Here is a 144179-nt window from a genome sequence, read left to right as displayed (position 1 = left end):
CCATTTTCTTTGAGCTCTAATCTAAATTTTCTCTCTTCTATGCTGCACTGGGTGCTGCAAATCAGCTTCCACACAGTATGTGTGTGTGTGTGTGTGTGTGTGTGTTGTGTGTGTGTGTGATCAAATGTATCACATTTGAATTCTCATAATTTATATAATGCCAGATATTTATATGATCAAATTGAATAGCTTATATATTTTAACATAAATTCAATATGAACACTTGAAAAGGAAGATTATATATTTTTTTAGAACATACTTAAAGTATTTTGTGAATAAACATGACTTACTTCCTATAGCTCAAATTGTTATGACTGTTTTTGAGGAAATAAAAAATCTTACTTCAGAATATCTGTGAATATATTAACAGAGGAAACTTCTCAGAATGCCCTTCATTTCCCTTATACTACAAAAATGTCAGTGTTTCCATGAATAGCTTCTCCTAATTAAAATTTCAATATAATCAGATATGAAGCCTGTGAGGTTTTGAAGAAAACAATAAATTTATTTGGAAATATTTCATAAGTAAGGTTAAAAGGATGCTGTTATGAAAACTATTAAAGATGCTTAATGTCTCTTAATCTTCTGAATTGCTAAACAATTGTCCTTAAGTGGAAAATACTTTTTGATTTTTGAAAAAAAATGTTTATTTAAAGAGATTCTAAGATGGACTAATTATGTATTTTTATGATCGTTAGGTAGAAGCTATAGGTAAGCAGTGGAAGGAATGCCCTGAGGCAGAGTCTCAAGTCCTTGAAGGGGAATGATAGACCCATGTGCAGAAGACAAGTTTGGTGATCAATAATCTACACATTATAATCCTTGATCAGAGAGGGAAAGGGAGCTCCACATCCTGACCTTGTGGCTTCAAGCCCTGGAGCTGACACAGCCAGAGCCACAGGGGAGAGCTGTGAGCTCTCCTCCACCTCAGCCTCTGGTAATTCCTAGAATTATTATAATGCATCTGCATTTCCCAATGGAGAAAGTCTATCATGATGATTCCAGTAGAAACCTTATGGGATGAGAAGCTCCCTCTCCCAACCTGGGGGAGGAATTTCCCAAAATGATTGGAAGCAGCCTCCATTGGAGACCACCCCACTGTGCAGCACAGCTCCTCTAAGCCCAGAGAGACCCAATAATATTCAATCCCAAAACCACATATGGGCTGGTTCCACCTCTCCAAAAGTGCCTGTTTTCCCACCTTGAAACTGTACCTTTGCTTTAATAAACTGCTTTATGCTTGCTAATTTCCTTCTGGCTGTCTTTATTCAAGCGTGCATCTCCGTGTAAATCTCTTTGGGAATCCAAAGACTGAGACCCCCATTTGCACAGCACAGACTCTCCTACTCCTAACAGAATTTTTTAAAGTCTTTGAGGTTTTTTTTTTCAAATACTATGCCATTGATGTTACCTATTAAAAGAAAAAAAATGTTTTTCACAACAAAATGTATTCCTAAACTATTCAATTTTAAAATATTATCTGGCCGTCTAGGTGGCTCAGCAGTTGAGCATCTGCCTTTGGCTCAGGGAATAATCCTGGAGTTCGGGGATCCAGTCCCACATCAGGCTCCCTGCATGCAGCCTGCTTCTCCCTCTGCCTGTGTCTCTGCCTCTCTCTGTGTGTCTCTCATGAATAAATGAATAAAATCTTAAAATAAATAAACAAACAAACACATAAATAAAATATTACCAACCACAAACATAAATTGATACTTGTGAATTTAAATGTAAGGAATAGAAACAGTTGAAAAAGCAGTAGAAAAAAATGTGGATTTTTTTTATAGGGTCTCAATTAGAGCAGGAAAATGTCAAATATGTAGCATTTTTATATTTACAAATGTATCCGTACAGAAATATTTCTTGAGCATTGTGAAGATTAACTTTTATGTCCACTCGGAGGCTGTTTTGGGATGAGATTAAGATTTAAATTAGTGAATTTTGTATAAAGCAGATTGCCCTCCATCGTGTGGGTAGGTTCCATCCAATCAATTGAATTCCTGAGTAGAACTAAAAGATATGCCTTCCACAGCAAAGGAGAATTCAACAGACTGCCTTCAGACTACATCTACACAATTAGCTTTCCTGATTCTCGAGCCTGTCAGCCCACACTGTATTTGCAATTTACCAGCCTTCGTAATTATGTAATCCAATTCCTTATCATAAATCTATATATGCACAGTACACAGATTCTCTTTTCCTGGAGAACCCCTTACTAATTCAAGGATTGGTTGTATCAGTACTTTAAGTGCTATTTGGGCATCTTGGAGAGAGAGATCTGGTGAGTACCGTCATGCCTTTACTTTGAATTATGGCATACATGGTTGTGATTCTTCTAAACAATGAAAATTCCTGTTGCTAGATGCAGATTCCAAGAATGTGTCTGAGAACCTGTCAGAAACATAGCAACAGAGTAAGGTCCCTATTCCTTGTATTTACAGCACTTCCTAGCATTGAGTGTAACATCCTCTCCCTACCATTTTTCTCCTTTTAATATGATTCTCACATGGCTCCTGGGCCAGCAGAACTGTTTGCTGACCAAAGAGCTACACATTAGCATGTTTAGTTTTGCTGTGCATAAATATTTATGATATACTTATTCTGTGCTTATTCTGTGCATGTTTATCTCCATGTAAGGAGACAAGCAAAAACTTCAGCCATCATGGAACTTACATTTTAGGAATAAAAGTGAGACCAGAGCACATTAAAACAAATAAAAAATATCTCTGTATGGTGGCGTACCTTAGAGATATTGGGGGTTCAGTTCTAGACCACTGAGATAAAACAAATATCAAAATAAAATATTTTGGTTTTCTAGTGCAAATAAAAGTTATGTTTATACTGTAGTCTATAAAGATATAGTAGTATTATGTGTAAAAAAATTGCACGTACCTTAGTTAAAAAATATTTTATTGCTCAAAACAATGCTAACTATCTTCTGGGCTTTCAGCAAGACATAACCTTTTTGATAATAGAGGGTCTTGCCTTGGTGTTGATGCCTGCTGACTGACCAGAGTGATATTTGCTGAAGGTTGGGGTGCCTATAGTGATTTCTTAAAATAAGACAACTCTGAAGTTTGCCACATCAGTTGACTTTTCCTTTCATGTCTGATATCTCTGTAGCATGGGATGCTGTTTGATAGTATTTTACTTGCTATAGAATTTACTTCAAAATTGGAGTCAGTCGGGATGCCTGGGTGGCTCAGCAGTTGGGTGTCTGCCTTTGGCTCAGGGCATGATCCTGGAGTCCTGGGATGGAGTCCCACATTGGGCTACCTACAGAAAGCCTGCTTCTCCCTCTGCCTGTGTCTCTGCCTCTCTCTGTGTTTCTCATGAATAAATAAATAAAACCTTAAAAAAAATTGGAGTCCATCTTCTCAAACCCTGCCACTGTTTTATCAATTAAATTCATGTAATAGTTTAAGTTCTTTGCTATCATTTTAGCAATCTCGCAGCAACTTCACCAGAAATAGTTTTCATCTTGAGAAATCAGTTTCTTTGTTCATCCACAAGAAGCAACTCCACATCTGTTTGTTTTATTATGGCATTGTAAGTCAATCATACCTTCAAACTTCACTTCTAATTCCAGTTCTCTGGCTGTTTCCACCATATCTGCAGTTATTTCTTACACTAAAGCCCTGGTTCCCTCAATGTCATCCATGAAGTTTGGAGTCAATGTTTTCCAAACTCCTCTTAATGATGATATTTTGACCTCTTCCTATAAATCTTGGATATTCTTAATGGCACCTAATGTAGTGATGAATCCTTTCCAGAAGGTTTTCTTTTTTTTTTAATTTTTATGATAGTCACACACACAGAGAGAGAGAGAGAGGCAGAGACACAGGCAGAGGGAGAAGCAGGCTCCATGCACCGGCAGCCCGACGTGGGATTCGATCCCGGGTCTCCAGGATCGCGCCCTGGGCCAAAGGCAGGCGCTAAACCGCTGCGCCACCCAGGGTTCCCTCCAGAAGGTTTTCAATTGACTTTGCCCAGATCCTTCAGAGGAATCACTAATGGCAGCTATAACTTTAAGAAATGTATTTCTTAAATAAGACTTGAAAGTTGAAATGACTTCTTGATCCATGGGAAAATGGATGTTGTATTAGCTGGCATGAAAACAACATTAATCCCATGTACATCTTCATAAAAGCTCTTGGGTGACCAGATGTGTTGTCAATAAGTGGTCATATTTTGAAAGCTATTTTTTTTTTTCTGAGCTGTAGGTCTCAATAGTAGTCTTAAAATACTCAGTAGACCATGTTGTAAATAGGTATGTTATCATACAGGTTTGGTTGTTCCACTTATAGAGTGTAAGCAACAAGAATTTAACAAATTGTTAAGGGCCCTAGGATTTTAGAAATGGCAAATGAATATTGGGTTCAACTTCAAATCACCAGCTGCCTTAGCTCCTAACAAGAATCATCCTGTCCTTCGTTGAAGTCAAGCATTGATTTTTTTTCTCTCTGGCTATGGAAGTCCTAAATGTCATTTTCTTCCAATATAAGACTGGTTTGTCTGTACCGAATATCTGTTCTTTAGTGTAGCCCTCTTCATGAATTATCCTAGCCAAATCTTCTGGATAACTTGCTGCAGCTTCTATATCAGTACTTGCTGCTTCACCTGGCTCTTTTATATTGTAGAGATGGCTTCTTTTTTTAAACCTCATAAACCAACCTCTGTTACCTTCAGACTTTTCTGCAGCATCCTCACCTGTCATCTCTTGTAGAATTGAAAGGACTTAGGGCCTTAGCTCTGGATTGAGCTTTGGCTTCAGAGGATGTTGTGGCTGATTTAATCTTCTATCTAGATCACTCAAACCTTCTCCATATCAGCAATAAGACTGTTTTGCTTTCTTATCATTCGTGTGTTCACTGGAGTAGCACTTTTAATTTTTTCAAGAACTTCTTTGAATTTACAACTGGGTGACCTGTTTGGCATAAGATGTTTAGCTTTCAACCAGTCTTGGCTTTCAACATGCCTTCCTCACTAAGCTTAATCATTTCTAGCTTTTGTTTTAAAGTGAGAAATGTGTGACTTTTCTTTTACTTGAATACTTGGAGGCCACAGCAGGGTTATTAATTGACCTAATTATTGTGTCTCAGGAAACAGGGAGGCCCAAGGAGAGGGGAAGAGAGAGAATGGATGGCCAGTGGGACAGTCAAAATATACATAATATTTATCAATTAAGTTTGCCATCCTATACGGTCACAGTCTGCGGCACCCCATAAAAATTATAATAGTAATTTTAAATATTAATATTTACAGATTACCATAACACATATAATAATGAAAAAGTTTAAAATATTGCATGAACTACCGAAATGTGCTACAGAGACATGAAGTAAGCAAATGCCATTGTGAAAATGATCCCAATAGACTTGCTTGACACAGGGTTACTGCTAACCTTCATTTTCTAACCAAAAAAAACACAATACCTGCAAATTCCAATAAAGCAAAGAAATAATTTGCATTTCATTTCAAGTTATTTGTTTAAAACATGAAAATACTCCTACTGTGAATGAACATGTCAGCATGTTCCAACTTCCCACAAATATATAATCATCTTATAGAACTACCTATATTTTTAAATGTGAGCATAATTCATGATTTCTATGAGGTATGGTCATCATTACCATCTTTACAAATACTGATACAACTTTGTCACACCTTTACATCACTGAATTTTTTTTTTTTTTACATCACTGAATTTAACATCATAACTATTCCACAGGAGGCATGGCTTCAGGACAGAGTGGCAAATTTGGTGACCATATGAAGTCACTATTCCCATCTCTATGTGGTCCAGGTACACTTTCTTATGAAGTCTTTTTTTCCCTAACATTTTATTGATTTAGAGAGAGAGTGTGTGTGCACAAGTGAGAGGAGGGGGCAGAATGATAGGGAAAGAGAGAATTTTAAGCAGACTCCACGCTGAGCATGAAACCCAACATAGGGCTTGATCTAGTGACTCTGAGATCAAGATCTGAGGTAAAATCAAGAACTTGGTGCTTAACTGACTGAGCCACCAGAAGCCCCTCTTATGAAGTCTTAATGTCACCTTGCAATCTTTTTCCATGAGGCACTTTGTCAATCTAAGTTGGCAGACAATATAAAAGTTATATGGCATTTCAGAAACAGTACAAATCATTATCTCAAGGGACTGAAAAATTATTGTCTACAGAAATTCTGTCTCTAGCTGCTTTCTACTAATTGCCATAAAGATCTTAATTTTCTTCTCTCCTCTTCATCTCTCCAATTCTAACTTAGAATTCCCAGTGGTCATATATGACTCCTTTAAAACAATTAGAGAGAAACATTAATTTGTCACAACTTGAAACTCATAAATATAGTGTCCAATTTATAGAAGGGAGAAACTTCTCATTCTCACTTAATTTCTTTTTTGATTTCCACAACTCAAAGCAATAACAAAAACAATATATGTTGTCAAGGTTTATGTTGGTAGTGTCCAACTGTACCCATGAGGCTTTTCTTAAATATGATTAGCATGTGTTCTCCATTGTCCAGAAAGTTCCCATTTGTACAAAGATATCTCTAGAATAGACCTTCCCAACCTCCTCTCACTTGGGCAATATGCATATTTTGTTAGAGTTTTCAATTTCAGGTAAAAGCCAACTTAAAAGTCTCTTCAAAAACAGCATATTCAGTTGAATATTACAAGTACTTTCAACAACAATTTAAAGGAATTAGCAGGTACACTTTGTATTTTCAGCAGAATATGCAGTTGACTTTTGGACAATGCAGAGGTTAAGGGCACCACGCCCCTGCACAGGTAAAAATCTGTGAGTAAATTTTACTCCCCCAAAACTTAACTACTAAAAGACTACAGTTGCCTGGATGCCTTACCAATAACATAAACAGATAATTAACACATATTTTGTGTGTTTGTATATATATGTGTATATATATATGTGTGTAAATACTGTCTTCTTACAATAAAGTAATGTAGAGAAAACATGTTATTAGGAAAATCATAAGGAAAACAAATACATTTACAGAAATATACTGTATGTTATAAAAAAAAATCTTTAAAAGACACCCGACTATCAGTGAACCTGCACAGATCAAGTTCATGGCAATACAGGGTCAACTGTATATCTCAAAGTTGATTTTGTCATATGTTAAAATAAAAATTTACATTGTGAGCATGTGGGTTGCTCAGCCAGTTAGGCATCTGACTCTTGATTTCAGCTTAGGTCTTGATGTCAGAGTCATCAGTTCAAGCCCCCTTTTTGGGCTCCACACTAGGGTGGAGCCTACCTAAATAGATAGATAGATAGATAGATAGATAGATAGATAGATAGATAGATAGATAGATATAGATATCTACATACACACATATATACCACAAATTGTAGAGAAAACATTATTTTTTTATGAATTTTAGGTATTGCCTAAAAGTAAAGGTCTAAACCACATTTTAGGAAGTAGTGGTTCTAGTGAATTAAATGGCTATATAGTAAAACTTCAAGTCACTTATAATCCATTAGTGTTCCAAGCAAACCTGTAAAATACATAGCATTTCAATATAGCATTATCAGGATTATAAATATAAGAAAAAGTTTTTTAAAAATTGAGTCACTCAAAATGCAAGTGAAGATGGCTTTAAAATGCATCACATAAGTTTCTCCATACTTTAACCTCAATTTACTATTAAAATTAGTTTGCATTTCCTAGATATACAATAAGTAGTGCAGGGATGCAGAGAGCCCAGAAATTAATGAAATAAGTTTTCCTAGAATTAAAACCAGAGTAAAATAGATCATTGCAACTAAATTCTCTCAAGGACAATTAAGAATGGACAAGATATAAAACACACAGTAAAGAAAATCTATATAAAAAGCCATTTCCATTTAAATTAGTTGTTTTCTCTCATAATGGAAAGCAATAATAATGATGAGGACTTTAATGACAACGGTAATAATCATACTATTAGTGGCAAATACTATTGAATGATTACTATGTGCGAGGTCCTGAGCTACTCACTTTACAAATATTATCTCATTTAATTCTCATAATACTCCCATAAGTATGTATCATAATTCCCATTTAAGATGGAGAAATCCATTCTTAGGTAGATTTTTAAAAAGGCTTTTCCTGTGTTATTTATCTAGTGTATGGTAGAGTAGGAGTCATATGTGCAGCTCCGTGAATCTAGAGCAGTGAATCATATCTTACTGACCATACAGTAACAAGGAGTGCTGAAATCTAGGTCTGTTTGATAGCTTGTTTAATGACTATTGTTATTGTTTCCTTGTTTTTATGTGTATAATACCAAAGCAGTACTGGTCTATCTCTAGCAAGTAAGAACTAGTATTTAAATGTATTTTTCCAACTACCTCAATGAGATAACATTTATAAAGATTCCTAATCAATTCATTTTAGCCTCTCAAGAAGACAATAATAAGCAGATATTTTATGTCTGTATCCATGTTTAATTCATTCCTCTCATATTCTCTTATGAGGGAAGAAGATGGAAATGGGAACAAATTGTCATAGGTTTGGAATGGCAGATAGAATTATTCAAGTCAAGTGTAACTTACTCAGGAGTAACATTAATCTTTGATGTACATATTCTGAATGTATATTTGTGAAATCTGTTGAAATTCTTAGAATTTGGTCAATAGCTAGGATATCTGGCAATATTCTGATTTTGCTTGCATTTATTTTGAAAACTATGTTTTCTTAAATATAGGATAATATATTATGTCTGTGATTTCTACAGTATAAATTGTTATTATGATCATTTGGTGCAGCAGGAAGGACCTTTCTAAGACACGAATAGATTATATTGATCCTCAGTTTAAAATACTTCCATGCCTTTCTATTGATTATAAAATATAATTCAAGACTTTTAGTACTGAATATGTGGACCTTTGATTAGTCAACAAACATCTTTTAAAACCAAATTGTATTAGGTATTGCATTTTAAGGAACAAATATTTATTGATTTCAGATAATAGGAAGTCCAGAACTAGGCTGTTGTGGGACTGGTGCAGTGGTTCAATGACATCATATGACATGATTTCAGGTTCTTTTCATCTTTCAGCTCAGCTGTTCACAGTATAGTCCTCTGTACTCATGTGTACTTTGTTGTGTGTATTTTATGTTTCAAATTTCTATTTAAATTCTAGTTAACATATAGTGCAATATTAGTTTCAAAAGTAGAATTTAGTGACACATAACTTATATATAACACCAAGTGCTCATCACAAGTCTCCCCCTTTAATATCCATCACTCATTTAACCCATATTTTCAATTGCTTTGATCACTTTTACTTGTCTCAGTCTTCTACTCACTCACTGATCTCCAGCTGTGTCTATATTCCAATTATCTCAACTATTAAAGTTATATTTTAATAATTTAAGCAAAAATATTTATTTAATATTTAAAGACTATGTGCCTATTTCATTTTATCTTATTTTTAAATATATAGCTGCAAAATTCAATTGATCTTCTCTAGAGGTTTAATCATAGTAGATATCATTTACTCAAAAGTCAAAAATGAAAGGAAGAGTAGACATGCTTTAGAGAATGCCTTTTCCTCACAAAAACAATGCCAATATAATAACTAAAGGAGGACTTACTATATTGTATGGAATGTGACAGTGTTTGACCTGTAGGCTGCAAATGGCCGGTCGGTGGTTTGAGTCATACAACATGGACAGCAGTAGTGATTTTAAGAGAATGATTGAAAAATGACTATCAGAAACTGTTTCTTGTGTGAAAATATTATAAATGTCATTGGACCAAGACTATTTATGATTAGCAAGAGGTGTTGTAGATAGACATGCTGAAAAAAGTTTGCATAACAGAAGTATAATAGATAATATGACTGGAACTCCAAAAGAGCTATTGTATCATTTCTTCTTAGATACTAAGAATGCTGCTACTGAAATTTCTATAAATCCTCAGGGGAAATGTTTTTGAACATGGCTTCTGAAATTCTAAAGAAAGATTTCTCTTCAATAAATATGTTTTAAAAATACTACATGAGAATACATTTAGCATATATGTCTTTGTCAAAATGAAATATTAGACTTAGGTTAACCTATGTGACTTTATGTAAAATGATGTTATATATTTAATAAATGTTTTTATTGATTTTAACTATGGGTAGATATATACCTTCATTAATACCTGCTTATTATTTTTAAATTATAAATTGTATAATTAAAAATCACCCATGTATTATGTATAGTAAAAACCTATTGTACTTTATTTCTGAACTTCATCTATGAATAAATAAAAAGAGGACAAAGTTCAAATGACTCAATATCTTTTGTTTGTACCTACCTGTAATTTATATTGGGAAATCTATATGAATCACTTATTCAGACTCTCTTGAATCAGGGCCTGTGAAATGTAAGCAGATCTCCAACGATACTACCTTTTTTTGTCTTCCCCTTTCTTGCTTTGTATACATGAGCATTCTTTTATTACAAGAATAGAGAAAAAATATGTGCATAGACTTTGGCAATTGGAATCATCCAGCCATTGGTACAGCAGCTTCCTGCCTCTCAACTTTTTATTATGATAGAGAAATAAACATTTGTTTATAACATCAGAAGTCATATTTTCCATTATGTTTAGCTGAAATATAACTTAACTGTTTTAAATGATAGTTTAAAATCCAATTGTGTCTAAAAATCTATCAGTTATTTTAACATCTTATGTATTAAATTTAATTTCTCTTAGGAAATTAAAGAATTTATTCAAAGTTTTAAAGTGTTAAGAATTTAGTTAAAATGTTAAAAAACTTAGAAATTAAAAGGGAAGAAATTACTGGAAGTCCGATAATATTTTTGTAAACTATAGAGGCTTGGAAAATGACACTACACTTAAGAAATATGTTATTAATTATTTTTGTATTATATATATTATTTTAATAATTCGAGATTCCTAACACTTTATTGACTATCCTCTGTGAACCATGAGGAGGCTACCATATTGAGAGTTCCTGACAACACCTATTCTTTAACTCCCATTGTTTAATTGAATTACATTACAATGATAAGGTTTATAATATTTATATTTCATAAACATTTTGAAATTGTTTGTTTGTTTATTGTTAAAAAAGATGCAGGGCCACCTGGTGGCTCAGTGGCTCAAGCGTCTGTCTTCGGCTCAGGTCCTGATCCCAGGGTACTGGGATCGAGTCCCACATCAGGCTCCCTTCAGGGAGCCTGCTTCTCCCTCTGCCTGGGTCTCTGTCTTTCTCTGTGTCTGTGTCTCTCTCTGTGTGTCTCTCATGAATAAATAAATAAAATCTTTAAAAAAAGATGCAAATGTCCATATCATGTTTTTCCATTCTTATTTTCTGTATTTTTTTTGACTGAATATTTGCTGTTTTGCTAAGGACCTCAAATATGTGTTATTCCTGAGGTTCTAGTATAACTAAAAATTTTTGTCTGTTGCCATTATAATTGAAGTGAGTTTGGCCTTGTATACAATTCCTGAGTGCTTTTCCCTTTAGAACTGTGTATATATTAGCCAATTGTATTTAAAAAAAAATAAAAATAAAAACTCTGGAACACTTTTTTCATTCCAATACACCCAGATCATCATGTCCCATTTAGTTTCTGTCTTCTTCAGAAATCACAATCTGCTTATGTCGTTCCCCTTTATAATCAACCATATCCCAAGTCTCTTGTTTTCTTAACAATCAGTTAATTATAAGTGCCCTTTTTATAGTTCAAATATTTTATTAGCTATTAGAAAATAACCACATCTTTGTGAGATTTTGAGTTGCATTTGTTTTTATACCTTTTGCGTCAAATATGGTGTTTATTTCTGTTTTTATTTGTATTTTATGATTTTGTTGAAATGAGGATATACAATATTAGTAGTTTCAGGTGTACACATAGTGCTTCAATGTTTATATATGTTAAAAAGTGATAACTCTAAGTCTAGCTACCTTCTGCAACCATTCATTATAATTTAACTATATTCCCTATGCTGGACATTGCATCCCCATGGCCTATTTATAGCTAGAAATTTGTACCTTTTAATCTCCTTCCCCAGTATCATATCCATTCTATCACTCTCCTTCCTCTAGCAATAAAATTGTCTTCTCTATCTATGTCTGTTTCGGTTCTGTTGATTCATTTGTTTTTTAGAATCCACATATGAGTGAAACTAATGTGTAATTGTCTTTCTCTGACTGATTTATTGCATTTAGATGAAGGTCCATCCACATTGTCCCAACTCGCAAAATAACATTTTTATTTATGGCTGAGTATATATAATATATTATATATACACATATATAATATATTACTATAATATATAAGAATATAAAAAATAAAAAAAATATATAAGAATATATAAATATTATCTATATTTATATAATATATTTTTATATTTTTATATTTTTATATATAAATATCAATATTTAGAGATCTATTGATAAATATACATAGCAATATTATATATATGTCATATCTTCTTATACATTCATCTATTAATAGACACAGGTTATTTTTTATATTTTGGCTATTTTAAATAATGCTGCAATGAACATAGAGGTACATAAGTCTTTTCAGATTCATTTTTGTTTTCTGTGTATAAATACTGAGAGGTGGAATTGCTGGATATTTCTATTTTTTAATATTATGAGGAACTTCCACTGTTTTATACGGTGGCTGCATCTTTTTGCGTTCAAACTAACAGTGCCCAAGGATTCCATCTTCTCCATATTTTTGCCAAAATTTCTTTTCCTTTTTGATAAGAGCCATTTTGACGGGTGTAGGTGATTATCTTATTGTGGTTTGGATTTGCATTTCCTTTATTAGTGACAAATCTTTCATGTGTCATTTGGCCAATTATATGTCTTCTTTGGAGAAATATATATTCAGCTTCTCTGTCCATTTTAAATTGGATTTATTTTATATTGAATTTTGGAAGTTCATTACAATATTTTGGATGTTAAGCCCTTATCACTTATATCATTTGCAAATATCTTCTCCCACTTAGTATGTACTGTTTAGTTTTGTTTACGTTTGTCTTTAATGGGCAAAAGCATTTAGTTTAATGCAGTCCCATTTCTTTATATTTGCTTCTGTTGCACTTGCCTGAAAAGATAGATGTAAAAAGTATTGCTGAAATCAATGTCCAAGAATTTACTTCCTGTTTTCTTTTCTTTGAGAAGTTATATAGTTTCCAGTCTTACATTTAAGTATTTAATCCATTTTGATTTTACTCTGTATGTGGTGTTCCAATTCCATTCTTTTGCGTGTCCAATTTTCCCAATATCATTTGTTAATGAGATTATCTTCTCCCAATTGTATATTCTTGCCTCAGTGATCTAAGATTATGATTGCATAAATGTAAGTTTATTTCTGGACTTTCTTTCCTGTTAGGTTGATCCATGTGTCTGTTTTTGTGCTACTTTGTTCTAGTTCTGTGAAAAATGTCATTGCTGATTTGAGAGAGATTGCATTAAATCTGCAGATTGTTTTGGGTAGTATGGATATTTTCACAATATGAATCCTTTCAGTTCTAAGATGTCATATCTTTCTATTTATTTGTGTCTTCACTCTTTTTCATCAATGTCTTATACTTTTCAGACTACAGGTCTATCACCTCTTTGGTTAAACTTATTTCCACGTATTTTACTCTTTTTAGAGCAATTTTACTCTTTTTAGAGCAATTATAAATTAGATTGTTTTAATAATCTCTGATAGTTCATTATTAATATGTAAAAATTCAACAGATATTAATGTACAGTATTTTTTAAATTTTGCAACCTTACTCCATTTATTAGTTCTAATAGTTTTTTCGTGCAGTTTTTAGGGTTTTATCTACATAGTATCAAGTAAATTGCACACAGACACAGTTTTACTACTTTTTTTCAAATTTGGATATTTTTTATATTCCTTTTTAAAATTTGATTGCTATGGCTACAGCTTCTAATATTTTATTGAATAAAGTGGTAAGTGGGTAGCTTTTTCTTGTTTCTATCTTAGAAGAAAAACTTTAAAGTTTTTCACTGTTGAGTATGATACTAGCTGTAAATTTGTTATATATGTTGATATATCTAGGTTTGGACTTTCTTTTTCCATTTAAAGAAGTCTCTTTAACATTTCTCATAAGGCCATTTTTTTTTTATTGGTCTCATAAGGCCATTTGATTTTGATAAACTCTTTAGCTTCTTTTTGATTTTTTAAAAAAGATTTTATTTATTTGAGAGAGAGAAAGTGTGTGTGTGAGCACAAGTGAAGAGAAGGGTGGAAGGATAGATTAAGAATTTCAAGCAGAGTTCCTGCTAGGCACAGAGCCTAATGTGGGCTTGATCCCATGACCCTGAGATCATGACGCGATCTGAAATCAAGAGTCAGACACTTAAACAACTGAGTCACCTAGGTTCCCCTCTAGCCTTTTTAAAAAATATTTTATTTACTTATTTTAGAGAGAACATGCACCAGCAGGGGGAGGGGCAGTAGAGAGGCAGAGAACCCCAAGAAAATTATGCACAGGGCATGGAGCCCAACATGGGGTTTGATCTCATGACCCTGAAATCATGACCTGAAATGAAACCAATAGCTGGACACTTAATTGAGACACCCAGGTACCCCTAAAGTTTTTAGATTTAGCTTTTGCATATCTGGGAAACCGCTTACCTGTCCTTTAGTTCTGAGTGATATTCTTGGTAGGTAAAGTATTCTTGGTTTTAAGAGGGTTTTTTGTTTGTTTGTTTGTTTGTTTGTTTCCTTCGTTTGGCTCTTCGTTTTTGTTTTTACCAGGACTTTAAATATGTCACGCTATTCCCTTCAGGTATGTAAGGTTTCTGCTAAAAATCAAATGCTGGTCTTATGGTGGTTCTCTTATATATGAATATTTTTCCTTTATTGCTGCTTTTAAGATTCTTTCTTGAAGAATTGCTGGGAAGAGGGTAGGGCAACAGGACCCTAAGGTTACCTTGTCCCACAAATACAACTAGATAACACTCACATTAATGTCAATAATCCACAAAATGACCTGAAGCCTGGCAGAACAATCTCCACAACTAAAATGTAGAAAAAGAAGCCACATCAAAAATTTAGGAGGGGCAAAGATGCAGTAAGGAGCTCAAAGAACCAGTGGGGCTGTCAACCAGAAGGAGAAAGCCACAAACATAGAGGAAGTATGACCACACAGGAAAGACAAATCTCTATAACATTTGGATTTGAAAACCAGAGGGATCATATGTTATGAGTTCTTACAACCAGTGGGAGTTTCAAGCTGGAATTTTAGAAATCAGTGGGCATGGCTCTGGGAAAGCCAGGAGGGCAAGAAGGAATGGAGTCCCTGCCCTTAAAGAGACAGAACAACAAATAGCCTCCAGGGACATAGCATATAAACAGCAGTTTGAAAAATGATTGAAGGGACACCTGGGTGGCTCAGCAATTGAGCATCTGCCTTTGGCTAAAGGCATGATCCCGGGGTCCTGGGATCAAGTCCTGCATCAGGCTCTGCACAAGGAGCCTGCCTCTCCCTCTGTCTGTATATCTGCCTCTCTTTCTGTATCTTTTATGAATAAATAAATAAAGTCTTTTAGAAAAGGAAAAATGATTGGAACACACAGGAACAACAGTTATTTACTTATCTCAGAGTATGTCCTAGAGAGACAGAGGTCATTAGGGGACTCATGCAAGAACAAAGGGATTGGCATGCACCATTTCACTCCCCTGCCCCCATCATAAACACAATTCCACCTGTGGAACCAGTGCAGCAATAATGGCACCTAACTTGCTAACACTGCCACCATTCCCTCCAGTCAAGCCTACTTCTATCTCGGTGCTGCAGATCCCCTCTGCCAGAGGACAAGCAAAACCAGCAAATACTGTATTTCCTGCCTCTGCCCAGGCTGTGGATCCTCTGCCTCCAATATTCTCTTAGCCAGAGTAAATCCAAAATAGTACAATAGGCTTGTACACAAGCCTGGCAGTGTACAAGCAGCCCCAGGAGGGGCCAGCACCACTCCAAAGATTATGGTCCCAGAGATAGGGAAAGACAACCACAAACACCAGTCAAAATAAGTTGTAAACTGAGGGGGAGACCCTTAGTCTGACTGCAGGTCCCACCCACCAATGAAAGCATCTCAGAGGCCACATAAAGAAAATGTCCTGCAGTTTGATGCTACTACATCTCACAAACACCTTGATATGACTCAATTCTGTCACAGTAATAACACAGGTACCAAACACTATCTACAACAAAGAGAAATAATGGAGGTGACTAGACTAAAGGCAAAAGAAGCACAGCCACATCAGGTGCATACAACACACATAGGAAACACTCCTGAAATACCAGATTCTGATGAACAAGGGACACTGCCCTGTGGGTCACTACAGGACCTCTTCTTTATAAGGCTACTACTTTTAAGAGCAGGAGACATAGTTGACTTTCCTAATACACATAAACAGACACAGAGAGTTAGACAAAAAGAGGATATAGAGGAATAAGTCTCAAATAAAAGATCAGGACAGACATAGCAAGAGACCTAAGTGAAATGGAGATAAATAACATGCCTGGTAGAGATTTTAAAGTAATGATCGTGAAGATATTCACTTAACTTGAGAAAAGAATGGAGAACATCAGTGAGACTCTTAAGAAAGAAATAAAAAGGAATAAATCAGAGATGAAGAATTTAAAAACTGAAATTTAAAATACACTAAATGGAATAAATTGACTGGAAGAAGCAGAAAAACAAAACAGTGACTTAAAGAATAGAGTAATGGAAAGTAATCAAGCTGAGCAGGTGAGAAAAAAATATGCAAAAGGAAAATAGATATAGGGAACTCAGTGACACAATTAAGCCTAATAAAATTTACATTTTAGAAATCCAAAAAGAAGATAGAAAAAAGTAGTCAGAAAATTTATTTGAAGAACTTATGGCTAAAAACTTCCAAAATCTGGGGAAGGAAACAGAAATTCAGATCTAGCAGACATAGAGGACCCCAACAAAATCAACCCAACAAGGTCTGTATCAACACACATAATAATTAAAATGGCAAGAAGTAGTGATAAAGAAAGAACTTTAAAAACAGCAAAGGAAAATAAAATAGTTATATACAAGGGAAACCCCATTAGGATATCAACTGATTTTAACAGAAACTTTACAAGCCAGAAGAAAATAGCATAATATATTCAAAGTGGTGAAAGAAAAAAAAAAAGTGTGGCCAAGAATATTTATCCAGCAAGGCCATTATTCAAAATAGAAGAGATAGAGTTTCCCAGATGAACATGAGTTAAAGGAATTCATGATCACTAAACCAGCCGTACCAGAAATGTTAAAGTGCACTCTTTGAGTGGAAAGGAAAGAATTTCAGTAGGAATATTAAAAGTAGGAGCCACAAAAGCAGTAATATTAAATATATCTATAAAAATCAGTTAAGAGATTAATAACACAAAAGAATATAAAGTATGAAACTATATACCTAAAATGTAGGAGAAAGAGAAGTAAATAATGGGTACAAACTTAAACATCAACTTAATATAGACTACTACATGTATTTTATGTACAAACCTAATGGTAACCACAAATCAAAAACCCTAATAGATATGTAAGAAATAAGAAGAAAGTAATCTAAGCATATCCCTAAAGAAAGACAGCAAACTGAGAAAGAACAGAGTGAAAGAAGAAAGGAACAGAAAAGATTTGCAGAAAAGAAAAAACAAGGAACAAAATACAGTAAATACATACCTGTCATACTACTTTGAATTTAAATAGTCTAAATGCTCCAATCAAAAGAAATAGGGTGAAGGGATGCCTGGGTGGCATATTCAGCGGTTGAATAACTGCCTTTGGCTCAGGGTGTGATCCCGGGTCGTGGGATTGAGTCCCACATCGAACTCCTTGTGGGGAGCCTGCTTCTCCCTCTGCTTATGTCTCTGTCTCTGTCTCTGTCTCTCTCTGTCTCTCTGTCTCTCACATGAATAAATGAAATCTTAAAAAAAAGAAATAGGGTGACAAAATGGATTAAAAATGATCCATCTATTAAAAAAAAAAAAGATCCATCTATATGCTACTTATATGAGACTCATTTTAGACCTAAAGATATATGCATATTGAAACTGAAGGGATGGAGAAGCATTTTTCATGCAACTGGATGTAAAAAGAAAGCCAGAATAACAATACTTATATCAGACAAAATAGACTTTAAAACAAAGACTGTAAGTAACAAGGGACAAAGAAGGACACTATACAATCATTAAGGAGACAATCCAACAAGAAAATATAACAATTGTAAATATTCATGCATCAATATAAGAACATTCAAATATTTAAAGCAGTTAATAACAAACATTAAGAAAGTAATCAATAGTAATACAATAATAGTAGGGAAATTCTAACACTCCACTTACATCAATGGGTAGATCATCCAAACAGAAAAGAAGGAAACAGTGGCTTTGAATTATGCATTGGACTAGATAGATGGATTTAACAGATCTATTCAGAACATTTAATTCAAAAAAGCAGAATACATTCTTTCAAATGCACATGGAATGTCCTCCAGTATAGATCACATATTAGGCCACAAATGAATCTCAACAAATTCAAGAATAAAGTCATACTATACATCTTTTCTGACCACAATACTGTGAAACTAGAAGCAACCGCAAGAAAAAAAATCTGTAAAAAACATAAAAACACATAACAAACAAATAATAATAGAAAAGATCAATGAAACCAGGAGCTAGTTCTTAAAAAAAAAAATCAACATAATTGGTTGACTTGTGGAGGGGAAGGGAAGAAAGAGAACTCAAATAAACAAAATAAAAGATGAAAGAGAACAAATAACAACACCACAGAAATACAAAGTATATTAAGAAAGTATTATGAAAAATTATATGCCAAAAAATTGGACAACCTAATGGAAATGAATAAATTCCTAGAAATATATAATCTCCAAAATTCAACCAGGAAGAAATAGAAAATTTGAACAGACTGATTACAAGCAATGATAATGAATCAGTAATCAAAATACTCCCAACAAACAGAAGTCCATAAACAGATGGTTTTGCAAATGAATTATATCAAACATTTCAAAAGGTAATACCTTTTCTTCTGAAAATATTCCAAAAGACAGAAGAGGAAGAGAATCATTCAAATTAATTACATGAGTCTAGCATTACCGTAATATCAAAACCAGACAAAAATACTACAAAAGAAAAAGAAAAAGAAAGAAAGAAAGAAAGAAAGAAAGAAAGAAAGGAAGGAAGAAAGAAAAAAAGGAAGAAAGAAGAAGAAAGAAAGAAAGAAAGAAAGAAAGAAAGAAAGAAAGAAAGAAGAAAGGAAGAAAGAAAGAAAGAAAGAAAGAAAGAAAGAAAGAAAGAAAGAAAGAAGAGAAAGAAAGAAAGAAAGAAAGAAAGAAAGAAAGAAAAAAAGAAAGAAACTGCAGGCCAATATCTCTGATGAACCTAGATGCAAAAATCCTCAACAAAACATTAATAAATGGAATCCAGCCATATATTAAAAAAAATTCACAACAATCAAGTGAGATTTTCCCTGGGATGAAAGGGTGGTTCAAGGGGCACCTGGGTTTCTCATTCGGTTAAATGTCTGTCTTTGTCTTGGGTAATTATCTCAGGGTCCTGGATGGAGCCCATTTTTGGGGCTCCTTGCTCAGCAAAGACTCTGCTTCTCCCTCTCCCTCTGACCTTCCTCCCCACTTGTGCACTCTGTCTCAAATAAATAAGTAAACAAAATCTTAAAAAAAAGGAGTGGTTCAATATTTGCAAATCAATCAAGGTATAAATCACATTAAAAAAGAGACAGGATAAAAACCATGCGATCATTTCAATAGATGCAAAAAAAATTTGACAAAGTACAACACCCATGCATGATAAAAAACCTTCAGCAAAGTAGGTTTAGAAGGAGCATACCTCAACAGAATAAAGGCATTATATAAAAATCCCACAGCTAACATCATTCTGAATGGGGAAAAACTGAGGGCTTTCCCCCTAAGCTCAGGAACAAGACAAGAATGTCCACTCTCACCAGTTTTATTCAACAGAGTACTAGAAGTTCTAGCCACAGCAATCAAATAGCAAAAACAAAAGGGATCCAAATTGGTAAGGAAGAAGTAAATGGCAATACCGTATATAGGAAACCCTAAAGAATCTGCCAAAGAAGTACTAAAACTGATAATGAACTCAGTAATGTCACAGGATACAAAATCAATAGAAACCTGTTGTATTTCAGAACACCAATAATGAAGTAGCAAAAAGAGAAATTAAGAAAATCCCATTTATAATTGTACCAAAAATAATAAAATTCCTAGGAATAACTTGAACCAAAGAGATGAAAGACCTGTACTCTGAAAACCATAAAACTTTGATGAAAGAAATCAAAGATGGCACAAATGGAAAGATATTTCACACTCATGAAGTGAAAAGAACAAATATTGTTAAAATATCCCTACTATCCAAGGCAATCCATACATTTAATGAAATCCCATTCAAAATACCAATAGCATTTTTCACAGAACTAGAATAAGCAATCCTAAAATTAGCATGAAACCACAAAAGACATCAAATTGCCATAGTAATCTTAAAAAAGAAAAACAAAACAATCCCAGTCCTCTAGTTATAGTACAAAGCGGTAGTAATAAGAATAGTATGGTATTGGCACAAAAATAGACACATAAAACAATGGAAAAATAGCTCAGAAATAAATCAATTAATCTTCAACAAAGAAGTCAAGAATATATAGTGGGAAAGAGTCTCTTCAATAAATGGTGTTGGAAAAACTGGACAGCTACATGCAAAAAAAATGAAACTTACACCGTACACAAAAATAACTCAAAATGGATTAAAGACCTAATGTGAGACCTGTAATCATAAATATCCTAGAAAAGAACGCAGACTGTAACATTTCTCTGACAAGAAACATAACATTTTTCTAGATATGTCTCCTGAGGCAAGGGAAGCAAGAGCAGAAATTAAACTATTGGAACTGCATCAAAATAAAAAAGCTGCTGCACAGCAAAGGAAACTATCAACAAAACTAAAAAGACAACCTACTTGGGTGCATGAGTGGTTAGGTTGGTTGAATGTCCAACTCTTGACTTTGGCTAACATGATCTCTGGTCATGGGATTGAACCCTGCATTGGGCTCCACACTCAGCCAAGGAGTCTGCTTTTCCCTCTCCACCCCTCTCTCCCCCTCCACCGCTCTCATGCATATTCTCTCTCTCTCTCTCTCTCATAAATGAATAAAATCTTTTTAAAAATAAATAAAATGATAACCTACTGAATGTGAGAAGATATTTACAAATGACATACCTGTTAAAGGGTTAGTTTCCAAAATATGTAGAGAATTTATACAACTCAATGCCTAAAAGCAAATAATCCTATTTAAATGGGTAGAAGATATAAACAGACTATTCTCCAGAGAAGGCATCCAGATGTACAACAGAGACATGAAAAGATGCTCAACATCAATCATCATCAGGGAAATGCATATTAAACCACAATGAGATATCACCCCATATCTGTCAAAATGGCTAAAATCAAAAAACAGGAAACGAGTGTTGGTGAAGATATAGAGGAAAAGCAACCCTCGTGTACAGCTGGTGAGAATACAGACTGGTATAGCCACTGGAAAACAGTATGCAACTTCCTCAAAAAATTAAAAATAGAACCAGCATATAATCTATCTATATCTATATGTATATCTATATCATCTATATCTATATCTATCTATATCATCTATCAATATATAGATATACCTGTATAATGGAACATTATTCAACCATAAAAAAATAAAATCTTGCCATTTGCAATAATATGGATAGATCTAGGGAATAAAATGCTCATGAAATAAGTCAGTCAGAGAAAGACAAATACCATACAATTTCACTCATATGTGGAATATAAGAAACAAATGAACAAAGGGGAAAACAAGAGATAAACAACAATACAGACTTTTGCCTATAGAAAAAAAGATGGTTACCAGAGGGGAGGGAGGTTGGTGAGGGGGATGGGTGAAATAAGTGAAGGACATTAAGAGTACACTTATCTTAATGAGCACTGAGTAGCATATAGAATTATCGAATCACATATTGTACACCTAAAACTACTATAACACTATGTTAACTATTCTGGAGTTTTGTAGGGGGGGGTTAGTTTGTTTGTTTTAAATATTTTATTTACTTATTGATGAGAGACACAGAGAGAGTCAGAGACACAGGCAGAGGGAGAAGCAAGTGCCCCATGGGGAGCCTGATGCGGAACTCGATCCCAGGATCACGACCTGTGCCAAAGGGAGATGCTCAACCACTGAGTCACCCAGGTGCCCTTTGTTTTTGTTTTTAAAAGATTATCTTTCATAATGACACTTTGATTATAATGTGTCCTTGTGTGAGTCTCTTTGGGTTTTTCTTAAAGTTCCTAGATTTGGTTCTCTGTGTATTTCACCAAGTTAGACAACATTTTCCACTGTTATATCTTCAGATAGGTTTTCTATCCCTGTCTCTCTGTCTTTGCCTTCTAGGACCCCTATAATGCAAATGTTAGTATGTTTGATTTTGTCCCAGAGGTTCTTTAAACTACCTGCAATTTATTTTGTTTTTCTTACTGTTTTGATACAGTAACTTTCTCTACAGTTTTCCAGAGCACTGATGTTTCCTGCTTTATGTATTCTTCTGTTGATTCCTTTTAGTGAATTTTTTACCTCAGTTATTGCATTCTTTAGATCAAACAGTTCCTTTCTATTTTATATATATTTTATCTCCTTGAAGTTCTTTGTGCTCATCCATTCTTCTGAATTTGGTGAGCATCTTCGTGACCATTACTTTGAACTCCTTATTTAACAGATCGCTTATCTCCATTTTGTTTGGTTATTTCTCTGAGAATTTCTCTTGTTCTTTGTTCAGGCTATATTCCCCTATCTTCATTTGCCTAATTACCTGTTTCTATGTAACAAATCAGTTACATCTCCTCATCTTGAAGGAGTGGCTTTATGCAAAAAAAGTGTTCTGTGGGGTCCAGGAATCCCTTATCTCCCAGATTACCTATGAGTACCCTTTGTGTAGGTTGTCTTCACCTTCCAGTCCTGGCTGGGTCACAACTGGCACAGACTTGCTGGTATGTAGCACTGTCCCCCTGCATGGCTGTCTGTAGGGCCAGACCACAACTCCTATGGATGACTGGTATATGGAGGTACCTTCAACATAGCTGACTGGGAGGCCTGGCTGTAACTGTTGCTGCCAATCCAGTGCAAGGGGCTGGCACCTGGTGTGGTAGCCCTTGGTGGAGGCACCAGTATTGGCCAAAGCTTCCCACTGGGTGTAGTGGAGTATATGGGTATGTGAGATGGGCTCCACACCAGATAGATTGGGAATGGGAGGTTCACAAGGGAGCGCCAGGGTTGGGTGACTGTTTCTACTATGGCAGATGGAGATAGTCAGAAATGCTGTCTGCTAGTACCAGTGCAACAATGTAGGAAAAAAAAAAATGGTGCCTGCTAGCATGTCCATCCCTGGTGAATGTTGCAAGAGAATCCTGTCCCACTTTCACAGACCCTAAAATTATTAAACAAGTCTTATTCACTGCCTCTGTGCTAGAACTGGGACCGAGTTTGTGCATGTGCCTTTTAAGAGAAGAGACTCAGTTCCTCCTGCCTTATGGTTCTTCTGGCATAAGCTTCACTGGTTTTCAAGGCCAAATGTTATAGATGATCTCTTTCCAGTGTAGATGCCCCAGGACAAAGATCCCCAGGACTAACACCCATGTCCTTCAGGGAGGGACTCTTCAGTTGTGATATCCCACTTGTTTGTGAATCACTGCTATGATGTTATTGGTCCTGACTAGACTACATTTGTGCTCCTCTCTTGATGTGGCTTTCCCTTACGTCCTTCATTGTGTAATATATTTCTGCTAATCTTCACTTTATTCTCAGAGATAGTTCTTCCATATATATTTTGAGAACCCAATGGGCAAAAGGAGCCATATCATCTTAAATGCACAGGGGCTAGAAAAGATGGAGGAGGTATAGCTATTTAGATAACAGTAATTATTTTTTCATTCAGGGAGGAGCTATAAAACACAATTAAATGAATTTTTTGTGGGAGGTGTGTGTATGGGAGGTGTGTGTGTGTCTCTGATCAATAAATAAATAAAATCTTTTAAAAATGCTTGAAATTTATATATAATAGGTATTCTTATTAACTTTGTAGCTACATGACACTTTTAAAATGATCCTAATGATTGAATTCTTTCCTTTGAGGATCTCTTATGAAACTAATCAAATTCAAACTTATGTCATAGCATTTGTGTGTGTGTGTGTGTGTGTGTGTGTGTGTGCTACTTACTATATGGTCAACTCCGTAAGGGAAAATATTGTTTATAATCCAGCTCATGTCATTCCTGTAAAAACTTCATCCAAATAATTAATAAATACTTGATGAACAACTTATTTTTTTCAAAAAGATAACAAATCCTTAACAAAAGAAAAGTATAAAATAAGCTGTAATTATTTGATGCCAGGAATTTTAAAAATGCATCATAAAATGTCACTGGAACAAAGAGAACAAATGTGTTTATATAAACATTTTTTTATGGCAAATCATTTATTCTATTTTGTCTGAACATGAAGACTTGAAGAGTATTATTTAAGAAGCCTATGTTTTTTTTGGGGGGGGGGTTTGTGTGTGTGTGTGTGTGTGTGTGTGTTTTTATGATAGTCACACACACCGAGAGAGAGAGAGAGAGAGGCAAAGACACAGGCAGAGGGAGAAGCAGGCTCCATGCACCGGGAGCCCGACGTGGGATTCGATCCCGGGTCTCCAGGATCGCGCCCTGGGCCAAAGGCAGGCGCTAAACAGCTGCACCACCCAGGGATCCCAAGAAGCCTATGTTAAACTGCAGTTGCAAAGCAACCACAACATATTAGTCATTTAACATAAAAATATTTGTAGTTCATGGCATATAGCTAATGTTGATCAAATTGAAAGGCAGTCTCTCTGTACACATGGTCATTCAGACAGGCTGATAGAGCCTCTACCACTTGGTAATTTAATATGAACCTCTGGCCTCCTTTTTTTCATTACACTAAGTGAGAAAAAGGGCATAGCACACTTGATACCATATACTTCTGCTCCATACTTTAGTGATGAATATCTTCTGCTGAGAACCCAATGGGCAAAAGGAGCCATATCATCTTAAATGCACAGGGGCTAGAAAAGATGGAGGAGGTATAGCTATTTAGATAACAGTAATTATTTTTTCATTCAGGGAGGAGCTATAAAACACAATTTTATGAATTTTTTCGTGGGAGGTGTGTGTAATGGGAGGTATATGTGTATGAATCAACAAACATATTCTGACAACATTTATGACATGTGATTAGGAATGTAGCATATACTAAAAATTTTAAGGTGTGCTACCTGTCTCAGGGAGTTTTAATTCTAAATGTGAAATGAATAATTTAATTGTAAATTCATTATAAATTGTGTAATTCTAACTTAATTCTAATTCTATATCTTAAATATTCTATCCTTATAAATTATTTTGCTATTTAAGTAGTTTGAGACATTTTAGGGGTCAAATGTTGCCTTTTATTAAATAAGTTTTCTGCCAAAAATCACTAAGGCATTAATTGAACCATGTGCAAGATTTAGGAATTATACTACTAAATACAAACAGATGGCTCATAGGAATCGACCATAAATTCTTTTACCTCATACTAGTGCTTTGGCTTCATCATTTAAATCAGTGGTCTAAATATAAAAATTAAGTTATTAGATTAAAATTTCATGTATTTCTTTGATAAAACAGCTTACAAAAACTCATCTATGTTTTATTAATTTATAAAATAATAAGTGGCAAGTAACAATGTTTTCAGTAATGTGGAAACTCAAGTCATTTTTCTTCCCTTCTTATGGTAAAGGAAATAACTTATTATGTACTCCATTTATACTATCCCCCCCAACCACCAAATATTTCAAGAATTCAGCTGAAGTTCAAAAAATGTGAATGTTTGTGTGACTTTGTAGGTACTCAATAAGTAGAAAATGAATACAATTTTCTGTTTTAGATTGTAGTCATGACATTTCTAGTTTACCTTCTTAATTTATGAAGAACGTCTAAAGAAGTTTTCAATAAGTAGATTTAGAAGCCATTAGAGATTAGATTAATTATACTAAATTTATATATTGAAGATAATTTATATTTTATGACATTTTTACTTCCCATCCAAGAAAATAAGATGACTTTTTTTTTTGTATAGATCCTATTTTGTCTCAGTAATGTGTCCTCACTTTTCTCATATATGTTCTCTTTCTTGTTAAATTTATGGTTAAGTATTTCATAGTTTCTTTTTTGTTGAATTTGTTGCTGTTATTTGGAATAGATTAATTTTTTTTTTCTGGGTGTTACTGCTAAATTCAAGACAGCCTATGTAGGGAGAGTCCAGGATGGCAGTATAGGATGATTTAAACTTACCTCTTCCCACTTACACAACTAAATGTAAGAACAATATCTCCTGACAAAGAGCTAAGTGCTAATTAAACAGCTTTTTCACAGCAAATGATAGAGGGACCATGTAGAGAAGTGTAGGAGATGTAGATTCACTGTAATAGGATCATTGCCCCCAATGCAGCAACTTTTGGTAGGGAGGGATAAAACTGAAAGACCCAAACACAAATTTGCCAACTATTCAAAAAAATGGCTGTTTAAAAAGAAACTAGTCTATAAGTGATGGAAAATAATTTACTTACCCCCAGAGTGTCTGACAAACATGAGAGAAACTTCTGGCTCTCTCTTTGGAGCTGGAGGTACCAGGGAGCACAATTTTTGAGGTCCCCCCTCCAACTAGATAGTGTGGATGAGAGTATGAACCAGGTACTCTATCCACTTGCTAGAGCCACCTCAGTGGAATCTAGGCCCCTAGCCTAGATTTCCTCTGAGCTGGCTCTGGCATACCGCACTCCAGAACCCTTCAACCTGAACCTAATGAAGCCATCTTGTCAAGGTAAATCAGGCACAACATGCCCTGGGACCCACTGGCTCATGCCCCCTCCGCTCTAGTCATCCCAACAAGACACTCCCAGTGTGGTGCAACCTCTTCCAGTGCTGATGCAGAACCAGCTATCTGCCAAGGTGACTCTGAAACAAAATGCTTCAAGCCTCCCTACCCAACCTACCATAATCCAGCTGTCCTACTAAGGTAGCCCTACTCTTATGGGCCCAAAACCCCGTGGTCCAAACCCACCTCAAGTCTAGCTATCCCAGTAGTATAGCCCCAGAACAGAGCACTCTAGAACCCCCAGGCCAATTCTTGTTCTAGCTGTAGCAGTCCCACCAGACTGGCAACCATACAAGCTCAAATGACTTGACGAGGGTGGCTCCAGTGCGGCATGCCCCAGGACCCTTCAGATACAGGTGCCTTGCCAGAGTAGCCATGAAGCAGTACACCCCAGGACCCCTCCAGTCTCATCCAGCTGAAGCCACCAGGCCTATGCAATATACCCAAGAAATGCTTCTACACAAGGCTACTCCTTCTAGACTGAGAGTAATAGTTTTGCTTAATTCATAAAAACAAACACAGAAAGCCAAACAAAATGAGAAACAGAAATATGTTCCCAATGAAAACAATATATAATCCTGGGTCAGGGTTAATGAAATGAAGATAAATAATTTACCTGATAAAGAATTAAAAGTGATAGTTATAAAGATGCTCACCAAATTTAGGAATAGAATAGATAAACACAGGGAGGCTTCAACAAACAGAAATATAAGGGAAAAAATTCAAGCTGAAGAACACAGTAACTTAAATGTTTAAAATACTCTAAAATGAATCAACAGCGGATTAGATAATGCAGAAGGACAAATCCATAATCTGAGGATGGGGTTAGAGGAAATCATCCAATAGGAACAGTGAAAAGAAAAGGAAATCATAAAGTAAAGGTGAATTACTGAGACAACATCAGTCATACTAACATTGACTTTATAGGGGTCTCAGAAGTGAAGAGAGATAGAAAAGGGCATAGAACTTATATGAAGAAACAATGGCTGAAAAATTCCCTAAGCTGGGGAAAAAAAAACAGACATCTAGATCCAGGAAGCACAGAGAGTTCTAAATAAGATGAACACAAAGAGATCCACACCAAGATATATTATAATTAAAATGGAAAAAAAATTAAGTTGAAGAAATAATCTCAAATGCAGCAAGATTAAAAACAAATAGTCAAATATGAGGGAAAACCCATTAGACTTTCATCTGATTTTTCAGCACAAACTTTGTAGGCCAGAAGGGAGTAGCAAAACAATTAGTAATGTAATGTAAACCATAAGAATGATGAGGTAACAGTGTTGACAAAAAAAAAAAAAAAAAAAGACTTTAAAACAAAGACTGTGATAAAAAAAAAGGAATTCTGCATAATGACTCAATAAAAGAAAAGGTATAACATATATACACATTTATGTTCCTGATATAAGAGCACCTAAACACATAAGCAAATATTAACAAACAAAAAGGAAAAATTGACAGCAATATGGTAATAGTAAGAAAATTTAATATTCCATTTACATCAATGGATAGAACATCCAGATAGAAAATCAATAAGGAAACATTGGCCTTAAACAACACATTAGACTAAATGGCCTTACTAGATATATACAAAGCATTCCATCACAAACCAGCAGAATACATGTTCTTCTCAAGTAGACATGGAATACTCTTCAGCATAGATTGATTATATGTTAGGCAACAAAATATGTGTCAATATTCAAGAAAACAAATCATATGAAACATATTTTATGAGCACAATGGTATGAAGCTAGAAATTATAAGAAGAAAACTGGAAAAAGAACAAATATGAAAATTAAACAGTAAATGAGTCAATGAAAAATCAAGAGGAATTGATGAATAACTTTAGACAAATGAAAATGTAAACCCAATGATCAAAAATCTCTGAGATGCAGCAAAAGCTATTCTAAAATGGAAGTTCATAGTGTAACAGGCCCACAAGAAAGAGAAAGAAAGAAAGAAAGAAGAAAGAAAGAAAGAAAGAAAGAAAGAAGAGAGAGAAAGAAAGAAAGAAAGAAAGAAAGAAAGAAAGAAAGAAGAAAGAGAAAGAAAGAAAGAAGGAAAAGAAAGAAAAATCTCATATAAACAATCTAACTTCATACCTAAAGGAATAAAAAAAAAAAAGAAGAAACAAAGTTCCAAATCAGTGTAAATAAGTGAAATAGAGACTTAAAAAATGACAATCCTCTAGCCAGATTCACCCTCCCCAAAAAAAATAGAGGACTCAAATAAAATCAGAAATGAAAGAGAAGGTACAACTGATATCACAGCAATGCAAATGATCATAAGAGACTATTAAAAATAATGATACCCCAACAAATATAAAGACCTGGAAGTAATGGATACATTTCTTGAAATGCACGACCTTCCAAGACTTAATCACACACACACACACACACACACACACACACACACAAAATAGAAAATTTGAATAGACTGTTTACAAGTAATTAATTCAAATTAGTAATTTAAAAAAATCCCCCAATAAGAGAAACTTATGACCAAATGGCTTCACAGGTGAATTCTACCAACATTTAAAAAGAGTTACTACCTATATTTCTCAGATTATTCCAAAAAATTGAAGAGGCATGGATTATTTCTAGACTAATGTATAAAGGTCAGCATTACCTGAAACCTGAGCTAGACAAAGACAGCACAATAAAGAAAATTGAAGGGCAATTACCCTGATGAACATAAATGCAAAATCCTCAACAAAAATGAGCAAGTTGCATTCAACAATATATTAAAAGGATCATATGCCATGATCAAGTAGGATTTATTCCAGTGATGCAAGGGTGTTTCACCATCCACAAATGAATCAAAGTGATATACTGCATTACCAAAAATGAAAGATTAAAGTCATATAATTACCTCAATGCAGAAAAGGTATTTAATAAAATTCAACATTTACATACAAATTCTCAACAAAATAGATATAGAAGGAACTTACCTCAACATAATAAAGGTCACATATGATACAATCACAGTTAATATCATATTCAATAGTGAAAAGCTGAAAACTTTTCTTCCAAGATCAAGAACAAGAAAAGTATGCTTACCCTCACCATTTTTTACTCTCAACATAGTATTAGAAACTGTAGCCACAGCAATTAGGCAAGAGAAAGAAATATAATGCATCCAAATCAGAAAGAAAAAAGTAAAGCAGTCACTATTTTCAACTGACTTGATAATATATATAGAAAATCCTAAACATTCCATCAAAAATATTAGAGCTAATACATGAATTCAGAAAGGTCACAAGATACAAAATCAATATATAGAAATTGGCTGGGTTTCTATACACTAATATAGGCTATCACAAAGGGAAATTAAGAAAACAGTCCAAATTACAATTGCATCAATAAAATAAATATCTAAGAATAAGTTTTACCAAGGAGGTGAAAGACCTTTACTCTGAAAACTATGACATTGATGAAAGAAATTAATACAAATAAATGGAAGGATATTCCTTCCTTTGGTTTGAAATAATTAATGTTAAAATCATATTACCCAAAGCAATATACAGATTCCATGTCATCCCCCATCAAATACCTATGGCATTTTCCACAGAACTAGAAGAAATAGTTTTAAAATTTATATGTAGTCAAAAAAAAAAAAAAAAAAAGACCAAATAGTCAAAGCAAGCTTGTTTTTCAAGCTGAAGTTATCATGTTTCTTGGTTTCAGATTATATACTACAGAGCCATAGTAACAAAAACAGTATGATACTGGAAGAAAAAGTCACATAGATGAATAGAATAGACAGCCCAGAAATAAACCCACACATACATGGTCAATTAATGTAGGACAAATGTGACAAAAATACACAGTGGGAAATATACAGTATTCTTAATAAATGGTGCTGGGATGGGGTGACTGGGTGATTCAATTAAGCCTCTAACTCTTGGTTTCATCTCTTGGTTTTAGGTCATGATCTCATCTGGCTCTACGTTCAGTGGGGAGTCTGCTTAACTCCCTCTGCCACTCCCCATTCACACTTGCTCTCTCTCATTCTCTCTCTCAATCTCAAATAAATAAATCTTTTTAAAAAATAAATAATTGGTGTTGGGAAAATTGGACAACTGTATGTAAAATAATGAAATTGGACCTTTATTTCACATCACATATAAAATTAGTTCAAAATGGATTAAAGATTTACACGTAAGACTGAAGACTATAACACTCCTAGAAGAAAATATAAATACTAATCTCCTTGATATTGATCTTAGCAATATTTCTCTTTTTTCTTTCTTTTTTTTTTTTTTCGACAAGCCTGTCCAGGCAAAGACAGCAAAAGCTAAAATAAACAAATTGGATTACATCAAACTAAAATGTTTTGCACAGCAAAGGAAACCATCAACATAATGAAAATGCAACCTACTGGGTAGAAGATATTTGCAAGTGATATATTCAATAAGGGATTATTATCTAAAATATATAAAGAACTTATACAACTTTATATCAAAAAACAACCCAATTTAAAAAATGCGCAGAGGACTTGAATAGACTTTTTTTTTTCCAAAGAAAAGATTCAGATAATTTCCCTCTCTTTTTCTCACTTCCTCTCTCATTTCCTTTTGAGATTGGAAATATAAATATAGCTGGCTCTATAAGATAAACTGGAGAATTCTTTGCCTTTCTTTAGAGCTTGGAATAATTTAAATAAAATTGGAACCAAGTTATCTGATGGTTAGCTAAAGGTTTGTCTATTTCCCTCTTTTAAATACTCTAGCTTTTAAGTAAACATTCTCTTCTATTGTAATTTATTTTTAATTTGTCTATCCCTTGGATTAATTTTAGTATTTGTATTTGTTGGAAATCATCCCTTTCCTTGATTTTTTTCCAAATGTATCCTATAAAGTTTAATATGAGATCATGTTTAATGTCTTCAAATTCTTTTATGGTTCATGTTATTGCATTTCACTTCTTTGTGCTTTGCAGATATTCCATTTCCCACCCGCCACCGAAGGTAGTGGCAATCCTACATTAAATAAGTCAGTTGGCACCATTTTTCTCCAATAGCATTTGCTCAGTTTGTGTTCTGTGTATTATTTTTGTAATCCTCCCACTATTTCAAAACTTTCGTTGTTGCTGTGTTTGTTGTAGTGATCTGTGATCAGCGTTCTTTGATGTTACTAATATTGTACTTGTTTTGCATCACCAGGAATCATGACTATATAAGATGGCTTAAATGTTGTGTATGCTCTGACAGCTCCAATAATGCCCATTGCCCTATCTCTCCCTTACCTCATGCCTATTTCCTAAGACACAAAAATGTTGAAATGAGACCACGTAATAACCTACAATGATCTCTAAGTGTTTAAGTGAAGGGAAGAATTACACATCTCATTTTAAATAGAAAGCTAGGTTAAATTTAGTGAGAAAGGCATGTCAAAAGCCGATGTTGTCTAAAAGGTACAACTCTTGTACCAAACAGTTCACAAAGTTTTAAATGCAAAGAAAAAGTACTTGAAAGAAAATGAAAATGCTACTCCAGTGACACAAATGCTAAGAAATCAAGAGTCTTTTTTTAAAATTTTTTATTGGTGTTCAATTTACCAACATACAGAATAACCCCCAGTGCCCGTCACCCATTCACTCCCACCCCCCGCCCTCCTCTCCTTCTACCACCCCTAGTTTGTTTCCCAGAGTTAGGAGTCTTTACGTTCTGTCTCCCTTTCTGATATTTCCCACACATTTCTTCTCCCTTCCCTTATATTCCCTTTCACTATTATTTATATTCCCCAAATGAATGAGAACATATAACGTTTGTCCTTCTCCGACTGACTTACTTCACTCAGCATAATACCCTCCAGTTCCATCCACGTTGAAGCAAATGGTGGGTATTTGTCATTTCTAATAGCTGAGTAATATTCCATTGTATACATAAACCACATCTTCTTTATCCATTCATCTTTCGATGGACACCGAGGCTCCTTCCACAGTTTGGCTATCGTGGACATTGCTGCTAGAAACATCGGGGTGCAGGTGTCCCGGCGTTTCATTGCATTTGTATCTTTGGGGTAAATCCCCAACAGTGCAATTGCTGGGTCATAGGGCAGGTATATTTTTAACTGTTTGAGGAACCTCCACACAGTTTTCCAGAGTGGCTGCACCAGTTCACATTCCCACCAACAGTGTAAGAGGGTTCCCTTTTCTCCACATCCTCTCCAACATTTGTTGTTTCCTGCCTTGTTAATTTGCCCCATTCTCACTGGTGTGAGGTGGTATCTCATTGTGGTTTTGATTTGTATTTCCCTGATGGCAAGTGATGCAGAGCATTTTCTCATGTGCATGTTGGCCATGTCTATGTCTTCCTCTGTGAGATTTCTCTTCATGTCTTTTGCCCATTTCATGATTGGATTGTTTGTTTCTTTGGCGTTGAGTTTAAGAAGTTCTTTATAGATCTTGGAAACTAGCCCTTTATCTGATAGGTCATTTGCAAATATCTTCTCCCTTCTGTAGGTTGTCTTTTAGTAGAAACCAAGAGTCTTATTGCTGAAATGGAGAATTTTGAGTGGTTGGATAGAAGATAAAACCAGTCACAACATTCCCTTAAATAAAATCCTAATCCAAAGCAAGCCTTAACTTTCCTCAATTCTAAAAAGACTGAGAAAGGTGAGAAAGCTAGAGATAAAAACTTTGAAGCCAGCAGAGGCTGATCCATGAGATTTAAGGAAAGGATCCATCTCTATGCACAAAAAAAGTACAAGGTGAAGTAGTAAGTGCTGATGTAAAAGTTGCAGAAAGTTATCCAGAAGATCCAGCTAAGATAATTCATGAAGGTGGCTACACAAAACAATTCTCAACATAAACAATATACCCTTTTATTGGAAGAAGATGCCATCTATGACTTTCACTCGTAGAAAGAAGTCAATGCCTGGCCTCAAAGGTTCAAAGGACAGGGTGACTCTTTTTGTTAGAAGCAAAAACAGCTAGTGACTAAATTGAAGCCAATGCACATTCACTATTCTGAAAATCCCAGGGCCCATAATAATTATGTTAAATCTACACTGTCTGTGTTCTATAAATGTAGCAACAAAACCTGGATGACAGCACATCTGTTTACATCATGGTTTACTGAAATTTTTAAACCAATTGTTGAGATCTACTGCTCAGGAAAAAATATTGCTCTCAAAATATGACTACTCATTGACACTGGGCACCTGCTCACCCAAGAGCTCTGATGGAGATGGACAATGGGATTAATGTTGTTTTCAAACCTGCTGCTAACACAACAACATCCATTTTAAAATCCATTGTTCATTTCAACTTTCAAGTGAAATTATTTAAGAAATATATTACATGAGGCTATACATGCCATAGATAGAGATTTATCTGATGGATCTGGGCAAAGTCAATTGAAAACCTTCTGGAAAGGATTCACTATTTTAAACACCATTAATATTTGTGATTCATGGGAAGAGATCAAAGTATAAACATTAAGAGATGTTTGGAACAGTTGATTCCAACCATCATGGATAACTGAGGGATTTGAGACTTCAGTGGAGAGAGTAACTGCAGATGTGGCTGTAATAGTAAGAGAACTAAAATTAGAAGGAAAACCTAAAGCTGTGACTGAATTGCTTCAATCTTGTGATAAAACTTGAACACATGTGGACTTGCTTCTTATGGATGAGCAAAGAAAGTGGTTTCTAGAGATGGAATCTACTCCTCATGAAGATGCTATGAAGATTGCTTAAATGACAACAAAGGTTTAGAATATGGCATAAATTTAATTGATAAAAAAGCAGCAGGTTTTGAGAGGATTGGCTCCAATTTTAAGATAAAATCACATGCTGCAGAGAAAACGTTTGTGAGAGGAAGAGTCAATCAATGTGGCAAACATCATTATGTCTTATTTTAAGGACTTATCACAGCCACCCCAGCCATCAGCAACCAGCACCATAAATAGTCAGCAGCCATCTATTTGACGTGGGACCCACAACCTGTAAAAAGATTATGGTTTGCTGAAACTTCAGATAATGGTTGGCATTTTTTGGTAGTAGTATTTTAAGAATTAAGGCATGCACAGTTTTTAAATAGAATGCTATTGCATAGATAATAGACTACAGTACTACAGTACAGTGTAAACATAACTTTTATATGCATGAGGAAATGAAAACATTCATTTGACTTTCTTGTGATATTCACTTTATTTTTCTAGTGAACTGATCCTGCAATATATTTGTTTGCCTGTATTTTCTTAAATTTCCTCTTTAAAAAAATTCATTTATATAAAACTTTAATTTTCTACCTTTTTAATAAATAAATAAAGAAAGAACAACTATATCTGAAAATTAGCTGAAGACTAGCAGAATTGATCTTACATATAAGAAAAAAGCCAAATTGAGATAAATATGAGGAGCAGAGACATAGTCTAGTCAGGATCCATACCTCCACATAGTGACCCACAAGAGGGATATTACAACTACAGAGGACCTCCATGAGGGATAAATGGTTCAAACTGCACATTGGACTATTCAGTCCATGGGACCTACAATGGAAAGATGAGCTCCCAACACATCAGGCTTTGAAAACAAATGGAACTTATGTCTGGGAGAGCCAGAGGGCAGTAGGAACCAAAGACTATACTTAAAGAGATGACTACAATTTCAATTACTCTGAGTTCCAGAACAAAAAGCAGTTTGAAAAGTGCTTGGGTTACACATGAAGGACATCCATTTACTAATTCTAGAGCTTGTGTTAGAAAGGTAGAGCTCTATTGGGATGTTCTCTGAGGATAGCAATGCTGGTAGGCATCTTTTTTTTCCACTTCCCTTCCATCTAGTTAGACTGGCACCAATGGGAGCCATTTCTGAGATTTTCCCTCTCTGTGCTAGCACCATATTTCCACCCCAGTATTTTCCTGCAGACTCACCCCCATGAAAATCATCTGCCCCAGTGCCTTTCAAGCAGCCCACAGCCCTGCCACACTTGGCAGATGGCCTAAAGTGTCCAGTTGGCCTGCCAAACCTGATAGGTGGCCTCAGTCAGCACTCACAATCTCCCTAAGCAGTCCCTGTCCCAGTAGGCCAAACCCACACACTACAGCCCTTGCAATGGTTATAGGTGAAAATCACAGACAGTTGCACTGGCAATCTGCTGCACATGCCAGTGAGTCCACAGTTGTGGCCCAGCCACAACAGAAGGTTGAACATAGTGATGGAAGGCATCACTCAGGTGACCAGGAGTTTTGCAATACTGGGCCTCACAGAACACCTTCTTCATCAAGCCACTCTTTAAGACTGAGAAACATAACTGATCTACCTAATACATGAAAAGAAACAATAAGAGTTAGGTAAAATGAAACCAAGAAAAATGTTCTAAACAAAAGAACAAAATAAAATGTCAGAAAAAGATCACAATGAAATGAAGATAAGCTATCTACCAGATAAAGAGTTCAAAGTAATTGTCGTAAAGATGCTCACTGGGATGCCTGGGTGGCTCGGCGGCTGAGCATCTGCTTTTGGCTCAGGGCATGATCCCAGAATCCTGGGATGGATCCCACAACAAGCTTCATATGGGGAGTCTGCTTCTCCTTCTGCCTATGTTTCTGCCTCTGTCTGTGTGTGTCTCTCATGAATAAATAAATAAAATCTTAAAAAATAAAGTTGTTCACTGAAGTTGAAAAGAATGAATGAACACCATGAAACTTTGACAAAAAGATAGAAAATACAAAAAAGAACCAATCACAGATGAATAATGTGATAAATGAAAAAATACACTAGGAAAAGTCAACAGTAAAGACAGGTCAGTGATCTGGAAGACAGGGCCGTGGAAATCACCCAATCAGAGCCAAAAGAAGAAGAAGAAGAAAAAAAAAAAAAAAACTTTAAAAATGAGGATAGTTTAAGGGGCCTCTGAGAAAACATCTACTGTACCAACATTTGCATTATAGGTATCCAGAAAAGGAAAAAAAAATGAGAAAGAGATGGAAAAACTATTTGAAGAAATAATGGCAGAGGCAGAAGCAGCAAAAGAAAAACAACTAGTTACATACAAGGGAACTCCCATAACTATGAATTGAGTTTTGCATCAGATACTTTACAGGCCAAAAAAAAGTGGCATGATATATTTAAAAGCTGAATGCTGAAAACAAAACAAAACAAAAATCCCTCCACCAAATATACTCTATTTTGCAAAGTTATGACTCAAGAATGGAAGGTAAGATAAGGATTTCCCTTAACAGGCAGAAGCTAAAGGAGTTAATTAACACAAAATAGCCTTGCAGGAAATGTTAAAAGGACTCTTTAAAATGCAAAGCAAAGGGCCATAACCAGAAATAAGAAAATTATGAAAGAAAAAAATCTTCCTGGCAAATTTGACAAATGGTAAAATAGTAGACGAGCCATCTAAATAACTAGTATGAAATTCAAAAGCCAAAAGTAGTAATATCATGTAGGTGGAAAATAATTAGTCAAGGGATACAAAAGATAATAAGTAATATATGACTCCAATAACATAAAATGTAGGGAGTTGGGAATAAAAAAAAGGTAATGCTCTTAGAACACACTTGAAATTAAATGGCCATCAACTTAAAATAGATCGCTATATATATAGGATGTTATATATAAACCCAATGGTTACCAGAAGCCAAACTTATAAGATATAAATATAAATATATATAAATAAAATGGAAAAAAAAAGATTTCAAAATAACACAAAAGGAAGTCACTAAATTACAAGAGAACAAGAAAAGAAAGAACAAACAACAAAACAATTGAAAACAAAATGGCAATGTGTATGTGTATAATTACTTTAAATGTAAATAAATTCTCCAATTAAAATTCACTGCAAGTCAAAATAGATAATACAAAAACAAGATCCATATATATGCTGTCCATAAGAGATTCGCTTCAGATCTAAACAGATCTAAACACACAGATTGAGGGTAAAGGGATGGGAAAATGTGTCTCATGCAAAAGAAACAACAACAGCAAAAAAGCTAAGATATAAGTACTTACATCAGAAAAAATAGACTTTAAAACAAAAACTGTAACAAGGGATTAAAAGAAAAAGTGGCATTAAATAATGATAAAGGGATCAATATAGTAAGAGGGTATACTTGTCAATAGGCATGAACCCAACATAGGTGAATCTAAACACATAAAGCAAATATTAACAGACATAAAGGGAGACATTAACAGTGATACAATAATTACAGAGGATGTTAACACTCCACTGGCATCAATGAAAATGTCATCTGGACAGAAAATCAATAAGGAAACATAAGCTTTAAATGACACCTTAGACCAAATGCCCTTGATAGGTATATACAGAGAATTCCATCTAAAAACAGCAAAATATGCATTCTTCTCAAGTGCACATAAAACATTCTCCAGGACAGGACACATGTCAAGCCACAAAACAAATGGACAGATATTCCATGCTTATGAATTGGAAGAATATTGTTAAAATGTCCATACTACTCAAGGCAACCTACAGATTCAATGCAATCCCTGTCAGAATTTCAATAGCATTTTATACAGAATTATAACAATCCTAAAATTTGTACAGATTCACAAATGACTCCAAATAATCAAAACAATCTTGAGAAAGAGAATATAGTTGGAGATAATCACACTCCTTAACTTCAAACCATATTACAAAGCTGTAGTAATCTAAATGGTATGGCACTGGCACAGAGAAAAACACATAGATAAACATAACAGAAGAGTCCAGAATAAAGTCACGCTTATACAGTCAATAAATCTTTTGCAAAGAAGGCAATAATATACAATGGGGAAAAGACATTCCTTTAATAAATGCTGTGGGAAAGCTGGACAACTTCATTCAAAAGAATAAACTTGACCTTTTTCTTATATAATATATAAAGACTAATGTAATGAATGACTGGAAACAATAAAAATGCTAGAAAGCAACAACAGCAACAACAAGCAGTAAGCTCTTAGACATAGGTCTTAGCAATATTGTTTTAGCTATATCGCCTCAGGCAAGAGGGACAAAAGCAAAAAATATGCAAATGACATTGCATCAAAATGAACAGCTTTTGCACAACAAAGGAAACCACCAACAAAATAAAAGGCAACCTACAGAAGATATTTTCATATGATATAGCTGATGAGTTATTAACCAAAATATATACTCAAACAATTTATCAACAATTTAAATGGACAGAGGACTTAATGCAGATATTTCTCCAAAACAAAACAAAACAAAAACAAACATACAGATGGCAAACAGAAACATGAAAAAATACACAACATCCCTAATCATCAGGGAAATATAAATGAAACCACAAAAATACCTCACATCTATCAGAATGAGTATTACCAAAAAGAAAAGAAATAACAAGTGTTGGTGAGGATACCAAGAAAAGGGAACCCTTGTGCACTTTTGAGGAGTAGGCAAACTGGTATAGAACTATGCAGAACAGTATGGAGCTTCCTTAAAAAATTAAAAATAGGGCAGTGGTGTAGAGCCACCTTCACCTCAGGGCGTGATCCTGGAGACTCAGGATCGAGTCCCATGTCGGGCTCCCTGCATGGGGCCTGCTTCTCCCTCTGTGTCTCTGTCTCTGTCTCTCTCTCTTTCTCTCTCTCTCTCCATGTCTCTCATGAATAAATAAATAAAATCTTTTAAAAAATTAAAAATAGAACTACTCTACAATCCAGGAATTCCACTTCTGAGTATTTATTTTAGAAAGAAAAATAATTTTATAAAGATATATAGATCCTTAAATTCACTGCAACTTTATATACGATAGCCAAGGTGTGGAAGTAAACTGTTTAATAATAGATGAATGAATAAAATTGTGATATATGTTTATATGTATGAATGTGTTTAGATATATGGGTATATATATATGTGTTTAGATACACATGGGTATATATATATATGTATGTATATATGCACGCACATGATGGAATATTACTCAGCCATGAAAAGAATGATTTCTTGCCATTTTTGTGACAACGTAGAAGGACCTAGAGGGTATTCTGGTAAGTGTAGTAAATCAGACAGAGGAAGACAAATATCTTATGATTTCACTTATATATGCAATCTAAAAGCAAAACAAAGAAAACAAAATCATTCATAGATATAGAAAATGGTATAGTGTTTGTTGGGGGCAGGTGAAGGGATAGGCAAAGTAGATAGAGAGGATTCAAAGGTACAAACTTCCAGTTATAAAATAAATAAGACATGAAGATTCAATGTACAGCATATGGAATGGTACCTAATAATATTGTAACAACTTTATATGGTGAGAGGCGGTAGCTAAATTTAGCATGATGATCTCTTTGTAATGTATAGAGTATTGAAATCACTATGTAGCTCACCTACAACCACTATAAAATTGTATTTCAATTATGCTTCAATTAAAAAAATACTTTTGGACTTTAAGACACATTCAAGAGAGGAAGATAAATCAGTATTTTTTTTAATTAAGGGAAAATAAATTGTGTTCAGATTATTATTTTCTTCTTTACAGTTTCTTATATCTATATCTCTCATTCATCTTGCTTTCCTGTTTGGCCACATTAATTTACTCCACTCAAAATCAAAAGTCTTAAAATGGCTTTGTTATTTTATTTTTGTTAACTACTTTTAATTATTTTCTCCATTTACTTTCACTCATCAAACTTCTGCACTGCACTGGGGTTCCCACCATCACCATTCCATGGAACTCCATCACCATTCTTGCTGATTCCGCAATAATCTCCGTGTCTATAGATCAAGTGGATACTCTTTTGAGTCCTCTTTTTAATTAATATATGTAAGCAGCATTCTCCATGTTATTCTCTCTTTTTAAATCTTTACTTCCTTCAGCCTCTATGAGGATACAATCTTTCAGTTTTCATGCCTTTTTAATTTTTTTCTTCCTCTTCAAAATTTTAAACATTCTATCTTTATCATGGTTCTTTCCTAGGCCACTTTTTCCCTTGAATGTATGTATGTATGTATTTTAGAATTCATTCATTCACTCATTCATTTATAGGTTTATTTAAATTCTAGTTAATTAACATACAGTGTAATACTAGTTTCAAGTGTACAATACAGTGATTCAACACTTCCATACAATACCCAGTGATCTGTTTTTAAAATAATCTTCATTTAAATCTAATATCTATGTTCTAAATCTAAGTGCTATCATCCTTAGTCCTATATCCCCAGTTCACACTTTTAACTCCAGATGTATGAATGTGTCTAAGTCTTCTCAAATTGAACTCATAAACTTGGTCTCCAAAAACCCCCTTTTGGAGGTTTGTCTCTGGAAATGCATTTTCACAAACTGAAATTCAGTTAATAAAACCTTCAAAGTCATCCTTGATGACTCCTACCACTCAGTTAATGAATTATTCTATCCTATCCACTCTCCTAAGCATCTCTCATCAGTGCCACCAGCACTGATCACTTAAGTTATTCCAATAGCCCCATATTTGTCTCTTCTTTAGCTCCTGATAAAACACTGCTGATATCAACATTTTTAAAATCATCAAACAAATCAGTCATTCCCTTCCATTTAAACCCTTCGGATAACTTACCTCACCTTAAAAATGTAAACAAAATCTAAACATGGCTAGCAAAGCCATGCTTTGTGTGGTCCTACCTGCTCAATACATCTATCTCACTTTGCTACATACCCCACTTGCTCACTCTGATTCATCCATAGTAGTCTCTCCTAAGCCTGAATCCCTCTCTTTTTCAAAATGTTCTATTTAACCTTTACCTATTTCTGAGATATCAACTAATATATCACTTCCTAAAAGAAAACCTCTTTGTCATACCAGGGTAGATTTTCAAATAGATCTCATACTCTTTCCTTCACAGTCTTTTATTTATTATTACTTAATAATCTCTTGCAAATATTTATTGAATATGTATCCTATAGTCTTTACGTTCCCTGAGGCAAGAAGTCATTATGTTCTATTCAGGTATATAGCTCCACTACCTAACAATTCAATAAATATTGATTAGCTAATTCACATGCCTTGAACAACATATGGCTCAATATTAAAATATAGGTTTATATTTGTAAGAGGGCTATGGTATTGCACAGAACAGGATATTTAATTGTTCTTTCAGTTCCTCTCCGGTAGTTCTCCAACCCTCATCTACTTTTTTACTTCATCTCAGTTGTTCAATGTAGGGAAATAGAGTATGTTTTTACCTCTTGTGTATGTTGTACCCATAATTTTACCTCATACTTCACTTCTTAAGCAAATGGATGTTAAGTTCTTGAAGTTAAAACTACTTTTCAACTCTGTGTGTGTGCACTAAAAGCATTGTAGCAAAAAATTAATTTTGCATATTTTAGGCATATATTTTAATTTGTTTAATTTTCCATAGGGTCAGGATTATTTTAAAATAAGAGGAAAAAAAAGGAAGGGAAGGGTAGAGGAAAGGGAAAGGGAAGGGGAAGGAAGAAACAGCAGATAAACCAGAGAGATCTCCTCCAAAACTAGAAACCTGTATTTTAAAATGAAACACAGAGGGTGACTAAGGAACTTGTTCAGATGAAAGAACATTAAAGGAACCTGGCAACCAAATGCAATGTATGGTCCAGAATTTTCCTTTTCTATAGAAGACATCATTGAAACACTTGGCAAAATCTGAATATAGTCTATACATTGGATGACAGTATGATGTTAGTATTAATATCCTGATTTTGATTATTGTACTATGACCATATAAAATAATATCTTTGCTTTTAAGAAGCACACACTGAAGTATTTAGGGATAAAGGAGCATCATGTGCAGCTGAATCTCAAATATTTCAGAAAAAATATATTTGTGTATAAAGGAGCATCATGTGCAGCTGAATCTCAAATATTTCAGAAAAAAATATATTTGTGTATATGGATGTCAGGATGCATGTGCCAAAAAAAAAAAAAAAAAGAGGAGAAGAGGAAAGGGAAGATAAGGCCAATACACATAGCTCATATTTGGAGAATCTGCTGAGAAATATACAGAATTCCTCCAGATATGTCCTACTAATAAAATATATTTGTTATTTTTCATTTCTGGACAATGACTAACTCACCATCATTGAGAAGATTAAATGAAGAGAATAAGAACAATTTTTTTTATGAAATACACATATCATTGAATTTTTTATCATATTAATGTTAGTTTTGTACAAACATGGAATGAAAATCATATATCTTTATATTATTTATCAACTTATTTGAACTAAACATAGGAAAAATAACTGCTGTTTTTCTAAAAAAAGAAAAGACTTTATCTTATAAATAATTACTTAGAGAATGCAGGTTACTTTGAAGGCTAGTGGTGTAGGCAATGGAACTTTGCTCAAAATCACTTCCCCATAAGTCAGAATCTAATTGGCTCACAGAATATTCAAACTAGGGATTTTAGCTGATCATAGCTAAAATTTACTATCACTGTAAATCCATCAGATGACTATGTATTTGAACTAGTAAAATTACAGCTTATTTTTTTAATGCTCATTTAATAAACTATTGTTTAATTGACATTTTTCTGAAAAGATTCTTCTACTTGGGTTCCTAATTAGAAACTGACATTCTAGAGACAGAGCTGCCACCATTTTTTAAGGCTCCTCTTACTATTTTTCCTAGCATTGGATTTTAATGGTCACATCGCCCATGCTCAATGATTATGTAGTTAGGCTCTGAGCTACACAGTTAGTTTAGGACAGAATGAGACTTTATTTTTCTATTATTTTTTTAAGATTTTATTTATTTATTCATGAGTGGCACAGAGAGAGAGTGAGGCAGAGACACAGGCAGAGGGAGAAGCATGCTCCATGCAGGGAGCCCGATGTGGGACTTGATCCCGGGTTCTCCAGGATCACACCCTGCGCCAGAGGCAGGCACCAAACCACTGAGCCCCCCAGGTATCCCCAGAATGAGGCTTTAGATAGCACATATAATTTGTAGATAGGGTGGATGCTTGTTTGCACCAGCAATAAACTGGTCTCTCAGTAACCATAGGGTTCTACTTCCTTGAAAACTTATTGCTTAACTAAGTTGAGGAATGTGTTCTAATATTGACAATAATGCATTTATATTCATCTAATGTTTAGTGATATATACATAAGTTCTTCATTATTCCCATTTGAAAAAAAATAGAATAATAAATTATCTCTCATTTAAAACACTCTTTGAAATAAAGTATAAACATATGTGTAAAATATTAATTACTCAAATAATATATTATGAGATAAACTAAAATATTCATGGCATTTTAGTGATAGGAGTTCCAAATCCATTTTCCATATATTCATTTCCAAAATACGGATGGTTGTCCGAGCTGGAAAGTAATCAACATAGTCTTTAAGCTCTTAAACTTCACTAACTATAAAATAAAATTGAAACAAACTATTTCTGTACTTTTTCTGAGTAAAAATGAATCATTTAGCTTTCACTTACAATCATGCATACATAATTTCAATCTGCTTATTGTTTTTATTTAGCACTTTGCACAAGAAAATTAAAGACATTGCTGAACTCCAAGAAGCATATCAGCACAACCAGCCATTTGCTCTTAGGACAACAGTGCTATGCTAAGTTGATTTTTACTACTGTTGCATTTTAGAATGTAAACAACAACGATGTATTCCTGGTCTAAAAAGCAATGTTTAGCTGAAATAAGATTTGCTCAGCAGCATGTCAAGACAACTTGATTTATTTTAAAAAGAAACAATGAAAAGTTATAAAACCTATATAATGCTAATATAATTGTTGTTGAAAATGCAGAAAAGTACATTTTTATAAGATGCTTGAATTGCAAGATAGACACCATTAAAAAACAGAAAAATATTTAAAATTATGAATGAATTTTAAATGATGAATACATTTATTGGGTGACAAATGGAAGTAAAACATTTTATGAAAAATAAGATCTTAAAGAATGTTTAAGATCAAAGTCTATGTAGAATCATACATAAATTTTCTAAGGCACTATAAAGGAATTCTGTGATTTTGGATTACATATCCAGAAGCCTATCATGAAGTTACAAGATAATAAAGAGTTATGCTATTCAATTTTTTTGTATTGCACTGTGAAAACTGCATTCAATTTTAGTCACCTCATTTATAACAAAATATAAGAAGCCAGACAGATTTTTCAAAAAACCAATAATAACATTTAGGAATCTGGAGAGGGTATTTTATGATTTTATTTATTCATTTATTTGAGGGGGTGGGGAGATGAGTGGGAGGAACAGAGGGAGAAAGATAAGGAGACTCCATGCCAAGCATGTAGCCTGATGTGGGGTTCAATTCCCCCAACCCTGAGATCATGACCTAAGCTGAAATCAAGAGTCAGACTGAGTCACTCAGGTGCACTTGGAGAGGGTATTTTTAATGAGATAACGTTCACAGAAGTCTTTATTCCACATTTCCAGAATATGATCAGATGTATGCTCATGATGGATTTTGTGTAAGCACACAGTCTTTTGAATTTAAAAAGCTACTTAAAATCAGATTATTTTCACAAAATTTCCTAACTTGGAAGAATCAATAAGGTTCACCTTAACCAAAATTCTCATTTATGGGATGCCTAGGTGTCTCCGTGGTTGAGCGTCTGCCTTTGGCTGAAGGCATGATCCCAGAGTCCAAGGATTGAGTCCCACATCGGGTTCCCTGGATGGAGCCTTCTTCTCCCCTGCCTGTTTCTCTGCTTCTCTCTGTGTGTGTCTCAAGAATAAATAAAATCTTTTTAAAAATTATCATTTAAAAATGGGCTTTGGCCCCAAAATTGTCATCCTAAAGAAGTTTCTATAGCCTGTTAGTATCAAAGCCAACATTGAAACCTACATTTATAATTTTTTTTTCAAATTTGTCACTTACTTCAAGTATCTCTAGCTAGTATCATTTGATTGAGTTAAAAGTACCACCTTATTAACTTTTTTCCAAATACATTTTGGACATTCTTACTATCAAAGCACATGGGCTTTGGTATAAAACAAGTAATTTCATTCTTTGTTCTATAACCTCGAAGTTTGACGTTGGCATAATTACTTAAGCTTTCATTTTCTTCTAGAATTATTAACAGTAGAAACTTTACAGGGCTTTTGGGTCTTTTTTTTTTTTTTTTTTAATGGTACACAAGTATTTAATAAGCGCCACACATTAGTACAGAAAAACACAGTCTGTAGCTCATACTTTAAAACCACAACAGCCAACTGAAATCAGTAGAGTCTTGTTTTTACTTAGGGAAAAAATATAGAAGGTACACATTGGGAATTGAAATACACTATGCTTTTTCTTTCTAGAGGTGTGATATGTCTTTTCCGGTCAGTAATTTCTCTGAAACATTGTGCTATGTCAAAGCCTACAGATGACCAGTGAAGCTGTTTGCTCTCCTACTTCTGCTGAGCTAGCTCAGTGGAACACCGTCGTCTTGGCAGGCAGATTCTCACAGGAGGAGGCGACTACAGAGACCCTACCCCCAACAGAACACCTAACAAAATGATTTATATGGAAAGGGATTTCAGAAACCTGTACACTTAACATGCTTTAGGAAAGGAAGACCTTTTAGCCTACTTCCAGCATAAGCACACACTCGTTGGCGCCCAGTAAACCAGGCACGCCAACAAAGAAAGCCTTTTCGCTTTCATAGTACCAACAGCTAAAAAGCACACAGCATAGAATACTTTGATCTTTAAGTGGGTAATCATGGAGGTTCCAAGATTATATCCACTAGGTTAGCCTGAGTATTTACCTATAAAAATATTTTTCTAAAAAAAATGCTTGAGAGGATTCTAGAAACAGTCTACATTAAGGACTAGCAGAAGACAGTGATGCAAGGACTGCGAAGTGAAAGACAAGAAACTGATTTTCACATGGAGCTTCAGGTACAGGACTGAATCTTCAGCTGATTCCTAGAGCCGAGGCTAGCTGGGATGGGAGGAGCGGCAGGGAGCTCAGCCAGGCGGCTGGCTTGATTAACAGCCTGGGGCCATGTGCCCCAACAGGAAGAACCCCCTTTGAGGCTGCAGGTCTGATGAGACGATGCATACAGGAGGCTGTGGGCACACAAGAGCCTGATGGACACGCAGAGCCTGCGGAGCCAAAGAGGGCCGGAGAGAATGGGTTCTTCCAAATGCTTCTGACCTACCAGCATGTATGTCAGGGGAAGAGGCCCCGGTGTGATGCGCGCCTTGGGCTTGCTCCAGAAGGGCCTGACGCAGAGGCCTGAGGCAGGGGGTCTGCTCGGGGAGGAGTGCTAGGATCACCGAACACGAGAAGGTGCTTCCGGGTCTTTGGAGGGTCGATGGATTGTCTTCTGACCCATCAATACTTAACATTAATGAGTTGTAAAACAGGGTCAGTCTTTCCAACGTGTATTGTCACATTAGCCAGAGCCTCTTCCAGGCTGTTAGGCTGGCAACGTCCAGAAAGATCCCATTGCCTGGCGGTGGGACCTGGGCCGCAGGTCACTCTGGGAAGCTGGTGCAATGATTTGGGATTTGCACAATGAAGGGACCCCACATTCTGGGATTTGCACAATGAAGTCACCACTAAACCACTTCTTAAGTCCAGTCCCCGACCTTGTTTTTCCGCTCTGTAGTCCAGAAACATTTCTTTAAAAGCCAGGAAATCTGCAAACGTGAGCAGCATGTCCAATACGTCGCCTGCCGCTTCCGCTCTATGGTGCCGTGAAGTCGTTGTGAAAGCCGCCATGTTAAACCCAGGGATCCGCTCCAGCAGCTCTTCTTCAATATACTTTTCTACCAAAGAAATATATTCATTGAAAACAGGCGTCTTCAAGCTCCTGATAGTACCTGCCCACGAAATTCCTCTGTAGTAACGGGAACTCGTCATCCATGAGGACGTCCTCTAAACATCCAACCACAGCGTCGAATTTGTTGTGCCCAAGATCGCGAAGCCGAGAAACCGCCAAGGAGCCGACAGCGACGCAATCCCACGAGGGTTTCTTTACAAGCTGGAGCCGGGGTCCAAGTGTATCCAACGCAGCGGGGCAGGGACTTGGACCCCGAGACTTAGAGGCTCAGCAGCTTTATAGGGGCCCGTGGCCAATGGGATACGCAGGAAGTTGCACAGCCATGCTGGTCCGCTGAGCCGGACTTCCGGTGAGGGTGTGCCCTGGTCTCTGACTAGGGCGGGGCAGTATCCCCGGGCCGGACTCCCGGTGAGGGTGTGGCCTGGTCTCTGACTAGGGCGGGGCAGTATCCCCGGGCCGGACTCCCGGTGAGGGTGTGGCCTGGTCTCTGACTAGGGCGGGGCAGTATCCCTGGGCGGACTTCCGGTGAGGGTGTGCCCTGGTCTCTGACTGGGACGGGGCAGGATCCCCGGGCCGGACTTCCGGTGAGGGTGTGCCCTGGTCTCTGCCCTAAGTAATAAGCAGGTCAGCACAAGGCGGGTGCAGCCCAAAATAGAGTCAGTCCTGCTCTGCTTGTCCAGGGGTAGGGGAGTTTGTTCAATTTCCTGGGTCCCACAGAATTCTGCATCAGAGGCAGAAGAGAAGGACAGCGCGAAGCTCTCTTCCTCTAGGGCGTCCATCGCCGCCGCCGCTGCCGTCGGCTTTCCCCGCCCCGGCCCGGGCCCAGCCTCCGCTCTGCCCCGTAGAGCCCCAGCCCGCATCCGGGAGGCCTTGCCGCCGCCGCCGCCGCTCACCGCCCGGGCCTCGGGCCTCAGGCGCCCCCGCGCCCGGCCAGGCCTCTCGGCGCACCCGCGCACTCCGCTTTTGGGTCTTCTGTGAGAAAACTGAAGTAATATGCTTAGCCCAGAATCTGGCACATAATGCGAGTTTCGTCATCGTTGATGATGATTACGAACTGTGGAGGAGAAGCATACACAGGTAGATGAAAAACATTCTTTATAGCTTCCAGAAACTCTCCTCAAGTGAATAAATACAAAGCAAACCACAACTGGAAAAATCATGACAAAGTTGTTAAAAATCATGTCCAAAAAAAGGTGAGGTTTTTTTTATTGTTTTTTTTTTTTTTTTTTTTTTGACATATTGTCTTCAAATAATAAGGGACTGACGATGGATTCCTCAACAGAAATCATGGAAACCAGATGACATAGGGGTGACATTTTTAAGTGGTTAATGAAACTGTCAGTCTAAAATTCTACACTGAACAAAAGTATTCTTCAAAAATATGGTTAACTGAATAAATTTCCAAACAAACAAAAACTAATACAACACTCAATGCCAAACACACAAAAGGCAGGAAGTGGGGAGGTTGTTTTTCAGGTAGGAGGAAAGTGATCCCCAAGAGAGTAAGATAATATACTAAGTAATGAAATAGAATATTCAATTATTTGGGCAAATGTAAATAGATATTGAATGGTTAAATTTATAATAATAGTGATTTCATGGTTTTGGGAAATATTTAAAATTTAAAAACAATAATATAAATGGTGAAAGAGTAAGAAATGGGGTTATCAGGGTTCTATGAACTGTGTTTATCAGCAAAAATGTAGTCAAGGAAGCATTTTTTAAATATCCACAGTAATCACTGATAGAATAATAAAATAATGCATACCTAGAAAGCTAATAGAGAGATAAAAATAAAAAAGGAATAATTTGGGCAGCCCTGGTGGCCCAGCGGTTTAGTGCTGCCTTCACCCTGGGATGTGATCCTGGAGACCCGGGATCTAGTCCCATGTCGGGCTCCCTGCACGGAGCCTGCTTCTTTCTCTGCCTGTCTCTCTCTGTCTCTCCCTCTGACTGTCATGAATAAATAAAATTTTTTAAAAAGGAATATTTTTTAAAAATAGGTAAAAACATTAAATAACAGATTTGTAATCACCTGGAGAAAAAAATTAAATATTAAATATAAACAGAATAGTCCAAGCAAAAAGCAAAAATTATCAGACTGTACAAGAACAAAAGTCAAGCATATGATCCATGCAATAGGCACACATTAAATATGAGGATATAAAAATCTGAACATAAAGGTATGCAAAAATATATATCATGAAAATGGTAATCAGAAGGAAGCTGGTATAGTTAATATTAATTCAGAGTTTAACTAGAGTTAATGGCAAGATTTATTTCTATCAGTGTAAATAAATACTGCCTAATGATAAAATAGTTCATTCAAAAGGAACTATATCTATGTCCTAAATTTTTATTCACATAAAAACATAGCTTCAAAATATTTAAACACTGACATATCATAAAGGATAAGTACACAAGATTACAGTCGAAATGGAAATTTTAGCAAACTTTCCTCAGTAAATGATGAAGCAAGCAGACAAAAACATCAGTAAAGAACTAGCTTTTTTTGAATAGCATGATTAACAAATTTGGTTGAATTGAGATCCATAGACTATTCACCCACATTCTTTGTAAGTGCACATGGATTATTTTCCAAATTGAACATTTATTATGCCATAAAGCAAGTACCAACACATTTTAAGTGACTGAAATTATTTAGTTTGTTCTCTGCCTACAGAAGAATTAAGCTAGAAACACAGGAACAAAAATGATAGCTAGAAAATCTAAGAATGCTTGGAAATAAAGCAATACACTTCAAAATAGTTGATAAATCAAAGCCAAAATAACAAAAAAGGAATGTTCTAAACTAAATGATGAGGAAAATACATTCTATCAAAATGTGTGTTTTGAAGTTAAAGCCAGGTTGTGAAGGGAATTTTATTGCCATAAGCACATATATTAGAATATTGAAAATCAAGGATTTAAGTATCCCTCTTAATGAATTAGAAAGAGACCTGATTGATAAGAAAAAACAATGACATAGTAAACAAGAAACAATAGAAAAAATCAACAGCTAAAATTTGGTTGTATGAAAAAAGTAATTAGGAAAAAAAACAATATGGCTAATAAAATAGATTACAAATTACTGATGTGAATGAAAAGCAAACATCATTTTCAATTGTATATATATTATAAAGATATTAAAGGAACATTTATCAACATTAAAAAATTACCCTGAAATTTTTGATAAAATGGACAAAGACTTTGAAAGCCACAGCTTCATAAAATTGACAAAAGAGTTAACATATTCAATATTCAAATTCATAGCTCAGTATTCAAAGAATCATAAACTGTCTGTTTTTTAAAATGGGCATGAGGTGCCGGGGTTGCTCAGATGGTTGGGCCTCGGACTCTTGATTTTGGCTCTCAGGTGGTGATCTCACAGATGGTGGGATTGAGCCCCATATTGGGCTCCACAGTCAGTGGGGTTTCTGCTTGAGATTCTCTCTCTCTCTCTCCCTCTGACCCTGTCCCCTTACCTCCGCTCTCTCTCTCTCTCGCAAATAAATAAATAAATCTTTTAAAAATATGAGTGCGATAACTTAATAGGCATTTTTCCAAAGAAGACATCTAAATAGCTAAGAGATGCATGACAAGATGCTCAACATTATTAAACATCAGGGAAATGCAAGTCAAAACAAGAAGGAGATATCACCTCATACCTGCTAGAATGGATTATCAGCATTAAGAAGACAAGAAAACAGGTATTGATAAAGATGTGAAAGATGAGAATCCTTGTACACTGTTGATGGGAAGGCAAATTGGGTCATACTGTGGAAAGCAGTATGGTAATTGCTCAAAAGATTATAAATAGAACTATCATATTATCCAGCAACCCCGTTTCTGGGTATGTATCGAAAGGGAATGAAAAGAGGATATTGAAAAATATACCCTCCAATGTTTACTGCGGTATTATCCACAGAAGTTAAGATATGAAAACAACCTATGTGTCCATTAACAGGAGAATGGGTAAAGAAAATGTTGTATATACATATGGTGAAATGTTATTCAGCCATGAGGAAGAAGGAAATCTTGCTATTTGCAACATGGATGGACCTGGAAGGCATTATGCTAGGTGAAATAATCCATACAGAGAAAGACAAATGCTTCAAGATATCATTTATATGCAGAATCTAAAAAAAAAAAAAAAAGTCAACTTACAGAAACAGCATAAAAAAAGTGGTTGCCAGAGGCAGGAGGGTGGAGGAGTTGGGAAGATATTTAAGGGCAAAACTAGTAACTAGTAGATAAATAAGAACTGGAGCTCTAAGGCACAGCACAGTGATTATAGTAAGCAATACTGTATTATAAACTTCAAAGTTGCTAAATAACTACATTTTCATTGTTCTTGCCCCCCCCCCCCAAAAAAATAATTATGTGACCTGATAGGGATGTTAGCTAATGCTATAGTGGCAGTCCTTTTGCAAAATATAAATGTACCAAATCATCAGGTTGTACATCTAAAACGTACACAATGTTATGCATCAATTATATCTTAATAGAAGATAAATAGAAAATCTGAATTCTCCAATATTTAGGAAATAAATTAAATCTCTAACTAAAAATTTAGTCAGAGAGAAGTTCCTGGCCCAAATAACTTATCTTGTGAATTACTCCAAACATTGTAGAATAATTTGCAGCAGTCTTAAATATTTCCAGATAGAAATAAAAGAGAGACAGAGCGAAATCCACAATTAATTTCAGGACATCAACATAAATTTACTAACAAAACAGAAAAGTTACAAGAAACAAATGTTAAGGGATCCCTGGGTGGCGCAGCGGTTTGGCGCCTGCCTTTGGCCCAGGGTGCGATCCTGGAGATCCGGGATCGAATCCCACGTCGGGCTCCCGGTGCATGGAGCCTGCTTCTCCCTCTGCCTGTGTCTCTGCCTCTCTCTCTCTCACTGTGTGCCTATCATGAATAAATAAAAATTAAAAAAAAAAAAAAAAAGAAACAAATGTTAAAAGAAACCATTGAGTTAGAAAGCAATACATAAGTTGATGGAAGATGTTATGATACCGTAGATTACCAAAGATAGACTCATGGTCAGAACATAGAATTCCACATGATTATAGGAAAAGACAGGCAATTTAAGAAAAAAAAAAAAAAAAGAAAAAAAAGAAAAATAAAAAAAAAGGAGGAGAAACACCTCCAACAGGCACAAGAAAATATTTAAGCAATAAACAAGTATGTGAAATGGTATATATAACATCATTAGTGATTAAAGGAAACACAGACTATGTCTCTGCCTCTCTCTCTCTGTCTGTAATTAATAAATAAATAAAATCTTAAAAATAAAGGGGCAGGGCACCTGGTGGCTCAATGGTTGAGCGTCTACCTTTGGCTCAGGTTGTGATTCTGGGGTACTGAGATCCAGTCCCATATCAGGCTATTTCTGGGGAGTCTGCTTCTCCCTCTGCCTGTCCCTCTGTGCCTCTCATGAAAAAATAAAATATTTTAAAAATGTTAAAAAAAGAAAGGAAACATAAAATAAAACCAATGTGATCAAGTATAGGCTCATCAAAATGGCTAAAATTAAAATGACTGGCATCACTTACAAATAGTGATGATGACTCTAAGCAACTAGAATGCCCATGCACTCCTGTGGGAGTGTCATTAGTTTAATTATTTTGAAAAAAAAAAATGTTTGGCAGTATCTACTAGAATGGAGTGGAATGCAAATATTCTCTGGGAATCAGGAATTTTCATAATTGTATCACAGGACACATGCACTTGTGTTTATAGCAGTATTATTTCTATTAGTTACAAGCGAAAGCAACCAAAATGTCCAGCAATAAGAGAATAGATTGATCTTAATATAATTATAAAATAGAATGCCCTACAGAGAGAAGATTCTGTTGCAACCACAAAAACATGTTTAAATTAGCCTTCATGTTGAGCGGATAACAACCACCTACTCCTACCCAAATGCACATAGTGTAGTCCCAGTGTGTGCTTGTGTGTGCATGTCTGCATGTGTGTGTGTCTGAGTTGCAAAACAGGCTCAGTCACTGAACAGAATTCAGGGTCGCAATTACTTTGAGGGAAAAAATACCAGAGGGGTTTCTGGGAGCTGGCACTGTTCTCATTTTTGATGTGAGTAGCAGTTGCACAGTTGTATTCACATTGACTAAAATTGTAGAGCTTTATATGTTGTGATGTATTTTTTATATTTGAGATACATTTTAACAGAAAAGTATAAAATACATGAACACAAGCTCATATTATTCTCTTGAATGTTCTTTGGATTCTTGTTTCCTAAAAGTTTGTCATTTTCAGATTCTTTTTTGGCCTTTTGATACTCCACTTCTCATAGGTTAGTTTATAGTTTTCGGTCTTTCTCTGCCAACTTTTCAGTAGGCACTTAAAATATCTGTTCAAAGGCTACTGCCAAATTTTTTCTGCTCATGATATTCCACTGAAAACATGACTCTTTTCATTTGTTCTGAAGAACACATCTCCCATCTCATCTGCTCAAAAGCTTTTTAAAAATGCTTTTCCGAGAAACTCATGACTAACATCATTATTTTGATGTGAAAACAGCTAACATCTGTGGCTTAGGGAAAAATAATAAAACATGCTTCTGAAAGAATTTGTTCCATGTACTCTGCAAATTCTGTATTATCAATGCTTGTACTTAGAAAAAAATCTGTTCTAATTATTTTTTTCCAGCTTATGCCAAAAAAAAAAAAAAAAAAAGAGAGAGAGGAAATAAAGAAAAGTAACTATGAACCCTTCTTGTTCATAGTGCACTTTTGTCAGTGGTACCAACTGACCTTCAAAATTGATATTGGTTTATTTTTAATTACTTATTGGTCATGATTAATGTTTTTACTGAAGTCGGCCTCAGGCTGAGCAGCCTTAAACAGGGTAATGTGTTAGGATCCAAGTATCTGCATGCTTAACACATTTCCTCTTATTATTTTATTATGTTTACTGTATGACATTTTATAAGGATTTTAACATGGATTTTATCTTTTTTTTAATTTTAAAACATTCTTAAGCGATAATTATCTCTTCCAAAGTCCACTTGATGTCACTTCTATTTTATTATGTGTTGAGATTCAAGGGTAGAATTTTATAATTAGAGATAATTTTTATCATAGAATGTTATAACGAGTTACTCTCATTTCATTGTACTCTATAGACAATATAGACATTGTACTTTAATTTGATCAATCAATCAAATCATGAACTATATAAGCATTTTTCATAAACCAGTCAGCAAACATGCACATTTGAAATTCAAATGGCCATTCCTGTTTACCAAGAACTCCATTTACTATGGTTACAAGATAATAACTTAAAGTTTACCTAAGTTATTTATAGCTGTTAATAGCTCATCTATTAGATGCATTGAAATAAATTTATTCAAGTGTCATCGGGTAAGCCACATTTTGCTTTCTAGAAGGTAGGAAAGAAGAAAAGTAGAATTAAGTAAGATCAACATTATTCCTCCTCAAAAAAGCTTTTCAAAGTATGAAGAGAAAATTATTGAGAAAGTTTTTTTCTTGCCTGTTAGAGATACTCTATCAAATTTATGGTCCTAGAATGTCATGTTCTTTTGACTGAACAGAGATCATATTAATAAGCTGGCATAAGATTGTAGAGAATAGTGAGAAGTCTCATTTGGGATCATGCTGGAGAAAACTAAGAAATGACTTGCCAGCGGCTATGTTTATGAGGCTAATTTCTATAGCACATCCATTAAGGGAACAAAATTAGAAAGAAAGAAAGAAATAACATATAAAGAAATATTTAATTTTTTTCACAGACTCTTGACAAACTATTTTAAAACTATTTCAGGCATTTCACATCAAAAAGAATCCCCCAAGAGATGAATAACCATATACTTGTTAATCCATTCAACAAATATATAGCTTTAGTTCTGAGTGGGTTTGAACACAGTGAAAACCTCCACATCAAGGAATTCTATTTTTATTAATAAATGAATGTTGAATCCTTACTATTTGGAATCCTAGATACCAGAGAAACAAAGGCACATAAACAGTAATCTCTACAGTCAGAGACTTTATAGATTGGCAGAAATCAGCAAAAATTACAGATGATGACACAGTAGGATCAATGAGGTAATAAAAATGTGCAGAGAGTATAATGGGGAAAACAAGGAGGAAAGACTGTTTTGCTACTCAGTCATAAAATGATTATTTTCAGATGAGGAAAAATATCAACCAGCAGAAAGAGTGCATTAGAAGAGTAGTAAAATAAGAAGGCATCATTTAGGGAATTATAAACAGTTCAGTATGAATTGAGTATATGTTACAAGAGGAAAATGTGAACAGATGAATTTTGATAAGGGATTAAAAAGATAAAATATTTTTATAAGAACAGTAAGGAGAATGGATTTAATCCTACTTGCAAAAGAGAGAGACTTTGAAGAAATTCAAGAAGAGTGACTAGTGCCAACTGTTACATTAGAAAGATCACTTGGGCCACAGTGCAGAACATGAACTGGATAATAGAAACAAAGTGGTAAGGCAGCTGTTTGGAAAATCAAGGGAGAAATAATTAGAACCTAGACTAAAATACTGGCAGCGGGAATAGAGAGAAATATGTGACTGTTCTCATTAAAAGGGGGGAATAACCAGTACTTTGTAATCATCTAGATGTGTGTAGTAGAGAGAATTCATGGTATTTACAAGTTGATAAGTTTGACAACTTGGTAGACATATGATGGTCCGGGGACAATGGACATAGATTCTGGAATGCAACAAATTGATGTGAACTGAAGATACTTATTTAGGAGTTACTCAAACATTTCCAAGTGTTGAAGGTGAATGCTTCTCCCAGAAGAAGCAGGTTGAAAGCAAAGAGTTTTAGCACCTCGTTGAACACTAAGTTTTGAGGAATGTGAAATGGAAGTCGATAAAGGACCCAAGAGGAAACATGGAATGAAAACACAATGGTGTCGAGAATCCAGGGAAGGAAAGAGTTTTACATCAAACAATTTTGATTAACTCATCCTCCAGTTATGTTAATAAGATGTGAGCTAAAATGCCTCCATTGAATTTAGCCATGTTTTTGGTGAACTTAATGGGCCAATTTTATTGTTGTGGAAAGAATAGAATCCAGGCCAATATATATATATATAGTGAAAATCTGGAAGTAACACATATAAATTACATTTTTCAAAACCTGACATGGAAAAAGACATGAGATAAGAATTGTAATATAATATTTTCAATTATGCTGCTATAACAAATAACTTTAATAGCTCACTGCTTAAAACACCAAAAAGTGTGTTTTTTCCTTTAGGCCTCATGTCTGTCTCAAGCCAGCAGAGGATTCTGACCCATAATATCCTTATTCAGATTCCAATCTAATGGGGCCTTAAAAATGTGTAATTACTAGGACGCCTGGGTGACTCAGGGGTTGAGCATCTGCCTTCAGCTCAGTTGTGGTCCTGGAGTCCCAGGATCCAGTCCCATATTGGGCTCCCTGAATGGAGCCTGCTTCTCTCTCTGCTTATGTCCTGCCTCTCTCTCTGTGTCTCTCATGAATAAATACATAAAATCTTAAATAAATATAATTTGTAATTATTGTGGTAGGGAAGGAAAAAAAACACAAGCAATTGTACACTGAATCTTGAAGACTTCTGTTCACATGTTCACATGGCCAAAGAAAGTCACATGTCCATGCCTACATTCAAGGGGGTGTTAGGGCAATTTACTCTTCTCAGAATGGAAAAGACTGGAATATTTATGAAAACTATAAAAACTACTGCAATATATTCTGGTCACCAAATATTCTTTTCACTCTTCTTCCTGAAAACAAAGTTTACTCACCTCAGCTGTAAATCCCATTTAATCATGGCATCAAACTAAAAGTGCCAGTTTTCTCAGTGAAAGGTTTTTCTTTTAAAATGATGGATAAGAGTTTTAGATAAATCATAGCTGTAGCTATTCTTGTTTTGGGGATCTATGAATTTAGAAAGATGTATTATCTGCCCCTATAAACACACTCCAATAAACTTTGGGAGAATATGGCCTGGGAAATCACATTAAACATTCCTTTTTGGAAAATGGAAGAATGCGACACAAATCAAAATCCAATTATTCTTTTCCACCATCTTCCTTTGCCACAATTGAAATGGATATCAGAAAATATGTTCTTCTTGGACACTGCAAATACTTCTCAGATCACCTTCTGTCCATAGATATTTGGGCCCAAGAGTCAAGTCTCAAATAGCAGCTAACTCTTACTGTTCAAGCTAGTTCTGTTTTTGACAGATTATTTTTAAAAACGTAGTTAATTCTCAACAGTTTGATTTTAATCAGCTTCACTTCTATATGTCAATATTCATAATCACCTTTCCTTTCAAAATATATATCTTATGTGTACTGTATTTCTCTTAACCACTCTCTCTCTCTCTCTCTCTCTCTCAATAGCTCGACTTACCAAATACCTGGAGCTCATCAGGTTCTTGGCAGGTGCACACCCTTAGTCTGTTTCCTGAGAAATTCTGTCCATTTGAAAATATTTACTGTTTGTCACAATATTAATTTGCATTGTTTTTCAGATGCAATTTAATCCAGATGGTTTTGTCTATCATGGTCATTTCCTTAATTTGATTTTTCCTTGGAGGCAATTTAATCAGTCAAAAATTATTTACATTTTTTTTTTACCTGAAGCTTAATTTAAATCCACTTTTTATTTGTTCCCCCAAAGTTTTTTTCCTACTATTTCATGTCTGAAAAAAGTTGTCTTTTTAATATTACAAGGCTCTAAATTTTTAGAAATGCTTATTCCCTTCTATTCTTGAAAATTGACCAATTTATTCTGAGCTTACTCTTCTTGTAATATGTTGCTAAATACACTAAACAGTAGCAAATACACTCTGCTTCCTTCTGTTTATCAACCTCTTCAACACTTCACATCTACTAGATGTATAGTCTACCTTCTAAATTACAACCAATAATATTTTATCAAAAGTTTTGCTACTATCTAATATATATCACCATCTCTGTAGCCTTAAAATAACAGTTTTCTCTTTGCTAATGATATGGACAGTGAGAAATTCTCTCATATTTTAGGTTTTTATTATGCTAGCCCTCAAATTCTAGGAATCAATCTCTATATTAAGCAGGATAGAGAGGTTATGCTTTGGTAAACACAAACTCCAAATCTAATAGCTTAAAAATAAAGTTTTTTTGTTTTTCATACTCACACATTATTTACATGTCAAATCAAGGATCATCTCAAGGATATCTATTCAATATTATCATCACTCAGGAACTTAGGCTGACAAACATCTTTCTTCTGGACTGTCGCCCATGGAATATGAGGGGTATGGCCCATACAGGATTCTAATCAGAAGCAAGTTACATCATATTTCTTTGGTAACCCTACCACATTCCTGGAAAAATAATCTGAATAGAGGTGGACTGCCTTAGTAGCTAGCATAGGCAAAATGTGGAGAAGCAAATGGAATTAAAATATCATACTTTTATTTTACTTTTATTTTTAAGGCCTAAATGATTGAATATATTTATTTGCTGATGAGAAATTTCTGACAGAGTGAGAAATTATGAACTCAGGAAAGAGTGCTGATAATTATTGAAGTATTATTGCTGAGGAAGCTTTAAAAAGACAGGATCTGTGTAGAGGTGAAATCATCTTCTCTGAAAAATAAAATGAACATTTTTTTCTCTCTTTTGAAAATGGGAGAAAGTCCAATACTATAGATGAAGATAAATTTAAAGGTGAGGAAAATCATACCTGAGAACCAGAACATTCTCAAGGAAGCCAAGAGTCATTGAAAAGATGTCAGAGTGCATTTGGCATATTTAAAACATCTTCTGTAGTATAGGTTAATTCAAAAATATAGGAGAAACATTTATTTGAAATAGAATTTCTGTCTTGTACTACAAGCAGGTATTTCATGTCAGAACTAAAACTTGGAAGATAAAAACATAGTATTAGACATCTTAACCAAAGTAGACAAAGAAGAAAATCTGTTTACAAAGTGTTTTTGACTCCCCTGCTAGGCTCCCTAACAGAGAGATGACCACAGTACTTCTAAGTGTATAGTAAAGAATGAAGAAAAGAGAAGATGACAAATAAAAGGACAAGTTTACACATCAGCAGTTTTTTTTGCTAAGAATTTCTGAGGGATTCCACCATCATGAGGATGAAGCTTATGCAAAATTCGATAAATCAATACAGAGAACAGCCCAAAATGCCATAGTTTGTTTTTGTTGTAGTATTTTTTTACTTTAGATGCTAGATATGTATATGCATATTTATATACAGTCTGTATACTTGTATGCTATATATAATATATATAATACTTGGTATGATATGTTTTTATATATGATAAAAATGTTTTATTTCCTAAGTACTTTCTCCTTACTTTTCATTTTAGTGAAGAAGATGATCAACTAGGATGATCATATTATGGAAAATAAACTTTTTATAAGACTAGCCAGAGATAAGGATAAAGATAAAAAAAATGAGCTTAATTAGAACTCGTTTCCTAAAGCTTTTTCATTGTCATTTATAGCTTAATTTTTTGATAAGTATTTTGAATGCCTAATATGGCAATCAAGTAAGGTACTGAACTTCAGTAGAATTTACACTAAAGAAGGGAGAATAAGACACACACTTATATACTTTATCAACTGTACCTCAAATTTGGACATAGAGTTATATATATCTTACTTTCATATTCTTATAGGTCCCGACTAACAGAAGTCTAGTATACTGCTTCCTCAGCCTCCTATTCATTTTCTCATCTCCCTAGGCTAAGTCACCAAGAAAATTCAAGAAAGAAAGGGTAATCTGAAGGGTAATTCAACAACCAGACATTGCACAGTCCTGGTAGGCAAGATCGGAACCACGTCTAATTTTTTTCAGGAATACAGGCATGATATCACATTAATAATATGAAATTCACTTGACACACTCATTCAGGATAAACATTCTCACACACACACAAAAAGAAATCATTGCCCACACATAGTCTGAGTCTATGCCACCTCAGTTAATTTGCAGAAATGATTTGATAAACGAGGGACCCACTCAATCCCTAACACTATGGAGCAATAACTATTGACCCTCTCAGCTCCCACAACTTCTTTTAGGTTTCTGGATGCAGTGTGTTCCATTTACAGATTTTATTCAAACCCATTTTATAATTTTATTTGCAAATTGCCTCATTTTGAATAGGGCTCTTTCCAGCAAACTATTCTAGTATCTGTCTAAATTAAAATGCAACAAGTGCTTCTATTGGTGTCTTTAAGAGACTCAGTCATTGTAGAGGCTTTAGCAACCTTCTTTTACTCCTTCTGGAGATTCAGGACCATCCATAATGGCTATAAGTGATTCTTAGGTTTCTGACACCTACTACTGCTCTCCTTAGCTCTGCATTATATGTCATTAAAGCAGCAATTGCTTGCCACATGCTGAGTTCTCCTGGAAACAGAAATTCTAAAAAACATTAAAAAAAAAAAAAAGAAAGAAACAGAGATTCTCATGGGCCCTGAGCCTGTGACCTTCCACACCCAGTTGTTCATCATGGCTTCAGTCATGGAAACAGTTCCCTGAAAGCTTGGCACAATCATCTACACCTCTCACTATAGGATAGACCCAAACCTGGGCTCTCTGGCATACCCCTCTGGCAAGGGACTCTTACCAGATGTTACAGTACTGGAGGAGATCATCCCTCTGCTCAACTTCATGGCTCCTGAAGAGTCACTTGGGATCAAGAGAGTTAACGATGAGAGACTATACTTAATATAATGGCCATCAGCACATGTGTCAGGGCTCAGTGAGATATTGCTACTTTTCATCTTTTATTCAATATGCCCTCTTGACAGACAGGGCTCAAGGTCAAGCACAATTGGAGGAACTTTAGGCAGCTGTCTTAGTACTGGAAGCCCTAGCCCACAATCTACTCCATCTGCACATTTTTATAGACTCTTGAGCCAATGCATATGGTCTGGAAGTTTGATCAATCCAATGACAGAAACAGCCATTACTCATACAAGTTTATCTCTTTGGGATAAAGAACTCTGGGACTCTCTGACCCCACCAGTACCCAAAATATAAAATCATGGTCATGCATAACTCTATACCTATAAGAAGCATAACACAAGGTCTCATCAAGACACTCCTTATCCATTTCAGAGTCTCAGATACCAATAATAGTGACCAAGACAATTTTAATTTCACTTCTCAGAATTAGAATACATAATGCTGGACTCTTGCACAAGTTGGTTGGTAGAACTTTCACTTCTCTTACCAGCTTCAGGCTGCTGTCCTCATAAAGTACCATGATGGTTTACTTAGCTTGAAATTCAATTAAACAATAGTAAATTGTAGTCATCGAACATCAGAAGTGAATTGCAATAAAGATCCTGACTCCATTTTTTGACATGTGTTTCCAGTCATGCAAGCCTCTTCCCTAATTTAGGATCCCACCCCAGCTCCATCCCCTGTCCAAAATAAAGACAACGACAAAAAGGCATTCTTCTTTTCCTGCTATTTTGAGCCATTTCTAGAACTAGTTTGGAGCTGCCCTGCTGTTCCCAGAAAGTTTCATTATGAGACTAATAAATCTTTTCACATCCTCTTGGTGTGTGTGTGGCATCATCCATCTCAAAATCTGAAACCAATTTTGAGTGGAGCTTTATCCTGATTTTGAAGAATGGTCACAACAGATAGCCACAAAGAGGCAGATGACAGAGACTGAAGTTGAAGCAAACACATACCCCTCTAAAGATAATGAGGATATTTCAGCCTGCACTCTGTAACATTTGTTAAAGAATTTAGGAACAAGGATATATTGGCCTGCTCTAGAGTAGTACTTCTCAATTCTACTGTGCATATGAATCACCTAGGGATCTTATTAAAATGTAGATTTTGACCCAGTAGATGTAGAGTGAGGCCTAAGATTCTGCATATCTAACAAGCTTACATCAGGTTCTCACTGTCTGATTACGATACATGGCAGGTATTTAATTCACAGCTTCCTGACATCACACACACTAACAGAGAGGTGATTCCCTCAATAAAATTGGGAATTGTAGCCAAAGTAAAAAAAAATGGGGAAGACGTTAATAATGGGCATTGTGCACAAAATAACTAATGCTTTCCACTTGGAGAGTGAGTTTTTTCAGCAGAGTAGTAGCTTAGTGAACTGATTTATTTCTCCCTGAATCCTCATCTTCCTTACTTGCTAGCAATTACCTTTTCAAAATTCAAACCCGATTCTAATTACTACTACCGTTGAGAATAACTAGACGATGATATCCAGAAGGTCCAACATGGCAAAACTTATCTCTACTGTCATGCCACAAGAAACAAGGAATAATGTTTGCAATCCAGCACAAATTTCTAGGTTATATTTTGGTGTTTGTCAGCTTTATTCTTTTCTTTTCTGGTGATCTGTCCTTAAAAATTTCAGTTTCTATTTACCTGAGCCTATTTCTTGTCAAACCCTTCAATATCCCAAAGTCAGTAGAATCTGTGAAAATGATCACAGACGTACATGTGCAAGATAGCATGCATATATGGAGTCTATTTTTATTTGCAGCTCTTTATGCAACATCAATACAAATCATATGATTTTTCTGAAACTCACATAGCTTTCTCTCCTACTATTAATTTAGTAAACATGTATGGGTTTTTATTAATGTTTATTTTTATAATCATTATCACATTATTAAATATTCATCACATTACTTTCTCTGCTATTGCCATTGTTGGTGTTTTCATTACTATTTGTTTAATGTCCCATTTTGATCCACAGTGGGAACAAGTTGTCTATTCCTAGATTGAGCTTTTGCTCTCTACTGTGTACAGATTGGGAGTACAGAATTCTTAATGAAGTCTCTTCATGTTTACTCTTACTGTATGCCAAATGATGAGGCTTTATTATAGCAATTCCCTTGCCTGCCTTAAATCCTGTCATGCTGCAGAGCTCGGATTCTTGTAGGACCACAAGACCTTCATCAATTGTCACAAACTTGAAATTACATTATTTGTTTAATAAAGTCACTGGGTCATTGCTAATCATTGAACCTGTTTCTGGCTATTTGCATTATTCATTCTGTTGGAGCTCTTCATATATATACATATATATATATATATATGTGTATATATATACTTTTAAGTGTAACATTTTAGTATTGTCCTAAACACACTAATAATATTAAGAAAATGTTACTTTGATTTACTTTGTTGACCTTCACTTTTTGATTTAAGCATTTTCTTTTCTCTGCTGCATACAATTCATAGCTAATAATGTTAGTGCATATTGAAAACATAACTATATATGAAAATACTGAGCTTCTTATTGTCATTCAGACTTGGTTAAGTGCCTATAAATTCTGTCACTTTAAAAATATATGCATACTCAAGGGTATTCATTTTTCTTATATACCCATTACAAAGGATTCAGGTAATTTTTTTATTTCATTAAGAGGATTCCTCTGTTGTAATAAAAACATACGAGGAATGGTGTCTCTTCATTAATCTCATTCAGAACTAATCACAGTCAAAATTAGTCTATAGATATTTCCTTGATATTATTTTACATTTTAAATATTATTTCCAGGTCATTGGAACTTCTGCAATAAGAATCCAAAGACCCTATTCTTGGAGTTCATCTTTTTTTTTTCTCCACACATTTTCATTTCTGGCACTTAATTTCTTTCCACTCTATTTTACAAGCCTATTTAATGCTAAAATCAACAATAGCCACTATTAGTGAAGTCAGTGAAATGACAGTACATTGATGTGGTTTGAGATTAGAAGTCAGTTATATAATTTCCTCTCTCTATCCTGATGCCATAAATGATCATAGAGCTTTGCTTATTATATGCCTTCAGAGATGGGGGTCATATAATAGAAGAATATTTTTTAGGAAAAACATCCTTTAAAGCATGCCCTTGTGGTATCCTTCTTCTCTACTCAAAAGAGAATAAATCTATAAATATCTAAGTTAGAAAGAGGATCCATATAGCAACATTAATTCTTCCAATATACCCATATGTAGAAATACAGTATGTTTCACGGCTGTCTCCAAAATGAATACAGACATAATAAAACTTTTTGGAAATTCTGGGAACCCATCACTCACTCTTCCTTTCCTCTGGATTCTAACTGCTAGAAAAATCAATAGGGAGTAAGATGATAATAAAAAATATCCTTGTAATTAATAGCATCAGGTAAATAGTTATTATGCAGAGCTTCCGGCAAACTTCTGAGTGGAAGAACACCGCTTAGACTCCTGTATCTCATTCTGCACTGAATACATCCAGGAATCCAAGGGTCAGTCTCATTTTATGTACTCCCATGAGGTAGAAAGAGGTTAACCTGCTGAAGTAAATCCCACCTAGTGTTCTATTCACAGGAAAACAGGAGTTGCAAGAATTTACAGTGCTTGGGCTCAGACAGGTCCAGTGAAAAACAAGAACTAAAGTAGTTGAGAGCTCAAGTCAGTACACCATGTCAATGAATGAATATCGACCTTTCTCTCATAAACCAACTGAGTAGAGAAAGATGACCAAGAATATGTCATTTTTCAATGACCAGGAAAAACCATTACTTCCTCCTTGGTGTCTTAGGATAATATAGATAGGTAAAAATCTTGAAAAATTGTTAGTTATTGGACCACACTTTAAGGCTAAGAATAACTTAAATGAAAGCAATGATCTTTCACAAAATAAGGGATATTGTGAAATGAAGGAAGAAGAAAAGAAAAAGACAAAATCTGGGCCACAGATTTGGTAATGGAAGGATAGAGAAGCTTCAAATTGTGTCTTCTGACTTGTAAATACATGCAAAACAAAACAGCATGTGAGAAGAAGGGGATGGGGATGACAAATACAAGATAGAGGTGAGTGGGGATAAGTATATTTTATAGGCAGAATAAGATTCCATTTAGAGTTGATATTCACTAATTTTCAGTATACCTGTCAGCCTCATTCATTTGATTTACTGTGACAGTTTTTCGCTGCTTCCCTTAAGAAATAGAGAAACAAGTTCTTAAATGAAGGTTGAGTTTTGCCAAGTGTGTATAATACAAGAAGAATGAAAATAATGAGGGAATGATGTTGGAAAGGAAAGAGTGATAGTAATGAACCATGGAATTCAGGCTGCATAAGGAAGCAAATGAAGACATGTGTTGGGATAGTAAAAAAAAAAAAATAAAAAGAGCGATAATGTTCTCACGGAGTCAAAGAATATGTGTGTGGACATACTATCATAATAGAGAAGCACAAATAAATATTTGAAGCAAAGACTATATGTTTTACTTTATATGTCTATTGTTTGAGACATAGTGCCAAGAATTTAGAAGATTCTTTCTTTGAAATGTTGCACTTTAATTAATCAGTAAGAAAATACATTGAGATAAAAATCTTGGTTACTGCGAATTTTGAATCACATCTACATTCTTATTATGGATAAATAGTAGATGGATACTAATTACTACTACTACCCCCACTACACCATCACTACCACTACTACAAATAGCTAATTCATGATAATATACTATTGTGGTAAGAGCTAGTTTCTGGTTTTGGAATTTCTCATTCTTTCAACACATCATCTAATAGTACCCTAGACATTTCACTAATATATATTAGTGAATAAAGGCCTAACCCATGTCAGATATTGTTTTTGGTACGAACATTATTACTTCATATTATTTTCACATGAAAACAGAAACCTAGAGAATTTAAAGTTCTGATTCAGAGTACAAATTTTCTGCGGTTTTTATCATACCATACTGCAGCAACTTGAGAGTATTATTGTTTCTCTGGATAGAAATAGGATTTCTTAGCTCAAGAGGTTCATACATTCATGCATCTTATGTCTATATTCTTTAAAAATATATTAAGTATTCCTATACGCAGCTTATTTTGTTGCCACACAGAAATGTATTAGCATTGAAGAGCTTTAAGTAAAATTATAGTCTTCTTCGATATCAATAACCCTTTAACAACACACAACTCTTCAAAGTATTTGCCTAGATGCCTACTTGTCCTGTTCACGTGCCTATTGCAGTTCTCCCTCATGAACTCTGCTAAAGAGAAGGAAGAGAGACTCAGATTAATTTATTTAGATTCCAGGATTGCTAAGGGAGTTGAAGTCTGGTCCAAAAATGTTCCAAATGGGTCTGAGCAAAAATGTTAGTATTCCTTGGTAATGCTATGTGTACCAGAACTTCATTGCCTCATTATTTGCAATGAAAAAGAAAAAGCCACTGGAGTGTGTTCATTAATAAAGGACTAGTGTATTTGAATAAATAGTGTTATGCTTAGAATCGGGAATATTGTTCGAACTTAAAAATAATTAGGTAGAAGTCTATATATTAGAATGGAATAATGCCTATGATAGACCATTAATTAAAAAAAAAGACATAAAAAATACATATGGTATAATCAAATGTATGTGTGGGCATAAGTGTTAATAATGGTAGACAAAGAATGAAGGAGAAATCATTCTGTCAGTTACTCAGTCATTCCATCAATCAATCAATGTTAATTTCTGAGTTCTTGGCACTACTGCTTAAAGTACATACATTGTTATCAGTGAACAATTTAAAACACAAAGAAACAAATATACAAAAATATCTTCCCAACGGATTCCTGTGGAACATACTATATGAATTTCATTTTAAGCATGGTTGCATTATCTATACATAACATATAAAAATATATATATATATATATTCAATCACACTAACCAGCCCTACTCACCACCTAACTATGTGCCTAACTTAAACCAAATGTTGATAAAGAATAAAGTTGTTGAACTTCTTTGCATCTGCCTGGATTGGAGTCTTAACTGATTCCTGGAATAAAATAATTCCAGCATCACTTCAGACAATAATGCATCTTCAATTAAGTCACATTTAGCTGATCTCAGAGAAATTCTGGTTTGCAGATTTTATTTCCGTAAGTTAAATAGAAATGATGGACACTTTGCAGTAAACAACAACAACAAGAAAGAATTTAAATGGAAAGGCCTACCCACGTAAACTGCTCTTTATCCCCTTTCCTTTTCGAAATAACAGCAGATAAGGAAATACTTTTCTCAGTCATCAAGTAAAAACTTCTTACTAAAATTTAATATGCCATGCTTGGTGATATAACTTTGATCTGCTATACTTCATTGGTAACACAGCAATCATGGACATATCAAAGGTTTAACTTGGTCAATTATTTGAGAGCTTAGATACAGAGGTTATTGTGGTCAAGTGGAAAACTGATTTTCTAGGATGTATGTAGGAGGAGTTAGTATGTTTCATAGGAAAATAGATGTAATCATTTCAAAAAGTAGCATTCTTTTTAAAATTTGTTTTTCTAGAACCTCAGAAGGAATAAATGCTTATCAAGTAAAGCCTTAAATTGTAGATGTGAAAGAATTTGATATTTACTGAGGAGTTCCACCCAGTAATAATTCCATGCCTCACAGTGATTCAGAGCCCTTTGTGGCAGGCATGATATTATTTAATCTTCATATATCATGAAAATCCTTTATTCTGTTGATCAGATAAATGTTTAGTATAAAAGTAAAGAATGAAGTTTTAAGACTTGAATTCAGACTCTACCATTATCCTAGTGGTTATGTGACTTTACTTGTATCATTCAACCCACCTCAGCTTTGATTCCTTTGTTTGTAATATCAGAATGAAGTACATGAAATTACATACATAATGTATTTAAGGGGAAGCCTGAAATATAGTCATAAAAATCAGTAAAGTATAGACAGCTGACTTTGCCTGTCCCAGGACATACTGTAAGGACTTTATACATATTACCTCTGGAGTAGGTGTAACAATGATTCTCATTTTACAAATGAGGAAACTCAAGGAACAGAAATGTTAAAGCATTTGACCAAGGTTACAGAGCTAAAAAATAGAGAACCAGATCTGACTTTATGCTAAATTGCTTCCCTCCTTAAGAATTCAATTGATCAGTAATGATTATCATTTTCTTTGTTAAACTAAAAGAATACCTTCTTATAAATTAATCATGAAGATATCATATTAAGAAGCCATTTTTTTCTTTCTTTCATCAGATGGCACAATTCTGGGTATACATAGTTGCCAAATAAAGACTGATGTCTAATTTTTTTTTTCCTAACATAAAAGACTTGGCAGTTATCTGTGAAATCTGTACAACACAAGAGGGGAGGAGGGGGAAAAAGTGGATGTTAATAACATCTTTGAATACCTTTGTTTTATAAATCCATCAAATTCACCGCCATCTTTTATTTATGGAATGCTAATGTTTTCATATCTTTCAAAATGCCATTTTAATTAGCATGACTCACAATCTTTCCTACTAGGCACAAAGAACTATTTTCCTAATTCTAGTGTTTAAATGCATAAAGACCATTAATTAACTACCGTCCAGCCTTCTCTTTCAAAGTCTATAATTCCTCTTACTTCTCTCCTTTTCTCCAATTCCCATCATAAGTAAATTTAATTAATTTCATGCCAATTCTTTGATTTCTTTCCAAGTCTTTTCCAGCTATTATTACTGGTTGTGTCCCAGACTGGACACTGAACAATGAAAAAGAATACCCTTGATGCAGAATCAGAGGATGGTTTTAAGAAACAAATGTGATTGAATTATTAAAAGATAAAGCCTTCTCTAAACTACATATATTCTTGACTACATCTGCCATCTACTCCATAGTCTTTCTTGCTCCATAGTTTTAATATTCAAAGAATCTTCACTGTATTTCTTTGCTTACACAATTCTCAAAAAAGATAGAGAATATTTACTATATACATAATAGTGTATATTTACTATATACATAACAGTGTCTTAGGATCTGCTCACAGAGATATATCTGAAGTACTCTTGTCCTTCCTAGAACACCTTAGAATTCACCAGAAGAGAAGGACGGGTATAAACTTACATGCTCCCCTTCTGAAATCCCCTAAGAGTAAGAATCATTTATTTTCTAATTGCTCAGTGCTAAATAAAGTAGGGGATAAACAAACATCATTAAGGAAAAAAAAAGGAAAGAATACTTTTTCAAAAAGATTAATTTATTTATTTGAGAGAGAGACAGAGAGAGAGTATGAGTGGGAGAAGGGACAAAGAGAGAGAGAGAATCTCAAGCAGACTCCACAGTGAGCAAAGAGTCAATGTGGTGCTTCATTTTAGAACTACAAGATCATGACCTCATGACCATGAGATCAGGACCTGAGCTAAAACCAAGAGTCAGATGCTAACACCCAGGCACCCCTGGAATACCTTCAAAGGAATACAGATTGAATGCATTAATATTTTCTCTGATCCTTTCTTATTGTGTGGTTTATGGAACTATTACTATTCTGTTGATAACATGGCTGTTATTAAATTTTATAGCTTTATTTTTTTTACATTTTACCCCTTTAGTAAATTCTTCAGTTTAGTATGGTTATACTTAACTACTAGTTTAGCTATATTTACCTAGCTATTTAGTTTGGTTTAGTTATATTTAGTAAATATAACTCAGTTATATATTAACTTTCCATTATTTGCCCTAATATTTATAATAAATGGATTCAGGAAAGACATTTTGATAACCTGCCAATATAAGTAAAATAAAATTGCTGTTTCACTTATTTTTTGAATAATTTCTTGGTGAAAAATAGCATTTTGATGTGTATATATCTTCCAAAAAAAAGTTTTAAAAGTTAAAATACCTGGTTATGTTATAATTTATATAATTATATATATATATATATTTTTATTTTTTAGCCTGATTAAAAGATATACTCATTAAAAATATAGAAAAATAACCATAATTTAAATTTAAAATCACTATCAAAAATGTAAAATATTGATCTATTATATTTTCTAATTAAAAAATATCCATAAATATACCCCCCTTTTTATATATATGTGTAAAATACATATAATTTTTCAAAAATATACTCCTTTTTTTTTACATATATCTGAACATGCCCTAAACACTTTTCATTAACCTGCCTTTTTTCATTAAATGGCATGTAACTGATATATTTTCATTAATAATGAAATGTCAGTAATGATGCCAAAAAAGGCTTTGCTATATAGTATCCCACTATAGAGATTCAATATATTACTGAATATATTATAATATATATTCAATATATTTAACCAATCCTCAATTGATAGGCAATTATTTTTTTTTAATTTTCCTATGCATAAATGATACCGTGAGGAACACTTTCCTAAGGGGAAAATCCCGACGTTAGAATTTTCTTTGAAATCATTACTATGCATATTGCAAACTGTACTCATAAACAGTTGTATCAATTTATAGTTCAAAATTCATGTTTTTGAGTGTTCTTGTGTGTAACTGATTAAGAGTATATATGTGCCAGACACCTGGTTGGCTCAGTTGGTTGGGTCTGCCTTGGGCTTGATCATGATCCCAGAGTCCTGGGATAAAGCCCCCTGTCTCCCTGCTCAGGGGGAGTCTGGTTGTCCCTCTCCCTCTGCCCCTCTCCCTCTGCTCAATCTCTCTTTCAAAAATAAATAAAATGTTTTTAAAAATAAGTACAGATGCACATACACACATATGTTCAGGGACTATATGAGATAGTTTGAGCTATTAAACCCTCAATCATAATAGTTAATGAGTAAGATTCTTTTTGTTACTTGACCAGTTGTATAAAATCTAAATTAGAAAATAGAATTATTATTTTTAAAATATTTTATTTATTTTTTCATGAGAGGCCCAGAGAGGAAGAGAGAGAGAGGCAGAGACACTGGCAGAGGGAGAAGCAGGCTTCCTGCAAGGATCCCGATGTGGGACTGGATCCTGAATCCCGGGATCACGCCCTAAGCCAAAGGCTGATGCTCAACTGCTGAGCCACCCAGGGGTCCCTAGACAATAGAATTAAATGCGTTAGGTACTTGAAGTTATAAAAACACAATCTGTGTTACTTTTTGAAGCCTCTGCTATATCACTGATCTGAAATTTTAAAAACAAATGCATGGAAATATATGAACTCCAACTCAAGAAATATTTTTTCATCAAATAATATTCAATGTGGGATCCCTGGGTGGCTCAGCGGTTTAGAATCTGCCTTTGGCCCAGGGCGTGGTCCTGGAGTCCCGGAATCCACTCCCCAATCGGGCTCCCTGCGTGGAGCCTGCTTCTCCCTCTGCCTGTGTCCCTGCCTCTCTCTCTGTCTCTCATGAATAAATAAATACAATATTTAAAAAAAATAATATTCAATGACTTTATAAGTATCTTTTAGCAGTTCCAAATTCTTAAAAAAAAAATCCATTGATTTTCCTCGTAAGATAATGGAGATTAGGGCATTCATCATATATTTGCTGCTGTTAATTCTAAAATGAGAGTCTATTTCAAATCTGTTTTAATGCCTCATGTCATCGTATTCAGGACTGCAAGAACATGTAGAAAGGAAGGGAGAGAAGATCCTTGTACACAAAAACAAATGCATTAAACTTGCTGCTTAAGTGAATCCTGTTGTTAGGGCAACTAAACTTCTAAAAAATTCGTGAAAGAAAAGAAGTCACCTTAAGAGAGGATTTAAGTAGTCATAGCAACTACTATTTTAACACCAAGTGCTGGTGCCAGTGTTTCCTTTCTTCCTCCTGATGTAAGACTTGTAAAATGTTGTTTCCCTCTTTCCACATGTTTGATTTGTATATCATAAAAATATAAATTTAAATGTGCCAACCTGTCTCCAGTAGTTTTTCTGTCAGTGGTGAGATATTAGCAAACATGAGGCTGGCATTGATTGTATTATTTCCTCCCAGACTTTCCAACCATTATGTTTCAATATCTTTTTGAAACTGAAAAGGTGCTCTGGAAATATCAGCAATAGCAATAAAAATAGTAAAATAGATTTGAGAAGCTCCAGAATTTTAGTGCAGTTGACCTTTGAACAACATGGGTTTGAACTATGTGGATCCGCTTCCAGGTGGATTTTTTTTTTCAATAAATCCAGTATGGCACTGTAAATGTATTTTTCTCACATGATTCTCTTAACATTTTCTTTTCTCTAGTTTATCTTATTGTAAGAATACAGTATATAATACATGTAATATACAAAATATGTGTCAATCATCTGTGTTATCAGTAAGGCTTCTGGCCAACAGTAGTCTACAATCAGTTAAGTTTTGGGGGAGTTACAAATTAGATGTAGATTTTTGACAACTTGAGGAGTTAGCACCCCTAGCCCACACATTGTTCAGAGGTCAAGTATGGTTAGATTCTGTTGTTTTTTATAAAGCCAAATTTACCTCAAATAATAATTTTAGCATTTGCTTTTCTGAGGTCTTGTACTCAAGATATCCTGGATAAGGGTAGAGAAAATGTGGAATCTTTGTCCTCTCTTGCTTATTAATACCTCTACTTTATCACTGTTTTTTTAATGGTTATGTGGGAAGAAAAGTTCAAATATTAGAAATTAAATTGCAACGTTGAGTGATTTTAATTGTTATGCAATTGAAAAATAGTTACATGAAAATTATTTTTGAAGACGTATGTATGAATATAGTTTCTATTTTGATAAATTAAGCCAATATCTATAGCATTGAATATAATGAACATGAGCTAAATAAACTATACCAAAAATTTACTCTAATTTCTCTACCCCCATAAAGAAATTATTCTACTGTGTTTAATAGGTAAATACTTTTCATTTTCATGCATTTCTGTTAAATTAGGTATGTGTATATATTATATATTACATATACATATACACACATATAAAATATCTTTTTTTTTTTGGTTTGCAATTCTTTATTTTCAAGAATATTAAAGGAAGACATAATAAAACTGCTAGCCATTACATCATTAAAAATAATTCTACTGAAAGATTACTATGTGACTTTTGCCCTAAAACTAGGATGGAACTTAAAGAATTGAGTGACAGTGCACTAGGAAAACTCTTTTCATTTTTATTTTCTTACTATATGAGCATACTTTCTCAGCACTTAAATCTATAACAGCAAAAAATAGAAATTGAATTTATGCTATCTAATCTAGCAAAAAAATATGCTGTTCATAATCATATTAACTCATTGAGTAAACCAATACAAAACAGTAACAGATGCATTTCCAAAAACACTTACTATGATTAATAATTTTTTCAAAAATATATATTTGCTTCATTTAAAAAGAATTAAATAATTTTTTTATTTAAATTCAATTTGGCAACATAAAGTATAGCATCCAGTGTCATCTCATCATGTGCCCTCCTTAATACTTGTCACCCAGTTACCCAATCCCCCTTTCCATCCCCCCTTCTGCAACCCTTTGTTTGTTTCCCAGAGTGAGGAGTCTTTTGTGGTTTGTCTTCCTCCATAATTTTGCCTCACTCAGTTTTCCCCCTTCCCTTCTGGTCCCTGTCACTATTTTTTATATTCCACATATGAGTGAAACCATATGGCACCCCAAAAGTGATAAATATTTTCTAAGCAATTTTTTCAATTCATTTCCAACCTTGAGACCACATACAGAGAGTATTTGACACTCAGAGAAGATCATTTTGGAAAGCCCTTTCCTTCCATATGAAAAAATATTTTCATTAATATACTAATCAAAAACAATTATTTTTCTTGATCCATTAATTGAACAATTAAAGAGGATTAATCTCATTTTAAATATATTTTCAAACTTAACTATTTCCTGTATGAACTACAATGTGAACAAGCAGGTGGGGGGGGGGGACAGCAGAGGTACAGGGATAGAGAATTTCAATTAGAATCCATGCTGAGCATGGATCCCAACATGATTCTGAGATAATGACCTGAGCCAAAACCAACAATTGGACACTTAAGCAACTGAGTCACGTAAGTGCTTCACAATATGACATCAAACAAAAATACTATACCGTATGTAGCCACTGTAGAAAATAGTACTAAGGTTCCTTGATAAACTAAAACTAGAAATACCCTATGATCCAGTATTTACCCAAAGAAAACAAAAACATTAATTTGAAATGATGTATGCATCTCATATTTATTGCAGCGTTGTTTACAATAGCCAAGATACTGGGAGCAACCCAAGTATCCATCAATAAATGAATGGATAACACACACATCACAACATAAACACACACATGTACACACACACACACACACACATACAGAGGAATAATAATCATAAGGAAGGATGAGATTGTGCCATTTTTGACAACATGGATGGACCTAAAGGGTATTGTGCTAAGTGAAATAAGTCGAACAGAGAAAGACAAATTCCATATGATTCCACATGTATATGGAATCTATAAAACAAAACAAATGAACAAACACACAGCAGAAACAGATATGTAAATATAGAGAACAAACTGATGGTTGCCAGAGGGGAGGGAGTCTGGGAGATGGGAAAAATGAGTAAAGGAGAGTGGAAAATCCAGGCTTCCAGTTATAAAGTGAATAAGTCACAGGGTAAAAGATACAGCATAGGGAATATAGGTAGTGGTATTGTAATAGTGTAGTAAGGTGGCAGATGGTTGCTACACTTGTGGTGAGCATAATCTAATGTATAGACTTGTCAAATTATTATGCCATACCCCTGAAACTAATATTGTATCTCAACTGTACTTCAATAAAAACAAAACAAATAAACAAAAAACCACTACATCTTACATTTTGTACTCTGTATCTCTGAGTTAAAATTTAAACACAAATAAAAACTTCATGTGGTCACACAGAACAACAGAATTAGTAAACAAAGTTCTATTTCTTCATTATTATACTCACTGTGCTATCACAATTTATTTTGAAGCCGCTGTTTAAACACAGGTATATGGAGTGGCACAGGGACTGGAGACAAGAATGGCATTCAAAGCAACCATGAATGATTCTAAGCTGTTACTGAGTCTTTATTTATTTTTATTTTTATTTTTTTAAGATTTTTTTTATTTATTTATGAGAGCACAGAGAGAGACACACACACACACACAGAGACAGAGAGAGAGAAGAGGGAGAGACATAAGCAGAGGGAGAAGCAGGCCCCATGTAGGGAGCTCGAGGTGAGACTCCATCCCAGGTCTCCAGGATCACACCCTGGGCTGAAGGTGGCGCTAAACCACTGAGCCACCCAGGCTGCCTGTTACTGAGTCTTTAAATCAATGTATGTAATTGACTCCAAATGTGTCATGAGCCAATTGTGTAACTGGAGGTTCTCTGTGTCAACTCACATGAGTCATGGAATATTTAGAGTAGTAATAAAGCATAGGGTAATTTTATGTCTACATATATATTAAAGAATTCACAATAACTACAGCAGTTATTTAGAACTCAGCCTCAAAATATTTTTAGGAGACATATTTTATCACTAATATTCTTTAGAATCACTAGTGTATGGTCATGGAATAATTATGAGCAATGTTCAGAGATCGATTATAGTTTTTGAATTCTTTATAGACAAGGCACCTACATGTTTCCACCACTTGTGAAACATACCCATCCTCTCCCTGCCATGCATTTGGCATGCACTTTAAGATGAGAATGTGAAGCTTTAGTTCCAGGTCATGCATGTTTCTATGGTCCCTAAGTTTAATTGCATGTCTACTATGCAAGTTCTTGATCAGCAATGATTTCTGTGACTCTAGCAGGACTCCCTGCATCAGAGAACCATGACATCAGATGATCTGTACAGTTGGAAAGAGGGAGGGAAAGTAAACACCTCCATTCATCTCCCTCTGGAAAGTTGCAATATACACCCCAAAATAGGAGTGTCCTTTTTATTTGTGATGATGCTACAGTCTATTCTCACTGCCAAATAAACTGAAGTGACACTTGGCCCTTTGGTGTGACTTCACAAGTTAAAAAGCCACAACACATCTTAAGCATAAACAAGGAAAAAGACCCCTGTCTAACGGAATGATTAAAAGTTTAAAATGCTTTTTTAATTCAATCAATTAAAAGCACAAACAGCATGTGTTTGATTGAATCAATTTAAAGAATTACACAGCAGTCAATGTGCTCATCAGCAGGAGTGAAAATTTCATGTATCACCTACACACAGCTTGAAATCTGTATCCTTCAATTAGATATAACAAACAACCTTTTACCACATCACAGAAAGGTGACTTCTTTTGCAAGAGGAAGGAAGAGTGCTACACCAGAGATACACTATTAAATACAACTGAAGCATCTGGCATCCAGTTTGAAATGTTTAACAAATACCATATCTTGGTTATGAGTAATTTTCTGTCTTCTATATTCCTCCAAGTTTGATCAAACGCGTGAAAATGTATTTCAACTCCTCTTTATTAAAAATAATATTTGAATATCAGGATGTAGTCTTAAAATACAAAATGTGAAATAATGAGTACTAAAGGTAATGATGATTTAAGATAGTCATGAAACTCCTGAAGTAATTGTGTATCTGCTTACTATAGCAAGGAGTTATTAAAATGGTTAATAACATTTAGCTGCAGCCAAACTAATAGAGACACTGATACACTTCAGCTTGCTGAAAAGTTAGTGGATGTCTCCAAAATTCGAATACACTATCTTTTTAACATTTTTGGAGTCTGATTATGATTAATAGAATTGTGTTGAGGGGAAGAGATTTTTTCTATACAACTTTCATCACTGTTACTGAGCCAAGAGAATCATATATTTAGGAGTTAAAAAAAAAAAAAGAGGATAACTCAGTATGCATGTATTTTCAAGTAAAGAATAAAATAAATCACACTGGCCTGAGTGTTTCCATTTCACCAGCACATAGCTTTATACGTTTTGATTTCTGAAATTGTAAGAGTCTGTGCTTAAAAAGCTTTATAATTTAGGTGCAAATAAGGAAATCTTGGATTCTTCTCTCCATATGTCACCTAAAGTGTCACTGTCCCAGTCTACACTTTTACTTATTCAGAATGTGTATGAAAACTGTGATCCCATGCACTGGGTTGTCATGAGAAGAGTCTGGCCTACACTAAGTATTTGTTGAATGTTAGAATTAGTATCTTCCAGGCTTTTTATAAAAATAAATTATTATCATTATTAATTTGATTATTGCAAGTCCACAATAATTTATTCCAAATCCTTAGAGGCCATATATGTATTTCTTTATTTGACATTCCTTGGGACTTCGGATTTTAGAAATTTTAGAGTTTAGAATGGTAGTGTGTGCATGTGTGTGCATGTGTAATGAACCATAAGACCAGCTTAGCACAGAAGTAGGGAGCAATATCTTGTAATCAAATATATAGATAGTTCTGTTATAAAACATATTAATAGTCATACTACTTAGAATAAAGTTTCCATCACCAGATAAGTATTTTTGAGAGCTTTTGGACTCAAAGATATGGATGTATACTTATGATAACTCTAAGTTAGAGCTATTTTTTAAAATTTGAGAGATAGAGAAACAGTCCTGGTTAAGTAATTTGTCTAAAATCACACAGGCAGGAAGTATTGGGGCCAGGACTCAAACCTAATCTAACTGCCTCTAAAGCCCACATGTTTATCTCCCCTCTATCCTTTTGTTTCTGATTATAGTAAATAATAAACATTTTTAATAGTTTTATTTCATGTCCTATATTCACCAAGCCTCAAGTTTTTCTAGTCTCAGATGGAATGGTTATTGTATTCTTTAGGATAAGCAGGAAAGAAACAATCTATAGGTTTGCCTGTGTGTGCATCACATGACTCAAGACAGAGCTTATTCTTACAGTGTTGTCAGTGTACAGGATCTAACAGGATGGGATAGTAATACTTATATTAGACAAAATGGGCCCTAAAACAAAAACTATAATGAGAGACAAAGAAGGGCACTGCATAGTGACAAAAGGCAAAATTAACAGACACAAAAGGAAAAAAATAACAGAAATACAATAATAGCAAGGGACTTAATACTCCATTTATATAAGTGGGTAGATCATCTAGTGTGATTATCAATAAAACTATGACAGTAAAAGACACACAGAACTCAGATACATACAGAACATCCCATAGGAAAAGAGGAGAATATACATTCCGTTCAAATGCACATGGAACATTTTCCTGGATAGATCATGTTAGGCCACAAAACATGTCTCAGTGAACTTAAGAAGATAAAAATCATTTCACGCATCTTTTCCAATCACAATTGGATAAAACTTGAAATCAATTACATAAAGCAAATTTTATTTTATTTTATTTTTATTTATTTATTTTTTTTTTACATAAAGCAAATTTTAAAAACACAAACATATGAAGGCTAAACAACATGCTACTAAAACACCAATGCGGTGAATAAATAAATCAAAGAATAAATTTAAAAAAATCCTTGAGAGAAATGAAAAAGCAGTTCTAAGAGAGAAATTTAGAGTGATACAGGCCCACATCAGAAATACATTTGTATTTTTCTACTGTATATAGAAAAATTCAAAAACTCCATCAAAAAAGTATTAGAACTAATAAATGAATTCAGTAAAGTCACAGGATGCAACATTAATGTGCAGAATTTTGTTACATTTTAGACACTAATAAACTGTCAGAGAAATTAAGAAAATGATACCTTAGCAATTGCATCAAAAAGAATATCTAGAAATAAATTTAACCAATAAAGTGAAAGACCTGTACTCTAAAATCTATAAGATGTTGATGAAATAAATTACAGACAACACAAATAAATGAAAAATACACTGTGTACATGGATTAGAAGAATTTATATTGTTAAAGTGTCCATGCTACATAAAGCAATCTACAATCCCATGCAACCTCTATCAATATCCCAAAAGCGTATTTCACAGAATAAGAAAAATAATCTTAAAATATCTATAGAAGCACAAGAGACCCTGAATAGCTAAAGATATGTTGAAAAAGAACAAAGCTAGAAGTATTATACTTTCTGATTTCAAACCATGCTACAAAGCTGTAGAAATAAAATCAGTATGGTACTGACAAAAAACATATATACCAATGGAACAGAATAGAGGGTCTAGAAATAAGCCCAGTTGTATAAAGCCCATTAATCTATAACAAAGGAGGCAAAAATGGAGGAAAGGCAACCTCTCTAATAAAAAATTAGGAAGCTACATGCAAAAGAATGAAACTGGACCACTTTCTTATACCACATAAAAAAATAAATTCAAAATGATTAAAGACCAAAATATGAGACCTGAAACCATAAAACTCTTAAGACATAGACAATAGTCTCTTGGGCATTGCCTTTAACAACCTATCTATGTATGGATAGGGCTGCTCAAGCAAAGGAAACAAAAGCAAAAATAAGCTATTGACATGATAACAGAATAAAAAGATTTTGTACCTCCAAGGAAACCATGAACAAAATGAAAAGACAACCAGATGAATGGGAGAAGATATTTGCAAATAATATATCCAATAAAGATATACATATAATGTATATACACATGTACGTATAAAGGGATATTAGTCATAAAAAGGAATGAAGTCTCACATTTGTGACAACATGGATATGTCTAGAGAGTATTACGCTAAGTGAAAAAAAATCAGATGCAAAATTACAAATACCATATGGCTTCTCTTATACGTGAAATCTAAAAAAAAAAGAAAAATAAATAAAAATGAACAAAAACTAAGAAACAGATTCATAAATACAGAGAACAGAAGTTTCTGGGTGGCTTAACTGTTAAGTGTCTGCCTTTGGCTCAGGTCATGATTTCAGGGTCCTAGGATCCAGCCCCACATTGGCTCCCTCATCAGCAGGGAGGCTGCTCCTCTCTCTGTCCCTCTGCCAGTTGGTGCTCTCTTTCTCTTTCTCTCTCAAGTAAATAATTATATCTTTTTTAAAAAATGATTTATTTATTCATGAGAGATACAGAGAGAGAGAGGCAGAGACACAGGCAGAGGGAGTATTAGGCTCCCTGCGGGGAACCCAATGCAGAACTGATCCCAGGACCCCGGGATCACACCCTGAGCTGAAGGCAGACACTCAACCACTGAGCCACCCAGATGTCCCAAGTCTTAAAAAAAAAAAAATACAGAGAACAAACTGGTGGTTTCCATATTTAAGGGAGGTTAAGGGATGAGTAGAATACGTAAAGGGAACTAAGAGGTACAAGGTTCCAGTTACAAAAGAAATGTTATGGGTAAATGTAGGACAGTATAGGGGATATAGTCAATAATATTGTGGTAACAAATGGTCACTAGATTTTTCGTGATAATCATTTTGTAATATATATAAATATCAAATAACTCTGTGGTACACCTGAAACTAATATAATATTGTAAGTCAGCTCTACCTCAATTTTAAAATACGAGTGGGATGTTTAATAACTATCAGCAAGTGACTGAGTCCTTGACTCTTTTTCTTCTCAGATTCACCAAGAGGTTTATACCTCATAAAAATCGCATACATTTGTAAGAAGAATAAACTTCAATCAGTCTCTTACCATAAAAACTGAAATTCACAAGAGCTATGATATTTAACCTACTCCTGTGTTCCTCACTATCAGAATTTGTCTTCTAAAAGCAATTGTAGTTAGGTTTTTTGAAATAAGTTTCTCTCCACTCCCAAATAATGTTGCACTCTCTCTATTCTGTTACATATACCTTTGAATATGCTTTGGATACTATTTATAATTTTATATTTTATATAATATATATTTTATATAGTTCTCCTGTTTATTTCTCCTCTTCTACTGAAGAACCAGCTCCCATACATGTCTTCATTAGATAAATGTTTTATGCATTTTAATTACTTTTGATATTAGTTGAATAAAACTCAGCCATGTAACTTCTTGTTCACCATGCCATTTTTTAAAATGACATATATATGTTATATATAAATGATATATGATATATAAATCTAGCCATTAACTTCAACTGTTTTTTCTCCACACTTCTACTTCCCTTACCTTTAAAATGGAAGCTAGCATTTTTCTGAAAAATGAATGTGAATTATGTATTTTCATCACAGGGTCCAATGCAATTCTTATTAACCTATTCAATTCATAATATGATGAATATTTATTGAGTTGAGCATCTACCATATATTATGCCAAATAATCAGGGTAACTGTGATGAGCAACACAGATCCAGGCTCTTCCTAGGAGGTGCCTAGCTATAGGGAGGTGAAAAGAGCAACAAATATGAGCTGTGCTAGGTAAGTGCAATATATAATGGGATGTATCTTTTCAGAGACTGATTCAGGAGAAATTATTGAGGAAATGTGGAGGGTGCATGGGGAAGAAAGCTTTCAAAGGAGAAGGAATAGTCTGGCTCAAGGAACAAATTGAAGTCTATGAAAACTTGGTCAAGTTATCCAAATTCTTGATCTCCAGTTCCACATCTCTAAGTCCATACATAATTCATAGTGCAACTGTGTGGTTGTCATTTGCAGAGAAAGCATCTATGGTAGAACCTGACAAACAATGAATAAATAGGTCATCCATTAGAACTATGATATGTGCAGTGTGAGTGTTGAAGAGAAAGTACATTAGGTTGGAGTCATGTAAGGGACAGATCACAACATGTCTTATACACCGTCTTGAGGAATTTTGTGTTTATCTTAAATTTCAAGCAAAGAAGTTATAAGAGTAGATCAATCTGTTTAAGATGTTAATTGGACATTGTATAGAAACAGATTGAAGAGAAACAAGAGAACTCAGTAATTGGGTGTTATGCTCCGAATATTTGTCTTTACAGGATCCTATGTTGAAACCTTAACCTCCAGTGCTATGCTATTTAGACGTGGAAACTTTGGAAGGTAATTAGTTTTAGACAAGGCCATGAAAGTGACACCCTATGGTGGGATTTGTGCCCTTGGAAGGAAGAGAGACCAGAACTAATATTCATTCTCTCCCTGTCTCTCCCTCCCTGCAAGACTAAAAGCCATGGAAAGTTAACTAGCCACAAATTTTAAGATCTTACATGGAAAAATAGAATCGTCCATAATGAACTCGTTTAATCCTATGAATTTTTGAACATCCCAAATGCTTCGGTTTTCCCTAGTTTCAAAAAGTAAAATTCAACCGTAATAATGATAGTTCTTCTTTTTATGTATTAACAAAGCCACTGGTAGGCAATCTTAGAATTAACAAAAATGTCTGTAGGCACCTGGCAGGCTGTCAGTAGAGCCAGGACTCTTGATTCCAAGGTTGTGAATTCAAGCCCCATGTTGTATGTATACATTATTTTAAAAATAAATAAAATATTTTTTAGAAGTCTGATGTATATGAAACCATAAACAATAACATATTAAAACAGTCCTTAACAAATACTTGGAATTCTAACAAAAATGTAAAATTAGTTCTTTTTAATTTGTTCAAACATCTCTTTTAAAGGTGTTATTTTACATTTTAAAATGACCACAATATTATACATGTAATTAATATATTAGTTAAGTAGATAATTCAGTTGCATAGTAAAATATTCATGAAATGACAAATTATTAAAATTGAGATGCCAATACACAATTATTTTTTGTAAGGGATTTAAGATTATTTTATCCTTCTGATAATATATCAGCAAAAATCAATGCATTGAATAGCATTATTCCTATCCTTACTTTTTTTTTGTTTCTATCCTTACTTTGCCCGTAAATATCAAAATCAAGCAAGCACAGAGGTCAGGCTTTCCTTCATCCCACAAAACAAAGTGGACTTGGGTTATGTGATGAGCAATTTTTCTAAAGTATGTGTCTCAGAAAAAACAATATGTTTTTATTTTCAATGTATTATTTACTCTTAAAAACATTATTAACGTAGTCCAAAATTATTATAGGCTTATCACAGACAGATCTAAGTTTTGTGGAATCTGAATTTTTTTCTAACTTTTATTTTTTTAAAAAAATATAAAAATTACAATTGCCTAAGAAAATATTGAGGATAAGAAAATAAATTAGGCACATTATATACTTTAAAAAGCTGAATATAGATTACTCCAAATAACACAAAAATCCAGACAGAAAACATACCACATTTATCAATTGTCTAGCACAACTCTTGTTTTTTTTTTTCCTCTATGATTCTGGCTTCGAATTTTGATCATCTTTTTTTGTGAAAACAACTTTTTAAATATAATTTTCTATAAATATAATTGAAAATTAATTATATTTTCTATGTGGTTGATAGAAATACTTTTTTATTGTTAACAGTCTAGAAAGCTTCAGCTTTGCAATTCTATAATATAAGGAATTTGGGGAAAAATTCTCTCCACTTTCACATATGAGATAATATTTGAAAGAGTTTACCAAAGATGAGCTCTGGTTTCATGCATTTAAAACTTACCTACTCACCTGCCCACCTACTTCCTGTTAAAATAGCAATGTAAATTCAGATCATGTACCTCTATGTCCAGATACCAATTAACTTAATATAATGAGTTATAGGATATTGCTGGGTGCTGTCCTTTCACTCAGATAACAATAATTTAACTATATAAATGAAATGACTGTGGAATCACATAAATATATATATTGAATGAGTTATATTTTCAGTAAGGTGATCTTTTGCTTAACAACTTGTCATAGCATAAAAAAGTGGAAAGCTAGGCAACTCAAAGATAATCAAGGACTTTGTATAAATTCAATACAGTATATATAATTATACATGGAAGTATAAAACATTTTTATACTAAGCACAGCCAGATCAGAATAAATGAGTTGATTGTGCCTAAGTATTCTTCCTTTTTTTTTTTTTTTCACATGTAAGACACGATACAAAAGTCTTATTATCAGCTTGGGAATTCATTTTATTTTGCAATCAAAGGGGATTGTCTCATATCATCATACTTTTTAAGAGACCAGAAGGCATATTTATTGAAAAAATAAATGTATTACTCTCAGAAGCTTCATGGAAAAATCAGGAAAAGAGATAAAGAGAGAGCTCAGCTAAAAATCTCTCATTTCCTTGAGATAAGGGTGGGTGGGAAGAGAGAGCGTGACCATATGCATGCCCAAGGCAGTGCCCTCTGAGAAGTGGTATCAGAGGCTGCACAATGCAGGGAAAATAGACTGTACTGCAAAGATCTAGCTAATAAGCCAAAACAAGCAAGCAAATAACAACAAATTCAAGTTCCAGAGTAGGAATCAATATTCATAGGTGAAATAATATATTATCTCAATGTCCCATTTTTAACAATAATTATAAGACATATAAAGAAACAGGAAAGTGTAACTCATACATAATAATTCTTGAGAAAGGTACAATAGAAATTGTCTTTGAGAGAACCCAGGAAATAAATTTAGCAGATAAAGACTTCAAAGATGCTATTATAAATGTATTTAACTAACTAAAGAAACAATGCTTTAGAACTAAAGGAAGTTACGGTTGACATTGTTGTCAACTAGAGAATATCAACAAGGAGAAATATATACATATATAAAAAACAAATATAAATTCTGGAGATGAAAAATACAATAAACAGAATTAAAAAATCACTAGAGGGGCTCAGAAGTAACTTTGAGCTGTCAGACAAAAGAATCAAATTTGAAAATAGATTGATAGAGACTGTGCAACCTGAAGAATATACAGAGAAAAAAAGAAAAATGAACAAAATTAGAACAATGTAGGGCAACATTACTTGCACAAAAATATATGTGATGGGAGTTGCAGGATGAGAGAAGAAAAAAGAAAAGGAAACATATATTTTAAGAAATAATTACCAAGTACTTCCCAAACTGAAAAACAGTCTACACAGTCAAGCAGCACAATGAACCCCAAGAAGGCTACATACTCAGCCATATCACGTGTAAAGACTACGACCAGGAGAAAACGTTTAAAGCAGCAAGAGAATGGTGGCTGATCACATATAGAGAAACTCAAAATTCACAGCTGACTTTTCATCAGAACCAGTCAAGACCAAAGGCAGTGAGATAATATATTCATGATGGTGTTTTAAAAAAAAAAAAAAGTCAACAAAGAATTTTATAACGAATAAATGGTCTTTTAAAACTGAAGGTGAAATTAACAGTCGCAGATAAACAATGAGTGAGGGAATTCCTGCTAACAGACCTACTTTTAAAACAATACTGGGGTCCAGGGTGGCTCAGGGGTTTAGCGCCGCCTTCAGCCCAGGGTGTGATCTTGGAGAACCGGAATCCAGTCCCGCGTTGGGCTCCCTGATGGAGCCTGCTTCTCCCTCTGCCTGTGTCTCTGCCTCTCTCTCTCTGTGTCTCTCATGAATAAATAAATAAAATCTTTAAAAATAAATAAATAAAACAATACTGGGAGAAGCTTTTCAGGCTGAAAGCAAGTGACACTATACATTAATTTAACCCACACATAACACAAAAAAGAATTTGCAAAGGTAATTATAAAAGACTGTACTGTGGTGTTTTGCATCTCTTTCCTAACTGATTTAGAAATAAATATCCCAAAAGTATATGTATACAATTGTCTTATTTGGCCTATAGCATTTACAAATACAATATATTTGAAAATAACAAAACAAAGGAGGCAAATGGAGCAAAACTGTATAGGATTAAGAAAATGGTACCAGACTGTAATAAATCTACAGGAGTAGGTGAAAAAAAAAAAGAAATTGTAAATAAGAAGATAAATATAAACTATATATATGTACTTGGTTTCATTTGTACTTCCAGCTTCTTTTTTTTTTAATTTTTATTTATATGATAGTCACAGAGAGAGAGAGAGAGGCAGAGATACAGGCAGAGGGAGAAGCAGGCTCCATACACTGGGAGCCCGACGTGGGATTCCATCCCGCATCTCCAGGATCGCGCCCTGGGCCAAAGGCAGGCGCCAAACCGCTGCGCCACCCAGGGATCCCTACTTCCAGCTTCTTTAAAAAATATAACATTATGTAAAGTTTTAATTACAAGAGTATATTCTGGGGCAGATAAAATAGATATTGGTATAGCATTTACAAATGCAATATATTTGAAAATAACAAAACAAAGGAGGCAAATGGAGCAAAACTGTATAGGATTAAGAAAATGGTACCAGACTGTAATAAATCTACAGGAGTAGGTGAAAAAAAAAAGAAATTGTAAATTAGAAGATAAATATAAACTATATATATGTACTTGGTTTCATTTGTACTCCAGCTTCCTTAAAAAATATAACATTATGTAAAGTTTTAATTACAAGAGTATATCCTGGGGCATATAAAATAGATATTGGTATAGGTACAACATTAAGAGAACAAACATAGGAAGACAATTATATAGGAATCACATTTCTAAATCTCACTGAAATTGTTAGCATCTGTATATTTAAAATAATCTCTAATACATTTGCATTAACATCACAAACCTTAGTGCAACCAGTAAGAAAATAACTCAAAAATTAGAGTGAAAAAATATTGGAGTTTAAATGTTGCATTAAATTTTTACTTAATGTAAAAGACAGCACTAAAGGAGGATAAGAAGGAAAAAAATGGCAAATGACAAACATAAATCCACGTACATCAATATTATATATATATGTATATATGTATATATACATATATATATAAAACTAAATAATCAAAAGGTAGAGATTGTTAAACTAGATGAGGACAAAATACAACTATACTATGCATGCTGGAGACACACTTTAAAGATTCAAATAATTTTATTTTTTTAAAGATTTTATTTATTTTTTCATGACAGAGAGAGAGAGAGAGAGAAAGAGAGAGAGGCAGAGACACAGGCAGAGGGAGAAGTAGGTTCCATGCAGGGAGCCCAAAGTGGGACTCAATCCTGGATCTCCAGGATCAGGCCCCAGGCTGAAGGCAGCGCTAAACTGCTGGGCCACTGGGGCTGCCCAAATAATTTTATTTTTTTAATTTATTTATTTATTCATGAGACCCAGAGAGAGAGGCAGTGACATAGGCAGAGGGAGAAGCAGACTTCTTGCAGGGAGCCGGATGTGGAACTCAATCCTCTGACCCTGGGATCATGCTCTGAGCCAAAGGCAAATGCTCAACCACTGAGCCACCAAGGTGTCCCAAGATTCCAATAGTTTTAATGTAAAGTGGTGGTAAAAGATCTCCTATGACAAACAGTTGCCATAAAGTGGGAATAGCTATACTAATTTCAAACAAAATAGAATTTAAAAAAAATGTTACTATAAAAAATTAATAATAAAAGGTCAACCCATTAGACATAAATAGTTCTAAATATAAGCACACCTAACCAAGTAGTCCCCAAATACATGAAACAAAATAGAATTAAATAGAGAAGTATAATTCAAGGTAATAGTCAATATTGCACTTTGAATAATGGATAGAGCAAATGGATGGATGATCAACAAGGACATGGAAGATTTCCATAACATTATAAACCTAGTAGACCTTTCAGACATCTGTAGAATAATTCATCCAAATCAAGTGAACACATATTCTTCTCATGTGTTCCAAAATAGATTGTATGCTACACTGTGAAATTGGCTTCAAAATTTTAAAGATTTAAATAAAAAGAAAGAATATTCCTTAGTTATAATAAAATGTAATTAGAAATAGGTAAAGGAGGGGTTCCTGAGTGGCTCAGTTGGTTAAGCATCTGGCTCTTGAATTTGGCTTATATCATGATCTCATGGGTTATGAGATCTAGCCCCGGGTGGGGCTCCACTCTCACTGGGGAGTCTGCTTGAGATTCTCTCTCTTTTCCTCTGCCCTTCCCTCACTCACACACACTCTCTCTTATATATATAAATAAACAAACAAACAAATAAATAAATATTTTTTAAAAAAATAGAAATGAAATTTTGACAATTGACCATTATTGTAAAATTAAACAGTGCATTCTTAAATAACAATTATGTCAAAGAAAGAATCACATAGAAAATTATAGAATACACTGAAATAAGTAAAAATAAAACACAACCTACCAAAACTTACAAGATGTGACTTGAAGTAGTGCTTTGAGGGAAATTTACAGTTGTAAAAGCCTCCAATTAACTTCTACCTTAAAACATTATAAAAAGTAAAGCAAACTAAACTTATAGGAAGTGAACGGAAAGAAGTACAAAATAGAACAGAAATTAATGACATTGTGAATAGAAAATAGAGAAAACCCATGAATGTAAAAGATGCTTTTTTGAAACCATTTTGAAAAGATTAACAAATATAAAAAAAAATAGATACAATAAGGAAAAAAACCCAGAAATTTTAAATTATAAACATCAGAACGGAAAAATACAAGGATACCATACAAGGATTATAAAAGAATTATAAGGATTATATATGAGAATATTTTGAATTCGTGTGTGCCAACAAAGTAAAAAACTTAGATGAAATGGACAAATTTCTATAAAAGCAAATTACTAAAACTGCCTCAAGAAGTAGAAAATCTGAATAGATCTATAACAAGTAAAGTAATTAAATTCATAATAATAATTTTAAAAACTTTCCAGAAAAATAAATAAATAACCCAGGTCCAGATGGCTATGTTGGTGAATTCTACCAAATTTTCATAATATATTCAATACCAATCATTCGCCAACTGTTCTAAAACAGGAAAAAACACATTACATCTTATTCTATAAAACCAGTTTCATGCTGACAAGAAAACCAAAGGCATCACAATAAAATAAAAATTCAGACCAATATCCCTTAGGAATATAGATTTTAAATTTCTGAATAAAAAGTTATCATGAACAGACATTTTCCAAAAAGACATACAGATGGCCAATAGACAAATGAAAAGATGTTCAACATCACTCATCGTGAAGGAAATGCAAATCAAAACCACAATGAGGTATCACCTCACACCACTCAGAATAGCTAAAATAAAAAAAAAAAAAAAAACACAAGAAACAAGTGTTAGCAAGCATATGGAGAAAAATGAACCCCCATGAAATGTTGGTGGGAATGCAAACTGGTGCAGCCGCTGTGGAAAACAGTATGAAGTTTGCTCAAAAATTTAAAAATAGAAGTACCCTAGGATTCAGTAATGGCACGACTGAATATTTACTCAAAGAGTACAAAATACTAATTTGAAAGCATGTGCATCCCTATGTTTATTGCAGCATTGTTTACAATAGCGAAATTATGAACGCACCCCAAGTGTCCCTCAATAGATGAGTGGATAAGGAAGATGTATTCACAGTGGAATATTATTCAACCATAAAAAGGAATGGCATCTTGCCATTTGCAATGATGTGAATAGAACTAGAGAGTATAATGCCAGGCAAAAGTGAGTCAGAGAAAGACAAATATCAAGATTTGACCCATTTGTGAAAGAAACAAAACAAAGGGAGCAAAGAGAGAGAGAGAGAGAGAGAGAGAAACAAAAAATAGATTATTACATATAGAAATCAAACTGATGATCGCCAGAGGGGAGGTGGGGGGTGGAGAAGGAGTGATATAGGGGATGGGTATTAAAGAGTACACTTCCAGATGAGCACTGAGTAATATATAGAACTGCTGAATCACTATATTGTACACCTGAAACTAAGATAACACTCTGTGTTAACTATACTGGAATTAAAATAAAAAACTTAATTTTAAAAAGTGACCACACTGAATCTAGCAACATATAAAAAGGATTCCACATGACAATCTAGTGGGATTTATCCCACATTTTCAAACTCGTTTTATAATCTGAAATTGAGTTAATAAGTCATATTAATGGAACAAAGGTAAGCCCACACACCATAATCCCAATATGCACAGGAAAGACATTTTACAAAACCCAACACTCTTTCACAGTAAGAACACTCAACTAAATAGGACCAGAATATAATTGTATTAACCTGATAAAGGCCATCCATGAAAATTCTACAGTGAACACACCAGAGTAAATTCTCACTTCCTTAGTCTATCACAAGCTGGTAAAAGGGGAGAAAAACCAGGCACTCATCATGTACCACTATTATTGTTTTATGTTTAGTTTCTTTAAAAAAAAAAAGGTTTTATTTATTTATTCATGACAGATACATAGAGAGAGGCAGACACATGGGCAGCGGGAAGAACAGGCTCCTGGTAGGGAGCCTGATGCAGGACTCAATTCCAGGACCCCTGAGCTGAAGGCAGACACTCAAGCACTGAGTCACCCAGGTGCCCTATGTTTAGTTTCTTATATTAAGTATTTATAGTCAAAATGAAAGTGGAGATAGTACTCTAATATTCATTGTATTTTAAATTAATGGCCTTATTTTTTTTAGCGTTTTTAGGTTTCTGGAAAAATGGAGCAGAAAAATAGAGTCCTACATACTACATTTCCTCAGTTTCACAATTTAGTGTCATGTTCTACTGTGGTACATTTGTTATTATTAACAAATCAATGTTGATATAGTATTAGAGTTTGTAATTTACATGAGAATATACTCTGTGTCGTATATTCTATGGATTTTGACAAATGTATAATGACATGTATATGCCATTACAGTGTCATACGGAATAGTTTTACTACCTTAAAAAATCTCCTATTTCCTTATTTATCCCCCATCCATTCTAAACTCTGGAAACCACTGATATTCTTTCTGTCCCCATAGTTTTGCCTTTTCCAGAATGTCATTCAGTTGGAAGCACATGGTAGGTAGTCTTTTATTTTTTAAAGAGTTTATTATTTATTTATTTATTTATTTATTTATTTATTTATTTATTTATTTTTATTCATTCATTCATTCATTCATGAGAGACACGCAGAGAAAGAGGCACAGACATAGGCAGAGGGAAAAGCAGACTCACTGTGGGGAGCCCAATGCGAGACTCAATCCCTGAACCTGGGATCACAAACTGATCCAAAGGCATATGCTCAACCCCTAAGCCACCCAAGTGTCCCTACACAGTAGGTAGTCTTTTCAGATTGCTTTCTTTTACTTAGCAATATGCATTTATGGCACCTCCCCATGTTTTCATGGCTTGATAACTCTTATTTTGTGTGTGTTGAATAATATTCCATTATATGACCACAGTACAGTTTGTTTAATCATTTACATATTGAAGGACATCTTGGTTGCTTCCAATGTTTAGCAATTAGGAATACAGCCACTATAAACATTCATGGTTAGGTTTTCTTGGGGACATAAGTTTTTAATTCATTTGGTTAAATAGCATAGAGTGCAAATGTTAGGTCATAAAGAATATGTTTACTTTTGTAAGAAACTATGAGATTGTCTTCCATATTGACAGTACCATTTTGCGTTCTGAGCAAAAATGAGTGAAAGTTCATGTTGCTTGCCAGTTTGTCAGTATTTTGGGTTTTAGCCATTCTTAGAAGTTCATCCTCCTTTGTCTTCACCATTCTGTCTTTATATATCAATAGGCAGACAATGCTAAAATTCTAGGGGGGTATTGACATTTTTTTTTATAAAATATTATTCCAAAGTCCTAGTATATATGTTGAATAAATGAAATAATTTTTGAAGAATTTATCTGAAATTTCCCTTGGTACTTCATTCTGTTTAACAACCTCCATTATGGGGCACCTGGGTGGCTCAGTGGTTGAGCATCTGCCTTTGGCTCAGGTCAGGATTCCGGAATCCTGGGATCAAGTCCCGCATCAGGCTCCCTTCAGGGAGTCTGCTTCTCTCTCTGCCTATGTCTCTGCCTCTCTCTGTGTCTCTCATGAACAAAAAAATAATTTTTTTTTTTTAAAAACCTTCCATTACAAGAAAAAAACATATATTTATACAACAATCTTAAAAATTGTTCTTTTGTTATGAAAATTGCTGTTTAAATCAGTTTTTCTCTCAACATTAAAGAAATAAAATTATCTTAACAATATATATACATATATACTGTATATATTCTATATATATATATTGCATATATACTATAATACATGCATACATACTGTATATGTATATAATTGCTATTTCTAAGACCATGGAAGAGAGCCCTAAACAATTTTTTTTTTCTTTTGGAAAGTATTAAAATAAAAGACTACATCTCTTCTATGGTATATTTACATTTCTAAATATTCTCTTCATAAGACAAATAGTTATTTAGATGCTTTTCCAAAATTTTAAGAAATATTTAAAGTTACAATTATAAATATTCCACTAGTAAATATGTAAGAATTATTGTAGATACACACACACGCGTGCGCGCGCACAAAAGCAAAACTTTCCTAAGTGCCGGTCATCTTGATTAAAGTCGACAATATCAAACCTAATAATAATTTCTTAGAGTCCAGGATTTTTACCAATAAACCATGAAAATCAAAGCAAACCATTACCCTTCTTTACTTATATAGTGTTCTTAGTTGTTAGCCAAAAAGAACATATTTTAAATAATTTTGTTTTTGTCTATTGTTCTTAAAATTGTAAATTTTCATAACTATGGCATTTTTATTTAATTATGTTCAAGATAAAGGAAAATTCCAGTTTCCTAACTAAAGTAAAATAATTATCATTCTGGTATTCATAGGTAGCAATCACCACATAGTTATTTATCTAATTATAACAGGTAAGGGCACTGGGTGATGCAGTCAGTTGAGCATCCTATTCTTGGTTTCAGCTTAGGCTGTGATTTCAGGTTTGTGATCTCAAGGTTATCAGATTGAGCCCCTATCCAGTTCCATGCTCAGCACAGTCTGCTTAAGACTCTCCCTCTGCCCCTGCCCCGTACCCCTTGCTCTCTCAATAAATAAATAAATAAATAAATAAATAAATAAATAAATCTTTTAAAATAAATAAATAGATAAATATAACAGATCATTTCTTAGACTTAGATGTCAGGATAAGATTTATATTTTTTAAGCAAGTAGCTAGATAATAGATATGAGAATGAAAATTCATTTTAAATTAATCTGGAGGCTTTAATTCATCATTTATAAAATTGTATTTAATTGAAAGTTTTACATGCATGTACGGATGTGTATACATACATAGTTTTTCAATACATATACATTTATATATACACATATATAAATATTTCAGCAAATAAGATATGCACATAGATATACCTCAATATAATTTTTAAATTTTATGAAAACCTAACTATATCCATGATGGTGAATCACTTTGTCTTTTGAAGTATCCAATCGAACCATAAAAATCTATAATGAGTTTATAGGTCCTGTCCTGAAAGGTGAGAGGTTAAGTACAAATGAAGACAAGATGGTCTCTAACTGATAAATTTAGTAATTAACTGAATTTGTAATACTCTATAGTAAAATGAAAACAAGTGGAATGTATTTTTAAATCTTACAATTAAAGTGCTAAAATATTCAAACTGTTAAACCTCAAAATACCAAACTAAACGATTTCATGCACCACATCCTATGCTGAGAAAATTGACTCCATCAGACTGTAGGAGCCACTTAAGATTACCAAATTAGACACGGACAGGTGTGAGTATGTCATTCTCACAGATGGAGAAATTCAGACACAGAAGGATTAAGGCATTTGTTTAGGATTCCGCAGCTGTTCAAGCAAGTGCAGTCATGACTGGAACCCAAAGTGAATGGGATCTAACCCTGGGGTTTGTTCACTTAATTGACCTGCCTTTTATTTAGCTGCTCTATATTTATATTTTTAAAATTTCATGTTAGTAGAGTGCTATAAACATTCATGTAGGACTTCAAATTAATAATAAAGTTACTTATAAAATCAATAACTCTACCTTTATTTGTCTCTGTATTCATAGGATACTAATCACTAGGTTACCAGATCAGTTACTCTATTTAGACATCTATTTACACGTAAATTTCCATCTCATTGCTATGCCCATTCTCCCTCTTGCTGCCTACCTACCACCAACTTCCAGGTGAATAGAGGGTTTTAGAACCCAGAGAGACATATTTTCCTACTTCTGGCTGAGAATCTAGGTCAATATGGTTTAGAATGTACAACTGCCCACTCTTCCTCGTTTTCTCCACTTCAACTTATTGTAATTATAAGTATCATGTTGTAATTTGTTTGATTCTGTCCCCTCTACAAATAGACAAACAGGAGCTGGTTCTGTAACTGGCACAATACTTGACATTAAGTAAATTGAATTTTATTTAGCTGAAGATGATCAGAATTTCCTTAAATCACCACTTTCTGCTCTCTTGTACTCCTATTTTACCTCTTTCCAACTCCCCAACTAGCGTTGCTTACATTTTGTATTAGAAGGTTGATTAATGAAGCAAGATGATAGAATAATTAAACTTGACACTGGATATTTATTCTGAAAAATATAAGGGTTCTTGTCCACTAATTATGTTAGTCTATTTAGGCCACAGCACAACATAGTACTTTGTATAAAGATGAATATTCTGGGCTGGTCTCTGATTACTTTCTAAAACTAAATATAGATGATTTTACTTTTTCTTTTCACAATAAAATATACATTCCACTCATCCTCTAGAGAGAATCAAGTGTTGACTATTCCATCCTTGGGACTTGAGAAAAGGCATTCAAGGGAATCATTCCAACCTATCTTTTTATTTCTCTGATTTTTAAAAAAGTAATCCCTACACCCAATGTGCAGCTTGAACTTGCAACCTCCAGATCAAGAGTCATATGCTCTACTGACTGAACCAGCCAGGTGTCCCTCAACCTAATTTTGATACTGATTAACTTCACTGGCATTCCTCTCAACCTAAACCAAAATATAATTGAAACTGAACTTAATTGAATAATATGTTTAAAATTCCTCTATAACACCATGACTTTTGTAATCTTAATTTCATTGTGAAAATAAACTAAACTGTTTTCATCAATGTTATTCTAAAGGTCTATTGAATCTCCTCTCCTGGAGGAGATTTGTTATCACTCTGAAAATACTAATCAACATCATTTAATTTTATGGTGGGAACAATTTTAAAAAGACAAAAGATACTTCAGAAATAGCTAAAAGAATATACAAAAGACAAGATTGGTCATTGTCTCTAGGAAACAGAATGTTGGGTGTGGGAAAGGGTGAATTACTTTTTGATGATATTCCTTGAAATATTTTGAGTATTTGAAAATTCTAGATACGTGTAAGTGTATGTATATGTATGCATGCATTTATAGAGTATATTGTATTAGTCTACTCAGTCTTACCATAACAAAGTATCACAGACTGACAGGGTGGCTTAAACAACAGAAATTTATTTTTTCACAGTGGATGGGGGGATGGGTGAAATAGATGATGGGGATTAAGAACTGCACTTGTGATGAGCACCAGGCAATGTATGAAGTGTTGAATCACTTTATTGTACTCCTGAAACTAATATTACACTGTATGTTAACTAACTGGAATTTAAAAAAGAAGTCATTTATATTTCACAGGTCTAGAGGCTGGTATATCCAGGATCAAGGTTCCAGTAAGATAGGTTTCATTCTGAAGCCCCTTCTGGCTTGTAAGTGGTTGCCTTCTCACTGGGTGCACACAATGTCATCTTTATCCATATATGGTGGGGGTGGGGTAGTGCGTGAGAGAGAGAGAGAGAGAGAAAGAGAGAGAGAAAAAAATGGTGTCTTTTCTTATGAGGACACTAATCCTATTGGACCCATCCTCATAATCTCATTTTACCTGAATTACTTCTCAAAAGCCCCATCTCCAAATACAGGCATACCTCTTTTTATCACACATTGCTTTATTGTGCTTGGCAGAAACTGTGCTTTTTCAAATTGAAGATTTATGGCAACCCAACACTGAGTAAATTTATCAGCATCATTTTCCAAAAGCATTTGCTCACTTTTTTGTCTCTGTGTCCTATTTTGTGTTTCTGTGTCATAATTCTCTCAATATGTCAAATATTTCCTTATTATTATATTTGCTATGATGATCTGTGATCAGTGATCTTTGATATTAGTATTATAATTGAGTGCCATAAGCCATGCTCACATAAGACAGCAAGCTTAATAACCTCTGTGTGTGTTGATTTTTCCACTGACTGGAGGTTTCCCCTTCTGCTTTTTCTCCTCAGGCCTCCCTCTTCCCTGAGACACAGAAATATTGAAATTAGGCCAATTAATAACCTTACAATGCCCACTAAATATTCAAGTGAAAGGAAGAGTCACACATCTCTCACTTTAAATCAAAACATAAAAATAATTAAGCTTATTGAGAAAAGCATTTCAAAAGACTAGATATGCCAAAATCTATGTCTTTTGTACCATTAACCAAGCTATAAGTACAGTGAAAAAATATTGAAGGAGATTAAAAGTACTACTCCAGAGACACACAAATGATAAGAAAGTAAAGCAGCCTCATTGCTGAGGTGGAGAAAGCTTTAGTGCCCTACATGGAAGAACAAAACAGCCACAACAACCCCTAAGCCAAAGCCTAAACTGAAGTAAGGCCCTAACTTTCTTCAATTTTATGAAGGCTGAGAGAGGTGAGGAAGAGAAAATTGAAGCTAGCAACATTTGGTTCATGTGGTTTAAGGAAAAAAAAAGCAAGATGAAACATCAAGCACTAATGTAGAAATGCAGCAAATTATCCAGAAGATCTGGGTAAGATATTTCACAAAGGTGACTACGCTAAACAACAGACTTTTCAATGTAAACAAAGCAACTTTCTATTTGAAGAAGATACTATCTAGGTAGGGCTTTCATAGCTGGAGAGGAGAATTCAATGCCTAGCTTCAAATATCAGATTGACTCTCTTGCTAGGGGCTAATGTACCTGGTGACTGAGAGTTGAAGCTGATGCTCATTTACCATTCCAAAAATCTCAGGGCCCTTGAGAATGGTGCTAAATCTATCCTGTTCTCTATAAATTGATCTGTACATCCTGGATGACAGCACATCTATTTACAACATGGTTTACTGAATATTTTAGGCCCACTATTGAGACCTGCTACTCAGAAAAAAAAAAAAAAATTCCTTTAAAAATTTAACTATTTATTGACAATCTACCTGGTCACCCAAAGTTCTGGTGGAAATGTACAATGGGATTAGTGTTATTTTCATGCCTACCAACAAAACATCCATTCTGAAGCCCATTAATCAAGAAGCCATTTCAATTTTCAAGGTTTATTATTTAAGAAGTGCATTTTGAAAGGCTGTAGCTACCATGGTGATTCCTCTAATGGGTCTGAGAAAAGTAAATTGAAAACCTGGAAAGAATTCATCATTCTAGATGCCACTAAGAACTTTTGTGATTCACAAGAAGAGGTCAAAATGTCAACATTAACAGAAATTTGGAAGAAGCTGATTCCAACACTCTTCGATAGAAGTTTGGGGGTTTAAGATTTTAATGGAGGAAATAACTACAAATGTAATAGAAATAGTGAGAACTAGAAGTGGAGCCTGAAGATATGACTGAATCACTTTAATTTCATGTTAAAACTTGAATGAATGAAGACCTATTTCTTATACATGAGGAGAGAAAGTGGTTTCTTCAGATAGCATCTACCCCTGGTGGTGATGCTGTAAAATTTATTGAAGTGGCAATAAAAGATTTAGAATGTTAGATAAACTTAATTGATTAAGCAGGGGCAAGGTTTGAGAAGATTGACTCCAATTATGAAATAAGTTCTGTAGGTAAAATGTTATCAAACAGCATTGCAGGTATCCCTGGGTGGCTCAGTGGTTGAGCATCTGCCTTTGGTTCAGGTCATGATCCTGGAGTCCTGGGATCGAGTCCTGCATCAGGCTTCCCACAGGGAGCCTGCCTCTCCCTCTGCCTATGTCTCTGCCTCTCTCTATAGGTGTCTCATGAATAAATAAATAAAATCTAAACAACAACAACAACAAAGAACCCTGCACTGCCTGCTACAAAGCAATCATTCTTGAAAGGAAGAGTCAATAGATGAAGCAAATTTCACTGTTGTCTTATTTTAAGCCATCCCAACTTGCAGAAACCACTGCCCTGATCACTAAGCAGCCATTAACATTGAGCAAGACCACCAGGAAGAAACATTATGATTTGCTGAAAGCTCAGGTGATGGTTAGTATTCTAAATCAATAAAGCGTTTTATAAAATATTTTTAAATTACAATATATATATATATATATATTAATTTTAGATATAATATTGCACACTTAAAAACTATACTTTGTGTGAAAATAATTTTTATATGGACTAGGAAATAAAAATATTCATTTGACTTGCTTTATTGCAGTATTTGCTCTACAGTGGTGGTCTGAAATGAGACTTGTAATATGTCCTGAGGTATGCCTCTCTATCAGTCCACTCTGATTTTAGCATGTGAACTTTGGGGAAATGAAAGCATTTAAATCATTACATATATAATTTTATGCATAGTTATATAGCTATATCAACGTAATTTTTTTGGCTAGACATTCATATAAATACATAGGACAGTACCGTATAACCTAACTCAGCAGTCAGTAATACTACTTAGGGATACTTGAGTAACTTCTCCTTGGAGCTGTTCATAGCAATTGAGTTCTCAGCATAAATGTGAATCTTGTAATATAGTGATATAATACAGAGTCTAAATCCTATATTTTAAAGATTCCTATAATATCCAATGGCTACCAGGGGCTTTTAATTTTTTTTTCCTAGCATGATAAGATAATGGCAAGAGAAAGGAAATGAATTAATGCTGCTATGGTTCCACCAAAAATAACAGTCTCTTTCTAAACTCTCACTGAAGAAATTTTAGGGGCGTGTGCTCTTAAATCAAGAGTGAGCAAAAAAAATAAATAAATAAATAAAAAAAATAAAAAAAATAAAAAAAAAAGAGTGAGCTAAACAATTTCACAGACAAGAAATCCCATCAATTTTTAGATTAGGAATTAAAAATAATAAAAGTTCAAATAATTATAGAGAAAGTAGCAAATACTGTTACAAAGACACATGATAGTTTTAGGGAGATTGAGATGAAAAGATTCTTACCATTCTTCAAGAATATTCAACCCACATATTATAATCTGGAAAGAAGTGGAATCAAATTCAGACTTATAAAAATATGCTGATTTTCATATTAATTATTTCATAAATAAGTTTGAGAAAATGTACAATTGGTGTTCTATACGAGTTCAACTGATCCTTAGACAAAAAACAAGTGGTAGAGGTTAGAATCTCTGTCGGATAAAGACAGAATGAAAGTTGCTGCTTGTTATTCTACGTATGATCATTTGCCCTCAACTGTTAGCTCTGGAGAAAAAAGAATATTTTAGACATGGCAGAAAGAAAAAATATGCATAAAAACCTGCTGCTCCTTCAAGTCAGTCAGTATGTCACCAGCCCTCTGCAAGAAAGATGACAAGTGCTGAAGAGGGAACACTTGTACACTGTTAGTGGGAATATAAATTGGTCCAGCCACTATGGAAAACACTATGGAGATTCCTCAAAAAATTCAAAATAGAAATATACCATATGATATGGCAATCCTGCCTCTAGGTATACATCCAAAAGAATTGAATCAGGATCTCCAAGATATTTGCCCTTCTGTGTTCATTGCAGTATTATTCACAATAGCCAAGATGTAGAAATAACCCACGTGTTCACTGACAGATGAATAGATAAAGAAAAGGGTGGTATATACATACAATGGAATATTATTCACTCTTTTATTTTTTTTAAGATTTTATTTATTTATTCATGAGAGACACAGAGAGACAGAGACACAGGCAGAGGGAGAAGCAGGCCCCATGCAGGGAGCCTGATGTGGGACTTGATCCTGGGACCCCAGGATCATGCCCTGGGCCGAAGGCAAGCGCCAAACCACTGGGCACCCAAGGATCCCCATTATTCACTCTTTTAGAAAGGATATCATGCAATTGTAATGTGGATGAACTTGGAGGACATTGTAATAAGTGAAATAAGCCAGTCACTGAAGAACAAATACTGCATGACTCCATTAAAAAAAAAAAAAAAAAAAAAAAGATTTACTTATTTGAGAGAGAAGGCACAAGAGGAAGAAATGGCAGAAGGAGAGAAAGAGAGAGAGAATCCCCAAGCAGACTCCCCAGTGAGCACAGAGCCTGATGTGGGGCTCGATCCCGGGACCACAGGATTATGACCTGAGTGAAAATCAAGAGTCAGCTGCTCAACCAACGGAGCCACCCAGGAACCCCTGCATGATTCCAATTTTGTGAGTTATCTAAAAGAGTCAAACTTATAAAAACAGAACAGAATGGTAATTGCCAGGGGCTGGGGATTAGGAGATATGGGGAATTTTTGTTTAATAGTTATAAAGTTTGCTATACATAATGAATAAATTCTAGAGACCGGCTGTAAAACATAGTGGTTATAGTTAACACAGTGCTGTGTATTTCAAAATTTGTTAAGGAGATAAATCTTATGTTAAAATTCCTTACAACAAAATAAAAACAATAGAAAACAATAAAACCTAAAAAAAACACACATGGAAACTTGGGGATGTGTTGAAAGTATTTATTACTTAGGTTCTTGTGATGGTATCATGGGTATTTGCATATATCCAGATTTATCGAATTTTGTGCATTAATTATGTGCAATTCTTTGTGTATCAGTTATATTTCAAAAAAGCTGTTTAAAAAAAAACTTTAAAAAAAAGATACTAGGAATCCAGACTCTAATATACCCATCATGAGTTCCACATTTGCACATGACTACTTAATAAAAAGATTTCACGTCTCATTCTCCACAGCTGTGCCTTTTTGCATAATTGTCATTTTATATATTGACAGCCTCAGTAAAGTGTTTTTTTTTCCCAAAGTTATATAACTAATAATTGAAGAATTCAATTCCATAATTTCTTACTTAGAGTTTAGGGCTTTCTTTTACTTTACCATGAATATCTCCGTGCATCTCCAAAGCTAGAAAATAAGAATGAAAAAGAAAAAAAAAACATGAAAGAAAAGTCAAAGTAACATAGCAACAGATATGAAATAAGACTGTGAAATCAGAGAATCAGAAAAGTCATAGAGACAGGGAAAAGTAGCTTATCCCATTACTGAGGATCTTTTTGACAAATAAGAAGCACCCAAGGGTCCTAAGAAGACAGAATCATATTTTTATTCTTAGTCTTGGTGAAAATAAGCAGCTTATTGTTAGGTAACAACCTTTTACTCCATCCCGTCTCCATGAAGAGGGATTTTTTTCCACAAATTTCTCTCTACCCACTTACTACGTCTATCTTTCTCCTTCTTGTTTCCCAAAGGAAGCACATGCTCCCTAAACACCATTCCCACAGTAAAAGGCTGTCCCAGCTCAGCATCATCTAGAATTAGCTGAGCAAATCTCTCTAGCTCTGAGACTCATATAATAGGCCCATCTCTATCTTATACTTAGTTATGTCCTCTTACCTCTTACTATGGACATATCAAGAGTAAAAGTGATGCATGGAACTCTAGGACACTCCTTTGTTTTATTTCTCAAATTGCTCAGAATCAACGTGAGGAAAAGTGATGCTATTTATTAGGTGGTCCCTCGGGAGCTTAACACTTCAACTAAGGATCAAAGACATTTCTAATTGACTAAAAATTTAATTGCCCTAACCCAAAATACTCAAATGTGATGTGCTGTATTTAGAAGACCATAGATTCAGAGCTGCTTCCATAGTAAAGGATGAAGACACCTGTGTGCAATTCTAAAGGGAGTATTCCCAGCAGGTGATTCTCTGCAGATAACCCCATAATGAACCTAGAGGAAAATCCATTATGCATTATTCTTCAGGCATTGCATTTTTAATAATCTCAGACAACGTGCCATGAGAAAACAAGAAAATTAAAGGAAGGGAACTTTTTTGAGACCTTAGCATGTAGCAAGTCCTTAGCAAGAAAAGGTGTCATTTTAGAGGTAGGGAAACTGAGCCTCATAGAAATTAAGTAACCTACACAAAGACAAATATCTAGTAATCAGTGGAATGAGAATTAAAACATTTTTTTATTCTAAAGTCTATTATCTTTAATAGTATATGTACAACAATTATAACCCTGAAAAGTTTCACCCTAGTTGCAAGGTTAAGATTTGCAATTTCAGATACATGGGTATAATTGTCAATCTCTCCTACTTAAAAAAAAAAAAAAAGAATTAAAAATGAATATTAGGGGCATGTAAGTGGCTCAGTCAGTTGAGTGTTTGGCTCCTGATTTCAGCTCAGATCATGATCTTAGTGTCCTGGGATTGAGCCCTGCACTGGGCTCCATGCTCAGTGGGGAGTCTGCTTAAGGATTTCTTTCCTCTCCTTCTGCCCCTTCCCCCCTTCACGTGCTTGTGCAAGCTCAATCTCTCTCTCTCTCTGAAAAGAATTAAATAAACCTTTTAAAAAATTAAAATTAAAATAATGATAGTATAAAGCTTAAATTCAAGGAACTCAAATTATGGAGGGAAAACATGAATTGAGGCTAATTAGGAATCGAGTTTAAAAAATCTTATATATGCATATATATACATGTGTATGTGTCTGTATTTCTCATTCTGTTAATAGACAGACCTTCCATAACTTCTACAGGCAGCTGCTTGAATTGTACCCATTATATGTATAAATATATAATGTCCCAAATGTACAATTATGCTAGCTCACAGTGAAGAATGACTTGGTTTTAAAAACCATGTGCTAGAAAGCTGGCTGATTCTGAAATATTTGCATTTGAAAGGATAGAGACTTTTCACAGAAAGCGTCAGTAGCTCAATGCATCCTATTAGTGCACATTTTATACTAAAGAAAGAGCATTAAGGCTAGGAATTGTCTTTTTCTCCCTAGCCAGAGAGACATACTTTATCACAGTTTGAGGAGTCTGGAGTTAGTGGGCTTATTGCCCAGTCTGCAATACAGAACATTCTTTCCATGCACATTTGGGCTTGTAATATATAAGTCCACATCTGAAACATAATATGGGCAGTCCATTTCCTATTCAATCAATATTATCATTCACAGAGCTAAATATAAATGTTTACTTCATCACAATTGCATTATCATCATTAAAAATCTTCCACAATCTTTTCCCTAAGTGCTTTACTAGACACAAAATAATTATATATTTCCTTGGGAAATTAGCAATCTAAATAAAATTGCATACTTTTTAAGTGTGGTGTGTAACTGTGTACAGAAAAGAAATCATCTGTTTGCTTTTACATATGATTAATACATGTTTTATATAATATAATTTATATTTTCCTTTGGAAAATGCATTATCAATAAAAAGTTAACCTATTAATAAAAAAAACTATATTCTTAACACCTACCAATTTTTTTAAGCAAAACTAAGTAGTATATTCAAGACATTATGCTAACTATTATCCCTAAGGCAACTTTTAATAATGTTGGAAAGATAGGATTCCTTTATAGGTGAAAATTAACTAAGGATATAAGGCATTGTATAATAAATATGTTTCTTTAAATATGTTTCAGTTTAGGTGAACAAAGGATTTCTGAAAAATAATTGATCATAGTAGATTGGATTGAACATGGAGGATCACACAGATTAGAAGGGAGTTAAACCAGTCTTTGAAGGATAGATAATAATTGAAAACAAATTTTGAAGAAGAAAGTAATATGTTCAATCCCCAAGCTCTAGAGGGAAATCATGTTTGTGCTGAGAAATAGACCTGAGGATGTTAAGAAATAAAATGGATCAAGTAGGACAAAGGAAGATGGTATGAAGAAGTAAAGAATTCAAAGTTGGGCTGCAATTTGGTCTCTAGCATTCTCTGTGCTGTGTTATACATATAGATGGGGTAAAAAAAAAAAAAAATTAGAGTAAGGGAATGAATTGTTTCCCGGATGTGAGGAAGGCATCATACTGCGCATGTTCAATTAGTCAAAAGATCAGAGCTTAAGAAAATGGAAGCCAGACAAAGGACCATTGCCTCTGTGGAGGAAGGTCCATTAGATAAAGATCTCAAGCAGATTTGTTATAGGATGAAAGAAGACGGAGCTCTATAAAATTGCTATTCCACCTAGTTTGTGGGCATTAGAAACAATCTGCTATATGTTTGGAATTGATTTATTTAATTTTTATTTTGAGAGAGAGAGAGAGAGAGAGAGAGGGATAGAAGCAGAGGGAGTGAGAGAATCTCAAGCAGACTCCACACTGAGCATAGAGCCCATGCCAGGGCTTGATCTCATGACCTTGAGATCATGACCTGAGTCAAAACCAAGAGCTAGATGCTTAACCGACTCAGCTGCTCAGCTGCCTCTGTATGTTTGGAATTTTGCAAGACACTGAGGAAATAAAGATAAGTGGAATACAGCCCTACTTTGTAGGAACTATAAATTCTAACAGAAGTTGATAGATTGGATGGATGGTTAGAGAGAATAGCAGCTTAGTAAATTGTTTAATAGAATAAATGAGGTGCTTTTACAGAAGTAGTACTTTATTCTGCTGGACATACACAGTATTTGAGCAAATTCAAAGTATTTGAAGGATGAATCCCTAGGACAAATCTATATTCCAATAGGATTTTTTCTATTCCCTCTGCTTTTAACTGCTGTTGCATAAGATGTCTATTCTGACTACCTGGACCATCTTAAAATTATCTTGCTATAGTGGTCAGGCTTTCCTCAGTTTTTGATATTGCAAATGTAGGCTCAAGCTACTCCCCTTAATTCTCCTGAGCAAAGCTAACACAAAACTACACTCTTTTTTACTCTTTCCCAAGGATTTGAAAGTAATAGAGGGAAATACAAAATTGTAAACGAAAACATGGAGCTGGTGATTTTCAAATTCTCTTGCTTCTAGATCCCAGTGAGTATTTTTTCCTACTTGATATATTTTATTATAGCTTCAACACACATCTACTTCGCCAAAAGCCTCATCTTTCCGTGCACAAATTAACCTTTCTTTCTCTCACTTTACTGCTCCCAACCAAATTGTCATTATTACCAGTCAGCAACAGTTAAAACTCATTTATAATATTTCATTCCCTTGGGACTATAATATCACAGTAGAGTTAGATGGTTTTAGGATAGTTCTAGAATCAACATGCTGAAGCTAGGTTTGTTAGATCCCCCTTCTACCTCTGTCATTTACCAACTGGGTGATATTTGGAAATTACTTAACCTTCTGTACCTCAGTTTTATTTTTAAAAAATAGGTTTAATTAGACCAACTGGGCATAATTAAGAGATTTTCATTCAAAAACTCCAGAATACACTTTTTTTTTTCAAAAGTGCGCATGGAACATTTTCCAGGATAGATGACACGTTAGACCACAAATCAAGTCTCAGTAAATTCAGGAGGACTGAAATCATATCAAACATCTTTTCCCACAACAACACTATGAAACTAGAAATCAATTACAGAAAGAAAACTGGGTGGAAAAACATGCAAACAGGTGGAGACATGTTACTAGACAACCAATGAGTCAATAAGAAATCAAAGAGAAAGTTAAAAAATACCTTGAAACAAATGAAAATGGGAATGCAACTTACAAGATCTATGGAATGCAGCAAAAGCAGCTGTAAAAGGACAGTTCATAGCAACACAAAACTACCTCATGGGCAGCCCGGGTGGCTCAGCGGTTTAGCGCTGCCTTCAACCCAGGGTGTGATCCTGGAGACCCGGGATCGAGTCCCACATCAGGCTCCTTGCATGGAGCCTGCATCTCCTGCTGCCTGTGTCTCTGCCTCTCTCTCTCTCTCTCTCTCATGAATAAATAAATAAAATCTTAAAAAAAACCCCTACCTCATTAAAAATCTCAAATAAATAATCTAACTTCATACTGAAAGGGAGAAAAAAGAGAAGAACAAAGTCCAAAGTTAGTGGAAGAAATAAAAAAGATCAGAGAGAAAATAAATAATATAGTGTTTAAAAAGCAATAGAAAAGACTAATGAAACTAAAAGTTGGTTCTTTGGGAAGATAAACAAAATCATTAAACCTCTAGGCAGACTCATAAAGGAAAAAGAAGAGAGGATCCAAATAAATAATATTAGAAATTAGAAACAACTGACACCACAGAAATATAAAGATCATGAAATATGACTACAAACATCTATAAATCAACAAATAGGAAAACCTAAAATAAATGGATATATTCCTTGAAAAACACTAACTTCCGGATTGAATCACAAAGAAATAGAAAATCCAAATAGAGTGATTACAAGTAATGAAATTAAATCAGTAACTTAGAGATTCACAAGAAACAAAAGTCTAGAACCAAACAGCTTCGCGGTGAATTCTGTCAAACATTTACGGAATAGTAACTACCTATCCTTCTCAAATTATTCCAAAAAATCGAAGGGGAAGGATTGCTTCCAATATTATTTTTGCAAGGCCAGCATTACGTTAGTAACAAACCAGACAAAGGTATTGCCTAAAAGAAAAAACTACAGCTCAATATTCCCTTCAATCCCTTTCAATATCCTCAATGAAAAAAAAAAAATCACCCCTCAGTATCCCCTAAAATTTTCAACAGAATATTACCAAAGCAAATTCAACAATACATTAAAGGGATTAAAACCCACTATCAAGTGAGGTTTATTTATCCCAGGTATGCCAGGAAGATTCAATAGCTTCAAACTTATCAACTTGATACATCACATTAACAAAAGGCTCAAAAATCGTGCAATCATGCAAAAGCATTTGACAAAATTAAAAATATATTTTGACTTAAAAACTATCAATAAAGTATGCATAAAAGGAATGTACCTGAACACCTATGACAAACTCACAACTAACGTCATACCCAACAATGAAATAATGAAAACTTCCTCTAGTAACAGGAACAATACAGAGATACCCACTCTCATTGTTTTAGGGACCGTATTATAAATCTAGGAATATCTCACTGAGCCCTTACTTCACAAACCTACAAACTCACACCTATGTGAAAACTTCCAACTCTCTACCATTCGTCTTTCCACTCTGCGTCTTTCATATGTCATTTCTTTGTTGTTGTTGTTTTAAATTGAGGGATAATTGACATAACATTAGTGTCAAGTGTAGAACATAATGATTTGATATTTGTATTATGTAATGATCACCTCAGTACCATCTATTATCACACATAACTAGAATTTTCTTTCTTGTGGTAAGAACTTTCAAGATCTACTCTCTTAGTAACTTTCAAATATACAATGAAGTATTATAATTATAGCCACTGTCTTGTACATTAAATCCCTAGGTCTTGTTTATTTTTGTAACTGGAAGTTTCTATCCTTTTACCCATTTTACCCACCCTGTCTCTGGCAACTACCAATCTATGAGTTTGAGAGTCGTTTTGTGTTGTTTGATAGGTTCCACATATAAATGAAATCATACGGTATTTATCTTTCTCTGCCTGACTTTTTTCACCTAGCATAATGCCCTCGACATCCATCCACGTCGTTATCAGAAATGGCAAGATTTCTTTCTTTTTTATGGTTGAATAATACACTCCTATGACTTTGCAATATGCTTAGGTTTTTCATAGAATAAATAAAAATCATCATTCAAACCTCACCTCAAGTTACTTCCCTCTCTTCTACTTTCCTGGAAATTTTGAAAAGATTTGTTAGTATTTATTCTTTTTATTTCTGCATCTCCTATTTATTCTTAAAGCCATTTTAATATGGCTCCTTGCCTGTCATTTAAAATAGTCTTGTGGGGCACTGGGTGGCTCAGTGGATTAAGCATTTAACTCTTGGTTTTGGCTCAGATTGTGATCTCAGGGTCGTGAGATTGAGCCCCACATCGAGCTCTGTGCTCAGCGGAAAGTACTTGAGATTCTCTTCCTCTGCCCCCCCTCTCTCTTTCTCTCCCAAGTAAATAGATAAATCATTAAAAAAAAAAATACAATCTTGTTAAATTTTTCTACATTTTTCCTTAAAGACTTTGTATAGAATTGGAATTATCTATACTTCTAATATTTTGTATAATATTCTCCTAAGATCATGTGGGCTTGGTGTTTTTACCAAGCAGATTCAAAACTTCTAGACAGTTATCAAACTATTGATCTTGTTTATATCAAACTATACTATCTTCTTGAATGAGTTGTGGCAGACTATATTTCTTTGTTGTTCCTTTTGATTTGAGTTCATTTTTGCTTTTTCTCACTAATTTTTAAGATGAATGCTTATGTCATTGATTTTCAGCCTTCCTATCCTTCATAAATAGCATTTAGCTCAGTTCTAATATGGAACACTTTTATTATTGTCTTGTTCATGTTTAAAGCTTGTCATACTTTCTTCTTTGACCTATTGTTTTATAGGTAGACTATCTATTTTCCATATATATTTAATATTTTAAGTTGTTTTATTATGTTTTAATTATAATTTAATAATATTGTAGTAAATTTGTTTAACTTGCTCTGTTATTAATTATATGAAGTTTGATTACATTACACTATAGTTTATTTTATTTTTATTTTTTATAGTTTATTTTAAAGCCCATTTTACATGCATATCTCATGTGTGTTCTAAAAAATGATATTCTCTTTAATTTTGGGGTTCAGGGTTCAATGTATAATCATGAGAGCAGGCTTTTAACTATATTGTTCAAATTGTCCATACTTTTACTAAGTTTGGGTATTGGACCTCCTAATAGTGAGTTTAATGACATTTCCATGTATGATGGTGGATTTATTACATTCTGCTCTCTGTCAACTTTTACTTTATGCATCTTTGAGTATGTTATTACATGCAAAAATAAATGTAAAATTGCTCTATATTCCTCATATAAATTTAAAAGTTTATCCCAAATAATTGTTTTTACTTTTAAGTTTATTTTATCAGATATTAAAATAAATTTACAGCTGTACCTTATTCTATGCTTTTTCTTTTAATATCCCTAGGTCTTTATGCTCTATGTTGTGAATTACATATAGATATATTTTAATGCAATCTGATGATCCTTATGTGTTTCTTTCAACTTATTCTGTGCTTTTTACAACCACTGATTTTTTGCTTTTATGAAATGTACTTCCTTTAAATTGATATTTAAGGGATGCCTGGGTGGTTCAGCGGTTAAGCGCCTGCCTTTGGCTCAGGGCAGGATCCTGGAGTTCCAGGATCAAGTCCCACATCAGGCTCCCCTGTATGGGGCCTGCTTCTCCCTCTGCCTGTGTCTTTGCCTCTCTGTGTGTCCCTCATGAATAAATAAGTAAAATTTAAAAAAATAAATAAATTGATATTTAAAATTTGATATTTGAAGTTGATTAATGTTTTAAGTTGGTTAATACTTTTTTATTTACATGTTTCGATATCTAATCATTTATATATTTCAGTAGTTAAATATATGAGCAAAATAAGTTCTAAAATAAGATAATATGTATATATCTCTCCAAAACAGAAATTTACTATATTTTTCTATGATCACAAATTACCTAATGCTGTTGAACAAATATTTATGTTTTCTTTGTCAAATATTTCTGTTAGTTATTTATACTTTTTTTTACTTATTTAGCAAATAATTATAAAATGTTGACCATATTTATAGCACAATTTCAAACACTTTAAAACTATGATTTTTTTAATCCTCAAAATAATCCTTTTAGATACATTGTTTTATTTCAACATCGTTTATGTTTCTGTTTATCTTCTTTTTTTTTTGCTTGCCATTCATTTATAGAGTAATAATGTCTTTTGTTCTTCATTCAATTTATTTGTTCCTGAAATACATGATTTAGAAGTTCTCATAGTGAGAATGCATTGCTGACAAACTCTACAGTTTATCTGAAATTTTCCCCTTGTTCTTGAATGATGGTTTACCTACATTAAAAAAAAAAAGTCATGTATTAATGGTTATTTAAATTATCTCCTGTTTCACCTTCTGCAAATTTTCTAAATTCAGTTGGTACTCAAGAGAAGTCTCTTGTTAGTATCATTGGTTTTCTTTATAGATAATCTTTGTTTCACTTTGGATACCTTTAAGATCTTCTTTTTGGGGATGCCTGGGTGGCTCAGTGGTTCAGCGGCTGCCTTCAGCTCAGGATGTGATCCAGAGCTGCCTGCAGCTCAGGGTGTGATCCCGGGATCTGGAGATCAAGTCCTACCCTGGCTCCCTGTGAGGAGCTTGCTTCTCCCTCTGCCTGTCTCTGCCTCTCAATCTGTGACTCTCATGAAAAAATAAATAAAATCCTAAAAAAAAAAATCTTCTTTTTGTCTTCGGGCAAAATTTAAAACTATCAAAATTAGTTAAAATGTGGATTGCATTTTTTAATATGTAGTGTTTCACTGTGCTTTCCCAAATAAGTATTTGTCTTTCATCTATCCTAGAAAATCCTAATAAATGATTCCTAGATTGTGTGACTTATACAAAATCTCCTGGATTTCTTTCTATGGAAGTCCAATTAAATATATCAGAGTTTCTGGTTTTATCTATGACATCTATAACTATTTGTTCTTCATTCTTTTTTTCTTTGTAAATTTCATGATAGTATATAATTATATATGCATAATTTTGTATATACACACACATATATATTTCAGGCATAGAGCCATTCTCTCTGGAATCATTTATAATTTTAACACATTTGCTGAGTTTGTAATTGAAATATTTTTATTTTGAATTCCTATAAGTTTTATTTAGTTCTTTTCTAAAGTTGACTGTTTAATTTTGCTTTTCTATTATTTCTTTTCATGTTTTTAATTCCTTCTTTTCATTCATTAAATGTTTTATACGATTGGTTTATAGTGTATCTAATTATTTCATTATATTTTGTCCTTAAGAGTTTGATACTGCTGTGCGTTTTTACTTTATTTCATGGTAGTTTTGTTTTTCTTTGTTTTGTTCTGTTTTGTTTTGCTGTGTGGTGTAATTTGGAGTAATAAGCTAATATGTGAGTGAACACAATTTGTGAGAATTCTAAGAGATTTATTCTAGTGTTTTTCTCCAAAAAAATATTGGTATTGATGTTGTATGTTGTCCAAAGGTGCTTGTGGTCATATTAAACAGAAATACTTGGCTGGGGGTTTTTCCAGACTCCAAAAGAAGTGAATATTTAATCTACTTATATGAATGAGAGTTGAACGCTGTTTATTGATTCTCAGCATAGAGTTCATTTTCACAGTGAGGTCAAAGAATGAGAAAGGCAAAATAACTTGTTGTTTCTCTTCTGGAAAACAGGATTTTTGTTTGCTTTTATTTATTTTTTCTCTATAGAAAGTCATTCAAAGACCTAGCCTTTGTTAAAGGATCTCATTTCCAACTTCCCACTTTGCACAGACTCAAAACTATGTTTCCTGTACCCAGTATAGTTCTTATAATCCAAGTTTTAAGTTCCAAGAAAATAAATTATTTTACAAACTGCCATTATTAGCTCAGGATTATCATTCAGGTTTCAAGGCTTTCAGGTGTCTTTTGAATTTGGCTGCCAATGGTAATACTTCTTGACTCAATTACATATTATCATTCTTATCCAATAGCTTTGGAATGTGTGTGTGTGTGTGTGTGTGTGTGAGAGAGAGAGAGAGAGAGAGAGAGAAGAGAGTTACATTATCACTGATTTTAGCAAAAGAAGTTAAATGACAATATCCATATCTTTATGGCTAGTGCAATATTTAATTATCCTTCTACAATTCAATTTACCTTTCAGTAACGTTGAAACCTGTGGCCTCCCTTCCTTAAAATACTCTCATCACTTGCCTTCCTCTACACTACCACACTTCTGTTTTTCTCCTATCTTACTGGTTTTTCTTTCTGACTTCAATATCTCATGTTCTTTTAACAGACCTTAAACAACAAAATCATCTACAATTTGTTTTAGGTCCTCTCTTCTTCAACCATACTCCTTGTTTAAATGTTCTTGTCATTTTAATCATAAATAATTGACAACAGATATTATTTTAAAGTACAAATCTGATTACTTCAGTCCATTGCCTACATTTGTTCAGTGGTTTTCAATACTCTTAAAAAGAAAGATGATTTTTTTTTAGCGTCACTCATGTAAGTCTTGGAGATCTCTCCTCACTTGTCTACTCTCTAACACCAAGCTTCTTATCCTCCTTTCAAGTCAGCACTGGCTCTCTTTTGTGGTTCACAATCACTATGTTTACTCCAACGTTGAGCTTTTACATAGCATTTCCCTTTGTCTGACAGTCTTCCAACTCCTTTTCATCTAAATAATGTCAGCCTACTCTTGAGAACTCAAAATTCAGTAATCTCAAGGTTGTCTTTACTAATTGGCTTGAATAACTCAAATCTATCTTATGCCATTTATTTATTGAACACATATTATTGAACAATATTGAACAAATATTATGGAAAACCTACTATATGCTGGAATATATCTAGCAGTAAATAAAATGGACTAGATTTCTTCCCATATGGTTCAAGGAGGCAATAGGAGAAAATGATAAACAAATGTACAAATATATAGTTTAGATAGTGCTAATTGAGCCCTTCTTAGCATTTGCCACAGTTGTTATTTTAAATTTGTTTCTGTGTTTATTTAAATTAATGACACATGCTGTCTGCTAATTTTTGCTTCACATTGGACCTGCAATATTTTCCATGATGTCTATCATACCATAAATTCTCACTAAAAATTTATATTTATATCGCATTTGTATGCAGGGATACATTTTATTTTGCATCTGCAGACATCTTGGTGTAAAATTATTCTTTTTTACTATGCAATAAATATTATTTAAAGTATATTCTTATAGGTCTATTGTGTTCTATTAGATTAAGAAGTAAAACAATAAACAGATTAATAAGAATAAACAATACAAAATAATAAATCTATCATAATAATTTTATATCTTTTTTTTTTTTTTTAATTTTATATCTTTTAACAAGGGGCCACTACTCACCAGTTGGAGAACATGGATATTGTGACTTCAGCTCTGTGAAACTTATATCACCTCCAACATGCCATGCATTAAAATTGATTAGCCCAGAGCCAAAGCTAGAATTCATCTTCCCTGCCATTCAAACTAGATCATTTTGCATCATGGTTTGTTATCCTCATATAATATATCCCAAGATAATCAGGTACCTCATGGGCCCATATGCCTCTCTCCTGTCAGGAGAACAGCACACATTGGAGAATAGAGTCATTCTGAAAGACTCATCAATAACTCATAATGTAAAGATAAAAGGAGAGGAGAAAAAAATGGTGAAAAGAGGAAGAAGAAGAAGGGGAGGAGGAGGAGGAGGAATAGGAGAGGAAGAGGAGGAGGAGGAGAGGAGGGAACATAAAATTAATGGAGAAGAAAACAAAACAGAAGAAAACTGAAAAACACCCAACTTTGGAACTATTTTCACAACATTGAAAGGGGGAATAAAGACATGTAAAAAAAAATTTTTTTTTCTCAACCACTTCCTATCTGTGACAGAAGAATGAGAGGAATTGACTTAGAGCAGAGGCAGGAATCATTAATGCAGGAACATGACTTAGAGCAGCTGACCAAATATAAGACACAAAAAATGGAGGATGATCCATCAAAAAAGAGTGCTTTGATCCAAGAATCTTGACAGTGACTTTAACTTCTGCCAAGTAATATACTACACTTAAAATGAGGAAAATGCACACCCATTGACCCCCTTTAAACCTGGTCCCTTCTTGGGAAAAGACTGGACTCACCATAATGCAGGGAAGCTGCTCTCTAATTTTATGGTTTGGTTTCCTCTGAAACATGGGATGAACTGAAAGCTCATCAATGAGAACAGTGCAGTTTCTCAGTCTAAATGCTGAAGCAGTCAGAATAGAATGATGGGAGGAAACAAAAAAAAAAAAAAGGGAAAATGGCCTAATTTATTTACTTTTAAAGATTAGAATCATAAGGTAGAAAGTAACAAAGAAGTGAAAAACACCCAATGTGGGGACCAATTCCAGATTACACCATTCAGATACTGATGTGGAAAAATTGAGAAATGGGGTTAATGACATGACTTAGTGTTATAGAGATTATTATGACAGAAAATGGGTTTTAAAACATATAGATTACTTTCTCACACATATACACATAAAGACATACATGTAGCATAGGTATAAATACATGAAAATGTAGATATATATCACATGCATAAAATGTGTATACGCATATGTGCATATACATTTATTCGTGTATAATAAGATGACACTATGAAAATATATCCCTTCTGATACTAAATGTAAAAAAGAATCAGACTCACACTCTGGGTCAAAAACAAATTACATGCACTCTCTAAAGCTCCACGATAGGTTTCTTACTCTAAGATATTGCGTGGGCAATGTGGGCAAGAATTCTATAATTAATATGGGTGATGACACACATATATACACACAGAAAAGGCGAATACTGATAATAATAATAATAGAATGTCTTTAGAATGAATCTGTGTATTAAGCTACAGGGATAAGTTGATGTCTTTGGTGAAAGAGAAATAAGAGTATCTTGGAAATAGTATGACCTGTATAGAATCCTGACTCTCAAAAAAAAAAAAAAAAAAAAAAAAAAGAATCCTGACTCTCTATTTTTTAATTAACAATTTATATTTTTGAGTAATTTTAGGGGTGATAGAAATTAAGTGGAAATTATAGAGTTCCCACATTCTTCTTCATCCCCATCTTCCATTTCCCCCTTTTATTAACATTGCATTAGTGTAGTACATTTGTACAATTAATAAACTAATATTGGTACATTATTAACTACAGTCCATATTAGGCTTCACTGTTTTGTACATTCTATGAGTTTTGACAATTGTATAATGATATGTATCCACCATTACACTATCCTGTAGAAAGAGTTTTGCTGACCTAGAAATCCCCTGGCTCCATTTATTCTTTTTTCCTTTCTTCCAAGCCCACTGATCTTTTTACTGTCTATAGCTTTGCCTTTTCCAGAATGTCATTTATTGGATCATACCATTTATAGCCTTGTCAGATTGGCTTCTTGTGCTTAGCAATCCACATTTAAGTTTCCTTCACATCTTTTCACAGCCTGATAATTTCTTCTCACCACTGAATAATATTCCAATGTCTAAATGTACCTACTTTGTTCAATCATTCACCTACTGAAGGACATCTTGGTTGCTTCCAAGTTTTAAAATTAAAAAATAAAGAGGTATAAACATAAACATGAAGGTTTTTGGTGGACATAAGACTTCAATTCATTTGGATAAACATCAAAAGGTACAACTGCTGCATCATATGTTAAGAGTATATTTAGTTTTGTAAGAAACCACCACACTGTCTTCCAAGCTGGCTGTACCATTTTCCATTCCTACCATCAATGTATGAAAGTTTGTGTTGCCCCACATTTTCACCAATATCTGGTACTTTGGATTTCAGTCATTCTAATAGGTATGTAGTGGTATCTCATTGTTGTTTTAAGTTACAATTCCTAAAAATGATGTTAAGCATATTTTCTTAGTTATTCTCCAACTGTATACCTTCTTTCATAAGGAATATGTTGAGATCTTTTGCCCATTTTCTGATTGGACTATTTATTTTCTTACATATTAGATTTTTATGTTGTTTAACAAATTACCACAAACTTAGCTTAATACAACTCCTATTTATTATCTCACAGTATCTATGGGTTGGGGTCTGGATACAGTACAACTCTTTCAAAAGTCAGAGACTCAAAGACTGTTGAAAGAGTCTGCAATCTAATTGGACACTCTAGATATTTCTCTAGTCTCAGTGAATTCAGTCCCTTGCAGTTGTAGGAATGAGATCCTTAGTTACTAGGAGCTTCCCCTAATTCCCTATCATTTGGCCCTTTTCATAATATGGCGATTGGCTCCTTCTAGGCCATTGGATTAGCATCAGTTGCTGCTTCAAGTCTCTTTTAAAGGACTTGCTGATTAGGTCAGGTACACCTAGAATGGCATCCTTTGATTAAATTAACGGCAATTGACTGGGGACTTTGATGGTAGTTGCAAAATGACTGACATTTGCCATAGAACATAACTTCATCATATTCACATATTCTGGCCACATTCAAGGAAAGGAATGACACAAAGCATCATTTGACTCATCATAGGATATGTCTGTCATAGAGTCAGCTCTGTGGACCTCAGGCAGTCACAATGATTGACAGCTGTGAGAGAGAGGTGAGGACAACTGCTCCAGTTTTATTATCTTCCACATGGGACATATAAGGTGTGAGTTTTGCTCAGTATTGTCTCTGTGTAACTTGGCCTGATTTTGCACACTTATTCAGATTCCTTTCCTTCTCATTCCTCTAATCCTCTCTAAGCTTTTTCCTAGGAAAGCTTCCTAATTTTTTTCACTGTCACGCAAATTCTTTTCTTAGGTTTGCTTCTGGAAAACTTAGCTGAAAACATCGATATTGAAAGATCTTTTAAAGACCCTTCCAATTTTAAATTTAGTCACCCTTATAATCTAATTTGTGCTAAAGTATTAGAGACTGTTAATGGGTTGTTACTTCCTGATAAGTTATTTGTTTGTACACTGGAATTCTGGAAACAAAACCTCAATATGAAAGAAACTGGGGGTTATTTCAGGTACCCATAACAAGCAAGCAAAATATAATAGAAAATATGAATATCAGTTTCTTAAAAATATTTTACAGGACATTTTCCTTTACTCTTCATTTTTAATTATTTAGTCCTAACTCACATTACCAGCCCTCTCTGACTGCCAATGTATCAGAGAATAGCTGTTTCCATATTAAAATGAGTGTCAAAGGAGTTCTGAAGACCACTGTTAACTTGGGGATAGGCGTATGGAACATGTAGAAGAAAAAATGGAACCTTAATTTAGCTCCTCAGTGCGGTACCCATAGTGTGATGAGGAGTTCCAATATAGATACAAAATGCCCAAACCAGGTTAGTTTTCCTCATCCATGTGCTGCCATTCTAAACCAATACATCAGCCCTTTGAAATAGTTTCCTAGCTGGCCTTTCTATTTTCTCTCTTAAAATATAGCACACCGTTTTCTACGTATTTGCCAAGGTAAGCTGTTCTAGCCATAATTTAGAACATACACTCTTTTTAAAAATCTCACAGTGACTTCTCACTGAAATTAAAAAAAAAAAATTCTTGCATTTTTTGTTTATTTTAAAAATTTCTATCTTTTATTTAAATTCAATCAGCCAACTTATAGTACATTAGTTTCAAATGTAGTGTTCAATAATTTATTATTTACATGATAAATTAACACCCCATGCCTGTCACGTCACATGCCCTCCTTAATGCCCATCACCCAATTACCCCATCCCCCCCACCCCCTCCCCTCCAGCAACTTCAGTTTGTTTCCTAGAGTTAAGAGTCTTAACTGTTTTAACATGGTCTGGGACGTTCCAACCAAGCCTTGCTAACTTCAACTAGCTCAACACCATATACTCCAGCCATACTGACCTCATTTTAGCTCCCTCACTCCTAACTCAGGGAGATCTCCCTGGTCAATGTTCAGCCCCCAACTGTCCATCCCTGGCTCCTTTGTGTTCAATATATTCCCATTTCAAATAGAGTATGCTCTGCACCATCGTCCTTTATCATCTTTATAGCACACTTCACTATATGAAATTATCTCATTCATGTATATGTTTGTGTATTGTATGACCCTCCTACACACACACACACAAACACACACTCGACTATAATAATGAGAATAATAACCCTGATGCTCTTGTTCATTGCCATATCCCCTGTACTCTTAACAGCAATGGAAAATCTTTAGAGACTAAAAATAAGTGAATGAAATCACAAATGAAAGGATACATGAATAAAGATTTCCGTGTCCTCTCTTCTCCTGGAGAACATTACACAGTTTACCTCCAATTCCCTGTTACAGAATTCCTGATACTTTTTTGACTTAGGTGAAAATAAAACAAAACCTCATTTAGAATGGAGCCAGAAGGCCAGCAGGGGGAGCACTCACTTCCTATGGCTCATTATCAAATGCAAAACCCAGCAGGGATGGACACACCTTGCAAGTCCATACTATTTTAGCTATTACTTTACTATCTCAGTAGGAGGAAGGAAATTTTTCCTCCTCTCCTGGCAATAACCCAGCTAATGAGACTATCACAAATCAGCCAACAAAAAGCTGCTATACTTCAAATTATCAGTTTACTCCAATAAAGTTTCTGTTTATAATGGTCCTCCCAAATTCCCCCTTTCCTTTATAAAAGAGCATTCCTCTCCTTTGTTTTCAGTACTTGACTATAGTTTTGCCATAGATTGCTTGTCTTGGATTGCAATTCTCTATTTCTTTTTTTTTTGGGGGGGGGGGAGGGTGGAGGTGTTGGGCACCAGGAGAAGAGAGGGGAGGACAGAGAGAGAAAATATCAAGCAGGCTCCATTCCCAGCACGGAGCCTGACTTGGGGCTTGATCTCACAACGTTGAGATCATGACTTAAGCTGAAATCAAGATTCTGATGCTTAACCATCTAGATACCCAGGCGCCTCTGCTATCTGCTATTTCTAAATACATCTTTTTTTTTTTTTTCTTTTTAAGGCTAACACCTATGAACAGTTTGTGTCATAATTGGACCAGGTTAAAACCACAGTCAGATATACTTTTCTTCTAACAAATTGACAATGTTATAATGAATCACATTATCAATATGTAGAAGGCTTGAAGAAATTAGTACTTTGAGTCAGCTTAAGGTTAAATTAAACACTCTACATTTGATACAACAATACTATGTTTAGATATTTAGCCTAAAAAAATGATGTAAAATGTGTCAATGCAAAAGTTCAGCATGAAACTGTGGGATTAGATGTAGAGACATACAAAGGGCTAACATTTGGCTAGCAAAAATGCTACAGGTAAATATTTATTAAGATAAACGATATATATTCTTAATATTACCAAGTCAAGATGTTACAAAAATATGCAGTATATCTTTCAATTTTTATGAAATATAGAAGAAGTTCAGATATACAGGTACCCAATACGTATTCTGAAAAGATGTATACATTCATAATAATTAACTCTAGATGGTAGAACTAGAGGTCATTTTTCAGTTCATTTTGTTAACATATCTATACTCATTAGTTTTCTAAAATAGATAAATAATTTTTAAAAAATAATCTAGCCACAAATATTCTAATATTGCATTCTCTTGGTGTAGACAGAATAAAACTCCTCCCCAGAAAAGTTCATGTTTCAGTCCCCAGAACCTATAAAGATATTATATTACATGGTAAAACAGGATACTGCAGAGGTGTTTAGGTTACAAATCTTGAGATAGGAAGATCATTCTGGATCATTAAAGTGAAGCTAATGTAATAACAAGAGTACAAGAGTACGTATAAGAGTGAGGGAGAGGGTTATAATCAAAGAAGGAAATGTGATCGAAAAAGCAGATATTGGGAGGTTGGAGAACAAAAAGGCAGAATAAGAAGATCCTGAGCTCAACTCTTCCCACAGACACACAAAATAAATACCCTACATACTAAACAATAATCTCTGAGAATGAACTGAAGATAGTGGAACATAGGACATAAAGAAAAAGAAACACTGAGATAAATAGGAGGGGCAGAGGTGCAATTTAATCAGGACCCATACCTCGAGTGCAGTGACTCACAAACATAAGGAATATTGCAACTGTAGAGATCCTCTCTGAAGAGTGAGTAGTTCAATACCCACATTGGGCTCCACAGCCCAAGGGATCTGCAGCAAGAAGGAAAGCACCCATAACAGCAGAATTTGAAAACCAGTGGGGCTTGTGTCCACGAGAGTGAGTCAACAAAACTGAGACTTTGTTCTTAAAGGTCATACATACACACAATTTCACTTGCTCCAAGTCTCAGAGCAGAGGCAACAGTTTTAAAAGCAGCTAGGTTACACAGAAAGGTGACCCACTGACTAATTTTAGGGCATAGGTCAGAGGGGCAGGGATTTATGGAATCATTATCCAGGGAAGAAGTAGCACTTGCAGACTATAGATAGAGATAAATACAGAGATAGAGGTAGCACTATCTCTATCTATAGATATATTTTATATAGATATAGATATACTTTTAACTTCCTTTTTACCTAGATGGCCCAGTGCTGGTGGGCATCTTTCTGATGCTCTTCATCTACTGTGCTAGAACTGCATGCCCTGCCCTAGCATCCTGCGGTTTCACCCTGCCCAACCTGCTCACCCTAGCCCAAAGTGTATCTTAAGCAGAACCTCACCCCTGCCATACCCCGCAAATACACAAGACTTACAGCAGAGCCCCTCCCAAGCAGTACCCTAAACCAGACTAGAAGACGTACAACGGTCCTAGCTAGACAGTTAGGAACCAGATCCATTCACTAGTGCACATAAGCAGTTGCAGCCAGACCTTACAGACAGTAGTGCTGGAGGACAGCCTTGCTTACTAGCAAGTCTGCATCACTTGAAACCTAGCCACAATGGGAGGGTACACAAAGATCATACATATGACATCCTTGAGGAACTGGCTTGGGAGACCAGGAAAATTTGTGCTAGCTGGTTTAGAGTAGTACAAAAAATAGGAGACTTTCACACCCCATGTACATAAATAGATAAATCATCCCAGACAGAAAATCAATAAGAGGAGATCCCTGGGTGGCTCAGGGGTTTGGCATCTGCCTTTGGCCTGGGGCATGATCCTGGAGACTGGGGATCAAGTCCTACGTCAGGCTCCCTGCATGGAGCCTGCTTCTCCCTCTGCCTGTGTCTCAGCCCACCACCCCTCTCTCTCTTTGTGTCTCTCATGAATAAATAAATAAAATCTTAAAAAAAAAAAATCAATAAGAAATCATCGTCCTTAAACGACACATTAGACCAGATGGACTTAAGAGATATATAGAGAGCATTCCATCCAAAACAACAGGAAATACATTATTTACAGGTGCACAGAAAATATTATCCAGGAGAGATTACGTTAGGACATAAAACAAGTCTCAGATTTAAGAAGATTGAAATCCTATTAAGAATCTTTTCTGACCACAACAGCATCAACTAGAAATCCATAAACACAAACATCTGGGGGCTAATAATGTTACTATATGTGATAAATAACCAATTGATCAAAGAAGAAATCAAAGGAAATAAAAAAAATATCTTGAGTCAAATAAAATGAAAACCCAACTGTCCAAAGTCATTGAGATGCAGCAAAAGCAGTTTTAAGAAGGAAGTTTATAGCAAAAGGCCCATCTCAAAAAATTAGGGGATAAAAGCTAAAACGATTTAATTCTATACCTAAAAGAATGAGAAAAATAAAAAGATCAAACTAAGTCAAAAGTTATAGAAGGAAGAAAATAATAAAAATCAGAGTATAAATAAATGAAGACTAAAAAAAAAGAAACTGGACATGTGGAATTACTATCTAAAATGTATAAAGAATTCACACAATGACATATCAAAAAAGCATCTAATTTAAAAATGGGCAATCTAATGAAAAAACAAACTAATTAAAATCTAATTAGACATGTCTATAAAGAAGACACCCAGATGGTCAACAGACACATGAAAAGATGCTCAACGTCACTCATCATCAGGGAAATACACAGATAAAACCACAATGAGAAATCACCTCACACATGTCAGAATGGCTAAAATAAAAAACACAAGAAACAAGTGTTGGGGAGGATGTGGAGTAAAAGGAACTGTCATGCGCTCTTGGTAGGAATGCCAACTCATGCAATGACTGTGAAAAAACAGAATAGAGGTTCTTCAAAAAATTAAAAATAGAATTACTACATGATCCAGTAATTCCACTGCCAGGTATTTACCCAAAGGAAACAAAAACACTAATTCTAAAAGATAACCACCTCTTATCTTATTGCAGCATTATTTACAATAGCCAAAATGGGGAAACAACCTAAATGTTCATCAATGAATAAATGGAGAAAGATGTGGTAAAAATATATACAATTAAATATTATTCAGCTATAAAAAAGAACAAAATCTGGCCATTTGCAACAACACGTGTGGACCTAGAGTATATTATGCTAAGTGAAATAAAAATATCAAACAGAGAAAGATGAATGCCATATGATTTGAATTATATCTAGAATGTAAAAAATAAAAAATAAAAAAAAAAAACAGAATGACTCGTAGATGCAGAAAACAACCTGGTTGTTGCCAGAGGGGTGTGAGGGAATGGGCAAAATAAGGAAAGGGGATCTGAAAGTACAAACAACCAGTTATGAAATACATAATAAAAGGATGCAATGGACAGCATAGGGAATATAGTTAATAAAGAATACAGTTAATAATATTGTGACAATTTTGTATGATGGCAGACTATAGCTAGATTTATCAAGGTGATGACTTTCTATAGCACATAAATGTTGAAACACTGTGTTTTATGCCTGAAATTAATATAATATTGTATGTCAACTAAACTTTAATAAAAAGACAGTAATACATGCCAAAAAATAGCATTCACAAAGCTCTATTTGCAACAGCCAACATATCAGAAACAATACAACCGTATGCCAACAGCCAAACGGTAAACAAACTGTGGTAGGTATACAGGGGATATTATAAACGATTAAAACACATAAGCTATTGATAGACTCAGCAATATAGACGGGTGTCAGTTACAATGAGCAAGAGTTCATACTCGATGATCTCATTTACATTAAGTAAATATAAAACTAACCTGTAGTGATAAGATTCAGATCAGTAGTTGCCTGAGGCCTGGAAGGTAGATCTGCCATAAGGCGGACTAGGGGACATTGTGTGGTGATAGTATTTCCTCTTGACTGTGGTGCTGGTTACAGGTTATACATTTGTCAAATCTCATTGAACAGTTCAAGTGAAAGGAATCTTACTGCATGAAGTTATGCCTCAATAAAGTTGATTTAACATATATTTTTAAAGTGGAGATTGGACTAATGCTGGCACACAAGCTATGGAATGCGGGACATTCCCAAAAGCCAAAAAAAGAAAGGAAATGGATCCTTCTTTATAGCTTCTAGAAGTAACATAGAACTATGACAAGTCCACTTTGGACTACTTACCCCCAGAATTGTAGGACAATAATAAATTTGTGAGCCTTTTTAGGTCACAAAGTTTGTAGTAATTTATTGGTATATCAATAGGAAACTAATACACCTTGACATATAAAAATTAAAACAAAGTGATAAGATACTTAGCACAATATTAATAGAGACCTACACAGGCAATATTAAAATCACATTTTTGTTAATGTTCAAATGTAAATCTTTGATTTCTTCAGGAATCCAATACTCACCCCAAGATTTATACAAAGGGATCCTGAAAGGAGTGTTGAAGCATGCCAATAGCAACAATAAAATTATACTGCTCAGGCATGTCTATGAACACTTCAGAACACCCTCCACCGCAATGTCATTTTCTCGTAATCTTTCCCCTTCAAGTTTGCCTTACTTGCTCATTTTAATCATTATTTTTAGCTTGAATAAAAAATGACAAGGGCAGCAAAAGAATGTAATTTACTCCTAGACCTGCCAAGTATAAAATGTGGCTCATTACCTGCTTTTTTAACAACACAAAGGCATGAGTTTGTGATTTGGTAACATTTGTCTCCACCAAGATATGTAAATTTAATTGTAAGTAAGTGGAAATATTTTTAGCTTACTTGAGAAATGTGGTTGTTTAGAAGCATTCTTCCCTAAAACCTATGATCACGGTAAGCTTAAGAGAGATTTTTTTCCACTGATTTTGATCTGCCAGCGTGCAGAAACAGCATGCCAACTTGTTGAAGTGGGAGAAAGTGTATATTTTTCGTATTTTTTTCTCAAAGATTGTTCAACTGATTACCCTGATGGCATAGAAGAAATTCTATCTTTTGGCTGAAGTCAAACATTTTAAACCTAAGGATTAATTTTTGAGTGACTAAAAAGGTTTTGTATAAAGTGCTGTTTAATAATTAACTAGCTTTGGATTGTTATTGCTTTCTTTTATTTTATAAACTGTACTATCATTCCAGATTTAAAGTTGTGGCAGCTGATGAGAGTGTGGTCCAACCTGCTGAGTCCTGCAAAGTGACTCGAAGGACCAAAAGGCCAAAGACAGCCTTGGACAAAATGATGAAGCTGACAAATGGTCTTTGCTTGCTCCTTATGTCTCTCCTGATCCAGCTACCTCCAAGCAGCCTAAGCAACTGCAGCCCTCACATCACTGCCTCTGTAGCTCTCCAGGGACCCACATCATTCTGCCATAAGTGGCTTTTGTGCTTTTATCCACAGAAAAGAATTCACCTTATTCCTTTTTCACTTGGAATTTTGTCTTGTAATTTGTCTAAAAATACTGCTAAAACTTCCAGTTGGATGGCTTTGTGAGCTCAAACTTCATGATTTCCATTCCAAAGTCAAATATTAAAATATCTGAAAATAGGGCAGCCCGGGTGGCTCAGCGGTTTGGCGCCTGCCTTCAGCCCAGGGCTGATCCTGGAGACCTGGGATCGAGTCCCACATCAGGTTCCCTGCATGGAGCCTGCTTCTCCCTCTGCCTGTGTTTCTGCCTGTCTCTCTCTGTCTCTGTCTCTGTCTCTATCTCTCTTTCTCTCTCTGTGTGTCTCTCATCAATCAATAAATAAACTCTTTAAACAACAAATAGGGGGATCCCTGGGTGGCGCAGCGGTTTAGCGCCTGCCTTTGGCCCAGGGCGCGGTCCTGGAGACCCGGGATCGAGTCCCACGTCAGGCTCCCGGTGTATGGAGCCTGCTTCTCCCTCTGCCTGTGTCTCTGCCTCTCTCTCTCTCTCTTTCTCTCTCTGTTGTGTGACTATCATAAATAAATAAAAAATTAAAAAAAAAACAATAAATAAATAAAATATCTGAAAATAGAAAGAACTAGCACTGCACAAAAACAAAGTAGTATTTCTGTGAATATGAAGAGGAATAGACACACTGAGGAGCAAGTTTGGACTGATGGTGTAGGATTGCTAGATCTGGGTCCAGAACCAGGTAGAGGCAGATGGGAGTTGGCCTCCTCCACGTTTCTGCACGTGAGGTAAATATTTCAACCATGCCCATTACAGAAAAATAGCTGACATAGATTAAACTTCTACAAACTGGAAGTCCATCTATGTATTTTTATTTTTAGAATTAGGTTAGTGGGTTTTTCTTTCTTTTATTGTACTAAGGAATGATTTATTCCAAGATTGCAAGGGTTTTTCTCATTTATTTATTTATTTATTTATTTATTTATTTATTTATTTATTTTTATTTTTATTTATTTATGATAGTCACCGAGAGAGGGAGAGAGAGAGAGAGAGAGAGAGAGAGAGAGAGGCAGAGACACAGGCAGAGGAAGAAGCAGGCTCCATGCACCGGGAGCCCGATGTGGGATTCGATCCCGGGTCTCCAGGATCACGCCCTGGGCCAAAGGCAGGCGCCAAACAGCTGCGCCACCCAGGGATCCCTCTCTTATATTTAATCTATACATTTTGTAGTTTTTAGCTTTCATAGGTAGGTCTGTGAACCTTTGGAAATTAACTTTTATGTTTGGTGTGAGCTATGGATTGAATTTCATCTGGTTTCGCGAGTTTATCCAGTTTTTGTAGCACCATTTGTTAAAAAGTGTATACTTTTACAAATTACCATAGTGACTTTGTCAAAAATCAACTAAACTGCATTTATGTGATTCTATTTCTAAACTACCTATTTAGATTTAGTGACTTATTTGTCTATCTTTACACAAATGCTAGATTGTCTCCATTAATGCAGCTTTGTAAGTCTTAACATCAGGTAGTATAAATCCTCAAATTTTATCATTTTTTATTGAAAGTGTAAGGGCTATTCTAAGTCTTTGCATTTCCATATATATTCTTTAGAATTGATCTATTCATTTTTACTAAAAATGTTTCTAGAACTTTAATAGGACCTTTTAAATCTATAAATCACTGTTTTCGATTTTTGTTGCTATCATAAATTGCAATTGAATAATTGTAACTTATTTTTGTATGTTGACTTTGTATCCTACATTCTTGCTATATTAATTTATTCTAGCAATTTAGTTATAGTACTATAGTGGATTATGTAGAATTTTTTATGTAGACTTTCATATTGCCTAAAAATAAAGATTATCCATAATTCTTTTTTTTCTTTCTTTCCTTATGTACTGGCTGGGTCATTCAAAGAGATAATGAACAAAAATGGTAAGAATGAAAACCTCTCCCATTTTCTGGTTTTAAAGGGAATATATTCAGTATATTGCCATTTGGTATGAGGTTATCTCTACAAGTTTATAGATGCTGTGTTAGCTGACCTGGTCTGCCATAACAAAGTAACAAAGACTAGTGGCACAGACTAGTGGCTTAACTCACTGTCCTGCAGGCTGAAGTTCAAGATCAAAGTGCCAGTAGGGTTGGCTTCTGGTGGTATCTTTCTCCTTGGCCTGCTGCTAGCAACATTCTTGCTGTGTCCTCACATGGCCTTCCTTTCTGAAGAGAGAGAGAAAAAAAATTGAGAGATCTGCCTCTTTTTATAAGAAAACCACTTCTATTTAATTAGGGCCCCACTCTTATGCCCTCATTTAACTTTATCTCCTAATGACCTTATCTCCAGATGTAGTCACATTTGGGGTTAGGGCATCAATAGATGAATTTTAGGGAAAACACAATTCAGTCCATAACAAATGTCCTTCAAAATATTCAGAAAGATTTCATCAATTCCTGTTTAGCTGGGATATTTGAACAGGAAAGGGTGTGTAATTCCATAAAATATTTTTTCTGCATCTATTAAGGTGTAAATATATTGCAATGGTAAATTATATTATTTGATTCATGAATATTGAAAGAACTTTGCATTTCTGGGACAAATCCCATTTGCTCATAATATATTTATTCTTTTACATATGTTATTTTTGTATATATGTGGTTGAGGATCACAGATTTGTAATTTTAATGTAATGTCAAGAAATATCTGGTTTTGTAATTTCAGATTTGAGTATCACTACATGTGCTTTATAAAATAAATTAGAAAAAGTTCACATCTCCTGAATTTTCTGAAAAACTGTCTATAAGATTGGTATTTCTTTTTCCTTAAATTTTTGATAGAACTAATCTGTGAAACCATCATGGCCTGGAGTTTTCTTTGTAAAAAAATCTGTTAGCAATTTCTATTGGATTGTGGCTTTAGATATAAATATTAGATATATTCATAACTTCAAGTTTCTAAGTCAGCTTTAATATATGTAGATAATGCTAACAAAAAATAGAAAAAGTACATTCACAGAAACACCAAAATTAAGTAATTTAAAACAATATTTAATGCAGAAGGTTTATTTAAAAAAAACTAAAAAAGCTAGTGTAACTACATTAGTAAATTGGAATTAAAGAAGAAGATATTAATACAAATGAGAGGTTAAATTCATTAATGATATACCAGTTTTAAAATTTTATGAACCTAATAAAACATCAGAATATATAAAGCAAACATTAGCAGAACTTCAAGGAGAAATTGACACATTTATCATCATAGTCAATTTCTGACACACCTCTCGCAGAAGCTGATACATCAGTTAGGCAAACAATAGAAATAATCTCAACAAAAAAGGTGACAAGCATAACCTAATAAATTATAGGACATTTATTCCCCAAAATATAATAGAAAATGAGCTTCATCAGGCTTTTATATACTCTTCAAAAGCTTGTTTTTTTGTTCAGATCCTAAAATTATGAAATACATTTCTACTGTGACTTTGCCATAATATGCAACTTATCAGCAGTCATTATTTTGTTTTCTAGTTCTCATGAAGCAATAAAAACACCACTAGAGAGACTGTATGTAAATTTAACAGCATATTTATAAGTATAAATGGAACATTAATGTAGAGAAAGAGTACTCAGACATTAAAATTTCATAGTTCATCTAGATTTTGATGAAGTTATCATCGAAATATATTTTCTTAAGAATCAAATAAAACTCTAATGCAGCTCTATAGCAGCATGTAAAAATAAAACTGGAACAAAGTACAGGCCGTAGCACTAGAGTTATTCAAATTTAGTTAAGAAAAGAACAATTTTTATTCTTTAGTAATATTGAGTGTGTTTGGAGAGAAAACAATTTATAAAGCACTATAAGGAGTACCTTCCAGCAACAGACAGTATGAACCCTTTGTTTTTAAATAGTTTCCAAAAATGTTAGGGAGCTACTGCTTATGGTGATGAAATATCTTTGCTACTGTATCAATATAAGATGCTTCTAGTAATGCTCTAAATGATGCACAGGACAGCATATTTATTGGTTGTAAAACTACGTTCATGGGATTAACTTTACAACCTTGATGGAGTAATAATTTAGAGGCTGCTGAAACCTGAAAAATAACTCATAGTTTAAACCAGATTAAAGCAACAATTGATATTGAGAACTACTGGCAAATTCCCCAAGCCATTACTGTTTGTAGATCTTCTTGACTGGTTGTTGCCAATATTTGTTGTAAAGGAGATGCAAAAATACAAGGTGCAGTATTCACTTTAGTTTTTAATGTCTGTTCATTGAACGAATGTTTGGAGTATGGAATTGATGTTCTCAACTGAGAAAAGTACATTAGCTTAGAGTTTGAGACTTAAGAATTAATTAATCAAAAATAGTATAACAAAAACCTTATGATTCATAAGTGTTACTCAGTACAAGACTCTGTAGAATGTATGCCTGTTTCTTTGCTTCTTCACTTACCCATCACTTTTTTTCAATTTTCTAAGCTTTGTAGTGGGAAGATGATTTAGCTTTAAAACAAGAAGCAAGAACTACTTTGCTATACTGCTTCCATTTAGCTACATAGAGGGCCTGAAGGCTAAAATCTCTCTTCCACTTATTTCTAAAAGGTCAAGACTGTGTCACATGACCAACCTGAATTGGAAAGAAGATAGGAAAATAGGGTTTTGTTGTTGTTGTTTTTGAATTTTAGCTGTGCACATGGCCGTCCCCAAACAATAATCAGTTTTTATCAATGAAAAGGAGACCAAATGGATAGTAGATAGATATCTAAAAATGTCTACTTCAATGACCATGATCTAACATTATTTATTACCCTCATGTTTCACAACAGAAATTCCAAAAGAAAAAAAAATGTTAACTAATTTTCAACTTGGAAAACAATTGTAAAAGCCAAAGTGACTTATTAGCAAGTAGTAAATTTTCAGAGCATCTATCCCAAAGGATTTCTTCTTTTCATAGATTCAAACAATTCCCAGGAGCAGTTTTGGAATTCTTATGTATATGACATATCACCTTCTTGAAGGGATGCTATGAAACAGTTTGTGGTTTTCTCTGAATTTTCATAAAAATGGAAAGTAGTTTTATTATTAAACCATTGCTATATAAAATTCAAACCCACATCTTTAAAATAGACCTAGAGTCTTTGTTAAGAGGTGAGGCTTTATTGGTACTCAAATTCCTTTGTTCATTTAATGTATTTATTGGTTTTACATGTTTCTTTCAGACATTTAATAACAATAAACTTACAAGTGATTTGAAGAACCCTTTGTACCCTTCCCCAGTTTCTCCCTCTCTCCCTATATATCGACACAAACAATTTTAGAATTATTCTAACAATATACTGTTTTGATTGTTGAACCCCTGGTGTGCAAATACTCTTCACATATTTGTGGAGTATTATATGTTATATCATCATGACTCCTCAAACTATAGAAGTCAAAACTCACTTGCTTAGCCTTCCTTGTGTCTAGGCTCTGTCAATCAGAAGCACTCATGTGAAACTTGGGTTTGGAAGCATGATGTAAAGAGTGTTGCAGGGAATCCATTCTGGAAAGAATGTTTAGGAAAATGCAATTTTCAAAATGAAATAAAGTCACAGAGAAAGACAAATACCACGTGATTCTACTTATATGTGGAATTAAAACAAAAAAAAAAACAATGAACAAACAAAAGCAGAAACTTTGTACATACAGAGAACAAACTGGTGTTTGCCAGAGGGGAGGTGGAGGGGAGATGGGAAAAATGGGTAAAAAGGAGTTGAGGCACAGGCTTTCAGTTATGGAATATACAAGTCACAGGGATGAAAGCCTCAGCGTGGGAATATGGGCACTGGTATTGTAATAGTGTTGTATGGTGACAGATGATACTATACTCATGAGCATAGCATAATATATAGACTGGTCAAATCACTATGCTGTACACCTGAAAGTAATGGATCATTGTTTGTCAACTGAACTTCAATCAAAAAAAGTAAAATATTTATCTCTCAGCTTCTACTTCTCAGCTTCAGCAAGTCAGGAATAGTGGATTTTCTCAGTTGTGGTGGTGGTCCGACCGGTCCTTGCCGCATTGTCCTAATTGGTAATATAGGCTCTAGTCTCAGCAGCCAAGTCTGAACACCTAGACCTTTTGGATAATTAGTGCATTTTCTAACTGCCTAAAATAATGGGTTCTTATGAAACAAGCATCATCAGGACTTTATCTCAGGTAAGTTGATACATATGGTCACACTAAACAGAAAGCAGCTGTTGATAAAGTGGAGCATAGAAGAAAGATAAAAACTGAGAGAGATTTTGGGTAATCACTGTTATGGTAATTAAAGATTAGGATTAGCTTTAAAAAATTAACAACAACAAAAACAAAGTCACCAGTAACTAGCCTTAACAAAGTGATAGAGGAAAATAAGAAGTGAGCATGGTTTGAAGCAAAGGGAAAAGAAAATTTTTAAGAAAAGCAACAGGTGAATACACAGTTAAATACATCCATAAATAAAGGGACAAATAAGTAGTCAAATGAAGCCATTGGAACAGACTTTTTTTTTTTTTTAATAAGCAATTTCACTGCAGTTATCGAAGAAACATATGAACATGCTCAGAAAATTGATCCAAGTTTCTGGAAAATAACTGGCATGGACACTAGTTATTATTTATGTTGTTATTTTTATTGTACACTCTAGCTTTACAGACTCCTTTGCAGCCTGAGGTTTAAGAAAGAAAAAAGTGATTAAATAGAGGATATGTTAAGAAGGAAGCTCTACAAATAGCACTGGTCTTGAGGACAGAGTTAACAATATCTCTCACACACATGTCCCTCAGTATCACAAAAGGCCAATCATTGCACAAAAATGTATTTTTCTTCTAAATGAATACATGATCATGGAAAGGGAAGGTTATAAATGATCCCTTTAAAAAGGAAAACTATTAAAAAAAAAAAAGGAAAACTATTGTTACAAAGAGCCATGAAATGATAACATACTTTACTGAGAGTAAGATCATAACCAGGAATTCAATTTACATAGCAGCTTGTGTCTGCTTTTTTTTTTTTTTTCCTCCCCAGGAGAGCAACAAGTCTGTTACTGTTCATCTGGACCGAATTCAATCCTTCTACCTGCCAAGATTCAATTTAGTAGCTTGATCCATCACTAACTAAATATTAAATCCTTTAAAATATTAAATGACTTGGAAAGGATTGGTTTTGTGTGTTACAAGAGGAAGAGCCAGAGGCCCTGAGGAATGAGACAAAAGCCACAAGATAACATGTCTTAAAGGTTTGTCACCTCCCCTTCCTCATGTGACAAGAAGAGTCAAGTGGGGGAAAATAGTAGTCACTCTTTGTCACAGCTTTAAACCAGCTGACAAACACTTCTCACTTGCCATTCTCCTTTCAAATAATAAATGTTTCACCTTGTAAACCATGTTGAGTATTTGGGGAATTAGATGTCCAGAAGAAAACACCTATATGACAGGGTGACACTTTAGTGTGTGGCTAACGCACAAATAATTCAGAGATATTGAACGGAACCTCTCTAATTAAGCCCTGCTGTAGGATTCTAGTTTTGTGTTTTTTGTTTTTTGCGTTTTTTGTTTTTTGTTTTTTTTTCCATTTTAAATTAGGGTGTGGGGAAAAGAAATATGTAACCTAACAAGTGAGGTAACTAACAGCCAGGCTACCAGGAGGAGGCTTAGAAGGCTTGCTGATACTTGAAATCAATAGCAGGTACATAAAGCAGGTGTAGATTTTGACAATCTCCAGGTAATTCAAGATTGACATTAATCTGTGGTAAGATCCAAAGTTTTGGGGACTCTGTCGAAGTTTCCTCTTTGCTAAAAGAAGAATGAGATATCCAGTGAATACCTCTCTCCTCGGTTGACTATGGCAGAGGCTTTATTGTTTAAGATAAAGTGTTTAAGATCACTGATCTAGAATTAGATGGCCCCTGAAGTAAGTAGTACACACTTGAAATCCTTTTGTAGTAACTGTCAACTTTGTGCCCTACCAGCTCACAGAATAACTCAGTCTACATTTTGTATTGAACAAGTGGTTGGATTTTTTTTCAATTTTTTTCCCTACCCACATTCAAGAATTCAATTAATGAGATGACATTGTCCTTGGCTACGTATCTTACATTATTTTGTCATGAATTTCCCTTTGGTTATTACACTCAAGCCACATTGGTCTCTCAGCTTCATGAAATCTCTGTTCCCTCTCCCACCTCAGGGGCACTATACATTTTCCTCAGCCTAGAATATTCTTTTACCCAATGTTACTAGCTCCAAACCCCATTCACCTGGCTGATATCTAACCAACATTCAGGTTTTTACAGAATTAAGCTAGTCCCTTCATTGACGTTCTCATAGCTCCTTATATTTCCTCTCCATACTACTTCCAATAATTGTACTTAATGTTCTGTTTGTGACTATTTGCTTAAAGCCAGAATTCAGTAACACTTAATATCTATGAATATAGAGAATTGTTTATCATTATTTTCTGTACCTAAATTGTGCCAAGCTAATAGTTGGTATGCAAAAAAAACTCCTTGAGAAGATTAGTGATGTAAAAAAAAAAATACAGCTATAGATAGATAGATGATAGATAGATAGATAGATAGATGATAGATAGATAGATAGATAGATAGATAGATAGATAGATAGATAGATAGATGATAGATAGATAGAGAGGCTCCGAGGGTCACCAAGAGAATCCCAATGCCAATCTTGTTTAACTGTATGTTAGCACATTTAAGAAATAATGGGGGGGGGGGCGGAATTGGACCAATTTGCAGTTCAATAATATTCAGTCCTGCCAAGTTTCTTTCTATCAAGGCTGGCACTGAGTGAAAGATTATTAAAAAAAAAAATCAAAAACAAACCAATTTTTATTTAAAGTTAGCCAAAGATTCAAACACAAAACTAAGAATAAGGAGACTTGAGTTTTAGCTGTACCACCTGGGAAGTCTTATGATTTAGAACACAACACAGAACTTTGTTAACCTTAATATTTCATCTTCAAATTGGAGAAATTCTTCACAGTGGAGGTCAATCATTGTGAAGATCTCTAATGCTAAGTATGATACAAATGTAAATAATTATTCTCATGACTGCTAGATACCTTACAAATACATAACTAGAAGGAAAAAATGTACTTCCAATTTATTATAGTTTGAAAGGTACGCAGAGACATGTTGCATTGTAAAAATATTGTTGATTAAAATGTAGTTATAACTTTCATATTTTTATACTTTATATAAGCCCAAACATTTGTTCTTACCTTGCATAGTTAAGAATACTAATATGGTGTCCTGAAAAGAAGTCAGACCCAGATTAACACCTGTCTCTCTGACAAGTGTTTATGACTAATTAGCGGTATAAATTTTACATATATTTGAAGTTTTCAAGCATAATAAATAAATATGCAAACGTGATCCAGATATACTGCTTTAATCATTCAAAGATAAAGTAAGCTTGTACTGATTATGATAGAAATTTCTGTCACAGGTCTTACTAATGCCATTACGCAAAATATTGAAGTTTATTAACGCTACAAAGAATGTATGTGTTTTTTGAAGTGAAATCTAGTGCTCACTGGAAAAGTATGCCAATTGGCTTTTATTGGTTCATAAGCATTGAGTAGGAAGTAATATATTCATATATATATATTATATAAGGGTAAAGAAAGCAATATATGTTCTGGGTCAAATTGGAATAATTAGAAATTATCATTTTTATTTTAGACTCAATATGATAATTTTTATATTTTTCTAATTCTAGAAATTTAACACTATAAAAAGTGTATATTTAAAACAGAAATTAAGGGCAGCTCGGGTGACTCAGAGGTTAAGTGCTGCCTTCAGCCCAGGGCCTGATCCTGGAGATCTGGGATCGAGTCCCACGTCAGGCTCCCTGCATGGAGCCTGCTTCTCTCTCTGCCTATGACTCTGCCTCTCTCTCTCTCTCTGTCTCTCCTGAATAAATAAATAAAATCTTAAAAAAAAAAAAAGGCAGAAATTAACATCTCTCTTTCTATGAAAAGTCTGTGACCTTTGATCATTTTCTATTGTAATTGTTGCAATTATTTTACTGAACTATAATCACATATTATTTATGAAGAACTATAACCCTTGACCAGATATTTTTCTTGGCTTTAGTGTTTGACATTCTATCTTATCATGTATACTGATAATGTACATACATTTTTAAATTTTTTTTTTATATTTAAATAGCAGTTTTATTGAGGCACAATTGACATACAAAGAACTAGATGTATTTAATGTATAAAATTTGGTGTATTTGGAGATGTGCATACATCCATGAAATCATCACCGTTATCATAATCAAGTTAAAGCACACCTAAAACTTTCCTCCTGCTCCTTTTTTTTTTTCATATTTTATTTTATTTTTTTATTTTTTTTTAATTTATTTTTTATTGGTGTTCAATTTACTAACATACAGAATAACACCCAGTGCCCGTCATTTTTAAATTTTAAGCCAGATTTGCTTCTTTTGTTGTGTCTTTTTTGTTTTTCCTGGTGCTCTCTTTCACTGCTTTTATGTTTGTAAAGGACTCTCATGTTCCAAGATGACAAGAATAATTGACATTTTGGTTTAGAATTTCTGTTTCCAAATTTTACATTTAAATAATTAATGCTGGGGATCCCTGGGTGGCTCAGCGGTTTAGCGCCTGCCTTTGGCCTAGGGCATGATCCTGGAGTCCCAGGATCTAGTTCCGTCGGGCTCCTAGCATGGAGCCTGCTTCTCCCTCTGCCTGTGTCTCTGCCTCTCTCTCTCTCTCTTTCTATGTCTATCATGAATAAATTAATAAAAATCTTAAAAAAATAAAATAAATGTTAATGCTTCTTCCATTTATATCTGCATGTGAAATGAAATATAGATACTATTTATGTTTTTAAAAAATTATAATTCCAAGAATCAATGACCAACTAATCTTATTTTCCCTGCTGATTTTATGGCCAAATTCATTATATATATATATATATATATATATATATATATATATATATACTCAATGTAAATTCATGTATAGCTAGCTATGTGTATAACTTGTGTTTGTATGTGTGTATATCTGTCTGAGATATTGATTTGGGGTCAATGCTTAGTCTTTACTATATTTTCTTTAAGTTATTGTAACTTTTTACATATATTCTGATATTTAGAAACATAGCCATCCTTCAAGTATCTACACAATTTATACTTCCAGATTAACTTTAATATGATATTATCAAGTCACCACAAATCACATGAGGCTTGCAGTTGGAAAGTTATTAAATTTATAAGTTCAATAAGATTTGAAATCTTTATAAATTCAAAATTCCCTTTCAAGAGCTTCTATTTCTCCAACAAATATTTACTTTGAAAAAATTTGTTTTCTCCTTATAAATTTCATAATGTTTCTCATTGTTAAATTCTTGCAAAGATATTTCTGAAGTAGATAATAATTAAATTTTTAATTTTATGATCTATAAGATGTCCATGATGTTATATAATGAAACTATGAATATTTGTTTCTATTTGTTTAGTACCTGGTCATCTGTTGATATTTTATAGCATGTAGAATTTTTTATTTATTCTCGTAGGTTCCTTAGGTCAAGTTTCCTCTGATTTTAGTGTTGTGCTCCCATCTTTGCAAAATGCAAGTCCCAAATTTCACTGAATTTTAAAATTCTCATGTGAAACAATTCCTCTAGAAATCACTCACCAATTGCAATACAAATAAAGTGCGTTTGGTAAAATAAATTGTATATCTGATTAATATATTCCTGTCATATCAGCTAGGATACAACAAGCTAGCTAGAAGCTAGTCTGTATTTTATAATTGTCTCAGTATAATAGCAAGCTGCAGTGTGTCATTATTTTAAAAGTTATATTAATGACTACCCGATGAGTTTTCTACCAGCTGCAAAGCATTTAAGTTGTTCCAAAATAATGTCTTATCCACACGAAGGAATTATATTTGTGGGTCCAAATTCTCAGGCCCTTCAGTTTGGCCTCATTGAACTTTCTTCTAATCAGTAATTCAATATATAAATTCAGGATGACAGGGATCAAATTTATTAGAACTCCATATGTAGGAATGTCTTTCTCAGTGCTCCTTCCCTACTCCTATTTCTCACTTTCCATCCTATGTGAAATTTCCTCCCCAGTAATTTCACAACTGGTGCATACAGCCTTTAGTTAAATGTTTTCTCTTTGGGTGGGAACAACTCACATTTCTTGGGGCTTTCCATTTCCTGTATTACAGACTTCCTGGGATTTTGAAAAATAATTATAAGAATCTATTTCTACTATAGATGTCTCATATCTTTCTGGTTAGACTGAGCTCCAAAAGCAAACTAGCAAACACTTGTAAGAGAATGCACCGCAATATCTAATGAATTGGAAATGACAATTTTGAGGTTTCGATTTTTAGACTTTACCAACTATACCAACTTATTCTACATAATTCTTAGCTAAACAATAATGTCTGTAGGATAAGTTAACTATATCACAATGTCCCCCAATATTAGACCAATCACTGTATGTGTATGAGATTCAAGTTTCCTGAGCAATTTACAAGATTTTACTATAAATTTTTAAAAGTTATATTTTTTTCATAAACAGTGACAACTCCTGATATCTGAGCCTCAAGTTAATTGAAATAGTTTAACAACTATCCTCAGCTTTTGGTTCTCTTGAGGAAAAAAATGTCATTTATCCATATCCTCATCCTCAGGTCCTCCCTATCATTCCACACAGGCATGAGGTATAGATTCATATTTGAAAAACTAAACTTAATGTATGGATTTCTCAATTACCCTGACATAATGCACCATTGGTAAATAGTTCCACAATGAAATACTTCCACAATTCCACAATGAAAAGTAATTGTATATTTATCCAACCTGAGTTCTGTAAGCAAATATTCTCCAAATTTAAAACATATATGTCAAAAAAAAAATAAAAAATAAAAAAAAATAAAACATATATGTCAGTGCTCTACTTGAGCTATCATTTTTTCTTTATTTTTTTTAAGATTTTATTTATTTATTCATGGGAGACAGAGAGAGAGAGAGAATGAGGCAGAGACACAGGCAGAGGGAGAAGCAGGCTCCATGCAGGGAGCTCGACGTGGGACTTAATCCCGGGTCTCCAGGGTCAAGCCCTGGGCTGAAGGCTAAACCACTGAGCCACCAGGGCTGCCCCATTTTTTCTTCATTTTTGAAGGTGTTAGAACATGTCATCTTTTAAAAGTGATTTTTTTTTTAATTTGAGAACTTCGGAATGGGAACATTTGGAATTAAATTACCATGACTATATAGTTTCCCCAGTCTTTCCTATTGCCTCCAGTGTCACTATTGGGAAACTCTACATGGTCATCATGATGTTTAGATATAGGACATTCTATTAGATTGTTGCTAGGTTTTTCTTTTCTATAGAAGAGTTTGAAGTCATATAGACACATCTTAAAAAGTTTGTTAATAGAATTGTTGACTCATTATATTGTACATCTGAAATTAAGATAACACTGTTAATTACACTTGATTTTTTTTAAAAAAGAAAAAAAGTTTGTTAAAAGAATGCAAATCTGAATTGGAGCCCAAATTCATAAAGTGTCTGATTATAACCACTTACAGGAAAATAAATTTCAGAAAGTAATACCATATCAATTATTGGAAAAGAAAATTATTGCAGAAAGCCAGCTTTATGTATCAGCAACACTTATATTAAAAAAAAAAACAGATAAATAAGGCAAAGTTAGTGAATCCTCCTTAACGTGAATTTCACAATGATTTCTGGGCCACCTACATAAAAAACCTATTATGAAGAAAGCTCAAGACCTATTATAGAGTAGCACATTGTCACTTCTGTGAGTCCAACTAAAGCCCTGAGGAAATTGGTGCATTCAGTATGCTCCTCTGTGAAATATTAAATTACTTAGTTCTGAAGTGCCATTCTTAAGTTGCAGAGCTATTTCCTAGTAACATTTCTCAATGTGTCACAGATTGCTTTAAAAAAGAAGTTGATGACAATAGAAAAAAAACAATAACAGTATCAGTGGTAGTTTTAACAAATCTAGACTAACAAATTCAGGGCTGGATGAGCAGCAGCTGTCTCACATAAATAGATGACACTCACTACATACAAGAGAGCATATGTAAATGAGGAAAGAAAGAAACTTCCTGTCTGCTCTTTGAGTGTTTATAAAAGTGCTAATATCACAGAATGAAGTGGAATTTCAATTCATTCAGATCTGGTAATGCTCTGAGTTCTACCGCTGCACAAACTGTTTAAGCCTGATTAATTTACCTAATTTTACAAACCTCCGTTGTCTTATTTATAGATACCTATAACGTAGTATCAAACGGAATCATGTAAAGGAATCCCTAGTTATCTAGAAAAGCACTATCAACAATAGTGATTTTGACTATTGTGATGACTTTTGTTCTCTGTAATCTTATACATAAGTAAATGCAAAAACAAACAAATATCATTATTTCAGGCATCCACTGTGAGACTACTACTCTATTACTGATCATTTGTACGTTAATTCATTCAAAAAATATAAATGAACATTTATCATATACTAGGCACTAATCTAGGTACTTGGAGTATGCAAGTAAATAAAACATAGATCTCTAGTCCCATGGAGTTAATGTTCTACTAGACAATAAATAGTAATTAAATACCCTAAATAGGGCAGCCCTGGTGGCGCAGCGGTTTAGTGCCGCCTGCAGCCTGGGGTGTGATCCTGGAGACTCAGGATCGAGTCCCACATCTGGCTCCTTGCATGGAACCTGCTTCTCCCTCTGCCTGTGTCTTTGAGCCTCTCTCTCTCTCTCTGTGTGTGTCTCTTATGAATAAATAAATAAAATCTTTAAAAAAATAAAAAAAATAAATTCCTTTTAAAAAAATACCCTAAATAAAAGAATAATGCAACCTTGGAAGGAGAGAGGTGATATTGGAAAAATATGGAGATTAGGATAAAGGGACAACAAAAAGAATGATTTTAGGGTTTCGTTCAGAGGACTAACATGATTATATTTGTTTTTAAATGATCAGTCTAGATGCTCTGCTGAAAATAGACTAATGGGTAAGAGGACAGAGAGACCACTTAGGAGAATGTTAAAGTAATATAGGAGAGAGATGTCAATGACTCCAACCAAGGTGACAACAAGGGACGAGACAGGGTCATATGTGAGATATATGTTAAATATAAATTCAACGTGATTGCTTATCAGACAGTATGTGGATTGTGGGAGAACTAGAAAAGTCTCCAATGACTCAGTTCTTTGACCTGAGCAATTATAAGCAATTGGAATAAAAAAAACAATACCTGGGATGAATGCAGTTAGAGCAGGGTGATGTGTGTGTGTGTGTGTATGTGTGTGTGTGTGTTTTATGTGGTTGTCTTTGGAGGGTGGAAGGAGAGTAAGGGAAAAGAAAAGGAACAATCTTAGAGTTCAGAAATATTGTGAGCTACGTAGTAGACAGCCAAGTGAAATTATCAGACCACTGAGCAGTCTAGGGTTCAGGAGAGAAGTCTGAGTTTGGGAGTCAACATATAACTGGTAACTAAAGTCATATGACTGGAAAAATTCAACATATGAGTAAATTAAGGAGGCAAGAAAAACCAACAATATATTAACAGGCAGGGGACAGGGGAATAAGAGAGATTTTAGAATGTCCATTGAAAAGGTGGTAAAACAAGAGTAGTAATTCATTATGGTAAATGCTTCTAAGAGATAAAAGATGGTGATGATAAAGAATAACTTTTAGATATAACAAGGTAAAGGTAATTTGTGACCTTGAGAAAGCAGTTTTACCACAGTGGTTGAGGCAAAAACCTGATGGAAGTTGGTTTAAGAGAAAATGGTGACAGTGAGTATAGAAAACTAAGTATTTTAGAAGCTTACCTCTCAGGTTCTAGCAAGCAAGAAAGAAGACCGGAAATCATGAAAGAGATAAATCTGTGGTGGAAATCTGGAAAAACAATCTTTGGTATTCTTTGGCTTGCAGCTACATAAACTCTAATCTCTGCCTGTTTCAAATAGACCCTCTTTCCTCTGATTCTGGGTCTTCACATGGCTATAAGGACACCTGTCCTTGGATTTAGAGCCCACTTTAATTCACTATGATTTTATATGAACTTGACTGACTTCTCATTTATGGGATTCCTAACATGGAATTACCCTAAATAACACTCTCCATCAAGAGTGTTAACATATAGTTAGCTTTTTAATATAAACTCAAGATTGTTGATTGAATTTTGGATTATTTTTCTTAGTAGGACATTGAAGATAGAAGAAAGTGAAAGTAAGCTGAAATAACAATGAAATCACTCTGAGATTCCAAAATAAATAAGTATAATTTGTAATGACCCCACTCAAAACTTGGACTGATTCATCAACTTTCTCAATTGTTTATCAGGCATGAGATGTATATTTCATGCTACCTGTGCACAAATAACCTCACACCTTCAACTTGCCCTCGACAAGACCAAAAGGACTGAACTGTGTGTTTGATTGTGTCAATTGCACCCTTCAAAATTCTTAACCCCTGGGGGACGTAAGAAATTGGGGCTGAAATCTATTTCATGCCCTGCTCACTTATCTTTACATCCCTAGGCCCTGAAGGCTTTTCTCTTCCTCTTAATTTTTATATAAATCTCATCTGTGCTAGCAGGAATTGCTGGGCTTTAGTTCTGTAGTCATGGATTGTAGTGACCACATTTATCGGACATATATTTATTTTACCTATTGTATCTTCATATTTTTGTGACCACATTTATGAAAAAGACAAGGTGCTTAGCCTCCAAGTATTTATAGTGGAAAATAGAATTTTAAAAAGCAATTTCCAGATTATAGGATAATTACTAATACAGAAGGGGTAAAAAAAGGTTCAGGAGCACTTTTTAGGAGGTACCCAGAGAAAGTCTAGTTTTCTAGAGGACTTACTCTCTAAATCAAAAGCTCAAGATTAAATAAGAACTAGCCATGTTAAGAAATGCAATGGAAGTTTCAGCTAGAGAAAAGTCATTTGGAAAGTCCAAGAGGCTGACAAGGGAATGTTCATGCATGAGATGGCAACATTTTCAGATTAGCTGAACATTAAGTTGGATGGAAAGGACAGAAGGCAAAACTGTATGTATATAAGCAGGGGCCAAATTATGAACAATCTTTACCATATGTTACAGCTAACAAATAGGGCCAGTGACATCTTTCAAGCAGGAAAACAGCAGATTAAATATTAATTACTATGTAGCAAGAAAAATAAACTGGAGGGCAACACTGGAACCTATCAAACAGGTTAATGCAAAAACCCAGGAGAAGGTATATGGCATGAACCATGATTTCAGAAGAAAAGAAGTGAATGTATTTGAGAAATAACAATAAATATATGTAGTGATTTCATTTAGAAATGAGAAATAAAAAAAATCAAGGAAGTTTTCTTTGGTTCAGGGAAGATGGCAGAGCAGGAGGATGCTGACATCACTTGGTCCCACAAACACACTGACATAAGAGCTACATGTAATGAACTCTGAAAATAACCCAAGGACTAACAGAATCAACCCTGAACAATTAATAATTAAGAGCAGGAGAGATAGATGGGTGCCCGGGTGGCTCAGTCAGTTAAGAGTGTGCCTGAAGCTCAGAGCATGATCCCAGGGTCCTGGGATTGAGTCCTGTCCTAGGCTCCCTGCTCCATGGGGAGCCTGCTTCTCTCTCTCCCTCTGCCTGCTGCTCCCCCTGCTTGTGCGCGCTCTCTCTCTCTTTTTCTCTCTCTCTCTCTCTGTCAAATAAATAAATAAAATCTTTAAAAAAATAAGAGCAGGAAAGATAGAGATGCAATTTGGAACCAAACTGATGGCAAAATTAACCGCTAACGGGAGGGACAAACAAACATAAAGCTGTGAGAGGATCAGATCCTACACCAGATACCCAGGACCTGCACTGAAAAGACAAGCCCCTAACATCTGTCTCTGAAAACCAGGGAGGCTTAACTTCAGTAGCTTTTAAAATCAGTGGGGCTTAACTCTGGGTACTTTAAAATCAAGGGGCTTAACTCTGAGAGAACCTGAGGATGATAGGAAACTGAGTCCTAAAAGAGCCAGCATAATAAATAAATCAGGGAGACACAGCACAGAAGCAAGAGTTCACAAAGTACCTGAGGTGCATGTGAAGATTTATTTACTAACCTCAAAATGTGTGCTTCAGGGGCATGATCTTCAGGAGATTTCTCAAGGAACAAAAGTTCTGGCAGGCACCGTTTCTTTTCTCCTCTCCCAACCTAAGTGAGACAGACACTTTCAGGAGCCAAGGCCAACACTTTCTAAGTATTTTGTTAGCACTGTGGTGTGTCCTACCCCCAAGTTCCCTGGTGGGCCTGCACCATCCAAGCAACCTACTTCAGCCACCATCCCTCCAAGGTGGTTCCTTGCAGACTTTAGTGTGACCAGTGACTCCACCCACCTATGAGCTCACAGTGGCCTCAGGCCTCTCAGCATCACAGTAAATAAGCCCTGCTCACTCAGTTCACCCACTGCAGGCAAAGTAGATCGTTGCTGCCAAATGGACTGCAGGCAAATGCAGCTAACCCACAACATTATAGTGCTATAGCCTACATAGGAGAATCCTGTGGAGCAACTGGTTCTGGTGACCAGGGGGGACTGTGATCCAGAGCACCACAGGAACTCTTCTACACAAGGCCACTACTTTCAAAAACAAAAGATGTAGCTGACTTTTCTAATACACAGAAACAAAAACAGAGTTTGACAAAATGAAAAGACAGAGGACTATGTCCCAAATGATAGAACAAGATACAATCAGAACAAAAGATTTTCATGAAACAGAGATAAACAATATGCCTACTGAAGAATTCACAGTAATGGTCATAAAGATATTCACTGGACTTGAGAAAAGATTGGATGATCTCTGTGAGTCTTCAACTAAGAAACAGAAAATATAAAAAGAACCAGTCAGAGCTAAAGACAATTACTGAAATGCAAAAGACACTAGAGGAAATTAAGAGCAAATTAGAGGATGTGAAGAAACAGATCAATAATCTGGAAGACAGGGCAGTTGAAAGCATCAAATCTGATGAGAATAATAGTAGTAGTAATAATAATAATAATAATAAATGAGGAAAGGTAATAGGAACTCAGATATTATCAAGAGTAATAACATTTACATTATAGAAATCTCAGAGAAGAAGAAAGAGAGAAGGGAAAAGAAAAATTGAAGACATAATAGCTGGGAACATTCCAAATCAGGGAATGAAACAGACATCTAGGTCCAGAAAACACAAAAATCACCCAATGATGAACCCAATGATGTTCACACAAAGATACCAAGATACATAATAATTAAGATGTCAGAAAGTAATGATAAAGAGAAAATTTAAAAGCAACAAGAGAAATGAAAACAGTTACATAAAGAGCCCACAAAGCTATCAGCTGATTTTTTTCAGCAGAAACTTTGTAGGCTAGATGGGAGTGGAGTGTTATATCAAAGTGATGAAAGGAAAAAACAAAAGCCTGAGATCAAGAATAACGTCTCCTGTAAGGTTATCATTCAGAACAGAAGGAAAGATAAAGAATTTCTCAAAGGTTAAAGGAGTTCATCAGCACTAAATTGCCCCTACAAGAAATGTTAAAGAAAATTCTTTGAGTGGAAAGAAAAGGGCATAACTAGAAGAAAATTATGAAAAGAAAAAGTTGCACAGGTGAAAGCAAACATATAGTAAAAAGTAGTAAATTAATCATTTATAAGGCTAATATGACTAAAATCCAAAAATAGTAAAATCAATTATCCATACAAAATGTAGTCAAGGTAAACTACATAAAAGAATTTAAAATATGACAGATAAACCATGGAAGGAGGTATAAAAATCTAGTGCTTTTAG

The 144179-nt window shown here is 34.4% G+C and overlaps 1 protein-coding gene and 1 long non-coding RNA gene across 3 annotated transcripts; both read right to left on the bottom strand.

Annotated features, from left to right (window-relative positions):
- Positions 1–46036: 46036 nt before the first annotated feature.
- Positions 46037–48763, bottom strand: LOC112653549 (uncharacterized). Its single transcript, XM_035714117.2, is given in 3 exon segments — positions 46037–47746; positions 47748–47986; positions 48476–48763. Coding segments are annotated over 3 exon segments (996 nt in total). The 3' UTR covers positions 46037–47277.
- Positions 48764–52438: 3675 nt separating this feature from the next.
- Positions 52439–142729, bottom strand: LOC125754895 (uncharacterized). 2 transcript variants are annotated; one of them, XR_007409972.1, is made up of 4 exons: positions 142684–142729; positions 142474–142565; positions 126390–126506; positions 52439–52646 (listed from the first exon to the last, which is right to left on the bottom strand). It is a non-coding gene; the product is annotated as an uncharacterized LOC125754895 (long non-coding RNA). The 2 variants fall into 2 exon arrangements; XR_007409971.1 differs by having other exon boundaries at positions 142642–142715.
- Between the last annotated feature and the right edge of the window lie 1450 nt (positions 142730–144179).

Source organism: Canis lupus, chromosome 3, assembly GCF_003254725.2.
Source record: "Canis lupus dingo isolate Sandy chromosome 3, ASM325472v2, whole genome shotgun sequence".
Taxonomy (NCBI): Eukaryota; Metazoa; Chordata; class Mammalia; order Carnivora; family Canidae; genus Canis; species Canis lupus.
Note: the sequence above shows the minus strand (reverse complement) of the source record. Positions and strands in the feature narration are given on the sequence as shown.